This window comes from Glandiceps talaboti, chromosome 11 (assembly GCF_964340395.1).
Source record: "Glandiceps talaboti chromosome 11, keGlaTala1.1, whole genome shotgun sequence".
Lineage (NCBI taxonomy): Eukaryota > Metazoa > Hemichordata > Enteropneusta > Spengelidae > Glandiceps > Glandiceps talaboti.
The window spans coordinates 350,555-452,500 of NC_135559.1; the positions used below are offsets into that span (position 1 = coordinate 350,555).

Below are 101,946 nucleotides of genomic sequence, written 5' to 3' on the forward strand. Positions count from 1 at the left end.
AGTAAGGCGATCAACAAAGCCACAGACAAGGCAAGGTTTGTATATAAAGAAAAGAGTTACACATCATATATACCTGCTTTCAATGTCAAATTATAAGTTTGATTTCTTCCTTGTCTGTGGTTTGATAAAGAACCAGGAGGAAGTAATGTGTAGATTTCAGGTCATTGAAAGTTTAATATTAAATTAAAGCGATTGCTCGTCGAAGCTGGAACATTCCATAAACTTTGGATTCCGGAGTCATTTCTTTATTTTACATCACGTATTTCTATTAGGAATGAAATGTACACTGACCTTGAGTCAAATTTAGGATCCTGACTACAATCTACATATAATCTCAAGAAGTTCAAACAATCTCTACTAATCAGTACCCGTCCTATCGCTTGTATGTGAAATCATGGCATGGCGGTCCAGAAACCTATTTAAAATGCCTTCATTTTCTGGAGTTGTTATTAGTAGTTCATAATTTGTATATTTTGGAAAACACTCTCCTATCTCCACCCCACCCCCACCGTAACCCCAGACCCCTCCGGACATTACAGGTACAGCCATATGTATTTCAAACATCGAAAGTCTCTCCGTCTGGTTCGATCAGCGATTTAAAATTCATAGATGACAAAGTGACTGTCTCCGTTGATTTCCTCTCCTCGCCGGGATCGGAAATTGCCGAACAAAGCCGAAGGATGACAAATACATCAGTTAGACTACGTATACCTTGCCTGTTCGTCTGTACTTGAATCAATGAATGGATGAATGGGTGAATGTATGAATGAAGTTATTAATGAATGAATGAATGAATGAATGAATGGATGGATGGATGGATGGATGGATGGATGAATGAATGAATGAATGAATGATTGAATTGATGGATGGATGGATGCATGAATGAATGAATGAATGAATGAATGAATGAATGAATGAATTGATGGATGGATGGATGGATGAACGAATGAATGAATGAATGATGATAGAGATAAATAAAGAATTTTATCAATCAACCTGTGAACATGAAAATAATGTAAAAAGTAAACGGGTCTGATTAATTTCTATATCCGCCTTTATAACAGGAAAATACTGAGAGATTAGCACGTCAACATGCAGGAAGTATTGTGATAAGGTATGGTTTGACGTCACAACCGAGAAAATATTTACTTTATTGCGTAATATGAAAAATTACAAACAATTTTGTACTTACGTATAGGGTATGAGGTGCTTAGATTTATCTCACTATTTATAAATAGACAAAAATCTAAAATTTCGAACACGCAACGGTTTAATTCCAGGAGGTATTTGCAAAATGAAAATATAAAAAAACCCACAAACAAATAAATACAAAGTCAAATGAACTACAACAATTAGGCATTTACATTTACAATTTACGATTTACGATGTCTGTGTTAAAGGTTAGCTTACTTGTCTAGATACTGCTGTCTCGTATTTTGGGCACATTTCAGATGCTCTAAGACTTGACAAGTAAATCACAGACAAGTAACAAATTACTTGTCTGTGTGTAAATGTAATACCTTTGATATGCCATACCATGGTTATTCACATAGTTCGAGAGTTCTTGACAGGTTTTCGGAATTCTTTGCCTCTTCTGTACGGAAAGTTGCAACTTATACAAACGAAAAGGATGAAAAACATCTATTTTATACGGTATGTTTCGAACTGAAGGACTTTCATGTTACCTTTCATTTTCGGCTTGGAACGGGGAACTAAAAATCAAAAGTACTACTGCCAGTAAGTGACAATCCTAAACGACGCCCTCAACTGTTAGCTTTTGATGATTACGACGCGACGGCTACCGGGCTTGTGGTCGATGACGTCGAACTACTTTACGGAGGACGCCCTAAAATAGATTCTATTTCCGGGTTTGTGTATTTAGGTAGCGGTATGTAAACGTGCCATATACACTTTGTCACACTCGCAAACGTTTACCAGCATACCAAGCCGCTGGTCGGCTGTATTCACAGTTTTTATCATTTCTTTTGACGAACTGACTGAGAAACCCCTTTTTATACTAAAAACTAACGACCCTGGTGGTCGTGCGTGGCTGATTTTGTGAAATAGGTAATTTGCCTGTACCACTGTGATTCTGGTAACTTTCCAATCTTCGTTCTTCGCGACACGAAGTTTGACTGTGATTTACATCGACTTACTGACTGACTAAGGTAAGTTTCGTTTTATTACGTATGGAAAAACAACTGCAGACCGCTCTAAAATGTCTTGTAAATATTCAAATTGCCTGTGCATTGAGTGGTGTTGTTACTCATCATGTTACCTGTTTTCTCAGGTGCTACCCAGTCCATGCCCATAACCATACCAAATATACACCAGTTAACAACACATAAAAAAACCCCTCCTGCTTATTTCGAAGTTTATGTACTTAAGCAATCTTGAGTATAGTTAAATTTGGCCCAATATCACCATTCATTTCGAAAAATTTCGAATATTTTTCACATATTATCAGTGTATGTTATGATTTTTTATGCAAATATTAGTGCATTGGTGTTGGTGACGCTAATAGGCGTTACATATACAACGAACAATTGAAAAGTTCGGTCGCTACCCCACTGCACTGTTCAGAGATTTTGCCGTCGATGTTATTTTTGTTTTTGTTTGACGTAGGTGGGGTTGTGTGTACAGGGTGTAGGCCAGAGTTTCTAAATGGCCACATTTACATTGACGTGATCAGAGATTCTATATTACCATAATTGATTATTTTAACACCTCTTATGTAACACTACAGCACAAAAGGCTTTATTGTTTGTAATGCAAGCCAGTCTGATGACGGGACAGACTATATAAGGACTTGCCTTGTAATTGGTCTTATCTGATAAAAACGACTTGTGATAATAGTTACATTGTAAAGATGGGTGCTTGTAATGAACAAAGACAACAGGGTGATATCATAACTAATGTGACATCACCTACATATCATTAGTCCTCTATAACTTATGAGAATTCGTATGACACCAGTTTCTTGAAATAAATTTTTGCCATTACGTATTCCAATTCAACTTAGTTTTATTACAGTATCATCGCACTGAACAAAGACAACAGGGTGACATTATAACTAATGTGAAGTCACCTACATATCATTAGTTTTAATAAGAATTCATATCCTACTCGTTTTGTTCCACTATGGATGTTGAGTTGTATTCTAAAGAAGAAGAAGAAGTATGACTACATAATTCTATGTTTTTCATCGTAACATAGGTGGGATGATAAAAAAGTAACCAAAAAAAAAAAGAAAAGTACATGAGTACATGTTGGTGATACTTCCAGCATATTTTAACAATCTCAATTGTTCAGATGATATTAATGACATGCTAGACACCTGGAATAAACTATTTCTTGATGTTGTCAATGATAAAAAAAAGTAACCAAAAAAAGAAAAGTACATGAGTACATGTTGGTGATACTTTCAGCATACTTTAGCAATCTGAATGACTTAGAATTGACAATTCAGAAGGAAATGCAATCATTTGTTTAATAAAAGTTACAAATAAATAGTAATTTTTGCTTAGATATGCACTTATGGAGTTGTCATCTTATAATTAGTCATGTGATTTAATCTAATATTTCAGTATGGCATCAATTTTTAAGATTTTATTTAGTCAGATTGAAGCTATAGGATCAGTTGAGAAGCTAGTCTGGATGCTAATGTGGTCTCTAACTAAATCATAATATGTATTGGACTCCGAACATGGACAAAACCTTAAAATGTTGGGTCGATTTGTTTTGGCAAACATATTGGTGATACGCTCCTGATCAGTAGTAGTTTATCCTTCTTGCTGAACGAAGGGGGGATGGGGCTCCGAACATGGACAGAATTGAACCAGGTTGTACGGTAGTTAAGTTAGAGATAACCCAACGATACAGTATAGGAACTAGATTATCGAGAAGCATGTCCTCAGAGGAAAGGAAACTAAAATGCATTAAAAACAAGTCAAACATTTATGTCAACTGCCACTTTTTATAATTGTTTTAACACATAAATCAATTTCCTGCAAATAAATGAAGGCTAGAATGAATCCTACTTTTCAGTATTGAATTATAGTTCATACCAGTCTGTGTTGTCTAATCAAAGACAATACATTTTGTGAGGTGAAACTATTTTGAGTGAGTCACCACATAGTAAAGGATAGGGGAATACCCAACTTCCATGTGTCATAAGAAACTGCTGTTGTGAATTTATTTAGGCACCATTGGTTTATGAGTAACCTTATGAAAAATACAATGAACTATAGAGCTGTTTGCAGTCATGAAACAAATTATGTGAGAATTAAGGGGCCAACTCTATACCTATCCTACCTTTAACTCCCTAGTTTGATTACAAATATGATGTATACAAATGTATTTAAAAGCCCAGTTTGAAAAAGGATTTAAATTAAGGTGTGAAAAAACAGTTGTTTAGCATCTAGCTTTACAAGTTGATCCAGAAGAAAAGAATAATCCTATGTAATCCTTGAATATGGACCCACTGATAAAATAACACTGTTATGTGAGATCCTGAATTGAAACCCACTGATAAAATAACACTGTTATGTGAGATCCTGAATTGGACCCACTGATAAAATAACACTGTTATGTGAGATCCTGAATTGAAACCCACTGATAAAATAACACTGTTATGTGGGATCCTGAATTGAAACCCACTGATAAAATAACACTGTTATGTGGGATCCTGAATTGAAACCCACTGATAAAATAACACTGTTATGTGGGATCCTGAATTGAAACCCACTGATAAAATAACACTGTTATGAGAGATCCTGAATTGGACCCACTGATAAAATAACACTGTTATGTGGGATCCTGAATTGGACCCACTGATAAAATAACACTGTTATGAGAGATCCTGAATTGGACCCACTGATAAAATAACACTGTTATGTGGGATCCTGAATTGGACCCACTGATAAAATAACACTGTTATGTGGGATCCTGAATTGGACCCACTGATAAAATAACACTGTTATGTGAGATCCTGAATTGGACCCACTGATAAAATAACACTGTTATGAGAGATCCTGAATTGGACCCACTGATATAATAACACTGTTATGTGGGATCCTGAATTGGACCCACTGATAAAATAACACTGTTATGTGGGATCCTGAATTGGACCCACTGATAAAATAACACTGTTATGTGGGATCCTAAATTGGACCCACTGATAAAATAACACTGTTATGTGGGATCCTGAATTGAAACCCACTGATAAAATAACAGTTATGTGGGACCCTGAATTGGACCCACTGATAAAATAACACTGTTATGTGGGATCCTGAATTGAAACCCACTGATAAAATAACACTGTTATGTGGGATCCTGAATTGAACCACTGATAAAATAACACTGTTATGTGGGATCCTGAATTGAAACCCACTGATAAAATAACACTGTTATGTGGGATCCTGAATTGAAACCCACTGATAAAATAACACTGTTATGTGGGATCCTGAATTGGACCCACTGATAAAATAACACTGTTATGTGGGATCCTGAATTGAAACCCACTGATAAAATAACACTGTTATGTGGGATCCTGAATTGAAACCCACTGATAAAATAACACTGTTATGTGGGATCCTGAATTGAAACCCACCGGGCATTTAATACAACCACAGGATAAAAACAATAAAATAATTCCAATAAAATATATTAACTAATGTGTTTTATTGAAATAATACTATCTGTATTTCTAGGCTGTTATAAGGGGTAAACTCATTAAAATGGTTGCATGGATGACAAATTGTATGTCTCCCTTTCTTTACCAATAAATATATTCTTGATGTATCAACAGATTAAAGAGCAAGTTGTTTATTATATCAACAAAATTATTTTATTTTCTTGTCTTTTGTGTGTGTGTGTCTTAAATTTAAAATGAACCCATCACACCAGATGGTGTCTTTCAATATCTAGAAATACATCTCAGAATTAGTACAAAAATTGCTTGAGGGTATGACAACCCTTGTAAAAGTTATATACTGCTATACTGATTTATTTCATGATTTCACAAAGTTTGTGATATACCAAATGTGGTTTTTATACCTCCAACATAGTTTTCATGTGAGAATGTATAACAGTGGACAGTTCATACTTTGATTACACAATTGGAAATTGCATTCAAGTTAGCGACTTAGGTTTGGTTTCATGACTGGTTTATAGCTCTGGAAATTTGTGCTCTGTTCACTCCAATATGTTGTTGTTTCAACTCTAGATATACAAGACATTCTTCTGTCTATTAGCAGGGTAACCTTGTTGAAACATTGATTAGATTTCTCCATTGATATAGGCTGTAGTTTTGCCCAAGTCTACTATAGATTACCCTAATTTGTTGCAAATGCACTGGTTTAAAGTAATATGGCTGCTTTTATTTGTTGTTTGTAAAATAAACATATTTAAAATTAGACTAAAGACTCTAAGACCAGAGAACAACAAAATCACATCATAAAACCACTCACATTATCACATCAAAATAGTACAGTGGGTAATTTACAAAAAAGAAAAGAAAATCAATGTAAAATCTTCAGCCAACATATGTATAAATTTGTGTAAAACCTCTGGGGAATAGATACTCTTACGAAAACTACTGGTAAATAATTGAATCAGCTGTAAACATGTATGAAAAAATGACTGTCATTTTCCGGTAATGGAAGTGCACAAATTGTGATAAAAGAAATTATCGAAATAAACCAAAATAAAACCAAGGATTCAAGTCTATTTTTACAATATTCTTTTTATTTTCCTTTAAGTTTATGTAAACGTATTGTTTATGTAAACAGATTGTTCACACTCATATATATTTTTTGAAGGAGAGATCAAAGTGAAAATATAGAAAACATGATTCTTAAATATTTTTTTTTTACAACCATATGGTGGCACCTGGCCCCTTTGATCAACAGGTAGTCTTAAAAAAAGACTACATTTTAGTTATATAGCGCCCCCATTGTCAGTGCTATTGTATATGAATACCTTGTCACAGACTTATCAAACCAATCAGATACCTTTGTCTAAACTACTACTTTATGTGATTCAACAGTCATTTAAATACCCTGGTATGGTCAGGTCAATTATCAATCCTAAAATGAGAAAGGTCAGAATCTGTAATTTTCAGATTATCAAATTTTGTTGCATTCAGTGGGTTTACTGCATTGTCACATTAGGAGGATAATGCTAAATCTTTTATTTATATCTCTAGACGCTCCAGAGTATCTCTGCATCATTGGTAACCATGGAGATAGATCAATCTATCCTGGAGACCCTGCCAAGGGAGCAGAGGATGAAAATAGCCAAGAAAATGCGACAGGAGCAAATTAGACGATATAATGAAAGAGATAAAGCTGACAAGACACAAGAACATATAAAAGCTAAAACTAACAAGAAGAAGACTAAAGTCAATTTTAAAACTGAAGAGAAACTTAGGGATGCAGTTTCAAGATTTGATGACAGAGAAGGTAAGACAAGAAGAACTGATTCACGTTATGTTAACTAGAAATTGATAGATTTATTTTCGTTATTTTCGTTGGTGGTGGGTTTTTTTTGCCAAAAGAAAATACATGTGATAACACTTTGAAAGCTTTCAAGATGTACTAGCAGCAGCTGTAACTGGAGTGTTAGTTTTTTGACTAGACAACCAATATAATATACAATATAATACTATACAATATGTTTGACAGCTAAGGGTAAAGTTTTTTATTTATTTATTTTTTTCTTCTCACTCTTCTTACCTCCTTTTGGTTTGTTTGTTTCTGTATGTGATTATGGTAGTCATATTTTCTCTAATTTTTTAGTAGTTTGTGTACTTTAATTTTCTGTTAGTGCTGCTCCTAACATGCTTAGTGAGCCCCTGATACAAAAGGGATGCAATAAATAAATAAATAAATAAACAACCAAAAATGTATTCACCAAAAATTTTAAAAAATTACATCTCACAAAATAGTTTCAAAAAATGTTTCAGTTGCAGTTAGTACAGTTTTCATAATCATATTTTGTGATTTTTCTGTTTGGATACTTTAAAATAAATAACCATCAAAATATCAGTGTCATAAATATCATGGAAACCTAAATATTCTATGTGCAATATTTAGAAAAATATCACAGGAAATAAGTGAAAGGTTTGATAGCTTTGTTATTGTATAGCACCACCACAGGTCATATTTGGAGATGTAGCATCTTCAGGTGCCACACCCATGACACTACGTCTTACTTGTGTCCCTCTGGTTTCAGCTGACAACCCCTATATGTAAGTGGTTTGGTTATCGCAATTAAGTTGTAGGTAAAATAGAGAATCACTGCATCAGCACAATGTTGGTGTGCATAGACATGTAATAATCCTTTTAAAAAAATTATAGTGTAATTGGAAATTCTGGGCAATGTGATCATGGCATGGAGATTTACATGGAAGTCTGGTTTTTCCACAGTTTTGACTCTCCTGGATAAAGGTGTGGATCCGAATACTGCAACAATCACGGGAACAACTGTTCTACACCAGGTAAGTGTGTTTGGGAATAACACGTGTGTTGTGTCAATACTTGTAATTGACAGCGTTGTGCATCACTACAGTAATTGGGGGTATCTTACATCAATACGTTTCCTGTGACTCTCCTTATATGACATTGAGAATAATGACAACAAATAAAGAGAGAGTCTTTTTACAACAATACTCTACTAATTAGGTCCTTCAATCTGATATCTAAAGTGAATATAACAAGACCTCTGAAAACAATTTTTTTCAATATTAATTCAGTACATTTCTAACCAATATATGTGTGATCATACATAGATAGTTAAGTTAAGATACATATAAATACATCTCTGACAACACTGACGAAATGTCAGCGAAAATTTAAGAATATTCTCAGTAAATTTGTGACTCGGTAAGTAGCAATATTCTGTGTGTAAAGTGAACCTAGGGTCAAAAAACATTCATTCTCACACGTATAGATGCTTTTGAGAAGATAATTTGGTGAAGGAATACACTTCAGACCTCCAAGCTATGAAATGATTTGTTTGCATGAAAGAAGTGTGGAGGTTTCATATTTGAAATAAATATAATGTTACAATCTGAATTGTCAAATAGAAATAAAAATAATAGACTTTTTTTTTAGATTGAAAACATTATATTTTATTTTGTAAAATATATTTATCTTTAAAATTGAAATTAAGATATTTTAATAGATAAAATGAAGTAATTGAATATAAAATTTGTGTATATGTATATATTTATAACACACATACACACTTACACACACACATACACACATACACACACATACACATTGTGACACACCTACATACACATACATACATACATACATACATACATACATACATACATACATACATACATACATACATACATACATACACACACACACACATACACACACATACACACACATACATACACACACACATACACACATACACACCTATCTATAGTCAGAATTTTTGGGAACCTTTTCAGTTTGAGATTTTTTAGACAAACCAGTTACCAAACACATTACTGTTGTAAAATGGCTGAGTCAGCGATCCTTGTTTTCAGATACACTGCGCTTGTCTCAAGTCACATCTTGCTGTGAAATTAGGTGTATGAAATATCCAAAGTTAAGGTGTCAATATAAGAACTTAACACATGACTATATTCAGTACTACATTATGCCACCAACACCATTATACATGATAAACATAAAAATAGAAACAAATGGGGAAAGAGAGTTACACAGTACACATCTTAGAAGCTGTATTAAATAATTTATGATATAATGTATATAATACACACACATGCACACACACACACACACACACATACACACAGATACCCCCCCCCCCCCCACACACACACACACACGCACAGGGTGTGTGCATGATCAGATATTGAAATGAACATTTTGTTTATCTGGAAAAAATTCACTGTAGGCTGTCAGTGAGAAGTGAAATATTGATAACTTGCATGCAAAAATTGAAACTGAGTTTTTAGATTTAAAGTCAATAAACGGAGTATATATTTTGTACTTTTACATTACTGCTGTAGTAATTGTAGTGTCACAAAATCCATAGTGGATTGATTTTCAGCAAACTTGTATTGACCTTAGCTGTCGATTGACCTTAGCTGTCGATCGCCATAATCATGTCAATACTCTGACTTGACCTAACTGTGATATCATATGGAGGAGAAATCAAAGATATTTATTTTCGTTTGTGAGTGAGTGAAATTAATTTGATATATTGTTTCAAAAATAATGTTAGACAACATAATCTGTGTTTGTAACTCAATAATTTGCAAAAAATTAAAATGTGTGAAAAGTTTGTTATTGTAAATACAGAGAGTAATTTGGTAGTAAACTAGGTAAGCACAAATAGTCACTACCTTGCACCCAGTCTGCAATTCACCTGTCATTTTTCCACATATTAAAATCACTTTGCTGAAAAGTTTGATTACTTAATAATATGTATATCTATATTGTTTATGAATCACTTCCTATATGTATGTAAAATAACAAACTTTTGATAAATTATTTAGGTTTTCGCAATTTACCAATTTACCGATTTACCAACACAGATTAGATGTATGTTGTTTGATGTTTTTTTTCAAGTAGAAAAACATATCCTAGTTGTTTGATTAATTAAAAATCTAATCCCATTTGTCATCCATATTGTCAGTTTATGAGATACCATACTTGTTGATAATACCTTAGTTTACCGGAGTGGCTAAATTAATCGGTACAAACTGATAACTGCCGGCCAGAGTGGCTAAATTAATTGGTACAAACTGATAACTGCCGGCCAGAGTGGCTAAATTAATTGGTACAAACTGATATGTGTGGGCCAGAGTGGCCAAATTAATTGGTACAAACTGATATGTGTGGGCCAGAGTGGCTAAATTAATTGGTACAAACTGATAACTGCCAGCCAGAGTGGCTAAATTAATTGGTACAAACTGATATGTGTGGGCCAGAGTGGCTAAATTAATCGGTTGGCGTTCATACTGTTACAACTTATACAAACAGTTAGTGAGGCAGCAAAACAAAATCATAGATTGTGATGTAAACAGGTTATAAATATGTAGGACTATGAATGAATTCGTATGATATTTGAGTATCATAGTGGCATACTTTGTTGTGGCTGTACACACACACACGCGCGCACACACACACACACACACACACACACACACACACACACACACACACACACACACACACACACACACACAAGCATGGGTATAATTATCATGAGTATACATCCACATTGGCAATGTATAATTATTATATGTGTTTATCCAAAACAGAAAATTTAAAAAAAATAAAACTGTGTGAATGTGATTTCATGTAGCCTACGTGAAGGATTATGTACTCATTTGCATACACACTATGCAATAACGCTACACTTCCAATAATATGTGCACACATTAATGCAAATTGTCACTAGTGCATTTTGTAATCATTAGATATTATTCCCCAATATTTTGCTTCATTTAGCCAAGGAAAATGCGAGTGACCTATTAGGGACCTTAATTTGTCGCTACAAGTTGCAAGACAAAAGTAGTGATAAAGCCGCTAGGTCACAAGTATTTTCCACTGATCAAAGAATGTAATTATTACCTCTCCAAATATAATATATGAAAAATCGGGAGAAATAGTGGCGATTCGGAATGTTTTACTCTTTAGAGCAACGCAGAACCAGTGATGTAAACATGGGTTTTTTATGACGTAGAACAATCAGGGTTTGTAATTCATATTTTCTGTTCAAAAATAATAACTTGGCTTGTGCATGTTATAATATTCTTTAACCCCCTTGAAGCCCAATATCCAGAATTCTATAGATTTCTGTCACTTTCTAGAAACCAAGTATTTATAGGAATAAATGTACAAAAGAGTCAAGGAAACCATTTTGCATTCACATCATCTTTAGTTTGTGAAAATGGTAAACTTTACTGGAATGATTGTAATAATTGTTAAGTTGACAGCACAGCTATGGAACAATGCTGATTAAAACTACATTCACTTGTATTTGTCTTCCTAAAAAGAAAAACTACTCTAACATAAGAAATTTGATCTTGATTATTGAATAATTTGTAGAGATATGACAGTGACAGATGTTGCATGTATTGTAAATTTGATTTACTGTCATTTCTACACCATATTGGGAGTTGCTCTATTCTTGTGCTATCAACCCATTTCTTACTTTGCATTGTTAGGCCACACGAACAAAATTATATGGGTCTTACTTTACTACCCAGTTTTCCCCTTCCAACATATATTTCTTATGTAGATATAGTTATCTTGAAAATGGTCTACAGGTGAGAAATTAAAAAAAAGTAACTGGAAAAATAGAGATTTCACGACGCCAAAGAATTTTAAAAATAATGCTGACAGTACATATTTTTATAAGGTTTAAAATTGGAAATGTCATATTTTGTCTATTTGGACTAGAATATGATAAGACTAAACTATTTAGTTATAGGGGTGTATTAGATATACTGCAGCACACATGTGTATGTTTGTAGTGTGTATAATAATTCCATTCTGGGTGTGGTTGTTTTGGTTTTTATGCTCTAGGTGAAATATGACCTTCCAAATTTGCACCAAAGTGTTTGTATGATACAAAAACATAAGAAAAATATTAAAAAGGTGTAATTCTTCAAATTTAAAACACATTTTTAGTGTAATTTTGATCAAGTGCTGAGAATCCTTTCATTACCGATAATTTATTTCAAATCAAGACTTTATCCAAAAGTTTCACTAAATTGAAGTGATTTTTCAGAAAATAATAGAGACATACATGAAATCCTAATGAAAGCAATATTTTATATAGAAAGTGCATATGTAATATAGGCTGTGTTAGGTTGCAAGACACAGCCACGACCCATTGTAGATGTCCTCAAGGGTATTTCTCTTTAAGGTCATCTCTGGTTCATGAAAATTTAACAGGCAGGAAGGTTCAAACATATTAGTGGAAATTGGTCAAATTTCATCACAAATTGTGCATGGATCACAGATCTGATTTCAAACATTACAAAATCATGAGCTAGCTTGTATTTTTAGAACAACTGAACCTGTAAGTGAGGTAAAGTGTCTGTACGTGTGTGTTTGTTTGTGTGTATGTTTGTTTGTTTGTATGTATGTATGTATGTATGTATGTATGTATGTATGTATGTATGTATGTATGTATGTATGTATGTATGTATGTATGTATGTATGTATGTATGTATGTATGTATGTATGTATGTATGTATGTATGTATGTATGTAGTGTGTGTGCGTGTGTGTGTGTGTGTGTGTGTGTGTGTGTGTGTGTGTGTGTGTGTGTGTGTGTGTGTGTGTGTGTGTGCATACGTGTGTGCGTGTGTGTTTTGTGTGATTTTGGCAGAAAGTTCCTGGTGCTGACAGCCACAAAAATGATGGGCAACTGATAATAGTTACTACACTGTCAACACAAATGAATAATTAAATGCCTGGAACATTAAAGATAAGAAGATTTGCATAATTGAACAGTTTTACTGATAACAGCTAAACACACTAATCAGAACTCCAGTAGTATTAATATTTAAATAGATTATAACTAATTATTAAATTCCATTATCTGTTGTCTGTCCAGACCAATTAGTCTATTTATGGCACTCTTCTTGTATAACCATGTTTTGTTTCAAGTTAATTTGATTTTGAAGTAATTTTCCATATTTGTACCCAGAATTCTTGTAAAGTATGGGGAGGAGTTGTCAAACAAATGGAACATTTGTTTGTCTTTTGGGTAAATCTGATGACAGTATCATATGTTGTATGTTATCTTAACTCTTCCTTTCATGTGATATGTATCCATTCTTACAAGCAAGAGGAAATTCTTTCACTAACTCTACAAATTATGTGAGTTAATAAGGAACATTTCTTACCGCGGTAGACTGGCTCAAGTCAAATCCCATTACAACTCTGTTCTTATGTGAGGAATGATAACCTGAGTGAGTGACTTTGAAACAGTTGGGTGTGAGAAATGATAACCTGGGTGAGTGACTTTGAAACAGTTGGGTGTGAGAAATGATAACCTGAGTGAGTGACTTTGAAACAGTTGGGTGAATGTGAAAGACCAAGAGCCTTTGGTGACCACTTGTAACTGAGGAAAATAAAAAAAAAAAAGTTGAGGACAACATTTAAAAAAACCTAAAAGTCAATAACAAACTCAAAACATGTGAAGATTGTAAGCCTTCTAAAATCTCCCAAGGGACTCAGGTGCTAATGTGTGTATTTATGTAAGAGGACGGTGCCAGGTTCAGGATTTTGTATTCTTCCCTTCAATGCCTGTAAATGAAATGAAAATTAAACCATAGTAGAATCTCAAATAGCCATTGGATAATGTGTTCCTGTTGTTGAAAATCAAAAGATTGTCAATTTCTCTGAAAACAGGATGGTGTGAACTCCCAAATTTCTTTTATTATTAATTTTTCAAAACTAGTGTCTTTTTGAAATATGTACTTAAATTTAGAAGTATGCAGTGCCAAAGTGCCCTAGTGCTGAAGGAGGAAATAAAAATACTTGCATTGTTCATTTACCTTTCTTACATATATATATATAGATCTGGGAACCCGTCGACTGTAGACAGGTTTGAACCCAGATTGCACTGCAGTGGTAAGAGACTCACAAGCTAAATGCTAAGGTACCAACAACCCACAACCTGTAGCAGAGATTAGTGATTATGAGATTAAGGCAGACAGTAGAGATTTATATGAGCTTATAGGAGAGCTTAGAGGTATTAAAAGGTAGAGTTTATAGCAGAGATTTGGTATTGGATGGTGTAATATGAGAAGATTTGGGATACAGCTTATAGCAGAGATCAGAGAGTGATTAAAGAGAGCCTATAGCACTTATACCTTAGATGCATTAGAAGATTTGGGATAGAGGCTATAGCAAAGATTAGGGATTATCATTGATTTTCACCTGTTATCTCATTGCTGGGATCCAATCATAATTCTTCAGAGTAATCATGTGACCAATGCTACCCAATGAGCTATATTTTAACATGTGAGAGTTTAATTTCTTGTTAAAGTTGTCATACAGATTATGAGTACTTCTGCTTCTGCTTGATATTGTGCTTCGATTTTCAAGTGGTTCCCATTGTGAATTATGCAGCATGTCTTTGACACTGGCTTTAGGATTGTAATTGTGTGTGACAAATCATGCTGAGCGTGTTGTATTCTTTCTAATGAAGCTTTGTTATTACAATTCTATATCAGACAGAAATGGTGTTGCAAATCTTTTGTTGTAAATCAGGCTCTTGTACTTGAAATGCAGATGTTAAGTATGGCGAAATAACACCATGTATAAACCAGTACAAATTAAAGACCAGGGATTCAATCCCAGGATCTTAGATCAGTGTCTTAATTATCAGTGTAGCCATAAGGATTACATTGGATCATTCTTTTATTCCTTGGCCAACTGTTTCTATACCTCTCTCAGACAACTGTTTTTCACCCAAATTTTAATCCTGTAAATCTGAACTGGTCCTTTAAAGGCCAATGTTTCAATGCCAGGTTCTTACATTAGTGTTGTCTCATCACTGGGATTATTCCTTTGTTCTGGACTAACCTTTTCTATATTTTTCGCATCAAACTATTTTTCACAGAGAAAAGTAGCAAATATTAAAACCAAATTGTTTTTTTTTCCCAGTGTTGTATGGATGATAATCTAACAGCTGCTGAGACTTTGATAGAGAAAGGAGCTGATGTGAATCGTCAGGATGATGATTGGTGGACACCATTACATGTTGCCAGTGCCTGTGATAATCCAGAACTTGTGACAGTATTACTAACTGTAAGTTATAATTTCTTATTATACAAACAACCATTCCTTTTCTTCTAATGAACAAATTCTTCAAAGCAATGACCTCTGTGCAATAATTATGGTAAGAATGTGTTTGAACCCCCCAAAAATACTTGGAGGCAATGTTTTTCTCTTTACTGACTGTTCAGTATTTTGCTGTCACCCTAACTGACTTCAGTATTTTGCTGTCACCCTAACTGACTATTTAGTATTTTGTTGTCACCCTAACTGACTGTTTAGTATTTTGCTGTCACCCTAACTGACTGTTCAGTATTTTGTTGTAACCCTAACTGACTGTTCAGTATTTTGCTGTCACCCTAACTGACTTCAGTATTTTGCTGTCACCCTAACTGACTTCAGTATTTTGTTGTCACCCTAACTGACTGTTTAGTATTTTGCTGTCACCCTAACTGACTGTTTAGTATTTTGTTGTCACCCTAACTGACTGTTTAGTATTTTGCTGTCACCCTAACTGACTGTTTAGTATTTTGCTGTCACCCTAACTGACTGTTCAGTATTTTGTTGTAACCCTAACTGACTGTTTAGTATTTTGCTGTCATCCTAACTGACTGTTCAGTATTTTGTTGTTACCCTAACTGACTTCAGTATTTTGTTGTCACCCTAACTGACTGTTTAGTATTTTGTTGTCACCCTAACTGACTGTTTAGTATTTTGCTGTCACCCTAACTGACTGTTTAGTATTTTGCTGTCACCCTAACTGACTGTTCAGTATTTTGCTGTCATCCTAACTGACTGTTTAGTATTTTGTTGTCACCCTAACTGACTTCAGTATTTTGTTGTCACCCTAACTGACTGTTCAGTATTTTGCTGTCATCCTAACTGACTGTTTAGTATTTTGTTGTCACCCTAACTGACTGTTTAGTATTTTGCTGTCACCCTAACTGACTGTTCAGTATTTTGTTGTAACCCTAACTGACTGTTCAGTATTTTGCTATCATCCTAACTGACTGTTCAATATTTTGCTATCATCCTAACTGACTGTTTAGTATTTTGTTGTTACCCTAACTGACAGTTCAATATTTTGCTATCATCCTAACTGACTGTTTAGTATTTTGCTATCATCCTAACTGACAGTTCAATATTTTGCTATCATCCTAACTGACAGTTTAATATTTTGCTATCATCCTAACTGACTGTTTAGTATTTTGTTGTCATCCTAACTGACTGTTTAGTATTTTGCTATCATCCTAACTGACAGTTCAATATTTTGCTATCATCCTAACTGACAGTTTAATATTTTGCTATCATCCTAACTGACTGTTTAGTATTTTGCTATCATCCTAACTGACTGTTTAGTATTTTGCTATCATCCTAACTGACTGTTTAGTATTTTGCTATCATCCTAACTGACTGTTTAGTATTTTGCTGTCATCCTAACTGACTGTTTAGTATTTTGCTGTCATCCTAACTGACTGTTTAGTAGCTTTGCCAGGCTAAAGGTATGTACATAGAACTGTATATCAAAACTTTGAGAAGTGGACACACCCTCTTTGTACATACTTACACATTTATAAAGTAACATAAATAATTCATGTATACCTTGTGAATTTTGTATCAAAAGTTTATATTATTAGTTGGTTTCAATTTTACTTTTCTGATGTAAGTTGTTTCAATATCATATGATGAAAATTAGTGAAAAAGAATGGATATGATTCAAATCAGATGACAAATAAAGTTAGAAATCCTACCATATGGCCATTTAATATAGTGTCCTAGAGCTTAACCACTTACGGTTATTGCTGATGAAGATATTGTTATTTATTAAGGTCAGAATGGGTGGGGTCCATGAAGATAAACTACAGTTCTAGTGCAAAACAAGACAATATTCACTCTATATTCTTCTTCTTAAATAATGACCTTTATTTAAAGAAAAAATTAATTACTCAAACAAAATACGAAAAACAAAAAGAAACTAAAAAAAAAATCCCATAGTACATGTGTATTCCTAATGGTAGAAAATTTACTAAAAAATGGTAACACTTTGAAGTTTGCGAGAATAACTTCTGGAAATTTCAAATGGATAAATACAAGATGTTGTTTCCTCACATATGTTAAAAAATAAAGCAGTTTTAGTTATTCCGAAGTGATTACTGTTCATTTTGTAAAAATTAATCCATAATTTGTGCTTGTACTGTATATTCTATGTAGCAACTGTTTTTAAACATGTACTTGTCTTAGCACAAAGAAATAATAATTTGGCTCTACACAGACCATAATTACCAAAATTTGTTGTCAAAATGATACAAATCTATACTTAAAACCTAAAATTTAGCAAATTTAGAAAAATTGGTTGCTGTGGCAACATTGGCAACAAATGTAACTTGTTGATGTATTTTATGAGGATTAAGCAATTTCTTATTAATATTTGCTAGTTTTTAGAATTTATAAAAAGAACTACAGTCAAATTACGATTATTGAGTACGATGTCTAAAATTTCAACCTTGTATTACCGTGAAAATTGTAAAGAAAAAAGACAACATACAATTGCATGAAGGATCATTATTACATGATTCAGAAGAAGAAAGTTAATAGACTTTAAAGATACTAACCAACAATAAATTCTAAATTGACAGAGAAATAAAAAGGTGTGAATAATTATGGAAAATGCTATGAGATTACGAGGGATTGATAAGAAAATAATGTAGTTGGAACAAATTGTAAAAATCTTGTGAAAATGGCATCACAAGACCATGCCCATACCAACAGTCAAATGATGATGTATATTACAAAGATTAAATAACAGAGATGGGTAGGCAGGTAAATAATCATTTCAAAAACATGTAAAAATGCCAATTGACAAGGCCATGTCGATAGCAACAGCCAAATGATGATGTATATTGCAAAGTTAACAACAGGGATTAATAGATAGATGGTTAGGCAGACAAAAAATGAACATGTATACTTAGCAACAAGACCGTGTCCATAACAACAGCCAAGTGATGGTGTTCATTGCAAAGATAAAGATAGGGATGGTTAGGCAAATGGATAAACATCCAAAAAGTGAATGTACATATGCCTAGCAACAAGACCACACCCACAGCAACAGTGAAATGGTGATGTATATTGCAAAATATATATATTTACAAAAGTATATAGTTATGAAGCAATCGATTTTGTATGCACATTGAAACAAATTTTAAATATCTTGTATTAGTTCTGAAACAAGGAACGTATTGGGTTGTAAGTTTTTAATTTTTTTTTTCAACAATTCCAGAATGGTGCTGATGCAGCCATATTGGATATTGATGGTAATTTTGCCATAGACCATGCACCACCTGGTAGTGAAACTCGGATGATATTAGAAAAACATATGCAAGATATGGGTAAGATACAGTTTATAATTATTCATTAAGGATGTGATAAAGATGTACAGTCTGTCATATGCAAGATATGGGTAAGAAACAGTTTATAATTATTCATTAAGGATGTGATAAAGGTATACAGTCTGTCATACAGTTTATAATTATTCATTAGGGATGTGATAAAGGTATACAGTCTGTCATATGCAAGATATGGGTAAGAAACAGTTTATAATTATTCATTAAGGATGTGATAAAGGTATACAGTCTGTCATACAGTTTATAATTATTCATTAGGGATGTGATAAAGGTATACAGTCTGTCATATGCAAGATATGGGTAAGATACAGTTTATAATTATTCATTAAGGATGTGATAAAGGTGTACAGTCTGTAACCTTATGATTTTGGTGGTTACGTTGTTTTCATATTCAAAGACCTATGTTTCAATCGCAGTTTCTCACTTTAGTACTGTCTTATCAATAGAGCCATAAACATTACATTGGATCATTTTTTTTGTTCTGGATCAACTTCTTTTAGTTCTGCCAGACAACTGTTTTTCATACCTAAATTTTAATCCATATCCAAACTGGGCATTAAATAATGTTTTATTTTGTGGGGCAGTATTTTTCTACATCAGAACATCACGGTGAAAAATGTTTGTGAATCAAATGTTGAAAGAGATATTATTATGTCTTAATAACTCTGGTAACCATGGATTCATAATTGGTAGTGCTGTTAAATATCGTCTAATTGGTGTTGTTACAGGATTGGATAACAATAAATTAAAACAGGTACGGCAACACCAAGCCAAGGTGATGTTGTCTGATATCAAAAACTTGATAGCTATCAGAGGAGATGTCAATGCTACTAATCACAGAGGTGCTACTTTGGTAAGTCACGACTTTCTATAATGTTTGGTTAATGATGAATATGAAATCAAGGCAGTGTCATTTTGATCTAGTCATAGTTTACGTGTAATATTTTGATAAATTATTCTGTTATTTGCTATCAGACTTGTCTTTATTGCCAGAAAAATTGAAACAAAATTTCATCTGGCTTGACAACGATATAACTAACACTGCTACATTTCAGCATCTGACTGGACGAAAATATTGATGACATGTTATATTTCAAAGTCTGCCTTTGGGAAAACCATACAAGTATTGCTACATTTTATCATCTGGCCAGATAAAAATCTTAGCAACATTGCTATATTTTCATGACTAGAGTACTTGTACTATGTTATAGTACCTGTGAGATTGAATCAGTTATTACCATGCATAAATACAATCAAACTGGTTGAATACAACGTAGTAGTAGCGGTATAAAATGAACCAGATTAATTTCATACATCTAATACACCTGGTAATTAGCAATTCAGGGCTTTACATACAAATATCATTTAATATGTCGTCAGTTTGAAATGTAGTCAGTTTTAACAAAATTAGGAAAGAATTTGACATTTGCAAGACATAGCTTTATTTTGGGATCTACAGGGTTTACATACAGGTCCCATTTGACAGGAGTGTCTTTATTTTAAAATGTAATCGTTTTAATTTAACAGAACTCAGAAAAGACTTTGGTTTAGCTTGGTTTACGATTCTAGAGGGCTTACGTAAAGATACTGTTTATCTGAGTTGAGTGTCTTTATTTTAAAATGAAATCTTATTGAATAATTTAACAAGAAGTAGAAAAGACATTTGCAAGGAATAGCTTTATTTAGGAATCTGTACATACAATGTAACATACATGTAGTAGAAAGATATGATGTTGTTTATTTGGTGTCTTTTTTGAAAAATCAAACTATCAATTTAATAATAAAAAAGTAAAAAATTAGACATTTTATATAGTTTGATTTTTAAAGTTAAAAAAGTTTTACATTTGTATACATCAAATTTAAAGCAATTTTTGCCAGTAAGAAATTATTTTTGAGTTTATAGTGTTAGTTCCCATGGGAATAAGCTTTTGGATTCAGTCTGGCTGTTAGTCTGTCTCTCATGAATATTTCACTAAATGTATGATATGAAATTTTATCCACATCCCATGAGGTAATATCAAGATGTAATATCTTTTTGGAGCCTATACTTACATTTTACTTAGTGTAATTTGCATGTTCAGCATTTCATGTACCTTACAGTTGTGTTTTTTTGCAACCATGCTATTTGTGCATATTAGTTAGCATATAATTTGCATATTAACCATTACATTTACCTAGAGTTGTGTGTTTTGCAACCATATGAACAGAAAATCTGTATATATCGAGTAGTGTAATTTGCATATTAACCATTGCATTTACTATTTACCTCAGAGTTGTGTGTATTTGTTACTGTGGTCATGATCAATCAATCAATCAATCAATCAATCAATCAATCAATCAATCAATCAATCAATCAATCAATCAATCAATCAATCAATCAATCAATCAATCAATCAATCAATCAATCAATCAATCAATCAATCAATCAAATTTATGAATTGCCAAACTCCAGAATACTTTTCTGTTGATGGCACTGAATGGATGGACTACACCATACACTATCATATTTACCACAATCTCTTTGTCTTGACAAATTTTAAGTTAAAGATATAACTGAAACTTATGAAACACGTAGGTGAAAAAGGTGATCTGAAACAACACTTGATTTCTTTATGGCATACCTTGAAGGTTATCAAGTCAAGTATTAAATTATCCACAAAGACTAGAACTGAATTCTGCCAATTATTTTTGAATCAATCCTTTCCAATCAATAGCACAAAATATATAATTCTGAAGATAAGATAATCACACAAGTACACCTTAGTCCAAAAAGGTCAAAGGTCACACATTGTCTACATTGCAATTAGAGTCACCTTGCCTGTGATTTTTCAACACTGTACTCTATTCAGCTACTTAGTACTCATCTTTTGACTAATGGCAAGGAGTTACATAACGGCTATACAAGTGATGCCATATCATTTGTACATTATGGCTATACAAGTAATGCCATATCATTTGTACATAATGGCTATACAAGTGATATGCCATATCATTTGTACATTACTTAATATATGTTATTTTGTTGACAGATGATTTGATGTCCATTCTTGACATTTCACATTTTGAAATGTCAGCAGGGAAACCCAGTATAGCAGGTTAAGATTGTACAGCACAGCAATCTGATTAAAATTTGCTGTGGTGAAAGTGGCTAATAGCTCTATTTCCATCGTTTTGTGTTGTTTGTTTTGATCCGGGTGAATGCTGCCTTTCCTTGCCTTTGCGAAGGCAGCGATCACCCGGAAAAAAACAAACGACACAAAATGATGGAAGTAGAGGTAAATAAAGGCATCTAGTCTCTTTCGCCACATCAGATTTTAATCAGATTTGGCTGTACAGTAAACTCATGTAACTTTGGAAGGATCAATCATAGACAGTGGAGGGGCATGCACTGTCTATGGATCAATATTCAGATTTGTCAATATGGTTGTCATATACTTATATCGTAAAACATTTAGTAACTGGGGAAAAGGTATTTGCAAATAAAATATCTGATTAGCATCTATAGTCCTCTTGTAATAGCCCCCTCCCCTTTTGGCCCACATCAAGGGTTTTGTATGTTTGTCTGTCAGTGTGTCTATTGTGCATGTCCATATCTGTGAGTCATACAATGGCTGACTTCATTCAAACTAGGCACAAAGGTAATCAACATGTCACTTGAGACATATGCATGTCACTTGTTTTGTAACATTATCAAATTTATAGAAACTTAATGCAAGTGTCTACCCCTATGTCATCAGATTTGACCTCTTCGTTGATACGTTTGACCTTAGCTTTCAGGGTCAAGGTCAAAGTTTGATAATCTGCATTTCAACCATTAGTCACACACGAACGAAGTATGTAAGGGGAAGAGGAGGGATACTTGTGACATAAAGGTTTTGTCACTATTCTTAGTGGTGATGTTAGGCCCTTATTTAACTTATATATTCCTTAGCAAAATGAAATAAAATATTGTCTATTCAAAGGTACTGGTAGGTCAATATTTTCAAATTATTATAATCATTTTGTCAATGCATAATAACACACATCTAATTTGTAGTTCAAGTAGGTGGACATCCTGTTGAAATCGTGGTGAAAGTCCAACTTGTAAACATCCACAGCTCTCTGCCTTCACACCCACTTAAATTCATGAGTAACTATGGCAACAAAATCTTTAGATTGAATATTAAATCAGACATCATCTTCTGTTGCATGATTTTGTACAACAGGAAGAACTCGATATGATTATTAGCAAAGAATTGAGATGTGCTTTGGTTTTCAGCTAAGGTGATCATTCTTTGGACATTGCCAGGAGGTTTGATATTATTTATTTTTAAATTTTGTGTTAAATTTGAGAGTATACTACAGAGTAGGGATATTATTCCGTGATAAAAGAGTGCTGAAGGTTAGTACGTCAATTTAACTATTTCAGCTGTAAGTAATATTCCCTTGCTTTGTCGTCACGATTGAAAGTAATATTCCGTATGTAATGATTGCAATTCTGTCCTGTAAGCTTTTTATAAGAGAAAATGGTAGGCCTATCAGATATGAACCAATGATATTCTGTATGTAATGGTTACAATTCTACCCATAGACATTCATAGGAGAAAAGTGATAGGCCTAATGTTGTGAACCAGTGTTGATAGCAGTATCTGGTTTGACTTGACAAAGACGTCAATTCGACAGTTTTAAGTGATATAATTTTACTTGCTTTGTGATCTTCCTGAAAAGTGGAATAATCATGTTGCTCTTGCTTCAACTTGCATTGGTTGTGAAAATGTAGAGGTTGAAACATAGAGGCTCAAGGTTTTACTCTTGGCTGTAAGAATTATTTGGGGTGGGGGAAGGGGTGATGTGGGGTATTCTTGAAATCCACCTGGCTGCATTACTACATTTGCATAATACAAGTAAATTTGCATAATATATCAGGGACATCTGTAGTACACACTCTTGAATTCCACATGCAAGTTTGGTTGTCTGACAAACTCTTTTAGGCAAGCAGACCTAAGCCCAACCCCATAGTTTTTATATGCTTGCTATGACTGTATGGTGCTGTGCTTACAAACAGGAGTCAGACTATGTTATCCTTGCCTAAGGTATAATCATATCTCCTTCTAGCTGTATGTAATCTGTCTTTCATTTTTGTATGAAAACTTAATACCTTACATGTAGCACATCAGTAAAGATTAATGTCTCATAGATTATTGATGTAGTTATGGTTTATATGTAGCATGATGACATCAGGTCTGAGATTATTGAATAACATTTACAACAGGATTTCAAGTCAGTTCATTGATCATTTAATTTAAGATTCCAAACAAATCCATCTCTTACAGAGTTTCATTTATCACTTGTTTTTTGTTATAATTTCAGTTTTGTATTTATTAACTTCATTTATTTCTATCTCCTGTAAGGGAGGTGATATTCTGTAATATTAGCTCTGTGTGTGTGTGTGTGTGTGTGTGTGTGTGTGTGTGTGTGTGTGTGTGTGTGTGTGTGTGCATGTCTGCATGTGTATGTGTGTATGGATGTGTGTGCATGTATGTGTGTATGTATGTATGTATGTATGTATGTATGTATGTATGTATGTGTATGTGTGTGTGAGTGTGTGTGTATGTGTGTATGGATGTGTGTATGTATGTATATGTATGTATGTATGTATGTATGTATGTATGTGTGTGTATGTGTGTATGGATGGATGTGTGTTTGTCTGTGTTTGTGTGTGTACCCTTGTTTGTGTTTATTATGCATGTGTGTGTGTGTGTGTGTGTCTGTCTGTCTGTCTGTCTGTCTGTCTGTCTGTCTGTCTGTCTGTCTGCCTGCCTGCCTGTCTCTCTGTCCATCCATCCATCCTTATATCCATCCATCCATCCATCCATCTGTCTGTCTGTCTGTCTGTCTGTCTGTCTGTCTGTCTGTCTGTCTGTCTGTCTGTCTGTCTGTCTGTCTGTCTGTCTGTCTGTCTGTCTGTCTGTCTGTCTGTCTGTCTCTGTCTGCTTGAATGTTTCTGTCTGTCTGTCTGTCTGTCTGTCTGTCTGTCTGTCTGTCTGTCTGTCTGTCTGTCTGTGTCTGTCTGTCTGTCCGTGTCTGTCTGTCTGTCTATGTCCGTGTCTCTGTCTGTCTGTCTGTCTGTCTGTCTGTCTGTCTGTCTGTCTGTCTGTCTGCCTGTCTGTCTGTCTGTCTGTCTGTCTGTCTGCATGCATGCATGTCTGTCTGCCTGTCTGCCTGCCTGCATGCAGGTATACCTTTGTCTGTCTATCTATGTTTTTTTAAATTTTGACAAATTACAAAATTTCATATCACCATTTTCTCCATTTTGCAAGCCAACAAAGTGACAAGCCATTTGACAACACACATTTTCCATTAAACTCTGACAGATGTGCTTAGCAGCAGTGATGTCACTGCATTCAAAATATAGTTTTGGGATTCATCTAGGAATTTGTTTCTTTAGCTTGTTTCACAGTGAAGATACAACATACTGGGATAAGAACTGATGCTCTCTGAGATGTTTTGATAAAAGTTGTGATTTTTACTTCCACCCACACATTGTCATTATATTGTGTGTTCCCTCCTTGGCAGCATTGCTGATATCTTAGGGGTATTATCTTTCTGATCTGAGTTCGTCAACTTGTGATATACAATAAAACATAGTATGTTCCCTCCTTGGCAGCATTGCTGATATCTTAGGGGTATTTGCTTTGCGATCTGTGGTCCACATCTTGTTATATACAATAAAACATAGTGTGTTCCCTCCTTAGCAGCATTGCTAATATTATCCTGTGGAGTTGTGTTTGGGTGGTTACCAATATTAGGTGGTGATGTATTACAAATTATATAACCTAAGGTAGTCACATCTGTCCCTACTGTCAATCTCTAGAAATTCAATGCATGTTAAATATTAAAAGCACTTTCTATCTTTTTTAAAGTATTGAAGTATTTATATGATCCAGGAATAGAACAGACTGTAACATTTTAACAGTCTTTAAGGGTTTCAGGGTCATGCCAAATGGTTTGCCATGTAAGGGTTTCAAGTCATGCTAAATGGTTTGCCATGTAAGGGTTTCAGGGTCATGCCATATGGTTTGCCGTGTACAGTCAATACATTTTATCTGAATATGATTGACAGTCCAGAATTTGTTCAGATAAACAATTGTTTGGATAAAGTCACATGATGAAAATGACTTGACAGGAAGGAAGATAACATCACTTTATTTTTATCATGTGTCCATATATATGCAACATTGATGTCGGCTCATCTGTGCAATTGCTGTGTCAAAAGACATTTTTGAAACATTTGATGGTCTGAACATCAATACATTGACAGGTGTGGATGAAAATTTCAGTTTTTGCTTTCACTGCATGCAGTGTCTCAAAAGATGAATGTCTATGTTGATATGATGTAGCAGGGGATGAAATTTACTAGATCTTTTGCCAATATATCAGTAGGGGTCAAAATTTGTTGAGGTTTTTAGTGGCCCAAACTTCTCCATTCAAGTCTTTGCCATATATCCATCTATTTAACAATGAATTCAGATTTCATCAGATGGGTGAAATTATATCAATGCGAAATAGTGGGTCTTCCAGTTTCTTGGAAAAAGTATAAAAATTGTTCAACTAAATGACAGGAATCACATTGTAGTATCCCAAAATATTCTCTCATGTCATGTCATATGTCAAATGTGATGTTTTCTCTGTGCTGCTATCGGTTAGAGTTTATCAGTAGAATGAGACTCATAGGTGGTTGCTTCACCAAGGTGATGTTGAGGAGTCTGACATATTCCTTTCAAGTGATGAATTCACATTAACTAATAGGCATAGTGGTGGTGTCTGGGGCTATATGCCCACATAAGTCAGAATCTAAGCATAGTGGTGGTGTCTGGGGCTATATACCCACATAAGTCAGAATCTAAGCATAGTGGTGGTGTCTGGGGCTATATGCCCACATAAGTCAGAATCTAAGCATAGTGGTGGTGTCTGGGGCTATATGCCCACATAAGTCAGAATCTAGTTTAGGAAATGACAAGACCCTAAGTCCAGTTTCTACTATGCATATCCGTCCCATATTTCAACAATTATGAATCCTATGTACAAATATTCATAATCATATTAAAATTTCTATTAAAATTCTCAACTCTCAAATCTTTGTACCTCTCTTTTTTAGCTGCATATGGCGGCTGCTAATGGCTACCTAGAAGTGTCACGCTGTCTCCTTGACAATGGTGCCCATGTCAATGCTGTGGATGATGATAAGTGGACTGCCCTTCATGCAGCATCACGGTATGGCCAAACCAAGACAGTGAGAGCATTACTCAAATATGGTGCTAATCCACATATTGAAGATTTTGACAGAGCTAAACCTGCTGGTAAGATTACAAAAATATTTTCTTTGAAATTCAAGATTTATCTTCCTTCCTGCAGTTAGGGTTCGAACCCATTCAGGGTTTGATTAAACTTACCACGCTGTAAGTAAGAAGAGTGTTGTTCCGTCAGTTTGACTCTACCGAACAACGCAGGCTTTCCCCAGGTACTCCAGTTTCCTCCTGCATTAACACTGAACGCATGAGGGAGGGTCCTCACTGGACTTCTTGGGAGACAAGTGTTTATACACTTAAAGAACTATCCAGTATATATAAAGATTATTATTATTATTATTATTTAATAGTCCCTGCCAACTTTGATCACATTGTGTTTTATTTCAGACCTTGCAGCCAGTGATCTGATTGAAGAGATCTTAAAGAATGCAGAAAAAGTACATGCACCTCCTGAGAAGAAGATCCAAGTAAGAATTCAAGACATTGAAAATGAAGAATCAGATGATAGTGATGCCGTATCAAGAATAAACAGTAAAGTGCTGTAAGTAGAAGTTCAATTAGTACTAGTTATGCAAATAAGGCACTTGATATGCAAATTCACACCTTTTGGTAATATGGGTTTGCATATGAAAATTATGTACAGTTATTAGTAGAATATAGTGTTTTGTGTAGATTTTAGAGTCCTAAAGCTAAAAATTTAGTAAAATATGCATATTGTTCAATGATAATTTTTGTGTTGAAACATGGCCAACAAAGAAAACACGAATAAATTTGATAAGGGTATACTTCGTTTTTTTCAAAGAAAATCTCTGAAGCACATTACAGTCAACTAAATTTGTCCTAAATGCTAAATGTGTACAAACATCTCAATTTTTTGTAAGTTATTTATTTTACTGACATGATGTTTTCCTGACTTGGCTGCAGTCGTCCCAGACATATCACCTTGTCCAAATCAGAAGAGTTATATGAAGCACAGAGTAGATTTAAAGAAGATCAGATACAAGACCATCTATTGACTGGTAGAATGGATACCATGGCAACAGAATCAGAAATGGAAAAAATACATGTAAGTTGGCACAGCATAAGAACAACTTCCCTCACCGTATGCTTATATTCAGCCATAGGATATCTTTACTTAAAGAGGATTGTCACTGGAAGAAATAAGGGCATTTTCATGAACTTGGGGTTCTGGAGAGTAATTTTCACACTTTTACAAGTGTGATTGCAGAGATACACATGAAACTTATTACTCATTCATTGTTCAGTGTACTATAGGTCCTTGCCATGGGCACACATTGTCTTATAGGAATGACCAGACATTCATATGTAATAATAACATAACATACATAACATATTAATGACTCCTAATTGCATGTTACCTTTAAATAAAATGAATTCCCATTTATCTTGCAGCAATCAGTTAAACTTGCTATCCAGTTTAGAGTCTTGCCATTGGTGACTTCATAACATTGTAATTTTTCTTCCAGATCAAACTGCCTTCTGTTGCCCCTAACGATGACCTGGCATCATTACCAGAATTATCAGAAAGGGTCATACTACAGGAATTGATGAATCGATACAAAAATGATCAAATATATGTAAGTCTTACCTCAAATGTGGTTACAAAATACATGTTGTACTGTTATAAGGAGACATCAGAATGTTGATATAAAGTGTGTAATGATTTGTAGTTATGAAACCATAGACAGTGTCTATGATGAAACCTAATGGTGTTTGTTCACCAGATGTTGTCAGATCATAACAAGTGTCCAGTGTAGGGATCTCAGGTTATATGATAATATTGTGTGATCATCACAAGGTCTTACTTGAAACATTATGTATTACCATAGTTTTATCATAATCAGTAACCATAGACTCTACACATGTAAGGTCTATACATTAACAATAGACTCTACACATGTAACGTCTATACATTAACCATATACTCTACACATGTAAGGTCTATACATTAACAATAGACTCTACACATGTAAGGTCTATACATTAACCATAGACTCTACACCTGTAAGGTCTATATATTAACAATAGACTCTACACATGTAAGGTCTATACATTAACAATAGACTCTACACATGTAAGGTCTATATACATTAACCATAGACTCTACACATGTAAGGTCTATACATTAACAATAGACTCTACACATGTAAGGTCTATACATTAACCATAGACTCTACACATGTAAGGTCTATACATTAACCATATACTCTACACATGTAACGTCTATACATTAACCATAGACTCTACACATGTAAGGTCTATATATTAACAATAGACTCTACACATGTAAGGTCTATACATTAACAATAGACTCTACACATGTAAGGTCTATACATTAACAATAGACTCTACACATGTAAGGTCTATACATTAACAATAGACTCTACACATGTAAGGTCTATACATTAACCATAGACTCTACACATGTAACGTCTATACATTAACCATAGACTCTACACATGTAAGGTCTATACATTAACCATATACTCTACACATGTAAGGTCTATACATTAACCATAGACTCTACACATGTAAGGTCTATACATTAACCATATACTCTACACATGTAAGGTCTATACATTAACAATAGACTCTACACATGTAAGGTCTATACATTAACCATATACTCTACACATGTAAGGTCTATACATTAACAATAGACTCTACACATGTAAGGTCTATACATTAACCATAGACTCTACACATGTAACGTCTATACATTAACCATATACTCTACACATGTAAGGTCTATACATTAACCATAGACTCTACACCTGTAAGGTCTATATATTAACCATAGACTCTACACATGTAAGGTCTATACATTAACCATAGACTCTACACATGTAACGTCTATACATTAACCATATACTCTACACATGTAAGGTCTATACATTAACCATAGACTCTACACCTGTAAGGTCTATATATTAACCATAGACTCTACACATGTAAGGTCTATACATTAACCATAGACTCTACACATGTAAGGTCTATATACATTAACCATAGACTCTACACATGTAAGGTCTATACATTAACAATAGACTCTACACATGTAAGGTCTATACATTAACCATAGACTCTACACATGTAAGGTCTATACATTAACCATAGACTCTACACATGTAAGGTCTATACATTAACCATAGACTCTACACATGTAAGGTCTATACATTAACCATAGACTCTACACATGTAAGGTCTATACATTAACTATAGACTCTACACATGTAAGGTCATATACACTAGCAATACAGGCAACAAATGTATTGGTTTCTAACCAATTTTATTTGAACTTTATAAAGTGCAAAGTGCTTCAAGTCATATTATGGTATCCAGCTTAACAGCAGGGTTATGTCATAAGTTAGTGACCAGGTGTTCTTTGGATTTTTATTTATAATGTATGTAGAATAGAATAGAATAGAATACAACAGAACAGAATAGAATAGAATAGAACAGAACAGAACAGAACAGAACAGAACAGAACAGAACAGAGAACAGAATAGAATAGAATAGAATAAAATCTTTATTGCATTCGTTAAGAAAACTACATTTCCTCATTTAATTTTCTGCAATAAATGTTTGGTGCTAAAACAAACTAGTAAATATATAAACTGGAGTAATAATAGTTAACGAAGAAAAATAACAAAATATGGTTTTAGACGAAAGTGTAGTGAGTCAGTCGTTGGTTACATAATCACTAGGTATATTTATTTCACTATTAAAGCTGTATGCAATGTAACGCCTTCTCATATAACCACAATCTAAATATCAAAGGGTAACTCACTCTGTTAGTTTTTTTTTGAGATAGAATATCAAAGGGTAACTCATTCTGTTAGTCATTTTGAGATAAAATATCGATAACAAAGTCTCGTAAGTTTTAAGTCATTGTAAAAATTTTGATGTCAAGATAACAAAATTGTAATCGCTGATGAACGAAGAAAATGTGACATCGTTATGAGAACATCTCATTTTTAAAAAAGGTATTTGGAAAATTTCATGTAAACAGATGACACATCACCATAGCAATGCAACACACAAGTCATTAGAATGTTTCAATTTGTTGAGTTCAATATCTTAGATATGGATCATTGATGAAGAAAATGTGATGTCTCCATGACAACACCTCACATTTTAATTTTTTAAATCGCAAGATTTTGGAACATTTAGACACCAAGTATTTTTGTTATATTGTGCTCCGAGACAGTAACTTTTCAAGAGAAGGTAGACTTTAAGTGATTTAGCTTCTTTCAGTCAAAATGTGCTAGTGAATATTCCTTTGTTTGTTTTGTTTGTTTGCAGACATATGTAGGAGACATCCTTATCTCTGTAAATCCATTCAAAGAACTGCCTATTTACTCAATGAAAGCATCCCTCATGTACAAAGATATTTACGATCGTAAAAAACTGAGTCCCCACATTTATGCCGTTGCTGATTGGGCCTATCAGTCACTACAGAGAACACAGCGATCACAGTGCTGTGTCATCAGTGGTGAAAGTGGAGCAGGAAAGACAGAATCCTGCAAATATTTCATTCAACATTTACTTACAAGAGCTAGGAGTGAAGAAACGTTCTTGACGAATAAAATTCAGCAGGTAAGCTGCCCCACATATTGATATCTACCACCGCACAAGTGAATAGAAAATGCTGTAAGACAAAAGTTGTAGCCACTCTAGACTATTATTGTGTGTAGGGTGATAGACATGCAGTGTTCCAAATTAACTTATTTATACCATCTCAAACTTCTTACTATTCATGGTGCTCTTCCAAAGCTGATCTAAACTTGTGTATTACATAATTTATGTATCATCATTTACATAAGTACATATCGATAACATCATTTACATAATTGATGTCATTTACATAATTGATAATGTCACTTACATATTGATAATGTCACTTACATATTGATAACATTATATATATAATTGATGTCATTTACATATTAATAACACAATTTACATAATTGATATCATTTACATATTGATAACATCATTTACATAATTGATGATACCATTCACATAATTGATGATGTCATATATTGTTAGCAATGTCATTTGCTTATCAACTAGTTTATATTTTATCAGTTTTATTCAGCATCTAAGATTTTAACAATTTCTTCAAATCTTTCCTTTATTTAGTTTTTGGTATCGTTTCATTTCCTGCCAACTCAGTGTTGATGTTGTTTACGTGACAAATAAATTGAATGGCAAATTTCCAAAACAGTCTCATAAGTCCCTTTTTTATTTTTTTTATTTTTTTTGTTTCAATATTTTATGTAGAATAAAACATATACTAATTACAATACAAAGAAATTGTGAAAAAGTATGAAAAAAATGAACTAAAATGTTTGCAGAAATTACTATGGAGGAAAACGTCGTCTGCAAAAAGCTTATCATATTATTTATTTCTTGTCATGCAAAATACAAAAATGTGTGTCTTAAAATGAAAATTCATCTGTGTTGGTAAATCATTGTATCAAAGTAAACAAAAGTCCAGGTAACAATTTTCAAGTTTGTTTATGTTTGGAACAAATGTTTCCTTTGATACACTAAATACATATGTTTTCATCCAGTTTGATATGCCAAAATTTCTATGGGAACCTAGTATGATGAATGCCAAAATTAAACAGGTATGGTAACCATGGTGATATGTTGTCATAGTAACAAAATGTCTTCATGGATGTGGTAATCTGTGATACTGTGGAATAGTGGTAATATTAACTATGTAAAAGCTAACATATGAAACTTGTACCTTTTATCGTAAAATCTATGTTGTGTCTGCTTTGTTTAATTTTTTATCAAAGAGTTACAATATTGATGGATATATGGTGTAGAAGTTAAGATTGAAAAAGAGTCAAGGTTGCAAATGTTTTACATTTAAAGATATAGTTATGTTGTACATTATAAAAAAATTTCCTTTTGCCTACAATCATGAATATCCTATATAAAGAAATTCTTGTCATGCAACCAAGGACTATAAACAACACCACAGTCCTGTCGACAAGCAAACACTGTATGTGCAAACACAAATCATTTGTAGCTTGGAATCAGTACACTTGTATGTATGTGTCAAAATCTGAGCCTGCAATGTGATGACTTTCAATAGCTTGTTTGTTCCAAGGCTGATGTGTGTGTATGTGTGTGTGTGTATCAGTAGGGGTGGGATAATGTTGTTTATATTTGTATTGAGTGGTCTGTGGGAAGCCTGCTTCTTATCTATCTAAATTGTTGATAGGGAACATAAAATGTGTATGATACACATGTAGTCATTCGGCAAGCCCTCAATGTTTTAGTTGTATCATTATCATGTTTATTGATTGTCATGTACAATATGATACCTGGTTACATCACCAATCATGATCAGTGCTGATGTAATTTATTTAATGCATGGATAGAATGTCTTGCATGCAGAATTTCCTTGTTAGTATTTATTGTTAATAGTTATGTATGTGATTTGTGAATTTTTGAAAACCATTTATTGTATTTTTCAAGTGTGTTTATACTAGTGATGATGATGATGATTACTGTTGGAGTGTATGCACAGGAAATAAAATCCAGTCATATATGCAGTGCTGTCACATGACTGCAGCAGATTTGTGGCAGCCAAGAGGATTCAGTACTGCTGCAGGTCTGAAATTCAAGACTGCTATTTGACTGAAATTCAAGACTGCTGCCTGAATGAAAGTCAGCACTGTTTATAATAGTTGAGTGAATGTCAGTGCAGCAGCAGTCGTGACTTTCAGTTAAGTAGTAGTAATGCTGCAGTAATGTTGCAGTCTTGCACTGCCTAAGGACTGCAGGAAGATGGCTGTGAGGATCAGAAATCAGCTGAATAGATCATTGACTTTATTTCAGTTAGAAACAAATGTAACCAGCAACTCAGTTATCCCCTGTTACCATTATCCCCTGGTACAAGATTTATCGATAGTTATGTATAAACCCCTGGTAAAGGGTTTATTGATAGATATACATAAATTACCCTTGGTACAGGGTTTAACATGGTGTGTGCCTTTGTTGGTACATTTGTACCTGGTTATTACATAGCATTTAACATTTTTCTTCTTCCTCAAATGACAAAAGAGTTTTCTCTTAACTACGGTGGTGAGTTGCAGGATATCTCAATCATCTAAATGTGCTAAGAGTACCTCAAGTGTAACGTCCCATATAACACACATTTGTAGTTATGCTAACCTCTGACCTTTAACCTTTGACATGCTATGTACATCATAATATTAATCATCATTTTCATTCAGACACTCTCTACCTAAGATCTAGGAGTGTATACCCTGTTCTGTAATAACTACTATTCAGAAGACACTTAACAATCTAGGAGTGTATACCATGTATTATAATAACTATTGTTCAGAAGACACTCAAAGATCTAGGAGTGTATACCATGTATTATAATAACTATTGTTCAGAAGACACTCAAAGATCTAGGAGTGTATACCATGTATTATAATAACTTATTATTCAGAAGACGCCTACAGCTCTATGAGTGTATACCCTGTTTTTTAATAACTTCTGCTACAAACATGTAGGAGTGTATACCCTGTACTAAAACAATGCATGCTCCTATAACAGTCAAACTAACTCATTTTGAATTTCAAATAATTTAGAAAGCATTTTTTCTGTAAAGAATTACACCATGAATAAAATATACTAAATAATTTTTACAAAGTCATAAAGAGGAGTTACATATATTATATATCAAACTGCCCAGATATACAGATATACAGATATACTATATATTACCCAGCTATGTAATTGACTAGGAGATATCATGTTTATTACCTTCCAGGTCAACCCCTTATTAGAAGCCTTTGGTAATGGACAGACAGCCATGAATGATAACTCTAGTAGATTTGGCAAATACCTTGAATTGATGTTTAGTATGGATGGTAAAGTCCAGGGAGGTAAGGACACTTTATTCTCCTGCTCAAGGCTTGTTTTATCTTACAGGGAGGTAAGAACACTTTATTCTGCTGCTCTCAAGGCTGGTTTTATCTTAGCTGTGTTTCTGTATATGTAGGGGACCAGAAATGTCATTTTTGCAGTTTTGCAATGTGGAACCTCTCTGAAACAAAACTTATAAACATGGCTTAGAAGAGTCATGCTGTTGTACACTGTGGATGTTCAATGATGTCAATTGTCATCAAATCATTGATATAGTTGTATACCAATGAGTAAAGTTGAATAAAAAATGGCAGAAAAAGTTACATGAAAATGGCAGCTAATTACTTCATACAGTGAAGCGAACGATGGGCATATAATATAGGATAGTACATAATTATCATAATATTCATATCATATTTGTGTCTTTTGGGGTAATATTTACAAATAAATTTTGAATAAATGAAGAATGCTGCCTATTTGATAATATCCATGTTGAAGTATTGAGATCAGTTTACTATGTTCAGGGTGAAAGGTCATTATTTTGTTTTGCCCATATGCTAATTATTGTCCCAGTAATGGACAATATAATGTGATTTAATCATTACAAACATGTAATAGTATTTATCATGTCATGAATTTATACATTACTTGCCCAAAATGTTGATTTGAATATTCTTCATTTTACATCTGTTCAATGTTATTAATTTGAACATTTAATCTTTTACAGCTTTCCATCTAACTGATTTGAATATTGTTCTCTTTACACCTGTTACAGCTAAAGTTCATGAATACATACTTGAGAATTGTGTATCAAAACAAAGGAGGAAGGAATAACCATCTAGTTAATTTGAATACTGAGCTGTAACACCTTTGCCATCTTATTAATTTGAATATTAATCTCTTTACATCTGTTACAGCTAAAGTTCATGAATACCTGCTTGAGAAGTCCAGGGTTGTGTATCAAAATAAGGGAGAGAGGAATTTTCATATATTTTATTTGATGTTTGCTGGGCTATCACCAGATGAATATAGAAAGTTTGGTTTGGAATCTCCTTTCAAACACAGGCAAGTCAATCACATCTTTGTTTGTGTTTATCAGTGTAAAACATCAATAATGGAAGCTGTATGGACAGAAGTGTTAACTTGATTTAATATGTAGAGAGGATGCCTAAAAAACAAACAAGAAACAAACAAAAACAAAAAACTCTTGAGAAAATGAGTAACAGAGTGGTAAAATTTTTACAGTTCTTTTTTTTCTTCTAATTTTTTATCTTTTTGTCCAATGTATTTAGTGCTACTATTTCACTAGTACCGAAATAGGTGTGTTCTGTATACATTGATCTAGTTTTCATTTGTTTTGGAAAACATGTGCCAAATGATGTTATTGCTTGTGGCAACATTCCAAATACAAGAAATGGGACAAAATCACACAATCTTATTATATTGTGAATTCTTTTTTTAATTTCAGGTATTTGACAGGAAGTGGTGAAAACCTAAAAAATGTCATGACACAAAACAACAGAGAGAAATTTAATGAAATTAGAGAATGTCTCAGAGCAGTTGGATTTACAAGAGATGTAAGTACTGTTGTCATGGCATCATCTAATTTACATATTAATTCAATTCTTGTACCTACAGTAGCTGTTTACTGCATGCTAGAGGGTCAAATTTTAAAAATTGAACAAGAAAGTTGATTTATTTTCACACACACCTATAGTAATGCATGAGAAGTTCAGGGAGTGAAAGTTATGTTGTAGACCCTGACAATTGGGTTATCCCTATTGTGTTTTATTTGGTAAACTTTACAGACTATAGTTGGTGCATATTGACTGAATTGGGTCATCCCTATTGTGTTTTATTTGGTAAACTTTACAGGCTATAGTTGTTGCATAATTATCTAATCTGCATATTGACTGAATTGGGGTATCCCTATTGGTGTGCAAGAAAATCATAGTCTGTAAAATAATGTGTTTGGATGCCCACATAGGCCTTACTCTTACAGAAGGTTGATTAAGTAGGAATGACACAGCATGTTATAGTCTCACAAAATCATTGCATCGTAATATATACAGGACATGATGGAAAAAGTTTCCTGCTTCTGTTTTGTGATTTATTGTGTATCATAAATCAAATGACATCACTGTAATGAATTTAGATCTTACTGTTTAGTCAAGGACTATGAAGTGATTCTTTAAAACTTTTTGTTTCCTATTTAATTTACCAATACTAGGATGAAGACAACCTGATGAGGGCGCTGTCCACTGTCCTTCATCTTGGAGATTTGAAATTTCAGTCAAATGGCCCTTCAGATGCTGCAAAATTGGTTAATATGGATGTCTTGGAGAAAGTTGCTGATATGTTGCAGGTTCCTCCAGAAGAACTTGGCTCTGCATTGGTTGCAGAATTCAATGTCACAAGGGGTTGGTATATGATATAGTGAAATCATTATCTAGATTTTCATTTAAGTTTTGGATTATTTTGTCACTTCTATACCACTTCTATAGTGTAACCAATCTAGAAACTCAAAATGAGATATAATTGTCCAATATTTGACAGAAGTGACAAAACTCTTAGGTCACTTGTGTCTTCCTGACTAATGAAGAAAAAAATTGGAAAAAAAAATATGATTGTGGAAACATAAGTTATGAAAAACTGGGAAGAGTAGACGTAACTTTGAACGTTTTGACTCATATTTTATAAAATGAAAATATTGACATTTTCTGAAAGTGATTTAGGATCAAAAAGTTTTGGTCCTACATCACCAAAATAAGTGAGAAACTGTCACAGCGAGATTATGTATGCTTACTTGTAAGACAGGATTGGTGATTTTACTTCTCATTCACATACATTAAAACTAAAGTGGGTGACCAGTTGTTATGGACCCAAAATATGAAAAGTATGCACTGCCAAATAAATCTGAGTTATAACTTAAAGTATTATTTGTTTCATTCCAGGTGAGACTATTCGTAGAGACCGTAATGTTACACAAGCTAATGACTGCAGAGATGCCCTAGCCAAGGCTTTGTATGGGCGTTTGTTTGGTTGGATTGTCAATAACGTAAATCAAATGTTACAACCGTTAGAGAACAGTGGGCCATCACTTGCAGTAGGAGTCCTGGATATATTTGGATTTGAAAATTTCTCAAGAAACAGTTTTGAACAGGTAACATGATCGTTTTATTTTGTGGAAATGTGTCAGTTTGTTTAATTATGCCTTAGACACTAAATGTTGCAGGTACACATTACATCATGTAGATTACAAGTAGGTTGAAGGGTGTAATGGACTATAAAATTCACAACTAATTTCACACTCTAGTTGGCTTTTTAGGAGAAAATTCCATCATTGACCACTTTGTCTCATTTGTGTGTGTTCCTGTTTCATGCCTGAAATATTCATCTATTTGTTTGTCAGATTCTCTCCTAAGTAGGCAATTACTTGTATATGATCCATTTTTGGTCATGAATATGCAAATTATTTACCTTGTATTTTGTAAGTCTGTATCAATCTAGCCAATGAGCAGTTACAGCATTATTTTAATCAGCATATATGTATCAATTTCACTCATGAATATTCAAATATTTTGTAGATCTGTATCAACCTAGCCAATGAGCAGTTACAGCATTATTTTAATCAGCATATATTCCAGTGGGAACAAGAGGAATGTGAAAGGGAAGGTGTCAGACTGGAAAAGATTCACTATACCAGTAATAAACACATTGTGGATCTCTTTCTAACGGTTAGTGTAAATAAAGTATTTCAATTTGAATTTGTACTTTAAAGTTATGAAAATGGCTGGCACTAATTTGAAATTGAAGTTGCTTTGCAAATATCTTTCATTATTGCTTGAATTATATTTGGTAATTATGATGACTTCTGATTGGTCAAATTATTGTTATTCCGTGTACCTGGAGTCATGTGACTACTTAGTATGACTTCTGATTGGTCAAATTATTGTTATTCCGTGTACCTGGAGTCATGTGACTACTTAGTATGACTTCTGATTGGTCAAATTATTGTTATTCCGTGTACCTGGAGTCATGTGACTACTTAGTATGGTTTCTGATTGGTTAAATTATTGTTATTCCATGTACCTGGAATCACATGACTACCGATACTCACTTGAGGTTTTGGAGAAGCATACATTTGTACATGTACATGTAATATCACAGATGTAGTAATAATAACAGAGCTCCATGCTGTGTTGGTGTTAGTGTGGGTACTGGGGGGTAGTTGCACTTGTGATTGCAGTGTTTACTGCTGCACTTAAATAACTAGTACAGAGAACGTTGCAAACACTTGTGCAAACACCCCAAGTATGCCCTACCGACACTAACATGTCATGGGATTCTAGCATAGTTTTAATCTACACAGTTGAACCTTCATCAATATCAATACTACCTTTTTTAGTGAAATTTGATAAGATTTTTCACTTGTCGAAATAGCGTATAGATACACACTGCCTGTGAATAGTTATATAAGACATTGAATACAAACACACAATAGACATCATGTGGAGATGTTAATCTTAACATCACTTCCACCTGCTACATTATCTAAGAATGACCAGTTACCATGGCAATCACTACAGTGTCATGTTTGAAGAATGAATAATTCAGTTGCCACGGTGATCAATACAGCATCATTGAAGAATAGATTATTTTTGTAATAATAATGAATTTGTCATTGATGTAAGATCAAAACACAGCTATAATTATTAGTCAGTATGTGTCTAGTATAGTTTAGCAAAACTCATCTCAAACACCTTTATTTTCATCATTTCCTTTATAGAGACACAGTGGTATCCTAGCAATACTGGATGAAGAAAGTCACTTTCCCCAGGCAACAGATGAGTCCTTAGCAACTAAGTTACACAGCGGGCCAGGAAGGATGGCAACCAGTGTTTATTTTGCTCCTAAAGATGGTGGTGTGTCCTTTGCTATTATGCACTATGCTGGCAAGGTATACTACAGATACTTCTGTCTATGTGTGAAGGATGATGATATCAAAATATTTTTCAGGAATTTTAGCTTCCGAAGGGGGATCTTAAAAAGATACTAGGTGTCTGTCTGTCTGTCTGTCTGTCTGTCTGTCTGTCTGTCTGTCTGTCTGTCTGTCTGTCTGTCTGTCTGTCTGTCTGTCTGTCTCTGTCTCAAGAACACCTGACTAATTTGAAATGAAATTTGGTTTATGGATTCTATGAGCCAATGTGGAGAACTGATTAGGTTTGGTAAACGTCCTATGAATAAGAGAAATTTGCATAAACAATTTTTGGTAATTAGGCAATATCTTCAGAATGCTACATTGTAACTTCTAAATTCATAAAGTTTGGTGTGTAATTGATGATATTAAAGTCATTTGCATAGTAATTGTCTTTTGTAATTGGTAGGTACTACAATAATCTTTACAATACATTGTGTATAATTCTGTTAGATCTCAAGTCAGTTTAATATTGAGAAACTAGACTAATGGATCATTTTTAGTTCACATCTGGCTGAGTTTTTGTTCTCATTTTCCATTAATATCAAAATAGTAATCATTGAAAGAGGTGCCATTGATTTATGGGTTTGAACAAATACAATGTGAAAGTTTGAAATGATTATGACAAAGACGTCCATTTGTTTTCTTCAACAGGTGGTTTATAACTTAAAAGGTGTGTTAAACAAAAACAGAGATACACTACCTAACTCTATACAGTTCACAATGAAAAGTAAGTTTTTGATCTTTTACTTTTTATCTTTCACTTTTTATCTTTTATAAGTTTTTGATCTTTCACTTTTTATCATTTATAAGGATGACAGGCTTCAAAGTGAAATACCATTGAATTTAGGTCATAAGTTATATACTTCTTAGGGTTATTGTTTCATTTGATCTTGACCTGAAACTTGCAGGATAAAGATAACCCAGAGTTGTTGTATTTACAAGTAAACATTGCTACTCAACTTAACCTTCAGAGGATACAGTAAGGTAAATGATCAACAACAACAACAACAACAACAACAACAACAACAACAACAATAACAACAACAACAACAACAACAACAATAACAACAACAAACTTACTGTCAAAAACAGTAACATACAAAAATTATGTTCAAAATGGATATTATTGAAATTATTAAAGAAATTAAAAACAACCTTTTTACAATTTTGTCTATAGCTAGCAGTAGTCTTTTGATCAGAGAGATGTTCCAGTCCAGGTTAACAAGAACAGGATCTTTAGCACCCAGTGCAAGACAGAGACAATCACGAAAATTATCTAATGAGAAGGACACACAGATGTCACCTTTTGATTTCTTCAGAAAGAAAAGGATATCTCAAAATGAGACTGCAAGGGTGAGATAGCCTGTCAAATCATTGTAACAATATTGGTTGTGTGTGTTTATAGTTGAAAAATTTGATCTGTTTATTTTGAATATTGTATGTTTTTGATGGTCTTCTTCTTCAACTAAACTTTCCAAAGGTGTGTGTGATTGATCTTCATCTGCAAAATGTGCACTAAGTGTTAGTTGATAATTGTACTATTGACAGTTTAGCACTATTTTCATGGCAGGGAATAAATATCTTAAACTGGAGGTAATATTTATTTGTAATAAATCCATAGATTTCAATTTTCATTGAATGTTTGATTTCTACCAGGTTTACACTGTAAGGGATGACATTTGCATCTCCTACATGTATTTACTGAATATTAAAATTCATTTATGATTTGTACAATAGAGAAAACAATGTTGAGAAATATATATGAAAAGGCATGTTGTTCCGAAAATTTGTTCTTCCAGTGTATGAATATTCATGTTTCATTCATGACTTTGTACTTGTAATAGTGAAGATTGTAAACTTTGGACTGTTTGGAAACAGAATGTGAATATGTCATCATCACCATAGAGGGCGGTAGACATTCCTGTCAGATATCATGGATTCTGGTTATTTTGTCTGGAATCATCAATTCAGATATTCATGACTGTTGTTATTTTGTTTCAGCCACAGAATATCAACAAACGACAAAGGCCTGTGGTTGGTACAGAGAGGAAAGGTCCTTCTACAGTTGCTTTTCATTTCAAGGTAGAGTAGGAAAAAAGCATTCTTTTCTCAATATTTACCATTTACTTTGACCAGAGAGCTTTGTGAAAAGATTTGTTGAAAACCATAACATCACAATACCAAAAACAAAACTTATGAAAAAGAAATAGTTCTTGTTAATAATTATTGCTGTAAAATTATAATCAATGAACTGTTATAAAGTCATCCGTAGTTGTCATCTGACATTTCACACACCTTTGTGAAAATAATTCACTTTGTTTCATTTTCAGAATTCATTGGCAGAACTGATGGATAAGATCACTAACTCCACACCTCATTTCATACGATGTATTAAGCCCAGTATTGGTAAAGTACCAAATTCATTTACACCAGAGTACGTGATTGCTCAGTTACGATACACTGGTGTATTAGAGACAACTAAGATACGAAGGCAAGGATATCCTATGAGAATTCCATTTGTAGAGTTTCTAGAAAGGTAAGATATGAAGGCAAGGATATCCTATGAGAATTCCATTTGTAGAGTTTCTAGAAAGGTAAGATACGAAGGCAAGGATATCCTATGAGAATTCCATTTGTAGAGTTTCTAGAATTCCATTTGTAGAGTTTCTAGAATTCCATGTGTAGAGTATCTAGAATTCCATTTGTAGAGTTTCTAGAAAGTTTAGTTAATTTTTCTCTAACAATTTGACATTTTACAAAAAGTAAAAGAATTTATGGGAGGATGAATACATCATATTAATATTTCAGTGTCAACTTTGCAAGCATCACGTGAGGACCCCCAAATTTGGAGAAATACCTGGGTTGATATATTTTTCAATTTGTCAAATAATTTGTTAATGAATATGCTCGGTCCTCACATCATAGTAAAGTATGCTCAGTTTTACTGATAGCTGTCAAATGACATGAACAATTATATGTATAAATGGTATTATAATTCTGATCATGTTTGAAATAATTATTCTGTTTTCTGTGTTTCAGATATGCCTTATTGAAACTAAGTAGTGTGCCATGGAAGAGGGAAATGTCAGAGATTGATATGTGTATCAATGTACTCAAGTACTGCAAACTGAAGGAATGGCAGGTGGGTCTGTCACATCAAATGTCCTCAGTCCAAAAATAGAGTTGAAAATATCTGACATTTCAGGACTAACACTTCTAAGAGCCAAAGTAATCACACTGTTGGTATAGATATTATTCTAGTTCTATGCTAGTACATATACCAACCATGAAGTTATGATACTTGGCCAACTGACCGACAGACAGACCGACGGACAGACATATATGTATATGAATATCGTGAAATAGTGAACACTTTGTTCTATGACTTAATCATTCATTCATTCATTCATTCATTCATTCATTCTCCTTCAGATTGGAAGAAGTAAACTGTTCCTCAAGTACTGGCAAATAGAGAAACTAAACCAAGCTTGTTGTATTGCAGAGAAAAGGTTGAAGATCTGTCAAAAAGGTAGGTTGGAATAAAAGAGCAGATATACTAAGAGATAGAGCAAGAAACTTATGACTTTAAAAAAAGTTATTTTTAATCTATCAGCAGAAAGACAATTTTTGATATTTTTGCTGTACTTTGCTTTTGCAAATAGAACATTTTGATATAATACAGTACACTAATGTATCACCATATTTCTGTATTGATTCAATGTCTATTAATCTGATGTCAATAACGGTAGAAAGTCAGAATTTACATGTGAATGTCATACATTAGCTGTGGCACGCATTAATATTTTTCTCAAAAATTATTTCATCTATTAAAATCAGCTAAAAGAAATTTAGAGTAAAAAAGAACACATTCCCGTATTTTCATAACAATCCTTGAACATAGATTTTCTTTCTTACATAAGCAACATTTCTTCATTTCCATAAGTAAATAAGAACCCAAGTGACTAATTGTGTGCTCTTGTTTAAAACATACAATGTAAGGAAGTACTTAATTGTTGTGTCAATATTCATTTTATTCATTGGAATTCTTTTTCACACCAGTGATCAGAGGATTCCTAAGTCGAAGGAAGTTCCATCGTCAGCTCTCTCTGACCAGACGCCAACAATCCTTTGTCAGTAAATTTCTTTCTGAGATTGAAAAGAAACAAGAACCTGTCAACAAAGAATTGGAGTATTTAAATGAACTTGACATTGCTAGGAGACTTGAGAAAGAAATTATTGATATCGCAGTTGAAGAGGAAGAAAACATCAGGTATGACCTCAATTTGACCTTTTGTAGGAGGTCAGTCAGTTGTACATTCAGACAAAATGTGCAGTATTTAAGATTGAATAATAATTTCAGTTCTTTAGCTAATTTCGACATTCAGACAGCCATGAGTAGAAAATATCCACTTAAAAAGTAAGTTATTACATTTTGTTTGTGGTATGATAATAAGCATATGATAATTATGATGCATACTTCACAACAAAAAAAGGTAGAGATTTCGAAAATTAGAAACTTTTCACGGAGTAATGGTGACAGTTTCAATAGAAAGCCTAAAAGTAAACATTCATTGAAAAGTTACTTCTTTTAGTGGTCTGAGCTTATAATATGTGCAGTGGAGGTTGGTCTCCTGGTGCATTCTACTTTATTAGACCACCTCAAATAGTTTTCTCTTTGAAGAGAGTGGAAGTGTACAATATCCTATAATATACTTGGTCCAAAAAACGCTAAATATACTTTGTTTTATCGTTTCAAATTTTGTTCAAATTGCTAGTGAAAAATGACAAGAGATAAAATACATGTCAATTTAACAATTTACTATAAGATTGTTAGAAACCTATAGAATATGTAAATTCTCCAAAAATTTCCCTGAGATTACTGTCTTAATTCATTGCCGTAATAAATGCAGATCAAATCAGAAAAGGAACACTCTGTTGTACTCAGTATATCTTTGTGTTTTGTACATTTAACAGGAGAACATCACTGATCAAGGAGAAGAGACCAGTTTCTGGGTCTGAGAGAATTTATGACGAACCACCAGATTACAGCAGCCATATTTATGCAACACAGATTCCACCATCTTCCAATGGTGGTGTGAACAATAGACAAGAACACGTTTACTCCACCAACATTCCATCGTCTTCCAAAGAAACCACCAAAGACTCCATTTATGATACTGTGTATGATGACACAGAGGGTCAACGAACTGATTTGAAGCGTACCCAGGTTTCTATACGGGACATCAGACCACCACCAACACCAGGAGAAGCTGAAACCTTGCTGTCCACGCTGTTACCACCTAGTCCTACCAGAACCGGGATAAACCGAGAATCCAGGTATAGGGATGTTCCACCCCCACCCCCTCCAAATATCCCTGTAGGTGCTGTTATCACTAGGCAAGGAACATTACCTGCACCCCCCTCAGATTTAAATAGAGGGAGGAGTTACAAGGAACTTCCTCCTCCACCACCACCAGATATCCCAGAGGGTGCTACCATCACAAGGCAAGGAACCTTACCAGCACCCCCCTCATCATTTGGTAGAGAAGGGAGCTACCGAGATATTCCCCCTCCTCCCCCTCCTGATCTCGTAGCTGGTGCTATCATCACAAGACAAGGGACCTTACCAGTGCCACCCTCAAATTTGAATAGAGAGGGGAGCTACAAGGATATTCCCCCACCTCCCCCACCAGACTTGGGAGGAGTTGATGTCATCTCACGACACACATTGCCGAGACCCCCACCTATGGCAGATGTTGAAGCAGGGGCATATCAGAATATCTCAGCAGCTCGTACAAAGTTTACAAGTGAACCAAAGCAACAAGAAAACAGAAACTCATTCTCACCTTCGATAGAACATTCTGTTCCTCCATCACATTTACGGAGTAGGTTTGAAAATAAAACTGAAGAAAGTGGAGAAAAGAAACAACCATCACCACAACCTGGTGTTGCCATGGCAATGAGAGGTAAACCAGAGAGCAGCCAATCAACAACTGGTTCACTAACAAAGCCCAAACCATCACCACCTAAGAGAGACCCAAAAACCAGACTAAGTTCTGCCATGGATACAGAGAATATTAGTTATCCTTTAAAAGCTAGACAAGTTATTAATCCTTCAGAACTACCTGAACCAGACTATGACTTTCCAAAGCCTGATTACCCTGCAAGTCCGGTTCAGCGACCTGCTGCAGCAGCAGCAGCAACAGCAGCAAAGAGAACAAGCACACATCAACCTGATAGCGATATCTATGAAAGTATTCCAGACCCCTACTACTCTACACAAATACCACCTCCCCCATCTCAACCACCACCTCCCATTCCTAACAATGTGTTTGCTCAAATCCCCGGAGCTCTTGGAAGTGCTCAACCAAGTCGTCCTCCTGCTCCCCCACCTCCCCCTCCACCTCCCCTTCCACCAGGACAACCATCAGTGCCATTACCACCAAGACAAGGACCTCCTCCTCCTCCTGGACAAGTGCCACCAGCACCACCAGCACCTCCCCCACCACCAGGACAAGGGCCACCACCACCACCACCACCTCCCCCACCACCTCCCCCACTACCAGGACAAGGACCCCCACCACCGCCACCACCTCCCCCAGGACAAGGACCCCCACCCCCACCACCTCCCCCACTACCAGGACAAGGACCACCACCTCCTCCATCATCTTCATCTGCACCTGGTGATCTCTTAGCTGGATTAGGTGCTGTAAAATTAAGAAAAGCAGCCAAAACAGGTAAGGAGTTGTAATAATTCCAAATGTTATGGAGATGTATATTTATCATTGGCAATGGCAATACTATATCTAGTACTTTCATTGTAACACAATACAGTAAATATGTATCTCTGACAGTTAAATCATTGGCACTTCTTTTTGTTCCCTATAAAAAAAAACTAAGTTGATATTGACCTGTGATTGTAATATTGTGAACAAAGCTGGAAAAAGAGAAATATTGAACACAATTACAGAAAATGAGTACTTTACTATTTACTATAAAATCTTAAGTATTCAGTCAATTGTGTATATTTTTTGTATTTTACTTGATATCATTCAGATAATTCCAAGCCAGCAAAGACAGATGATCGTAAGAGTGCCTTGATGATGGAAATAGCAATGGGTGTCAAATTACGTAAAAGTAACGGCCCTCGGTTTGAAGAAATCCATGGACTCCAAAGTGGTATGAATTTTAGTTTACTTTAATGACATTATACTTTCACTGAATTTGCCAAGTCACCATCTTGGATGATGTATGATGGGAAATTTATCATTCCATTGATAAACATTAGTTACCAACTGTTGTCAGCAATCTGTCACCTAGGTTACCAACTGTTGTCAGCAATCTGTCACCTAGGTTACCAACTGTTGTCAGCAATATGTCACCTAGGTTACCAACTGTTGTCAGCAATATGTCACCTAGGTTACCAACTGTTGTCAGCAATCTGTCACCTAGGTTACCAACCGTTGTCAGCAATCTGTCACCTAGGTTACCAACGGTTGTCAGCAATCTGTCACCTAGGTTACCAACGGTTGTCAGCAATCTGTCACCTAGGTTACCAACCGTTGTCAGCAATCTGTCACCTAGGTTACCAACTGTTGTCAGCAATCTGTCACCTAGGTTACCAACGGTTGTCAGCAATCTGTCACCTAGGTTACCAACTGTTGTCAGCAATCTGTCACCTAGGTTACCAACTGTTGTCAGCAATATGTCACCTAGGTTACCAACTGTTGTCAGCAATATGTCACCTAGGTTACCAACTGTTGTCAGCAATCTGTCACCTAGGTTACCAACTGTTGTCAGCAATATGTCACCTAGTCTTGGTTTAATACCAAAACCCTTTGAGGATGACCACTGTGTCTTTCTGGTTGGGGTACTAGGGCTCACATCAGGTCCACATGTGTGCTGGAGGATGACCACTGTGTCTTTCTGGTTGGTGTACTAGGGCTCACAACAGATCCACATGTGTGCTGGAGGATGACCACTGTGTCTTTCTGGTTGGGGTACTAGGGCTCACATCAGGTCCACATGTGTGCTGGAGGATGACCACTGTGTCTTTCTGGTTGGGGTACTAGGGCTCACATCAGGTCCACATGTGTGCTGGAGGTGCATCATACCTGTATTTGATATAGGGTGTTTGTTCTTATTCCTTGATTATTTACCATGATTTCATTAGATTTGTTTATTGTTGTTTATTTACACATATTTATTTTGTTTTTGTTTAGAAGCAGAGAGTACTAGTAGTGAGCTTGATACAGACACTACTAGTCTGAATAGAACAGATGATGAGATAGAGACAGATTTTGAAAGTGTGGATAGTGTGGTAACACCACAACAAACACCCACAACAACACTGAAGAAAACTCCTCCTCCACCTCTAACAAAGAAAACCCCTCCTCCAGTTGCCGAGAAACCTAAGAAATCACCAATGGCAACCAAAGAATTTAGTCCAACATCACCAACAGAGAGTGTATTACCATCAAGTGCTGACTTCATCCCTATCTCTGGTGACATGCCTGCTTGGAAGGTTGCCTTGTTTCAACGAAAGAACAAAGAAATAGAGGTAAGCATGACAACAATTACATGGTAATGTCATACAAATAGTTGGGTATGTAATAGCACCACCAGTGGTATGTTGGCATGACAACAGTTTGTATAATGATATTCAAAAACACTGTTGGGTGTGTAAGGTTTTAATGATAAAACTCCCAATTGTACACCAGTAATTATGACAACGGTTACTATAGTGATAAGTAGTAAGTCATAAAAACTATGTAAATGTAATGATGGCATGATAAGAGCTATTCAATTCGAAATATAGGAATGGTAAAATATTATCCATAAATATAAATCTAGTGGGATCTGTAAAGTTTTACTTTTAGTTTTACTTCCTGGGTCATGACCTTAACTTCTTTCCCATAATGCTCTGACTTTGTAAAACTCATGACAACAACTTTTTGACTTGAAGTCTGTAATACTTCTATAATACCAATTTTAGTCATAAATGGTAAAATAGTTTCAATATTCCACCCATGCAAAGTTTTCATTAATTGTTAGAGCAATGGGGTATTGCACAGTTACAATATAGACATATCAACCATAAAAACTGTAAATTAAAAGTAAAAATATGTATTTCAACAGTTAATGTTATCATAACCTTGTAATTTCTCAAAAGATGAATGTGATAAGAGCATAACAAATGTAACCATGACATATTAATATTGATAATTTATTGATAATCATATTCATTCTTGTTTTTGCATAAATAATTTTAAAAATATGAAATATGGCAAAATCTATATTTTTATTGATAAATAATTTAAACAATATATAATTTTGCACAAATATGAGAAATTTAAAGTTTTGTATTTGTACCAATAAATATGAAAAAAGTTGTATGAATATTAACACATATCAAATATGTATCTGAATAAATGAGCACAATTGTGAATACATTAATACACAAGTTCTCTTCTTCCACATGGTATTTTAAAAAACATAAAGATAAAATTCAATTTCTTATGTCAAGTGATCTGTAACGATGCAATTTAATTTATAACATCTGTCATTTCACTATCTCTCCTTTGTCTTAGCCCAGAGACTTGTCTTGGTGTGATTATCTCAAGAAGCTTTCCACACCAAGTCAAGACAGATGTATGTTAGAAATACAGGATTGTGTTTTGACTTTGGAATTACCACAAAGAGCATTTACTAAATCTGGACTGACATTGATGTACACACTTGGCCACCATGTGGCTGTGATTACATCATAGGTTTTTTTACATATAAAATCCACTTAGATTTTAGCAGAGCTGTTGGCCACCCTCCGAGTTTAGGTCACATGTGGCTGTGATTACATCATAGGTTTTGTTACATATAAAAATCCACTTAGATTTTAGCAGAGCTGTTGACCACCCTCCTAGTTTAGGTCACATGTGGCTGTGATTACATCATAGGTTAACATATAAAATCCACTTAGATTTTAATAGCGCTGTTGGTGGTATTTCAAATTCAAAATAGATTTCTGTGTCTGTACTGTAACTGCATCTGCCTTGTCTTGGTGTAGATAGCTTCTTGCAATCATAACACCAAGATAAGTCTCCAGGGTATCTTTGTGTTGTAAGTTATTCTATAAATGTTGTAAACTGGACTTCACACTATATTTTGGCTCCAACCATAAATCAGTTTGTATGTTTCATTTACAAGTCACCTAGTTCATTTATGTCCATATTTATCATTTATCATTTCATGACTAATTTTAACCCTTCTGTCATATTTTGTATCCCACCTCAGAGGACTGCTGTGTATCCTGAGGTAACAAGTCTATCCACTTTCTAAAACACATCTATCCTTTAATGTTTCTTTTTATGTCTTTCCCTAAATGTTTCATTTTCATCTATTTTTATTTTGGAAGAATAACAGTAAGTTGTCAGTAGGCAATCTGCAAGTAAGTTGGTGAGAAGCTCCATTTTTAATCCCGTGGCTAATATTTGGTAGTCACAGGCCATGGTTACTACATTGGAGTTTCATGGCTGCCACATGGTAGTCACATGTCTGTCACATGGTAATCACAATGGCTGTCACATGTTAGGTAGCCCAAATTCCAGATTCACTCTCATGACAAGGCTTAAAATGTTTCTGACAAACAGGCTAAATTCTACTTCTTATCAAAATTATCCAATTTCTAAGTTTTAAGTTTGTTTCATTAAGAAGTGATGATCATAATCCAACTGTTTTCATTTTTTCCCTGTCACAGGAACAACAGCAACAAGTAATAGAAGCTAAGGCAAAGGAAGAAGCCAAATGGAAAGGAGTACCAGAATGGAAGAGAAAATTACTTGAAGAAAAGGAAAAGAAACAGAAGGAAGAAAGTATTCCAACAGACCCTGAGAAGAAAAAACAAATGGAAGAGTCAGCCAGATTGAAGTCAATGCCAACATGGAAACGTAATATTGTAATTAAAAAGAGATCAGAGCTGCCAAATTAATTTATTTGATAAAAAATCACTTGTAGAAGGTAGATATGGAAAATATAAAAATCATTTGTAGAATTGTAGATATTGAAATGTCAAATACATAAAATAGTGAAATTAGGCAATATCGTGGCATTTGATGAAATGAAATGAAAATATTACATTATTGTTATGTAGGAACTTGAAAATGAAATGAGAAATTTTATAGATTACACAGCATTTTAAGTAGACACTGCCTGAGTTATAATTTACTTTTTTTGTACAACTACATTAATAAAGAATGTATATCATTGAGGAATACTGCAAGTGGACTCTATAAACTACTTCAAGCAAATTCTATGAACTACTGCTAGTAAGTGAATTCTTTGAACTATTGCAAGCAGATTCTATGAACTATTGCAAGTTAATTTTATGAACTATTGCATGCAGATTCTATGAACTATTGCAAGGAAATTCTATGAACTATTGCAAGTGAATTCTATGAACTACTGCAAGTGGATTCTATGAACTGCAAGTGGATTCTATGAACTAATGCAAGCAGATTCTATGAACTAATGCAAGCAGATTCTATGGACTACTGCAAATGGATTCTATGGACTAATGCAAGTGGATTCTATGGACTAATGCAAGTAAATTCTATGGACTACTGCAAATGGATTCTATGAACTAATGCAAGCGAATTCTATGAAGTAATGCAAGCGGATTCTATGAACTAATGCAAGCGGATTCTTTCTATTTAAATATTACAAATTATGAAGTTGATTATCTAATATTTCTTGATACTGAGAATTTATGTTGTCAAAAATTTGATGAATGTAACATAACTTGAGTTCTGTTCCCTGCTTTTATGAATGAAGTTTCAGTATTATACGATATTATTATGTGATTTCTATGAATGTGAACAATGTAAACAGTTTACACTGCATTTAGACTCTTGATAATAGTACAAATTAATTATAAATTTGGTGACCATGGTTATTGCTGTTTTGTAAATTGTAAATTGTAGTTACAAACCTGGTTTTAATACCACAATTAACACCACCTTGTAGTGATATAGTTTATGAATGATGATTCATGAACGTAGTGAAAGTTATCAGAAGTGAGAGTTTAGAGGGTTGGCTGGTGACCAGTCTCTTTCATTCCTGGATTTCTATTACATGAATACAACTCACTTCTTTTTGAGGGAACAAAACTTTATAACTTCAACTTTATAAAATATTGGCTGATATGAAATCTACCTGAAATGAGCTAAGATTAATATTTAGAGAACCTACTGCAAAAGTATTTTTAAGATAATTTTTAGATTTTTATAATATCTTTAATTTTGCATAAAATGTGGCAATACATTAACGCCACAAGCAGGGTGGCTTTATTTGTTTTGTAATATTTTACTGATAATGTGTGTAAAATGTTTTACAAATACAAATACAAAAAGTCAATTTGGATATTTTCATCAATTTTGCATAAACAAAATGAATCAAGCAAAACACTAGTAGTATTACTGAAAAGATTTGCAATATGCAATAATATGCTAAAGGTTTAGTGCAAGGTTAAAGGCCAAAGGTCAAAGTTCATTAGCTCCCGTATTAATATTTGCAAATAAACATTTCTAAGTTAATGGTCATAGGTCAGAGGGCATTTCAAGGTCAAATGTCAATTCATTTACATTAGTAAAATGAAGCAAAAAGAAATTAGAATGTAAATTACAAGATTAATTAGCATATTGAAATCTTTCAGATAATATTCTAATTATTTTGATATAAAGGATTTATTATCCGGATGTACACTTTTATAGTAACCATGCAAATTGTTTTCATAATATGATATCAAAAATTAAAAAAAACTAACTTTTATTTTGATTTCACAATAGGCTGAACTATTTAATAACTAGTCAATTAGATAGTGTCTTAAAATCCACACAATGTTTTACTATATTGTGTTCTTTTATATCTTTGCTGTATTTAAAAATTCAAAATGAAATATTTACAGTTAGTTTCTATACTTCATATGCAGTATTCAAGTGTTTGTATAAAGCCATTCACATGTACCACAATAATAATAACTCGCATATATTTGTGTTCATATTTTTCAAAGTTATATAAAAAAAGAACTATAGATTAGAAGTCAAAAATGTGAACAAACAACTTAAGATATAGACTATTAGGTTTTAACAGCAAACATGATAACATAATTAGGTAAAGGAAATATACCAACATACATAGTTAACATAAACATAAGAAATGCAAACATGAGTACATAGATGTATGGAACATAACAACATACTTAGGTAAAGTAAACAAGGAAAAATACCAACATACATAATTAACATAAACACAACATAAAAGCAAACAGACCAACATACATAAACAAGTGACAAACAATACATAATAGTGAAATTGAACATAACAGCATACATATGTAGTATGTTGAACACAGCAACATCTATGAAATATGACACATAAAACAAATACAAGTTGTTTTTGTGAACAAACATGCTAACTGTCATGCATTCCAATTTCTTGAAATGGGTTTGATGAAATGTATACTTGAATTTGAATTCAAATATTTTGCAAGTCAGTGCTTATTAATTTAGTCAGTTAGCATATCTGGAAGTACTTTGTTCTGTGATCTTGATATTAAAAATTTGATAAATAAACCAATTAATAGTTATTAGCCAGATATGTATTATTCAAACTTTCATTTTAATTTTTTTAAAAGAATAATCAATATGTCAAGTATATATGTCTAGTTTGATTTTTGTGTTTGACTTGTTAAAACATTTTGATAGATTCTAACAACCTTGCGTTAACAAACATTCATATCTTATGTTATTGTAAACAGGGTCAAAGTTTTTAAATTCATTTTGTATTTTTGAAACATCTTTTTGTAGGCAGAATTGTACTGTTATTAGTCTCCATTCACCTATTTGTTTGTTTGTTACAGTGGAATAATCTTGACATAAGACAATATGATTATTCCAAACTGATACAAAATAGGGGTTGTTCAGAAATTTCCTGTGGGTTAAATTTCTACTGCACAAACCATAGCTGGTGTGCATGGTTTGACCTCCCCATTTGTGTGTTGAAATGGAATAATCCAATTTATTTTAGAATTGTTGTGTAACCGATAGTACTACATTTCAGCTCAAAAGCAGAATAGAGTGGAAGATTTCAGATAGTATAGTTTTAATGCTTTCTTTTCTGAGATATAAAAAATATGTCTCACAATTTTTAGACTGTAAAGTTCATCATTGTTGGTGCCCATGTAAGTCTTTCATCAAATAAGTAAAGTACAGTAGGACGCAGAACAAAATAATCAGTCAACTTGGTTCTTAGCAAGACCAACATATCATAAAGTCATTCTTGTAAGATGGAGTGGTGTAGCTATCATGTATGTGCAAGAAGTAGTGGTTAGTTTTATAGTACGACCTAGAATGTGTGCTTGGAAGGTTTCTGAACATAAGCTGAGGTTGACAATACCGCAAGTGTGCCGTGGGCAAGCCCTCAACAGTACCCTTGATGCTATGCAACCTGTGTGATGCTATGTGACCTGTGGTCACTTTTAAAGTTGGGAGAATTGCCCACAAGTCTAGCAGTTAGACTAACTAGTCGGCGACTTTCAATACTTTATGACTATAGCTTGTAATGGTAGTATAACAGCGCCTTCAGTTGCCTACTCTGTTACTATTGCAGTAAGTGGTGAATGCTCACCTCTCCAGACCAAAGAATGTCTAATATTTACAGCAAAACAAGAGCATTACAACAACATATCATATTCTCATGTAAATAACTAAACTGTGTAGTATCTCTTTTGAAAGATATTTCAAGTGTTGGGTGTTAAAAGGGTATGTAACAGGAAGTGATTGCCTATCATGAATTATGTGTGATAATTTGATTATATGTAAATATTTAAACAAAACTGTTATTTTTCTGTTAATTTTGTTTGTATGTTTAATCACTTTAAGGGCTTGCTAATGAAATGGGGTTTATATGATTGCAGGTAGATATTTTGTATTTCATACTTTCAAAATATATTTCTTAATGAGATCAGGTATTGCATGAATCCTGATAAAGCTTTATTTCCACTATGTGTCTTAAAAAAATTGTTATAGTACAAGGGTTTATACACATATAAGGCTTCACAACATCTCACCAGGGCACCCCTATATTCCTATGAAATGGAGTAATCTCGCATTCAGTAACACAGGGTAAATCCAAATGCATACAAGTATTTACATACACTGAAATGAAAACGTATTTATATTCTATGTATATCAAATCTATTGTATATTCACTTTCAACTGCTTTCTTTTTTCTACATGTCTTTATTAAACATCTGGTAATTTTTCTAATACTTTTATATAAGCATTCTAAATAGTATTTTTGACAAAAAAATAAATTTGTGAAAATGTGGGGATATTTTTGCAGATGTACTTTGTAGAAGGTAGGATAAGATGAGCAATAGAATGTCTGAGCTGGACACAGCTCCACAAGTTGCAATGTGAATGGCTGTTGCCTATCTAAAAGTCATAGCTCCACAAATTGTGGTGAGTAAATCCATTGCCTTAGATACAGTATGACTCCACAACTTGTAGAGAGTAGCTGTAGTCCTAAACAGTCATACCATCACAACTTAGATGTAGTCATAATGCACATCTCTGCAAGTTGTGGTGTGCAGATACAGTCATGGATCCACAAGTTGTGGTGTGCAGATAGTCATGGATCCACAAGTTGTGGTATGTAATTAGATGTGCCTTAGATATTGTTCCACAAATTTGCCATTGCCTTAGAAATGGTCACAGCTCCACAAATTGTGTGTCTGGTTATTGCTTTAGATACAGACATGTCTCCACAAGTTGTGGTGCACATAGATAGAGACATATCTCCACAAATTGTGTGTCTGGTTATTGCTTTTGCTTTGTCTCCACAAGTTGTGGTGCATATAGGTACAGACATGTCTCCACAAGTTGTGGTGCATTTAGACATGTCGTGGCTTGTATTGCTATTTAATGTTGCCTTAGATGAATTTTTTATGCTCCACAAGTTATGTTACATATAACTGTTGCATTAGACACTGCTGGCAAAGTTATGATGTGTAAAAATCAGGTCACATTAAACTGGCATTAACTTGGTGACCTGTATCATATCTGGTATTTGACAACCTTATTTTTGAAGTCATTGTTTTGTGGAGTTTGTTCAGTTGTTTCAGTAATTTACATCTCTTTTTTTTGAAGGACTGAGATGCATACCATGAAGTAATAGAATAACTTTGGTAAGTTGTTGTGTAGAGTAAATTCTAACATTCTGTGCATGGTACAAGAACAAGTACATGTGCCTTAGATATTGTTCCACACATTATGGTGTTTTATGGCCATTGCCTTAGATAAGGTTACAGCTCCACAAGTTGAGTGTCTGGTTAATAACGACACAGACGAGTACCCATCATGCAACAGTACTGTATACTATCAAATGGATCCTGTTCAGATTCTCCTAACACTTTCTTAACTTAATCTGGTGATATTTTTTCATACATGGGCTTTCAAATAATCATAAGGATGAGAATTGGGTATTTATTTTTGATTTGTCATGTATAAATTGTTTTTATCATGGCTTCCTACTTGAAAAATCAATGTGAAACAACATATGCCAAGTCCTCACTTGTAATTCAATAAATTGCAAAATAATAATAAATGTCTGAAATGTTTGCTATTGTACATACAGTAGCAAACATTTTACACATTTTTTTTATTTTTAGCTTTTTGCAATACATTGAGTTACAAACACAGACTTAGTCAATGTTGTTCACATTGATTTTTCACGGAGGAAGTCATAAATTGTTATAGAAATTAAAATCTATACCCCAATTCTCATCTTTATGGCAACTTTAAAGCCCATTTAATAGAAAATATCACCTAATTAAGTCAAGAAAGTGTTAGGAGAATCTGAACAGAATCCATTTGATATTATACAGTTACATGATGGGTAACAAGGAGTGAAAAATATCAAGTTTCTATACTTGTGTACAAATGTAACATTTTCAGATGTCTTTTAGATATGGATATGGAATAATCAGACGTACGATATGTATATTTTCTATCAATAAATTGTTTACAATGTAAATCTTTAACCAAGCAAAAAATAAATACAAATGAATACGAGTTTGTGTGCTTTTTGTGTTTTTGGTAAAGAAACTGAACATTTTCCAACACACTTATCAACTATTCTGTATAATTTCAATGGGTTGATTGATATACTTGTGACAACACTGAAGTGAGAGCCTACATACATACACACGCACACTCACTCACAAACATTAAACACGTAATTATATACACTTGCATGTACATGACATGTACATACAATGAAGGAACATGTCAAAATAAGCTACACTCCCTACAAACATTATACACCAACCTCTCCTATACATGTATCTGTATACAGACTTCACTCACATGCCCTTGACTACAATAAAAGCGAGTGTTCACATGCATGCACATATACAAACACACATACTGCACATTCTGTATGTGTGTGTATATATATATATGTATGCATGTGGGGTTGAGTGGGTATTCCTGGTAATGAATTATTGAAGTGTCAATGACTTCTACCCTTTTTTATGTCTGTATAGTTGTATTTCGTCTGTGGGTTTTTTTTTTATATATGGGAGTGTATCCTGCAACAATAATAATCATCATAATAAATGAGCAGCTAATTAAGAAATAAAGTGAGACATCTATTTGTAGACTGTAACTACTATCATGTATAAATATACCTTTATTATCTATACTAGCAAGAATTATAATTCTTTGCCATTCCAACTCTTGAAACCTCAATACAGTACAAGTTGATATAATGTCATATCATATCACTGCATGTCATGCAGAGAACCAATCATATCATGTATCACTGCATGTCATGCAGAGATCCAATTGATGTCATATCACTGCATGTCATGCAGAGATCCAATCATCATACAGAATCTGTTTCATCACATTAGTACTGTTCATATTTTGACAACCATCTCAAAAACTCTCATCGATTCTCAAAAACTCTCAAGGATTCACAAAAATTCTTTCATTGACAGATTGTAAAAATCTCCCATTTGTTTTTTAAATTCATCAATGGATTTTCAAAAACCACAGATTCTTAAATTTTTCCATGGATAGTCAATCCATCCACTGATTTTCCATAAACTCGTGGATTTTTGAATTCTTCCATGGCTTTTCAAAAAAAAAATCATACAGATTCTCAAAACTTCCCCATGGATTCACACCCAATAATTGTTCCAAAAAGTGAAACATGAAAATCTGTATATCAGAGATTGCTGAAATCAATATATCTATTCTACTTGCTGAATATTTTGATTTCATAATATTTATTTACATAAAAATTGGTAGGCATCCTGTGAACAGGTGGTTTTGGTAAATCATTGTCATACACAACAGATGTGTATGTATCAATAGCCATATTAAGAAAAATCCATAATTTCGCATTTCAAGCTCAAGGCGAAGCGGATATTAATTCTATACCTTGTTTGTTGTTGGGGGGGGGGGGGACTGAAATGTCACTGAACTAAACTACCAGACCAGCTTGACATGTTTGTATTTTTTTAAACACTGATACACTGTCAGGCTGTCTTCTACAACTCTTTCTGTACATTGCAAACACTATCAAATAAATATTAAACTTTAAATTAAAACAAACGAAATTCAGTTTCACAGTATTGACAATTATAAATTTACATTATAACACAAAATTCTATATTGAACTATTGGAAATATACTAATTTATGTAGTTACAATAACACATGCTTCTATTTTACAATAACAATATACGCTAAATGATTATTCTAAATAATGATGATTCTAAGATTTTCGATACAGGCCAAGTTGGTACTGCTACATTTGATAACAAAGGTGGTGATACATTTCTCTGAACTATACTGCTACCTGGTGGTTCCTCCATGTAAGAATTTTGATATTAATCAAGGGAATATTTGTGTCTGGTAGCTCAGGTACCAAAGGGTCAAAGGTCAAACTACTATAAGAACTCGCCCCAATATCATAAACCAGGACTATTTGTAAAAAATAATACATGTGATCATAGGAAATTACAACAATTCATACATTTTCTCATTTCTAATAACATAATAAAAACATTTTATTTTCTTATTTGCAGCCCTTGAGAGGTTAACTAAAGTAAACAGAATGTTTCTGTCAATTTAAATTATTGCAGCAACTTTAATGACAACATTTTCAAACTGTCACACATCAGCCTTTTCATATTTCTCAACAAATCTTGACTGCCTCTAATCAGTAATCTTTCACTGCTACAAAGATAGGAATTTAATATACAACCCAATTTAGCTTTTGTAGGAAGGTGACTTTTGTGCATGCCATCATTTCATGAGAAAAAGTCATGCACACTATCATTACATGAGAAAAAGTCTTCCAGGGTGCACATGGTAAAATGCTGCAATGTAATTGGTAATATGATCTATACAATACACACAGGCTGACTGGTGATTGGTCAGTTATATCAACATAACAGATGTACAAATTAATCTGCATATCTACTTGTCAGAAGTAAATACAAAGTTTTTACAGCTCTACATACATGACATTAACTTATATTTCTGGATGGCTTTGATAAAAATAAAAGTTCATGTAAAATGTTCATGAACTCCCTGAAGACATGTAAAATTCTGTGACTTCTGTGGATGTAAAATTGATGTTGACCATCAGTCTTTTAAGTTTGACAGATTAGTAGATTTTCACCAATAAATAATTTGAAATCTGGTTTACTAAAATTCTGGGTATGTGTATAAAGTGTTGTTACATACGCATTATAGGTACAAATAGGTATAGCCAATATGCCATATTGCAGTTACTAAAGTTCCAGCTAGAAGGTGCCATCAATTTGGCAAAGGGAGGGCTAACAATTGGTTATGGTGGCTGATTGTATAGCAATGTACAAAGCTGTAAACAAAATGTGTGTGAAAGAGCTCCACATGTTCGTAAAACTAAAAGAGCATTATTAGAGTAGTGGTTAGGCAGGTTTTGATTTACTGATAGTCGCTAGTAACACAGTACAGTGAGAACAACATGAAAATAAAAGGTAACTTTATGTTTGCTGCAATACAATATAATTCTGGTCCTCACTTCTGGCACCAAAACAGCTTAGGAACAACATTCTTAGTGGCCAAACCATGACATTTTTTATTTCTCCAATTATTGCCAAAATATAACGCATTTCATTATAAGCAACACTTGGTTATAGTTTAGTGCCCATCTCGAATTCTGACTAAAATTTGCTAATAGCAAAGTATCTAATACAAGATGGTGTACAAATATGTATCTCAAGCAGGATATGCAGAAAAAGTTGAAAACCTAAATTCTGTAACTTCTGAAAAATAATTGTAAGATTATCTTGAGTTTGAATGCAATATCTATGCAAATTGTTGTTCAGTAAAAATGAAAATATGTTAAGATTATGCAAATTATGTTATAAATATGCAATATATGAATATTCAAATGGTATGAGTGGAATTGGTAAATATTTGATATACACCTCAGTATCTAATTCAGATGTTGAATGTAGTGTATTTACATCATATCAGAGTTTATTACAGAAAAAGTCTCTCAACTGTTCAAGGGTGAATATACTTGATGAATATCTAAAAGGCACTCAAAGTATTCTACTTACTAAAGCATAGCTTGACATCAATTGCAATTGACTGAATTCAAACCAGTAATATGGTATAACTGATAAAACAATCAAATGATGTCATTATATATGCATGCTACAATGTATCAGAAATCCCTACAATGCAATCAACTGCTCAGAAGATGGATGCAATGTCATAGAAGACATGCACTGTCATTCACAGTATTCTTGATGAGTTTAATCATAGACCCTACTACATATACGTGTAGGGTCTATGGTTTAATCCAGCTTGAACATTCCAATATTTCAACTAGAGTAAAAGGTTTATGAACTCTACTTGTGCCATTTTAAATTTCACACTTGAAGAAAATGCTGATTTCATGAAAATATGCCAAATTATATATTTCAGTTGAAACCTAGGTAGCAATATATATCATGGCTGGAAATTGGTTTGAGATAGCCTGTGTAGGTGACTGACTGAATGGTAGACCTTGCAAGTGTTCTCTCCACACAGTCTACTACGTAGGCTATGTTTGAGGTAATTGTGCTATCTGTGATTGTACTATGAATATACATATAAAGGGATATGTATCAATGGCAATGTTTTCTAATGGTCAAGTTTGAACTTTTAACACTGGATATAGCAATAACAATATACAGTACTGATTTGAATCCAATGCAGAAATCATGTTATCTGGGTATATTAACAATGGGTAATTTACACCATGGTTATTGGGTATTTTTGCTAAAATGTTAATATTGCAACTTGATATTGTTTCACTTGACTTCTACCACTGGATATGTGAGATAGTTGGTAAAATGTTTATGAAATTAATATGCACAATCATAAAGTTGTACAATTTTAATATTGCATCTTTTAGTTTAGAGGAATTCATCATGACAAGGTAAATAGCATGTTAACTCAAGACTAACTCAATATGTACATGTTTTGTCATTTGCTGTACATAAACTTCATCTCCCTCTTTCTATTCTCCTCATGTAAATATACATACCTTGGAAAGAACTGTTCAGCCTTTAACTGCACGCAATAAACATTGTCCTTTTATACTGTAAAATGTTCTATCAAAATTTACAAATCTCTGGTTTCACTCTTATTATCATCTTGTTAACAGTTATACATCACAGTATGTTTACTTCTCATTGTTAGGTTCATTTTCATCTTGTTAACAGTTATACATCACAGTATGTTTACTTCTCATTGTTAGGTTCATTTTCATCTTGTTAACAGTTATACATCACAGTATGTTTACTTCTCATTCTTAGGTTCATTTTCATCTTGTTAACAGCTATACATCACTATATGTTTAGTTCTCATTCTTAGGTTCATTTTCATCTTGTTAACAGCTATACATCACTGTATGTTTACTTCTCATTCTTAGGTTCATTTTCATCTTGTTAACAGCTATACATCACTGTATGTTTACTTCTCATTCTTAGGTTCATTTTCATCTTGTTAACAGCTTTACATCACGATATGTTTAGTTCTCATTCTTAGGTTCATTTTCATCTTCATCTGATTTGGTTCTTTGTAGTTTACTTTGTCTTCTGTAAAAGTCAAATAAAACTGTAGGCGTGAGATCAGATTACTTTGAGCCATCACAAATACTTGTAGGCATGGGATCGGATTACTTTGAGCCATCACAAATACTTGTAGGCATGGGATCGGATTACTTTGAGCCATCACAAATACTTGCTTAGTACAGCTATTTCATTGCCATCCCTAAAATAACAGAATAATTCCATCAAAACTTCCTCTCAAAACTTTAAAGTTGCCTCTTTAGGCCACTCTAAAAAATAAAGGTATTTTCATATTGAAATTTTGAGTTCTGGCGAGTCTTTTCATGATTTCACATCACAAAAATTTCACTCAATTGCCAAGAAACACCATATTGAAACTTGTTTTCACTGCTATTGTTCTTTTAGTAGGACACCATTGCATTATGGGTCTAGAAACAATTGCTTCAACATTATTAGGGCAAAGGTAGAGATAACTTTGTGTTTCCTAGGTATAAGAAATGTAGCCAAAGTAAAATCACTCTCAACTGTGTTCCAATTTAATATGCTTTAATAAAGTCTCAACTTACCTCACTCTAATTCTTTCACATTTAGGACATTTGTCTGGTACAAAACAGTTTCTATGGTAACATGCCCAGCAAACTGAAAACAAGACCATGGATTATTAGACCATCAACTCAAACTGTTAAATGATGGTTTACACTTTAAAACAGACAAATTTGTAAATAAACTTATATACCTTGCTGTTAGCAAATTAATCCAACTTTGACATAGACAGTAATAAGGTATATATATTAGCATGAAATAAACACAATAGTAACATGCTCAGAGTCAGATGTCACTCTAACATCTACAGAAATAAACACACGAGTAACATGCTCAGAGTCAGATGTCACACTAACATCTACAGAAATAAACACATTGAAAAACTAAAGAGTGATTGTACAGACAGAATATATTGGTAATGATTCCTACCTTGACACTGTACACATTTACTGAGTTCAAATGGAAAGATTATATCACTATTATTGCACAATTCACAGATAAATCCCTTGGCTTGACACAGCTGAGAGAAAACAAAAAACAAAAATCATTATTTTCAGGGTTTTTTTTTCATTCAATGGCTTGTGTATGAGTTGCAGAGCAAGTTTTTTCATGTTTGTATACCAAGAATCCAATAAATTGGGTATAAATAGGAACAGAAGACAGCTTTAGTAAAATGTGGCTGCAGAGAGATTGTATGCTCCCCAGACAGTTAAGAAGAGCGGTTGTATTACTATATCTCTGTATCAGGGGTAATAATAACAGTACAACTGTGAATACAGCTGTGCTTTTCTGATAATTGACATACTGTAAATGATTATTACCAGAATAATTACTATCAGTAATATTTCACTGTCGAGAACACAGTTTTACATTTCAAGCTAAAATGGGTCACTGAAAACTACTAGTATCACAGAAGTTCAAGTTCAAACAGTTCCTGGTTGATTTATGTAGACATAATTTCTCTTTGTCTCTTACCTGACACTGTTGGACATGTGTTATTGCATCTTCTACCAATTCTTTGAGTTCACCAGTCATGTCACCCCGTTTCACTTTGAGTAAGTCATTTAATGAGTAAATATTGATATCATGAATGAGGTGATGTGGTCGTTTATCAAATTCATTCCACATACTGTAAGGCAATGCAAAAATACAAGTTTGAATAATTGAGTAAAAAACAAACTTTAATGGTTTGAAAGTAAAGTAAGACATTGTTTTCTGAGAGAAAAAATGATTCTATCTCGAAAAGTTTGCTGACATTTTGTTTTTCTCACTGGAGACATTCTTCAGAGATTGGCTACGTAACCAGATCACTGGCAAAAGCAAAGGGTATGTACAGACTGGAATGTGTACTTGTACGGTCAAATATCTACACCGTTACACTGCATATGATACAACATATACATGTAATGCAGAAAGGAACATAGATTTAGTTACACAACATTTAAATATGAGTGCAGTCCTTGAAATTTTAACCTTTAAATCTCATCCCAATATTGGTGATAGCTTAAATTCATCTTTCTCCCATGGGGTATTTATTTGTACACAAAAAAAACCCTAAAAGTTAAGAAAAACACGACTAAGTATAAGTGATTAAAACTAAACCTTATTACCAAATTTTGTTATATTGGTAAATTTTCAACCCTTGACTCACCTTTGACCCTGCCTGCAGGTTCGAAGAAAATCTTTTAAATAATATAACTGAGTTCTGAGTTCCTGTAGGAAGGAAATAATAACCATATCACTTATTTCTTAACAAAATAATATATCGTTGTGTCAGTGCAGTAAGGTCGTATCTGCTATGTTATTGTATAGGCAGATACGACCTTACTGCATTGACACGATGATATACAGACCAACGTACTCTGCCACATGCAATAACACAGTTTGAGCAGGTGTATAATCCTATACCTATGATTACATTCTCTGTATTACGTCACCTCATGTCAAACACTGTCACCAAAATGTGCAAAGTATTCATTTATTCCAAATGCATTTTAGCATTTTTGTGTAATACTTACTCTGACCAAATCTAGTCCTTTCACTTTCCTATACAATGATGGGTTTATATCCGTCACATTATAGAAGGGGTCATTCTGCATTTTAAACAACAACTCCCTGGAAAAGTTGGACACAGCATACTTCCGGAAATCCCACTTTCGTAAAATTCTTCCCGGAATTACAGATAATTCATTAGCATGGCAACAGTGACAGAAATATTTTCCAAGGTATTCACAGTATCTCAGCCTCTTGACATAACCTGCAGTGTTCAAAGTTGGAAAATAATTTGTTTCTTTGAAGTCAGTCCATTCCATTGCTAGATAGGGGATGGAGGGTGTGGTGGATGTCAGAAGGGGTTATTCCAATTGAAGTGTAGTACGGTGGTTTGTATTGTGTAAGTATTTATACTGGTGTTCGATCTGAGCCTAAATTTGTACAATTTGCTGTGTTTTACACATTCAAATACCAAAGTGACTGTGATTTTACTTTACTATGTCATGTTTGAAGATGCATGTCTAAGAATGTAAGAAAGGTCAGAGGTCAAAGTGGAAAGTTCACTGACCTGGCTCTATCTTCATTCCACAGCCAGCACATCTATAATTCTGCTTGGCAACAATCACTTTGATTCTACAAGGAAAAAAAGAAAGTTCTACATTTATGACTTGAAATACAGGTTTCAACATTAGCCTGGGAACAACCTCACAATCTGAACATATATGCAGAACACATGACATTGAAGAGAGACATATAATGAACATCTTGGAATTGACTTGAGGAATATCCACTATTCTTACCTTGGTGCTGGATGTATGTTAGAGATTATCAGTGGTCTAGGGGGTGCCCACTCTATCTTGTCTATTCATACACTGTACAGTATTCTTACTTTGGTGCTGGATGGATGTTAAAGATTATCTGTGGTCTAAGGGGTGCCCACTCTATCTTGTCTATTCAGACACTGTACAGTATTCTTACCTTGGTGCTGGATGGACGTTAAAGATTATCTGTGGTCTAGGGGGTGCCCACTCTAGATTGCCTCTTACTCTGATCTGTTGAAGGCAATACAAGACAAATATCACTAGATATTATTTAAATTCATAATTCATATCTTAGAACAAGATATATTCAATCCAACTTATACAGTGGTATAATGTGCTGTGATAAACATTTATTCAGTCTTCTGTCGTCAGTTATTTCACAAGATGATTTAGAGACTGGTAACACCGTCTGTAATTGCCGAGAAGAGCACATGGCATGGCTGATAGATGCTTTGATACTAGACTTACATGTATATTATCTCAGCTAACATTGTTGAACAAAGAGTTACTAACAACTCAAAGTGCTTTGACAATTGTAAAACTGCTCAATATAAAGAGTCATTCTTTGTAAAAACACTAGTAGACTGGAACCATCTGGACAATAGTACTGTGTGCGCTAAATCTTGTGATGCATTTAAAATGGCAGTCACTTTCAAAAACCATTCTGACTAATACTCCCCCCCCCCCCCCCCCCCCCTGTGTGTTATTCCTTACCCAGGACCTACACTGTAACTATACAGACAGAGATCAATGTCAATGTGTTGCAATAGTAGTAGTTTTAGTTTATGTCCATATCAGTTTGTTATCTTTCCAATAACTTATCTGTCACAGTAACTGTTGTAAATTTGAGAAATGAAATAATCAATGTGTACTAGGCATGGATTCCAGGATAGTTATTTGGTTAAAAAAACACCAAAATTATCAATTTTAGATTGACAGTAAGAACTTTTAAGCTTACATTTTTGTTTGGAAGCACTAGGTCTGCATTCTCACCATCATCTGGTGATATAGGGAAAGACTTTGGTAGAGGTAACAACTGGAAAAACCAAAACAAATGCATTTAAATGTGTGTAAGAGAAAGTAGTAATGCTATGAATATGTATTACATCATGTTACTTCAGGAATAGCTTGTCCAGAAATAAGAGAATCAAAGACAGACAAACAAACAGACAGACAGACAGACTAGCCATACTCTAAACTTCACAAAGAGCCCAATGGGATCAGTCATATTATAATATACATATTTTTGAATAGGTCTTGCTCACATTCAAGCAGAGATTGACAGATCAATGACTGTTTATAAAACTAATTCTGACAGCCGTTTTTGATAGACCCTCATAAGTTAATCAAACACACACTACCTATAGTAAAAAAGACAAGTGAACGATACTTTCCAAACTATTCCTGTTCTGATGACCTCTCTAGATATAACCCACTATATAGAGGCTGGTAAGTGTCAATAACATGTAATTTGACTTACTGCTTGTGGTACATCTTGTTCAGAAACAAGCCAATCTAAGTCTGATGCTGCTGGTAACTGTTTGGCAGAAAATTTCTTTAATAAACAAATTGCTACGGCATCAGCTGAACTGTTAGTACTCTCAGTCAAAGTAGAATCACTTTGAGTATGTCGGTGGATATCAGCATCTGAAATATGTACAAGTTTAATTTATACCAGTAATTATTTGAACTACTTGAAAGTGAAAAGCGTAATTGTTAATCTTTGTGTTTTGAGTAGATAGTGATGTTAATGGTAAGGGAGAATACATCTGATATGATCTCATTGTAGTATATACAGGTATGGGAATGACATTTACAACTTTTCACGTGTTTTAATATCGTCTGCAGGAATCTGTAAGCTACTTCCACGTCAGTAGCTGTGCTTTAGCACCTTGATTGTGATTACTGTCAATCCATGACAACCAAGTGAATGTACAAATAAATGTTTGATTTGATTTGATTTGATTAGAAGGATCTTGCATTATAAAGGTCACGCAGGATGACAACTACACGGCAGATATTTGAAAAAGAAGAATAAAAAATGGGGTAATCTATTATCTATACATTTTCAAATACACAACTGTGCCAGTAAAGCTCAGCAAGAGCACAGAAATAAACTTCACATCTATTGGTGGTAGTATTATGAAAGGTGATCCTATCATTTTGCATATTTTACACTGAATTAACTATATTGTCATCCACACATCAACATCAATACACATGTTTGCATAGCTCTGCTGTTGACAAAACAGACAGATTTGAGTTGTATGTACAAACCTTACATGCAGGGCTAGTAATACACAAGTGTGTTGTCTCTACATTGTATACTATGGCTATACTGATGCCAATTACAACTCAATAGTCTCTAGATTGTATACTATAGCTATACTGATGCAAATTCCCAACTGAATATTACATACCAGAATAGAGGGCTAGTAATACACAAGTGTGTTGTCTCTACATTGTATACTATAGCTATACTGATGCCGATTCCCAATTGAATAGTACATACCAGAATAGAGAGAAGCTAATGAAGCTGTCAGTCCATGACCACAAAGTTCTGTCAAATTACTACTGTTCACTTGATCTGTCAGTTCCAATTCATCTATCTGATCACTGCTACCTGAGTCTAGAGGAGTAGAAGTAGGTATATACATGTAGTTATATGTACAACAGTATATAGTTACATATAGATCACTGCTATCTGAGTCTAGGGGAGTAGAAGTAGGTATATACATGTAGTTATATGTACAACAGTATATAGTTACATTATATAGATCACTGCTATCTAAGTCTAGGGGAGTAGAAGTAGGTATATACATGTAGTTATATGTACAACAGTATATAGTTACATATAGATCACTGCTATCTGAGTCTAGGGGAGTAGAAGTAGGTATATACATGTAGTTATATGTACAACAGTATATAGTTACATATAGATCACTGCTATCTGAGTCTAGGGGAGTAGAAGTAGGTATATGCATGTAGTTATATGTACAACAGTATATAGTTACATATAGATCACTGCTATCTGAGTCTAGGGGAGTAGAAGTAGGTATATGCATGTAGTTATATGTACAACAGTATATAGTTACATATAGATCACTGCTATCTGAGTCAAGGGGAATTGAAGTAGATATATATGCATGCAGTTATATGTACAACAGTACATTTGTATATAGGTATTTGTATAATGCAATATTCAAAATTAACTACAAGTTTAAATATGATGTACCGATATTCATGACTATATGTTGTAATTTTTCAATTTTACATTTTACACATGAAGAACAGTAACTGTGATACATGAAACAGAGAGCATAGACAAGTTTACAACACACAGCTTTAAGTTTAAATTAGTCTCTCAATCTTAGCTTTAAATGATGTATTCATGAATAGACAAATTCTAAGATCTAATCCACAGATGTCTTTACAACTTCACAGAGAACATTTGTAAGTTTTAATCTTAAACTATAGACAGATGAAGCACACCAACCTGAGTGTTCTGACACTGAGTCCAGTGGTGAGCTGGATGGTGAGGCACTGGATGTAGTGGTGGTTGTGGTAGCTGAAAACAGATAGAATTATAACCCACACTTATATGTGTTACCCATACAATTTATATCAATATATTTATGGAATTACCATGACAACTATGTAAATAAATGAAATGCATTAAATATTTATAATTATTATGATAAAATTATGTCATTATTTATATTATGTAATCACCAGCTTACATGTGTGTGCGTCAACTTTCTCGGATGCAGAGCAAAATAACACAGAACCAATTTTTATCTTTGTGAGGCCTGTGATTTTTTCTTGTCATAATGACATTACATTCTTTGTACTTACTATCAGCCTTTCCATTACCAAATGCAGACATAAACGCTTTCTCATTTCTTCTTTCTCGTCTTCTGATTCTTATTCTCTGTTTAAGTTCCTGTATCTCTTCATCTGATGCATCGGATTCATTGTCTGATTTCAATGACTGGTCACACTTTATTTGTTCAATGGCAGCAATGATTGCCTCAGATATACTAAAGTGTGCATTCTCCTGTAAACATAGATATAAGCATAGTTACTATGGGGCAAATGTAAAAAGTTGTAGCATGGAGTTTTTTGTCTTTTTTCTGTGTTCTTTGCTCAGCAGTTTTGAAGGATGTTAAATTGTTTGCTTTATGTCTCATAGTGTAAGGGATCAAACACATTGGTATAATGTTGTACACAAAGTCCAATGTTTGACATCCATGGTCTTCTATGGCCATATCAGAAACAAAATAGCAATATCACCACAAGATTTACTCAGCAAAATAAATTTCAATATGTTGTTCCACAATTCTCTAATTCTATAATTAGATTATATGTATATTTTAATTTAAAAAAAAACAAGCAGACTTACCCGATCCAGGTCAGGCCAGGTTTGAAAATCCTGGGATGATAGAAAACTCATCAATGACTGACCCTCTTCAGGTTTTGGAAACATGCAATCTGATGGTGAGGATACACCTAGCAACACAAAACATAACATCATCATAATTTCAAAAGTAAGTGGAATTAAACTCAGAATGGACAGTTAACCCCAGAAATGTCAGCTTTTTATCAACTTATGTGAACTGAGGACATTTAACTTATTAAGTTTTTATTACATTATTACAAGCTGACAAATGAAAAGCTACTCAACACTATTATTCATGTCTGAACTAAAGTCATAATTTCTAATTGGTTTATTTCCTATCTGTGTAAACGGGAACTTTCATTTCAAACGCTATATGAACTAATCTTAAACGAACGAACAGAATGAAAACACTAACCTTCATCAACAAAACTTGGTGATCTCTCCATCTTAGTTGGTAACGAAGACGATAAGTTAGCCCCATCTACTTCTGTAGTGCTAGCACCTGATTCATCAAGACTTTCCTTAAAATGTACAGGTGTGTTTTGGAACAAACCAACATCAGACTTTGATCTTGAGTGCTGATTTAATGGTCTTTTTATATTTGTAGGTTTACTCACAGACTTCTGTTCACTTTTCTCTTTGTGGTGCTCTATTTCTTCATCTGAGCTGTCATTACCAAATAATAGTTTATCATTTCCAATAGTTTTACTTCTGTCTTTTGATTCGTTGCGGTTTGGAAATTCAACACTTTCATCTTCATCTTCTTCCACGAGATTCTTCAAATCACTTTCACTCATACTACTAGCTTTCTTCTTTCCTATTTTACGATTCTCTGATTTATTACGTCCATTTTCTAAAACATCAGTTGACATTTTCCCAAAGTCTTTAGCACCGGTAAACTTACTGTAACTTCCACTTTTTCTGCTACCAACTCCACTGTTTAAACTCTCACTACTTCTCCGTAAGTCTTCAGCATAGCTTTTAAGACTACTTGCATAGTTAGAATCAAGGTAAAATTCAGTGTTCAACAATGGGTCATTTGCAACTCTCGTGACACTATTTTCCTCAGTGTTTTCATGATTCACTGTAGTCCTATAATCTGTCCCTTCTAAGACAGACAATAAAATATTTTTGGCAGAGTTTCTTCTTTCAAGTCTTTCAATGGGACTACTTGGTAAATTACTTGCAGTGGCATGGCCATCTGATGTTGTTAGAATACTCTCTGTCTTTGGTGAGGTGAAAGGTGGTGGTTGTAAGACAACTGGTGTAGAGTCTCTTCTGTTTGCTATATTCACACTATGATATCCTGATGGTTGGTTTATTGGTAATGATGCACTACGAGTGTGTGACATTTTCCTTGTTTTCAACTGCAATGAAAAGTCAAATAAGGCTTTTTTAACAATGAACTAAATCATTGGTGAGGTTTTGTTGGGCCTGGGCGACTCAAACCTAACTAAAACAGTCATTTGAATAGTCAAATGAAAGAGGTTGTCAACCCTTACTATTATCCTCAGTAAAAATGTCATTTGTAATACAAATTGCAAATGAATGTCAAATACCCAACTTTCATTGTAAATGTCAAAGGTTAACAATCTCAATTTTGGCAGGTGTCAAAGGTCAAGTACCCAACATTCAGTGCTATGTCACATGTCTTTCAGTCTAAGTGTCAAAGGTCAACTAACTCACTTTCAATTTGCAAATTTTATTTTTATTTGATTATGCAAATCATCAACTGACTCATTCTATGTCCCTCATTGTCATCAGACTACTTTAGCAAAGTGGACTAAGTGACTCAATATGCTGTTATGTGAACTTCTTGAAAACATGCATATCCTGTGAAATACTAAATATGGAATATCTTTCAACACTATTGCTGACATATATTTGCATCAAAATAAAATTTCAATGAAATATTTTTTGTCATACAAACACAGTAACAATATATGTACCTTCCTACAGTTAGGATACCGGCCAGCCAACCAGCCAAACTATCAAATTATAAACTTCTAAACTCCAGAACACTGTTCTGTTCAGCAATGCTGAATGGTTTAATAATAAACCACACCATATAGATTAAACAAACGTGTCTTCAGTTTCACTTTGAAACAATACAGACTAAAGGTCTAACTGGTGCTAAATGGAAGTATGTTCCAAAGGTCAAGGCAAATAAACAGCCAATACATGAATCATTTGTTAACACACATTAAATACAAAATCTTGCATGAATTATTTTTACTTTTCAACAATGTCTTAGGTTTGTGGGAGTTTACAAATACATATATTGTGTAAATGACAGACATAGAAAGTATTTTGATTAGCTTGACAGACAACATACTATATTACCCAAAGTCTTTACCAACATGATCCCATTGGACATTAATACATCTAATACATGTGTCATGTCACTTTGATTATAAACTGTGTTAGATTTGGAATAATTGGAATACCTACCAGTTTAGGGTCAATACTTGCAAGTAATGCTGGGTTGTTTTCTTCCACTGCTGTCAGACATAAATGTACGGCTTTATAGTGGGGTTGACTACAAAGAAATGCATTCTCTGAAATAAAATGGGTGACGCACATTAACAACAGATAGCTATTGTCTGATTTACTAAAATATAGAAATACATTCTCTGAAATATACATGAACATTTTATAGCCAAGAAGTGTGGCTGTAATCAGAAACACATTCTTAGAAATTAACAAAAACAATATAAATGGTATTTCTGGTATTTTACAATTGTAAACTTACCATGATAACACTGATGTAAATGATCTTGATTTTCTACAAGTATCTTGAGTTGTGAAGCCAGGTTATGGTCCTGTAGACTCTGTCTGACCCATGCCTTGCCTCGATCCATGCCATCGTCAGCTGAATGTTTTCCTGCTTGTTCTATAAGTGGTGCTGATATAGGGTGTAACCATCGTAAACCTTTGATAAATGTCCAGTATTCACTTCCCATGGTGTAAAATACCTGATGAAAACCCCCAGAAACAACTCATGTCAGAGGTCAAAGCCATGCATTTTCTTTGTTTCACATAGAAAGTATTATTGTTTATTTGTCTTTAATGACAACTACATAATTTAATGAAAAACAGAATACAGTATAACAGTGGTTGTAAAATGTTGTATAAACTTATAAACTTATCAAGCAATATCAAGTGTCCATAGTTTCACATAGTAATGACTATGGAAAGAATTTATCAGTGAAAACAGGGTTAATGGAAAGCATTTCTTTGCAAATCGCAACTCATCAACAATTGCCCATATATGTATACAGTCTATCAAAATCCAGTGGACCACTTATAGCTGCCTTTGTATTACTATCCTAACATTTCCACTATATCAAAAATATATCTTGAGTGCCCAAGATCGACACCCAAATTTTTCATACATTGAACAGTCTGAGTTCAGAATTATTGTTGTTTACCAGCACATTAAATTCCTACATTGGACTAAATAACATCTGAGTTCAGTTATTGTTGTTTACCTGTTGTTGTTTGACTCCATGTTTGAGTATACTCTCCACATCATTACATAATCTAGATAAGCCACCATAGGTGGACCATACATTAGTACTGTTAGATGCTAATAAACCTTCAACTGTTGATTTTAATGCTAATAATAGATGTTGATGCTCAAGCCTGTAAAATATACCAAAAAACAAAAAAAACATCTGTTGAATATATGTAATATTACACCAAGTTTGAATATATGTATTGTAATATTATACCAAGTTTGATGGCCATTTTGACCTCATTTGTCACAGGGCAGGAAGTAGGTACACAATATGTAAAAATCTGTCAAAACCTCCCACAGTATTTTATCAGCATTTGTTTATGAGATTACAGTATTCAGTTCAGGAAAATGTATATTGTATCAAGTTTTTCTTGCTCTGGATTCCTGAAAGCTCTCATTCACAGTATAAATAACTAAAGCTGTGTTGACAATGATGTCAGATATGTGAAACTTCTGTCTTCTAGTCATACAAAACTAAAAGAGTAACCTTTGACCTTTTGAAAGTGAGACAGTAGTTAACTACCTTTCAGTATTCATAACTCAGTATACTTTGATTTTTTACATTTCATATAAATTATAATTGTGGTTTCCATTACAACATGATAGATTGATACCCGGCACATTGTATATTGCATATTCCTTATTTCATCATTTTTCATCAAATGCCTCCTTCTATCTTCCAGTCATAGAAAACTCAAATTGTAATTTTTGACCTTTTGAATGTTCAGTAGTTCACTACATTTCAATATTGACACCTATAATACGTATTTCACATTAATTTTGGTTTCTGTTGTGATCTAATATAATAAATTAATTTATGTGTCCATTCATATCATCCTTGTTTCATCATTTTATCATCAACTCCCTTCCCTCTACTTCTCTTCTCTATAGTTACCTACTTATCTTGTTAAGTATCTTTATTTACTATACATTTTTTTTAAATGTGTTTTTAAAAAAACACTCATACAGATTGATTTGAGTGCCTGTCTGTGGTTTCAAGGGTTGTGCGCTTTAATTAACGTGTGAACATTGTTGCATATTTGAAGGTGGTAATGGGAATGTTTTCTGGTGCATTGTGACATCGCCAATCTGCCATGTATACGCAAGTATTTCGAAGTTGTCATTGCTTCCTCCACGTCGCCGATGTTTATTGTTCTGTATAATAGCGGACATCGGATGATGTGATCCAGAGTCGGCGTCCAGTCTCAACCGTAACACACAAATATTATAATTGTAAAGCAGGGAACTATTCTTAATTTTACTAAATCACCCTATGGTGACGCAATCTGTACTCGTTTTTCTCTATAACTCTTAATTCTGTACATTATTCGATAGAAACTTATAACATAATATTAAATTCCTCACCTCAATTCATCAGGTTCATCCTTCGTCGCCATATTGCATGTTTACAATTACGTCATAAAATTCGGCAAGTAAACAAACCTTCGATTGGGTGACACGCCTATTCAAAATTGTACCTTATCGGGGTCATTTCCTTTTGTGTAATTCTGATATTAAAACTATCTGCGAAGACAGAATGTGGGGATGAATGGATCCTTATCATACGTAAATTTATGCTTATAAATAAGCAAACCTAACGGAGTAACGCAGTTTCACGATATCCCAATCATCCAATGAAACACAGCTTATCTTCGCAACTCGGAAGACCTTGGTGGGTCAAATTACCCAGAATGCATTGTGATTTTAACTTCCGCCCTGCTCAGGTGATCTTTCACGTTAGGGCTCCACCGGAGAAAGAATGAGTTCCACAGTGGAATCACCGAATATTTCCCAAAGTATTTTACCGACCAATACATCTCCGACATTACAACCTGGTACATATTGTTCATTGTTTGGAGAAGACCCATCAGGAAAATGTGTAAGTAGGATGTACTTTTCACTAAATAAAGTTAAGGAAAAGATTTTTCAGCTTGTGACGTGACGTCTGTATGTTGTGATTTTTCTGAGCTGACTGGTTATGAGTCATTCACTGTTTAGTTTTATCAATCCCTACACGTTGACAGAATACAACACGAAAGTACAACATTTAGTTTCAGCATTTATCACATATCGTGACTCCATTACCTTTATTTTGCAATGTTTTATCTTTAATATTTCCAAATATGATTTTCAATTCAACATAAATTGTACTTTGATTTAAAAGGCAAAAAATCATATTTATGAATAACAATGTGTGTCACATGGGTTCTGAACAGTGAAAGTGTTTTATTCACAAGGTATTTGGATGGAGATATTAAAGGGAGCATATTTTCACGATTTAGCTGTAGATTATGATATTTTTTGAGTTTATAATCATTCATTTTGTTATATTAATATATAGTATTGTCATTATTGATGACAATGATGTGACATCTCTTATTTATATTCCGTCATAATTTCCATCACCATTTTTAACACTTATACTCATTTAGTAGACATAACACATGATAACTATTAGGTTGTTGTTGTTGTTGTTGTTGTTTTTTTTTTTGTTTTTTTTTTGTTTGGGGGGGGGGTAGCTTTGGCAAGGTCAGGTTATTATGGGAACAAACAACACTATCCTCAAGATTGAATATGAATTTAGAAATTGAATGTGGGTCAACAGAAAATTTGGGTGAGAAAGGCAGTTGTGTGGCAAAGCTATAGAATAAGTTAGTCTGTATTAAAGAGTCTGAAAGACTATTTTTAATCCTTATGGCTCCCCTGATAAGATCGCCCCAATGCAAACATGGGAGTGAATGATTGAATCATTATTAATTAAATAATTAATTCTTATTAATTATTTATATTGATGACTTTTTCTTTTTAATTTTGGTTACCTTGATTGAAAATTTTACACATAAAATGATAAAAATTTTGTGATATCAATAATGAATAAATTATATATTATTGTTAATTTGACAAGTTTACAGATGATAAAATATTGAAGATTCTTAATATTGACTAATTTCTTTTTTACCACAGGATGCAATTATTGCTGTAAAGAGGTGTACAGCCTCTTTGTCACTGATTGGTTGGTAAGTATGCAAAAATGTGTAGTATTGATGGTTCAAATTGAGTGATCTGATTGGTCTAGACATCAAACTAATATGTCTAAAAAAAGTGATATATGAACAGTTAGCACATGTTCCAAGTTTTAATGTTTATATATACTACTAAGTACTTGTTGTTCACATTGTCTTCTGTTCCAACATGGTCCACAGCGGTAGTAATCTCTGTGAATTGTCAGAGGAAGATTTTCTACATGAGACAGGGTGGTTTAAGGATATTTTGAAGGCAGCTGAATGTAAGGACAATCGGGCACGGTACTTGACTAGGCAAGAGTCGAAATATGTATGTGTCCTGCAAAAATGAGGAAAGTGTAAGAATTCACACTGACAGACTCATTACATAACCACCACCTCACCCCACCCCTGAATGAAGAGACTGATATTAGTTTCAAACTTAGTAAGGGGCTTCACCTATTTCAGGAGGTATGTAATTTGCCCAAAACTGACCAAGTACGGGCAGAGTTACGAGTAAGGGGTATGTGATATTAGTAGCTACCATTAGTAAGGGGTATATGATATTAGTAGCTACCATTAGTAAGGGGTATGTGATATTAGTAGCTACCATTAGTAAGGGGTATGTGATATTAGTAGCTACCATTAGTAAGGGGTATGTGATATTAATAGCTAGCTTTAGTAAGATCAGTTCCCCCCATAAAATGAAATTACAAGGTCATTGTCGCTCATTTAATTCTGTTATATGAACTGTTGAAATCTTCCCAAGCACAGTACATTCTGAGTCAGCCTTTTTGGTTTTACTGTACTTTCCATCTTATATGGAAAAAATTATGGTCATGGAAAATACAGGTCACGATGGAAAAAGGTAATCTACAGGTTTATTCCCTAATTCTATCATGTACTGTTTTCCACTCACAGTTTGTTTATGATAGCAGTGATATGGATATTTAGGAAGTACCAATTCTTCCCACAAAGATTGATTTTATACCTCAGTTTAGCAGCATTATGTGACAGCATTGCGTATTTAATGGTAAGTTGACTCAAGTGACATATACATTATTTAATAATAAAACAGTATTAAAAGACAAAAAATTAAAAAAAAAAAAATATAGACAAGTTGAATAAGGGCCAGCTCAGCTCTGTGGGCCTACATTCCTGCAAAGTATTGGAATGTCCTTTGAAAATTTTGTGTATTCCTTGAAATCTCTGGCAAATGAAATGTATGAAATTTTCAGTCTTAAAATGTTGAAATCTCTGTTGGCATGGTTACTTGATGAGTTACTAAGCAATATGTTTACTACCTTACCCAAACAGGGAGATCTTCATCCCGATGGACCATTGTGTGACTTCCAGGCGTGGTGGTTGACTTTCTTTGGTAAGAATAAATTAAATTACTTTGCAGTATTCCTTTGTGTGAGATTCAAAAGCCAAAAGGTAATTCCTTGGAGTTATATCAATCTTATGATTTCTTCCATGAAAAAGATGAAAGTTTATATAAATCCTGTCTTAGTCATGTGAATTTCATACAGTAATATCATTCTTTTGTACAGAGAATTCTCAGTCATTCTATTCTCTGAAGGTTTATGTATGTCACCACTTGAGGGCGTACTTCCCAATGGTGTTATAACCATAGATCTCTCATCTCTTGCTACCCATCAAGTTTACCTTATGAGGGTGTAATACTAAAAGTTATTGTACAAGTGTTAATGTTCTAGCCCACAAAAAAGACTGGTAAATGTGTAAAATATTTGTTATTGTACATACAATAACAAACTTTTTTACTCATTTTTTAGCATTTTACAATTTATTGAGTAACAAACAAGGACTTGGCGTATGTTGTTTCACATTGATTTTCCAAGTAGGAAGCTATGATAAAATTGTTTTATAAATTAAAAATCCCAAATCAACACCCAATCCTCATCCATATGGCCACTTTAAGATGGATCTTAATATGAACAGCACTTTAATTTTAAAATATATTAGTGTAGAAGAAATGAAATGACAATATATGATAACAAATGTAAACATACATGTGTAATAGTCAGTAAGTTATAGATTTCAATATTCTTGTGTTATTTTGACTTTCAGATTGGTGTGTGCTACTCTGGGTGTGCTGTATAACATTTAATTTATTCTGTAATGCTGTGAGACAAGTCAAAACAGATCGATATGAACTGTAAGTAGAATGTATTTTAGTACATTTCAATCCTTTAATTATGACATTCTGACTGGTCTAGCATTAGACTCGCTCAATATTAAGACTGACTGTCAATTAATATATCTAACCACATCATACACATGGGTCTTTTTTCTTTCAATAAAATGTTTATACATTGAAACTAAATGTTGTTTGTGACAAGTCATTGTATGGACTACAACAAAGACTGATGCATGCTTTTAGAAACACAGGCAAACTGACGGTTGACAAAGCCCATAGATTGGAAGAAGTGAAATGTTATTTTCACATCATCTAATTCTAAGTTAAGTCATGCCATCAGACTTGAACTGCTTATTTTATCATGCAAAAATAAGGACATTTTATTTTCCCCAATTATTTGATTACTTTTTTCAGCATCTACCATTTGTTGTGTTGGGGTGTGTCCTTCATCATAGCCTGCCTGCCATTAATAGGCAACCATTATGGACCAGCTGGTGCTTGGTGGTAAGTAACAAGCAGTTGTAATAGTGCTGTTTTGTCATAAATATCTTGTCTTTGACATCTTGAAACAAGTAAGAAAATGAAGGTTTTTTACTTGGATCCCTCATTTACTGAATATATGAAATATGACATGTGATAATGTAGGTGTGCTAAGTTACTAGATCCTCACATTTCAGTTAAGTTAACAATGTTGTTTTTTCTTCAGTTGGATATCTGGTGATAATGCCACAACCTGGAGATTTGCCATGTAAGTACATTTACTCTGTTAAGCAAGTATCTAAACTTTCCCTTTGTTAGTCTGCTACCAGGGTCAGTGTTTAATAATTTCAATTGCTGTGTAGAGTTCTCTGATTTTTGGGTGCGGACCCAAAACACTTTGATTTGATTTACCATACTATGTGTACAGCTACACAAATATGTTTATGGGCAGGTGATTCAGTAATGAGCAGTTTGTACAATATTACAATTAAGTCATTATGTTGAAGAAAACACTTTAAAAAAAAAAATGTACCAGTTGCAGATAGTGCAGCTGTAACTTCATTGTAGTAAAAATTGGAGATACTTCCAGTATGATGACAACTGATGGCCATCTTCTGATCATTCTGACCTCATCTTTAGAATTAAATATGACCTAAAAAAAGTCTTTTGTATTGTTTAGAATAGAAAGGAGTTCAGATAACAATATTTGTTGGGAATTACAAGACATGTTTATTTATTAAAGTGACACAGGATAGGAATATTTTCTGTAGAATATTTCTAATCTATGAAGAGAAAGTTGTTGAAGCACATGTAACATTTCAATTCATCCAACTTATTTTGTTATCAATATGCTACACCATATTCCAGTTATTCAAAAAACAAAGGATTACATATTTTGGCCACTAGGGGCTGATGTTTAGGAGCAACTTTTGACTACATGTCAGAGAGTTGATAGTTTGAGTACTAAAGCATCCTTTAACAAATTCTCACTTCCCAGTGTTTCATGGCTTAGTTGTAATGTGATTTATCACCCTTTGTGACACTTCTTTCAAAAAGTTAATAACTGGAATATGATGTATACATTGTATATGGCACACTAAGTCTGATTTTGCTGTTCATTTCTTGTGTTTATAGTTGGTATGGACCATTGTTTGTTATCATATTCTTGATGTTTGTAGTGTATACATACATCATTATACACGTCAATAGAAAGGTAAGATGCACAGTCTATGTACTTAGTTTGTATATATTGATAATACACATTAATAGTTCAAATTAAAATTAGGCCATTTTAGAATCCAACATGGCTATCAAATCTGTGTTAACTCAATGGGAAATAAACTTGATTTCTTTGGGCGAAACAGACAATGATCTTTATGGTATAGTATACATAGTCTAGAAACAAAATTAATGTCATTCAGAGCTTCTATTCTTTAGTTAATAAATGCTGCAAGTATCATTTCAATTTTGATCTCGCAATGATAAACAAAATAATTCAATTATAAATATTTCAACAGGTGAAAGCTTGGGAAGGAACCTATGATCCTGAGACAGAGAGAAGTAAACAACTCCTGAAAGAAGAAATCAAACCACTCTTAGTTTATCCGTTCATCTACTTACTTATTTCAATATTTCCACTGATAAATAGGTAAATATTTATTTCAGTATTTCCACTGAAAAATTTTTATTTGAACATTTCCACTGGTAAATAGGTAAATACTTTGAAATATTAAAGATCTTGCAAATCTAAGTTAATATTTATTGATGGAAAAAAAAAATGAAATCAGTGATGCATACAAAATATGGAAAATTCCGAACTAATCTTTGTATGGGTGTTATATTCATCCATCTACTTATCTCAATATTTCCACTCATAAATATATCAAATTTAAATAATATCTCAATCTACATATAGATATCTCAGGATGGAATTATTAGGAATCTTTCTAATACAGAGTACAGAATGCAATAAGTTGTGATGACCAATGTACACTCTAAATAACATTTTTTGTCGTGGGTCAAACTGATAAAACTTGGGTTTATTGCGAGTCAGTCACCACATGGATAGAGAATGCGACATTCTGGCATGTCACAAGAGATTGTTATAGTCTGTGATGCAGCAAATTGGCTTGGAGAGCAATCTGGTGATGATTACGATCCAATGTTTGTGTAGGTAATTGACTTAAACTTTGTTGTTATTATAGAATACAGAATGCAGTAAGTCATAATAACCCAATCTTTGTACTGGTATTACTACATGCCTTGACATCACCACTTCAAGGTGCAATTAATGCCATCGTGTATGGATTAGACAAAGAAACTAGAAGTAGACTGACTTGGACTCAGATCAAGGTATGTTTATGACTTATGTATGCATGAAAAGTATGTGCTTGTGGTAACAGTTGTGTGATGGTTATCTTATATTGACAAGGCACCATGGCTGTTTTATGTAAAATATATGCTGGTTGTATTGTTTGTAGTAATAATTATACACTAGATGTGTTATGTTGACTTTGTGCCAGTTTTGTTGTCAATTATGAGCTGATTATGTCAATTATGGACAAGTAGTATTATGTCAATTATGTGCTGGTTTTGTCAATTATGTGCTGGTTGTGTTATGTCAATTACGGACTGGTTTTGTCAATTATGCACTGGTAGTGTAACGTCAATTATGTGCTGGTAGTGTTAATGTTATGTCAATGTGTTGGTTGTGTCAATTATGTGCTTGTGTTATGTCATTTATGTGCAGTTTTGTTAGATATGTACTGCTAGTGTTATGTCAATTATGTGCTGGTAGTGTTATGTCAATGTGTTGGTTGTGTCAATTATGTGCTTGTGTTATGTCATTTATGTGCAGTTTTGTTAGATATGTACTGCTAGTGTTATGTCAATTATGTGCTGGTTTTGTTATGTCAATTATGTGCTGGTAGTGTTATGTCAATTATTTGTTGGTAATTTTATGTCTGTTATATGCTGGTTATGTCAAGTATGTGCTGGTTGTGTTACGTCAATTATGTGCTGGTTATGGTACATCAATTATGTGCTGGTTATGTTACGTATGTGCTGGTTGTGTTAAGTATGTGCTGGTTGTGATATGTCACTTTTGTGCTGGTTTTGTTATGTCAATTATGTGCTGGGTATGTCAATTGTGTGCTGGTTTTGTTTTGCCAGTTATGTGCTGGTTATGTCAAGTGTGTGCTGGTTATGTTAAGTGTGTACTGGTTATGTTAAGTGTGTGCTGGTTATGTCAAGTGTGTGCTGGTTATGTTAAGTGTGTACTGGTTATGTTAAGTGTGTACTGGTTATGTTAAGTGTGTACTGGTTATGTTAAGTGTGTGCTGGTTATGTCAAGTGTGTGCTGGTTATGTTAAGTGTGTACTGGTTATGTTAAGTGTGTACTGGTTATGTCACATCACAAATGTGCAAATGATGAATTCCTGAATATGATACAAAGTATATTAGTGTATATTATAATGTATGCATAATTGTTATTTGAAGTGTGCAAGACATGAATACTTTGCCAATAAAGTTTGCACCTAACTAACGTTTACAGCCTGTCTATGTGCCTGTCTATCTGTCTGTTTGTGTGACTAATTTTGTAGCTGTCTGTTCTCACATTCTATGTAATTGTGCTTTTTTTGTATTTGTTTCCATTCTCTACACTCACATCACAATGTTAAACATTAAATTCAAACTCAAACTGTCAAACATAGCGATTCACAATCCAACCTTCTAAAAGTAAAAGTAAAACTCTCAATTTTAAGAATAACTGAAGTTATATGGTTTTTCTCCAAAACTGAAATAAATGTAAGCCAAGAATTAACTTCTCATATCATGTCCTTCCACCCTGTAGCTAGTCTCCTAATGTTCATTCCCATATTGTGATTATAAAATCAGTTGAGTTTAAATCCTATGTCAATGGTCAAACTGTTTCCCCAGTAAGAATTCAACATTCAGGCAGTTACAGTTCAAAGTTCATCTTCCAAAGTTTATACCAAATGAGAGTCGAACGTTCTTGTAGAGAATTAAAATTTCTACATTAGAGATTCGAAAGTTTGGGAACTATATTGCTGCAAAATTAGAGTTCTAAGTACATACAGAATGAGGGTTTAAAATACACATGTAGCCAAGGGTCAAAGTTCACCAAATGAGGTGTCAAAGTTCACAGAAAATGAGAGTGCACACAATGTAAAAGTTCAAAGTCCAATCAGTGAAGTTTCTAAGTTTATTAATTTAGGACCCTATGCAGATTTAACTATCTTTATGCAACATTGAGTCAAGCATTTTTAAACTTACACTTTAGACATCTTAGATTGAGGTTTATATAGTTAGTATTCAGTTACTATGGTGATGAAATGGCACCTGATGAGCCAGTCATATTACATACTGGCTCCTTCCTATTGGTAATTGATTTATTGTAATTTCTACACACAGGTGGCTTTGCAGACTAAATCCACAGACCGAGCACTAATACGAGAGTATCCGTTAGGTGGTGAGATAGACACTCCAGATATTATAGACAACTCTACTTACCCTTTAAGTAATATCAGTGATACACTTGTAGTTCGTAATAGTCTATCGGCTAGCAATCGCTACTCCTAAAATTGACTGACGGAACTCACTCGCACCATTGGCTTTAAGGTTAGCTATGGGAAGGTTGTTTGTATCTTTTGGACGTTTCCAAAGTCATTTGCATGTTAATATGAGGGATCCTATGTTCAGGGCACCGAAGGTTTCTAGTTTTAGTAGAGTAGAATGAAATCACTCTAGAAGTTCATATTTCATCTTTTGATCCATGGATTTCCATTTCTGATACATTTTAGGGTGAACAAATGGAAATGAATTGACCAATTGACCATCAACTCCTAATAATGCCCTATACACACAAGTATAGAAAATGGTCAATTTAGACCAAAAACAAGAAAGATTTGTCATGCATTATTCAGAGTCTGCCTTGCCAGTATTCAAAAACACTTCATATTAATACAGTAACTGCAATCACTGTCCAGGGGGTGGTGAAGGTAACTTCAACATCATCTAGTCTGTCTGCTGCCCTCTACAGTCTGTACAAGGAAAGCATTTCAACACGCAAACCTTCTGTGTTACTGAACACCTTCATCTGTGCTTGATACTTTTCATGCTGTGAATGCATTCTGAAGCAGCCAAAGCAATAATTAAATAATAATGTAAGATGAATTTCTAGTGGCTACGTTGGCTTCTAATGAGGTCAAATAAAGGCCAATGAATTTCAAGTGGCTATGTTGGCTTCTAATAAGGTCATATAAAGGCCAATGAATTTCTAGTGACTACGTTGGCTTCTAATGAGGTCAAATAAAAGCCAATGTTACATTGGATTAAGATTTATATGAGAGTGAAACACAGCTTTTGTGGCAGATGTAAACAAAAAAATAACAATTTTCTCACCAAAACTTTGATCCAAATCTGACATAGGCCTTTAAAAGAGAAAAATTGAGACATCAGAAGTTTAACTTGAAAAACCCAGCTGAGGTGTGATGCTAAATAGACATTCTGTTGTATCATACTTGGATATTTCAGTGGTTTTGTAGAGAAGTCAAAAATATCCAAACAGTTGGTAACATCATGATTGGAGTTTGAAAATGTATTACAATAGAAGAATCTTGTGTGACACCAGAAATTCATCTACAGGGAGTTATAATGCATGCCTGTATGAGCATGACAAGATAACAAGACTTACCAGTTGTAATAACTAATGTGGTTGTGTGATAATGGATAACTATCTTCACATTGTTATCTTGCTGTTTATTTCCATAGCAATAAACCTCCCTTTGTAAAGTGTTAATGTCATATTAAGATCATTCATTTTCTATTCATTGGTGTTAGTAATATACACATTAATGTGTGTTACCAATGTTATTGTATACTGCAGTCTGTGGTTCATTGCATCATGACAATCACTGGAATTTCTGGTCACTCCTGGAAATTCCTTGAAAGTCTTGAATTTGTACTTGCTTCTGGAATGTCTTGGAATTTCAGCTCACTTCGTGAAATTCCTGAGAAACTACAAGTCTTAGGGGGTCTTTTCATTGTGAGTCACAGACAAGTAGTGACAAGGTCCCCATGTCACAAAATATTTGCCAGCTGAATGAAGAAAAAAATTGTGGAATATTATAATTATACTTGTGCAATTTATATTTGAAAAATTTGGGGAAAAATACTGGTGCTTTTACATTCTATTCAGAATTCAATGACGTAAATACCCATCTGTTGTTACATGGATGAAAAGAAAATTCCACTGTCCCTCACTGTGTACAATGTTCCTTGTATTACAGTTAGCTGTACAACAGCGTTACTCCCAACCAGTTCGTATCCAGGAATATCCTGTCGAGGCCGACTTCCCAACAATGGCTCCGGAGATTCCGAAGGACCAGGACCAGGATCAGTCAACGGAACAGCCAACTAACATGGAAGATAATCCCACACTCAATGATAATGATAATGATGATCAACCCCTGGCAAATAGCGAATAAGGTGATCCGATGGTAGTGTGAAAAATAAGAATACCTGTAAGGACTACCATGATTGGCCATTCATCGATGTTAATATTAAAATCAACCAATAAAGCTAGACTTCTCATTACAGATGAAATCTTCAACTCACAGATTTAAAAAAAAATTGAAAACAAATCCCAATTTATTTTACTCTGTGAGTAGAAATTTTCAGTTGTAACTATGAACCCAAGAACAATTATTCCAGACTTTATGCTGTTGAATGAGAGTTGGGCAAACTCTATAATTATTAGCCAGTCAATAATGTAGATAATGAAAACAACCAATAAAAATAGGCCTTATATTGTTTTGTGAAAGTTTTTAAAGGGGCATACTGATTGGCTCCTACCCATTTTCAATGAGTAAATCAACCAATAAGGATCAGAGTTTTCATGTTTTATTGAAGCTTTATTAGGTCTTCATGGTCAAAGTTGAACTCAAATCAACCAATAAGGCCAGTTGTCTCATGACATTAATTAATGTCATGTACAGAGTGTCATGAAGTCCTGTAAGATCTGCAATGATTGGCCAATATTCCATTATGATATCAACCAATAACGCTGAGAGACATCTTATGTCTAATAAGGTCTACAATGATTGGCCAATAGTCAATGATGGTATTGATATCATCCAATAAGGCCAGCTCTTACTACATGTAAGTGTCATGAAGTTCTGTAAGGTCTAAAATGATTGGCCAATATTTGATAATGATATTATTATCAACCAATAACACTGAGAGACATCTTATAAGGTCTACAATGATTGGCCAATTGTAAATGATTGTATAGGTATCATCCAATAAGGCCAGCTCTTACTAAGTGTCACAAAGTCCTGTAAGGTTTGCAGTGATTGACCAATATTTAATGATGATATTATTATCAACCAATAACGCAGAGAGACATCTCATGTCTTTATGTCTTATAAGGTCTACAATGATTGGCCATTAGTCAATGATTGTATTGATATCATCCAATAAGGCCAGCTCTTACTACGTGTCATGAAGTCCTGTAAGATCTACAATGATTGGCCAATAGTCAATGATGGTATTGATATCATCCTATAAGGCCAGCTCTTACTAAGTGTCATGAAGTCCTGTAAGATCTACAATGATTGGCCAATAGTCAATGATGGTATTGATACCATCCAATATGGCCAGTTCTTACAAAGTGTCCTGCAAATCCTATAAGTATACAATGATTGGCTGAAATTCAATTCCAATATTGTAACAAACTAATGATGTTATCAGTGACATTTCTCCGACCAATAAATTTCATGCAAGAAAATTGCTAATATATATAAAAACTGAAAAAACCCCAATTTTAAGTAAAATATAACAATGAAATAGAAACCAGAAACTTTATTTTTCAATTTTATGTATATAGATGTATATTACAGATAATTTCATAAAAGATAGTGGTACTTGTATTTTCTTAGTGTTGACTTTAAGTAAAATGTTCTCTCCACAGATTGGTCAATGTGGCCATATAGAGACAATATCAGAAATATGTTTGGCTTGTTTTTATCAACTTGTGCCCAATTTTAGTGCAGTCTCAGAAAAGTAATGGACAAGCTGTAAGAATATTTCCATGAGTGTAATCCTGTGTACTTGAACACAGGATTACATATGTGTTCAGTACATTGTGTTCTGAATATTGTCAGCCATTGATCAATCATGTGCATCACCAATGTACATAAATTACACTATGCTTATCAACTGATGTCTATTGTAATGTAAAAATCAGAAAACATTGTAATCTTCCAGTATACAGTAAGAAGGAAGACACTGTACACTCTGATAGGGTTGTTAGTTGGGAGTCTACCAAACCTGTGTATTGTCCAGACATTACCAAGTTCTCTGTTAAGGCATGTGTACAAAAGTTTTCTTAGTGGCTGCGGATACAAGCTTACAGTAAAAGTGTTTTCCTAAGTGGTTATCTATTAAAAGTGCACTGGCTGTAACTGGTGTTAATCAGACAACCAACAATATATTCACTGTACAACATTGTTATACTATCGATAATTAGACACTACACTTTGATTACCGAATTTACATGAGGTAGGAAGACTTTGATTACTGTGAATTTACGTGGGGTAGAAGCCATTGAGGCTTTTAAAGATCCCTTACTGTTCTGAGGTGGTTATCAATAGGTGTATTAGTAATAACCCTTTCTGGTAAACTGTTCCAAATGATTCGAGGCCATAGCTATAAGTAATACAGTGATTGGTTGAAACCATGATTGAATTCAAAGCTATAGACTCAATTAGTAATTGATTAGCATATTGCACTATATTATGTACAACTACACATATATATTTACTCAACAGGTGGTTCAAAACTGTATAGAATGTGTGTGAGCAAGTCGTTCTAACAAAACAGTTTTAAAAAATTCTCCTGCTTTAAACTAAAACCAGTGTGTACATAATTGACAAAAATATGACCTGTTTGAGTCTGTTTCACTCCAAAAAATTTAGTTTTGTATTGTATTCTTAGTCTTAATAGTGTAATTTTACAAACATGTAAAAAAATTAGTTTTGTAGCTGATCCAGATTCACAAATTCTGAGTCAGTGGTATCCCTAACACTACAAGAATTCTTCATTGTATTGAAACTAGATTCACAAGTTCTCACTGGTATCCCTAACACTACAAGAATTCTTCATTGTATTGAAACTAGATTCACAAGTTCTCACTGGTATCCCTAACACTACAAGAATTCTTCATTGTATTGAAACTAGATTCACAAGTTCTCAGTCACTGGTAACACTACAAGAATTGTTCGTTGTGTTGAAACTAGAAGAGATAGTTTTCTTCCAAATGTGTCGATGCAGTGACTCATATTTGTAGCTAAAGAACAAACTTACCATCAGCATTTTGTAAATTTGTTTACAGTGTACATACAATTTTGCAATATGTGCACTTCTAAATGAAATAATTCATAGTTGGTAGATGTCAGTATATGGTCTGTTAATGAATTCCCACCATTTATCAAATGTTGTATATATTTATTATATTTTCAAATTAGTTATTTCATTATATATGTTTGTTTGTTTGTTTTTGTGTGCATGCAATGTACTTTTCATTATTATCCTAATTTTTTGGGGGAAATATTTCTGTGTTAACAGGATGAAAGTTAAAACTCAGTGAAAATAAAATTTAAAATAAAGCAAAACAAAAAGTGACCATATAAAAGCTTTTGTCAATTAATCTTGTGGAAATAATTTTGTGTCGTCATAGCAACTTGTAAATTCTATCACTTTATCTTGGTGTCTCTGTTATTTGGGGACAAAAAGAAAGTATAAACATTCACCCATAAAGTCATTAATATGTGTGTTTTAATCAATCACATAATATTCTGCCCATTGATAAGTTAGTCTTCATTGGTAGCAGTTACCTAATGTCCAAATGTCTGTATTTTGTCATATCAAGATGCTACTTATATACAGTTTACATCATTCTAATAGTTGGGAGGTTTAAGTAACTGTCAGGTGATTTCTCTCAGAGGTCACCTGACCAAACACCATAACATTATTATGCTGATGACGTCTGAATGATTCAGATGAAAGATACGTAGTTGCTTCAAAAACTAGAATCCAATAGGTAGCTTTATTACTACTAATATACATAAAGTGTTCTATTTCATGGGTTTTGCCAACTATGACCATGTACATGGGCAGGGATCACAGTGATGCAAGGCTCAAACAGAGACCTGCCTGTCAACTATGACCATGACATGGTTCACAGTGATGCAAGGCTCAAACAGAGACCTGCTTGTACTCCAGGTTGTAGTACAGTACCTACAGCATTGATGGCTGACTTCCCTTGGGTACCATGCCTTTGAAGGTGTGGTCACTCAAATCTGCATTTGGGTTTCACAACAGGGTCGTCTGCTATGATGCCCACAAGTGGGGCTTGCCTCTTCCCCTTCCCCCTCCACTTTAATCAGTGGCATCATTATAATTGCCTCTGTGTCTTCTTATTTAATTAACAGTGTCATATTTCATTGGTATTTTGACCAAATAACAAGCAAACAATGCAAAAAAACTATATATTTTGTTCAGTGTATTTGACCCTAGTGAGTCAATAGGATTTATGTATGTATGCCTGCATGCACAGTTCAAGAGAATAAGTGTGTATGCAAGCAAGATATTATTTCTTTGACTATTTTATAAGAAAAGATACAGAAAGTTCTCCTGATTGGCTAATAATGAGTGAAGGTGCTCAGTGGACAACAAGATGTATTTATATTGGAGGAGTAATTAAATCATGAATATCAGGTGCACCATTGGAGAAGTTTTCTTAGCCAATCAAATTGAAGTTGTTGCATTACCTTAGATAACCAGGTGTACCATTGGAGAAGTTTTCTTAACCAATGAAATTGAATTGTTGCATTACCTTAGATAACTAGGTGCACCATTGGAGAAGTTTTCTTAACCAATCAAATTGAATTATGGCATTACCTTAGATAACCAGGTGCACCATTGGAGAAGTTTTCTCAGCCAATCAAATTGAATAGTGGCATTACCTCTTGGTAACTAGTTTTCACCACTGTAAAATTCTGATAGCTAATTAAACTGAATTGTGCCATTACTAAATTAAATGTTGTTTCAACATTTGATGTTATGAAATCAATGTGACTGACACTACATTGTGAAATGTGAATAAAGGTATACAGAACACCAAGTTTGTAATGAATATAAGTGTATTTATGGTTGAACGGCTTTGAATCTACAGTTTGCAGGTGTGAGCCCCGTTGTTGCCATTATTTCTGAATGGCTAAAGTCCTTGGGCAAGGTTTGGACCACAACTGTGCCTCAGTCCACCCGGATGTATAGTTGGGGACCTCGTAGGATAGAGGTTGCAATGTGAATGCTTTAACCCTATGCACTTGTAGAGGCTGCAATGGCTTGTATGATTCCCAGGGAGTTGAGGGGTGCCGTAAATTGTAAAGCACTTTGAGCCCAGAGTGGGAAAACACTACATAAAAACCAAAAAAAACCCAGCCCATTATTATTTTTTAATTATTTATATTGATAGTGAAAATGATAATGTATAAAACTTTTGTACACTGTGTGTCTTGTAAGCCAGTTTGACATCCACTGACACAAAGTAATTTCTTGCAGTGTTCCCCATCCAAATGTAGCAGTATTAATAACATTTTGGTCGTGTCAGAGGATAAAATGTAGCAATTTTACTAAGATTTATAGGATAAAATGTAGAAATTAGTAACATTTTTTCTTAGACGACATCCTATGTCAGGTTAACTGGTTTCTATCGTAACACAGATATTACGTGAATTGATCAAGGGTAAATTGACTTGATAAATGAAATGGGTTCCTATCGTTTTTACCTTTAGAGTGGCGAGGTTCAACCTGTTGTCTTGTAGATCTCCCTGTCGTTTTTACCTTTAAAGTAGCGAGGTTCAACCTGTTATCTTGTAGATCTCCCTGTCGTTTTTACCTTTAAAGTAGCGAGGTTCAACCTGTTATCTTGTAGATCTCCCTGTCGTTTTTACCTTTAAAGTAGCGAGGTTCAAACTGTTATCTTGTAGATCTCCCTGTCGTTTTTACCTTTAGAGTGGCGAGGTTCAAACTGTTATCTTGTAGCTCTCCCTATCGTTTTTACCTTTAAAGTGGCGAGGTTCAAACTGTTATCTTGTAGATCTCCCTATCGTTTTTACCTTTAAAGTAGCGAGGTTCAACCTGTTATCTTGTAGATCTCCCTGTCGTTTTTACCTTTAGAGTGGCGAGGTTCAACCTGTTATCTTGTAGATCTCCCTGTCGTTTTTACCTTTAGAGTGGCGAGGTTCAACCTGTTATCTTGTAGATCTCCCTGTCGTTTTTACCTTTAGAGTGGCGAGGTTCAAACTGTTATCTTGTAGATCTCCCTGTCGTTTTTACCTTTAGAGTGGCGAGGTTCAAACTGTTATCTTGTAGATCTCCTTGAAATGAAACAATTGATGTGTTCGAAACGAAGTGAAGGAAGTTTTGACAGCAAACACACGATGACAATAATTTGAACTGTATAGTTTCAAAATGTTAAAATGTTTGTAGTAATTAATTGTATTTTCAATCGAAACTCGGGTTTACTAGACATTTTATTTTAGTCGGTATATGAGATTTTCGATTTCCAATGACTATACATGTAAGTTAGTTACTACTGTTGGTCACTACCCTGTAAACACAGCTAGGATATCACATCCCATAAACGTACGTACAGTAGTTGGATGCAGCATGCAGCACTCAACACATTCATTGGGTGAGTAGCATGTATGGAAACGCCACCAACGACATTATTTAGACATCACCGAGAAAGATGAAAGATCATGAATTGCTCACCAATACAAGTACTCACTGTGTCACCATAGTGCACAGGGGACCCAGGAACCGTGTGACAAACAAAACAAACCAAATCAAACAAATAAATAAACTATCAAATAAATGACAAATGAACAAGCAAACGAACGACAAGTATAGGGACAGATAAAATAATTAAATAAACCAGCAAATAAACAGATACTCGTGGGGGTATACTAGATATGTTTTTTGTACCCATCACTATAAAAAACACAATTCCTGGGTCCCCTGTGCATAGTGTAGTGCCAGTGTTACGACTCCGAAATATATTTTTTTGATGTCTGTATGGACCGTTACATCTTGGAACTTGACAAATCAATCGTTGGTATATACTACTTGTTCTCATCACTTCTTAAAGTCACACCACATATAATGTATTTCTTTAATTTGACAGACTTGCCACCATATCTTGTCCACTGTAAGAATGAAGATGTGTGCATTTTATGACTGACCTAGGTAGTATGGATGTATTTTCGAGTATCAGAATGACATGACTAACCTTGTATGGATGTATCTTCGAGTGCTAGAATGACTAACCTAGGTAGTATGGATGTATCTTCGAGTACCAGAATATATAACATGACTAACCTTGGTAGTATGGATGTATCTTCGAGTACCAGAATGACATGACTAACCTAGGTAGTATGGATGTATCTTCGAGTGCTAGAATTATGGTGATGATAAATGATTCAGCAGAGTGTTCTTCCCAAATTGCAGATTGTCACGACAGTTCTCAGTTTAACCTCAATCTACTACTTCAAACGAAATATTATAATCTCATTTAAATTGTATCTCTACTTCAAAGTACTTTGTTCTCGTTATATCCTTAATCTGTGGTATTCAATTTATTGGACTATACAGTTTATATGCGGTGCCTGATCTACTTTTCGGTTGTTATAATTTCTTACCCTGGAGCAAAAATTTTTTTTTTTCCTTAGGATATTTCGACATTTTTGTTTGAAATGTCTCCAGTACGTGTTTAACTTGCAATATGCCATCGTGAATATCCTGAATGTTGCATCATGGGAAATATGTTGATAAATATGAATTAATCAGTATTGTAAACAATTGTAGTACATTGTTTGTAACTATAAATAATCAATTCATGGTTACCCTGACCATTGTAAAAGGTTTATTCTATCGATAGCTCCAGGTGAGGTATTACCATAACTACAGATAATCCCAGAGTCCTTTGCGTCTGGGCATCATGTGCTCATTCTGGATTGCAAGTTCCGAATCCCCTATTGGAAAACAAAATCTCATCGTTGGGAGTGGGTCTGTAACGATGTAAAGTTAATTTGCAATGGTGTACGTGTCAGAAGTTTTTGAAGGAATTCAGATTAATTTGAATAAAAGGTGGTAAAAGGTTATTGACACTTTGTACATCAGTAGTACCGGGTGCCATCGTACGAATCATTTACAATGGAAGCCAGTTAACTTGGAATTCGAAGTAAACGTCCTCTGACTCGACTACTATTTTGTTAACATTAACTGTCATATTTTACAGTTTGGGTCGACAGAAATCTTACATACATACTATACTTCATCCTCAGGTGAGACAAAAATCTGACCAACATCGTTAAACTTTCTTTGCTTGAGCATAGACGTTGGAGAGACGTCAATGGCTTAAGATATAAACTTTGGGTGACCCGTTCTACTTTTAAAAAGATTGAAATTGTAAAGTCGTAAACCACAGACCTCTTTATGACATTTTTCAAATACTTCATTTTTTTGTTGCGTCAGCGGGAAAAATGTGGGAATGAAATTTTTGTCGAATCATATCACGAATTACTGCAGCAGTGTTGGTAAGATTCTTGTTGTGTATAACATGTATCGATGTTAGTAATACTTGTTTGTCGAGTCAGACAACACTCTGCTGAGTCAAGTTATGTCACGTGACTTCTATTGTAACCATCACACCAAGTTGACTTTCAAAAAAAGAAAGATTTCGGCCCTTTTTCAGACTCGATCGATTTGTATTTGGTTTGTATTTGTTAGTATATTAATGTATACGTGTAGCGGCCGGGCAAGACCAAAAGTTCTGATTCTCAAGAAAATAACTATTAAAAAACTCCTAGATCTGAAATTATTTTGAAGAAAATAATAATAATATATAATGGAACAAAGCGAGGAGGACGGGCAACATGTTTCTGTTTCAATAGTATCCAATTGTAACTTTTGAAAAATAATTGTTGGATGTTTTGTGAGAATACAAATGAAGAAGTCACGCGACTATCGGACAACTACTCATAGAGGTAAAGTACGCTGCACTGTCATGCTTTATGAATACATCATAAATTTCGATAACAGCTCATTTTACGACTGAAAGATGTCAAACAGTGAAGACATATAATATGTCATTAATATTAGAACTGATGACCTTCAACCCACATACCATTGGTAGGACGCGACCACAAATTAAAAAATATGCTACTCGAATTTTGACAACAGGTATCGTCGACTTAAGAACGAAACCCTTTTATCTTACTAACCTTGATTCTAGTCCCGTCAAGGTGGGCGAGACTACCTGTTACTGGGTGAATTTTTGAAATTGAATTTACACCAAAATTGGAGAATATGATACAATAAAACCAGTTAACTTTTAATAGAGCGTTCGACTTACTAACATTGCTACATTTTATCGTTTTTCTCGACAAAACCTTACTAACATTGCTACAAAAATTGAAGTGTAACTTGTCATCTGCTAGGGCAGGCAAATCACCAACAGTTAACGCATACATACATACATACATACATACATACATACATACATACATACATACATACATACATACATACATACATACATACATACATACATACATACATACATAGTGACTTCTGGGTCATCTCGCACTGGAAATAATTCGAATGAACCCCCTCCCCTCAGTATTTTTGCCTAGTAATATTTGACCCCTGACATCGACTCAGCAGTACTTGTTATATTTTCAACGATAAGTTGCCGACTGGTCCTTCCCTATTAGAATTGTTTATATACTGAATGTTTTTTTTTTAAATATAAAAGTACATTTTTCACTTTATTCTATGTTGTTGTACTTCATTTAGTTTAATTTCGGTTAATTGTTTATATTCCGTAACAAATCTAGTTTAATATATGGCAAGTTTCTATACTAACTCTAGCAATAGTGTGTATGGCGGGATGGAGAGAGAGAGAGAGGGGGGGCGGACGGACGGACGGACGGACAGACAGACAGACAGACAGACAGACAGACAGACAGACAGACAGACAGACAGACAGACAGACAGACAGACAGACAGACAGACAGACAGATAGGAGAGGGTGAGAGATGATGTGTGCAGGAGTGAAAGAGGAAGGGGAGACTAACTGGATAATTAATATTTCGTATTTGGAAAGACTATCGGCCAGTAAATATTAAACGCGATATGTAACGTTTATTCTTGGAATATTTGTCACACTGCAGTCAAGGCTTCTATCAGGTTAACTTTGCCAGCACTATTCAGAACTGACGTTCGACATTGCGAATCTGTACATACCTAGGCCTACCGATGTGACACCGAAGTACCTATATATTTGAAACTCATGGTATAAAGTAAATAATCATAGGCGATTCCAAAAATGACCTTTATATACACTGAACCAGAACATTTCAAGTCATACATTCCACTACGCATTTCGATAGATTTAACACTTTTGTCCTGATTTTCATTAACTTATCCTTTCCTTTCTTCAGCGTCAGGCTGGTGATTCCCTGTATGTCAGTTTTTTGAATCTGTACGGAAACCCTTTACTCTTTGTGATATTTTCCCCAATCTTCTAGATAACAGTTTAACCGTGTAAAAATCAGAGGAACATATAACTTAACACCTGCTAGAGATATGCTTACTGTGCCTTTGTTTTCTCTTTATATCAACTCAAACAACTTGTAGAGTAAGTTACTACGGTAAATGACGTAATTTAGGCGGGAACACAATTGAATTGGGCGGGAACACAATTGAATTTGGGCGGGAACACAATTGAACTATTTTGGGTGAACACCAAATCCCGTCAAGAGATTCTACTGTGTCTTAGGAAATGAACACTGACGAATTAGCCCAAGATAAGAACAATAAAAGACTTCTACACGAAAACAATAACACCTTTTCAAATACCACAATAGAACAGTCACTGATAATTTATTGTAAAAGAAGAAAAAGACCTGAAGATATGTACGAGTTCAAAACTCTTCAAATTGAAGCATACCTCTAATAAGAAAACCAGAATGCTAACTTGAGTTATTTCAAGACTATATCTGTGATATAACTGAGTATACAGACGAATGGAATAAAAGTGTTGTACAAAGATACGCTTAGAACTTGGAAACACAGAGTTCAAAACTTTTATACTTTGTATAATTGCGAAAAAGAACATTAGACAACAAATCTTGTGTACATCTATAGCAACGATTACGTTATTGGTTCAACTTTAACCTAGTGTCAACTAGCTGTGGTCATGGATCGGTAGTACAAAAGATAAATGTGAGTTATTTATGAATTCATAATTTCACAGGCCGTTATAAATATTCTGGTTAGACTCACCTCCTGCCATTTCGACATAGCTTCAATTCTTCGTCGCTTCCCTAATTTGTCCGTTCGGTGCTCACGTAAAGGTAAGCATTTTTTCATTTCAACGTGTTTCTTTTGTTATTAAAACCTCAAAACTAAGGACAGGCTGTAAATTACAGAATATTTATTGGTGAAGAGCAGATGATAATTGTGTAAGTGTGGGCAAAATATTAGTTTTTATTTATTTTATTTGTGTTGTCAATTTGCGACATTTAAGCTTTATGTAAAACATACCATTAATTCGTCAAACCTGCGATGGGCAGTTTAAGAAAAAACATCAAGTATACGTAATGTAAAAGACTATGTGTGTGTGGGGTGGGGATTTGTTACAATATTAATTCGTTAACACCTGTTTGTTATATTTTAGCGTTATTCGTTCTTTTTTCCAAAGTACCCATCAAACTTCAAACTTTGTTCTATCCGTTCGACTGTCATGTGATGGTCAATCTGTCGACTGTAATGGTCAGTCTTAGGTGACTTTTGAATCTTTCACCACTTTGACATTTTCTCTTTAAAAGTTGAATAAAACGTGATCTATAGTAGACGCAATTAGATAAATTATTTCGATAAATCGGAAACGAATTAATTCAAGTTGTTACATGTTTACCAAAACGCAACAACAAATGTATATTATGTGTATATTGGTAGTGTTTTAATTTACCTTTCCTATCGTATTTATAATTAGCTCTGATTTTTCTCTAAATTGATGAAATTGTAGTATCGTACATGGATGTGAATACCTTAACTTCCTTTAATCGTGTTCATTTCTAGCTCCACTGAGATTTGTTAATTGAGTCGACGAAATTAAATAATATCATATTTGGAGTGAATGGAGTGTGTGGATTCATTTCTTGATCCCATCGTTATGAGGTGTCATGTACATATATACAAGTAGTGTTTAATGATAAATCTCAATAAATAAATAAACACAACATTAAACTTGTCTATTCATAAACCACCACCACCACAAACCACCACCACCACCACCACCACCACCACCACCACCACCACCACCACCACCAACAACAACAACAACAACACCACCACCACCACCACCACCACCAATAGTAGTAGTAATCTTGAATGATAAGCTTATACCGCAGTAAAATCGACGCTCTTCTATACAAACGTAGCAGTATCACATTAAACGTTATGGTTGTAAATGTCCGGAGAGATTTATGTAAAGAGAGCGTACTTTTAACAGTGTATATTACGCTCTGGCATTGAAATGGATATTTGGAACTCAACACGCTCAGATCACACACACATCGCTCTCTCCATGTTTAAATTCATGCGGTAAGTTTTTGTGAATCCATTTTTATCATTCGCTATCTCATATACTGAATATTGAGTTTTGCGTCTCATGGCTTGTATTCGTGGAGATGGAGTTTTTGAAATAAGTTGAGTTGTTTTGTTGACAATAATCGGCGTTAAGCAAGTTCATCGCAAGTCAATTGTTTCATCTCCGGGAGGTCACGTTTATGAGGAGTAATGTGTATGCAATTTTGATTTGAAATGTTCATGTCATATTTCTTGGTGTTTATTGATTTAACCTTGAATTTGCCTTGAATAGGGACAGAGTCAAAATGAAAAAACCACCTTATTATGGCCCCGTTGTGGCAAATTTATAGCCAGAGCCGGGCAGGAGCATCATACTCAGCTAACTACCAGCATTACCATCATAGTAATGGCAATGCTAGTTTTAATGTAGTTGGCTGGAGGGCCTAATGTTCACTCGTACACCAAGTCTCAAGAATATATGCCCAGCCTCAAGTTGCAAGACTTGGGCATTAAATTAATGTGTTAACGAGACGATATTGTACTATTCTGCGATTCCAATGACGTCAGGAGATTACATTAACCCCCACAGGCGCTTGTGAGCTAATAAAGTAATACTAGTATTCTATTCAAGGGTGGTAATGATACACAATGACGTTATAGGGTATATGTACAATACCGTACAGACACTGGTTTGTGCAAACACCGGTGTCGGTATATTAATAAATATTTGTAAATACCAAATAAACGCCATAATTTTGCATTAAGACCATCCTTTTTGGAGAACTAGTATGCATCTAAATACTATAGTAGCTAAATTTGCCACCGAAGGTCTCCGGTATACAAATTGTTTGGTAGACCTACTATACAATAGCAGCCAGTTCACCACATGAACGGAAAGTCTATATTTAGCTCGACACTAACATTACTACATTTTATCGATAAAGAAATTAAGTACAGTTTTTGAATTTGTCACTGAGTCACTGTAGAACACCTAAAATTAAACTAAGATGTAGCAATGTAGGTAAGGTTTTTGTAATACCAGACAATAAATGTGGCAATGTAAGAAAAAGAATTTTTTTCAAGCCACGTGATGCAATATTGCAAAGTGATTAGCTTTTTTGGGCGCGTCAGACGACGATTTATTCAATGTCAACTGGTTTCTACTGTATTTTCAAACGTGCACTCTTATGGACCTCAAGGCAAACCTTGCTAGTGATCAGACGGGGGTAACTCTACAAATTATCAATGACCAGCCCATGAATATGTCTTTATGACAAGTGTTCATTACTGACAGTTAACAAATACATCCATAATCGTCACAATTGTATTAATTGCATACACGTTCCCCACAAGTGCTAACCATATATGCTCCGATTTCGACAAACATCGACATTCATGCCCATTGAGAAAGACACACTTGGGCCTCCTACAACAGCACCATATAGTATGACAATAAATAATGATATATATGACAACATTTTAGAAATTTTATTTGTATATGGATATCATAAATATCATAAATATCATAAATAATATTGTTTTAAGACTTATGCAAAGTAATAGAACATGTATTGGTATGTATACATCTTAAATTTGCATAGAGTAAAGTTAGTGAATAGGACTCATGGCTTCGTCTACACCAAGATAACATACCACGGACAGTCTGTGGTCTCTACGTATTCTGATTGTGTGTGTGTGTACCCTATCCACTGATCAGAACCTGTATTTCGCTTGTGTGTAGTTCTTAACAAAAAAGTTGTGTGAGATTTACAAATCCATCCTGTTGCACTAAATGAAACGTTATAGAATTTATGGTTTAGTAGTAAATGTCGCAAGAAAAAAATGCTACAAAACTGTCACATAGTGGATTTTTGACAGGGCACACGTAAATGTGGCTGGGATTTACAGTCTCCGCTCTTTCATTATCTTACAATAAGACCCTTTTACGGCAACACCACCTCACCTGTTCTTACCGAGGATCCCTATTTGTGGCTGCATCAGCTAAAAAAACAGGTTGTGGTGTCATGTTGATGTCATCATCAAAAATACTCGTAAAACCACAGGTCCCTTAGCGGCAACCGCAAAATACGCGATGAATGGTTTCTTAATAGAAAAATAATACTACACTCTGGCTGGCGAGAATGGCCAGTTGTTGCAACATCCAATGGTTTATATATGACGTCAGGTATCGTGCCAGAACTGCGTATATGGTATACTACTCACACATTTTTTCTGAATAAGTTTGTCACGTGACATTGCCCGTCTCGACTAACTCCAACTGGGAGAGATACATACTGATCGCAATAATGAAACTGGACCAGTGTAGGAAATTCAAGTTTACAATAATGAAACTGGACCAGTGTAGGAAATTCAAGTTTACAATAATGATCAAAGCAGCACGTCACACAAATATTTCTCAATTTAGTTCTCGGCTTATCAGTAAAGTTTTAGACCTTTGCGTTTGTTTCCATAGAAACCGAGTTATAACACAACTTATGTTTGCGTGACTTTATCCAATAAAGTTACCATTGTAAAAATTAATTTGAATATTACTGAGAGCTTTGAGTAATACGGAGCCATCGCTACCATCCTGTTTTTTGAAAATTCGCCAAAGTACGTTATATTAGGCAATAAAATGTCCAAATATAAGTATATAATATTATATCAAACTTTGGTCTCCAGTCCAAAACATTCACACACAACAAATTCATCGAGATTCCATTACACTTGTGCGTTACATAGTGAGTGAGTGAGTGAGTGAGTGAGTGAGTGAGTGAGTGAGTGAGTGAGTGAGTGAGTGAGTGAGTGAGTGAGTCAGTCAGTCAGTCAGTCAGTCAGTCAGTCAGTCAGTCAGTCAGTCAGTCAGTCAGTCAGTCAGTCAGTCAGTCAGTCAGTCAGTCAGTCAGTCAGTCAGTCAGTCAGTCAGTCAGTCAGTCAAATGAGTGAGTGAGTGAGTGAGTCAGTCAGTCAGTCAGTCAGTCAGTCAGTCAGTCAGTCAGTCAGTCAGTCAGTCAGTCAGTCAGTCAGTCAGTCAGTCAGTCAGTCAGTCAGTCAGTCAGTCAGTCTGTCAGTCAGTCAGTCAGTCAGTCAGTCAGTCTGTCAAATGAGTGAGTGAGTGAGTGAGTGAGTGAGTGAGTGAGTGAGTGAGTCAGTCAGTCAGTCAGTCAGTCAGTCAGTCAGTCAGTCAGTCAGTCAGTCAGTCAGTCAGTCAGTCAGTCAGTCAGTCAGTCAGTCAGTCTGTAAGTGAATAGTAAATATAAAGCTTCTACTATTTTAGGCGGTATCTGTTTTTGAATTGAAAAGTTTAAAAACAATATTTTATGTCACAGTAACAATACATATCAAAATATATGTGATACTCAAGAACTTTAAGAAACTTTGGTTTTAATGAGGTGAGGCAGATATAGAGATATTTAATTTTGTCATAACAAGGGGCTACGTCTCGTTATCTGTTTCAGACAAACACACAAACAAAATGGACGTAGGAAGGACGGACAGACAAACAGACATACAGACAGATAGACAGACAGACAGATATATAGATATACAGATAGATAGACAGATATATATATATATACAGATAGATAGATAGGTAGATAGATAGATAGATAGATAGATAGATAGATAGATAGATAGATAGATAGATAGATAGATAGATAGATAGATAGATAGATAGATAGATAGATAGATAGATAAAAACAGTCTTTGATTTAAAAAAAAATACCCAAAATATTACT

General features: G+C 34.1%; 3 protein-coding genes across 7 annotated transcripts; 2 read left to right on the forward strand and 1 right to left on the reverse strand.

Annotated features, from left to right (window-relative positions):
* The first annotated feature begins 7,240 nt into the window (after positions 1–7,240).
* On the forward strand, positions 7,241–51,551 carry LOC144442393 (unconventional myosin-XVI-like). Its single transcript, XM_078131727.1, has 30 exons — positions 7,241–7,463; positions 8,430–8,500; positions 15,668–15,811; positions 19,056–19,164; positions 19,908–20,032; positions 27,317–27,518; positions 27,855–28,008; positions 28,392–28,533; positions 28,955–29,065; positions 31,794–32,087; positions 35,296–35,410; positions 36,308–36,455; positions 36,859–36,967; positions 37,621–37,810; positions 38,345–38,553; positions 38,978–39,127; positions 40,180–40,350; positions 41,023–41,098; positions 41,549–41,724; positions 42,379–42,453; positions 42,702–42,907; positions 43,411–43,513; positions 43,804–43,900; positions 44,431–44,641; positions 45,346–46,742; positions 46,791–47,108; positions 47,428–47,550; positions 48,594–48,931; positions 49,544–49,558; positions 51,125–51,551. Exons 1-30 carry the CDS (start codon positions 7,241–7,243, stop codon positions 51,353–51,355), a joined length of 6,033 nt encoding a protein of 2,010 aa, XP_077987853.1. The 3' UTR covers positions 51,356–51,551.
* Positions 51,552–58,096: 6,545 nt separating this feature from the next.
* On the reverse strand, positions 58,097–75,463 carry LOC144442532 (run domain Beclin-1-interacting and cysteine-rich domain-containing protein-like). 2 transcript variants are annotated; one of them, XM_078131900.1, is made up of 19 exons: positions 75,188–75,463; positions 73,794–73,947; positions 73,055–73,277; positions 72,754–72,860; positions 70,718–71,669; positions 70,306–70,412; positions 69,759–69,960; positions 69,400–69,471; positions 68,416–68,532; positions 67,384–67,550; positions 66,862–66,939; positions 66,061–66,134; positions 65,651–65,715; positions 65,109–65,347; positions 64,742–64,803; positions 64,066–64,219; positions 63,520–63,610; positions 63,114–63,186; positions 58,097–62,574 (listed from the first exon to the last, which is right to left on the reverse strand). In XM_078131900.1, exons 1-19 carry the CDS (start codon positions 75,217–75,219, stop codon positions 62,508–62,510), a joined length of 3,036 nt encoding a protein of 1,011 aa, XP_077988026.1. In that variant the 5' UTR covers positions 75,220–75,463; the 3' UTR covers positions 58,097–62,507. The 2 variants fall into 2 exon arrangements, with proteins under 2 accessions (XP_077988026.1, XP_077988027.1); XM_078131901.1 differs by having other exon boundaries at positions 62,482–62,593.
* Positions 75,464–75,465: 2 nt separating this feature from the next.
* Positions 75,466–90,662, forward strand: LOC144442533 (cyclic AMP receptor-like protein A). Of its 4 annotated transcripts, none has more exons than XM_078131903.1 (12): positions 75,466–75,701; positions 76,787–76,839; positions 77,746–77,857; positions 78,142–78,202; positions 78,916–79,003; positions 79,400–79,489; positions 79,692–79,733; positions 80,600–80,678; positions 80,983–81,113; positions 81,670–81,817; positions 83,900–83,957; positions 85,777–90,662. In XM_078131903.1, exons 1-12 carry the CDS (start codon positions 75,582–75,584, stop codon positions 85,905–85,907), a joined length of 1,113 nt encoding a protein of 370 aa, XP_077988029.1. In that variant the 5' UTR covers positions 75,466–75,581; the 3' UTR covers positions 85,908–90,662. The 4 variants fall into 4 exon arrangements, with proteins under 4 accessions (XP_077988029.1, XP_077988030.1, XP_077988028.1 ...); XM_078131904.1 differs by having other exon boundaries at positions 75,467–75,701; positions 83,900–84,106; positions 85,777–85,910; XM_078131902.1 differs by lacking the exon at positions 83,900–83,957 and having other exon boundaries at positions 75,473–75,701.
* Positions 90,663–101,946: the final 11,284 nt, after the last annotated feature.

Excerpts from the sequence above, each read along its gene's own strand:
- LOC144442393 (XM_078131727.1), top strand. The coding sequence starts at position 7,241 with ATGGAGATAGATCAATCTATCCTGGAGACCCTGCCAAGGGAGCAGAGG. Across the intron at positions 32,088-35,295 it reads TGACGAATAAAATTCAGCAG|GTCAACCCCTTATTAGAAGC; the intron begins GTAAGCTGCCCC and ends ATTACCTTCCAG. Across the intron at positions 39,128-40,179 it reads TTGTGGATCTCTTTCTAACG|AGACACAGTGGTATCCTAGC; the intron begins GTTAGTGTAAAT and ends TTTCCTTTATAG.
- LOC144442532 (XM_078131900.1), bottom strand. The coding sequence starts at position 75,219 with ATGGCGACGAAGGATGAACCTGATGAATTGAG. Across the intron at positions 69,961-70,305 it reads CCTGGCCTGACCTGGATCGG|GAGAATGCACACTTTAGTAT; the intron begins GTAAGTCTGCTT and ends CTATGTTTACAG. Across the intron at positions 63,611-64,065 it reads CACATGTCCAACAGTGTCAG|CTGTGTCAAGCCAAGGGATT; the intron begins GTAAGAGACAAA and ends GTTTTCTCTCAG.
- LOC144442533 (XM_078131902.1), top strand. The coding sequence starts at position 75,582 with ATGAGTTCCACAGTGGAATCACCGAATATTTCCCAAAGTATTTTACCG. Across the intron at positions 78,203-78,915 it reads GTGGTGGTTGACTTTCTTTG|ATTGGTGTGTGCTACTCTGG; the intron begins GTAAGAATAAAT and ends TTTGACTTTCAG. Across the intron at positions 79,734-80,599 it reads ACAACCTGGAGATTTGCCAT|TTGGTATGGACCATTGTTTG; the intron begins GTAAGTACATTT and ends TTGTGTTTATAG.